The sequence below is a fragment of the Helicoverpa armigera genome, chromosome 1 (genome assembly GCF_030705265.1).
Source record: "Helicoverpa armigera isolate CAAS_96S chromosome 1, ASM3070526v1, whole genome shotgun sequence".
NCBI classification, from domain to species: Eukaryota; Metazoa; Arthropoda; class Insecta; order Lepidoptera; family Noctuidae; genus Helicoverpa; species Helicoverpa armigera.
The window spans coordinates 18,641,986-18,757,413 of NC_087120.1; the positions used below are offsets into that span (position 1 = coordinate 18,641,986).

Below are 115,428 nucleotides of genomic sequence, written 5' to 3' on the forward strand. Positions count from 1 at the left end.
TTGTCACCTACAACTCCAATTCATTCCATTAATATCCTTGTAAAGCGCTGGTACTCAGCTGCATTCGGTTAGACTGGAAGTCGACCCCAACATGGTTGGGAAAAGGCTCGGGAGATGATGATATCTGTGGAAACATCTTCTGTTTGTTTGGTTGTACCATCAAGGCCCCGGAACTACTAAACCGTTTTGAAAAATCTGTCACTTGGAAAGCTAGCAGTGATCCACATGAGACGCGAGTGAAACCACTGGAAAACAGCTAGTGTATATAGCTAGTAGTGTGTGCCAAAAGTACTAATTTTTATCATTAAAACTTTCAACGCTGCATTTCCCTATATTCGATGGCTTGAAAAGCATAGGCATTAGCTATACAAGAACAACTATCGCAGTTACGTAGGTCGCCCCTGGCTGGAGGCCTTAAATTCTAGGCATCCACAGGGAAAAGTCCGGTTAAGCAGTACACGGCCTCCTAGGCTGAACTGCGAGATGCCATACCAAAAAAAAAAAAGTAACGTAGGTATTCATTTTAAACAAATCTTTCGATACGTACCTAAGTATTCAAGTACCTACCTACTAAGATGTGTATTTCGACGACGTCGATGGCGCAATGGTATGCGACTGCCGATCCAGTCTCGGGTTCGATTCTCGGCTCGGTCGACATTTGTGTGATGAACATGCTTGTTGGCCGTGGTCTGGGTGTTACAATATATTTATAAATATGTGTAAATGTAGCTATATGAAGTTTATCAGTTATGTTAGCACCCAAAACACAAGTTATTAAATAACTTACCGTGGGGCTAACCGGCTAACCGACCGTATGTGAAAAGGTGTCTTACGTTATTTATATATATAACTGATATTAGGTACTACACTATCGCCCAAGATGAAAATGAATAGAAATAAAACAAACAAAATTGACGGAATCAAATGTTTATTTCAAGTCCTCATAATGCCGTCTCCTGTGCGCTTCTCAACACGTCATCAAACTTAACTTAAACACAGACAATAAGAAGATAATAAAGTATCACTTCATTTGCAACTACGTATAAACGACGGTTTCAAATATCAAGAAAACTCATCCCAGTATACATGTGTTGTTACAAAAACCATTTATTTGAATTTAATGATACAACATATAACAGTAATCTTTATTTTAAAGTTATTCTAATAACACAATTTTATAATACTTACGGGAAGCATCGGTATACAATTAGTTTGTTTGTTAGTAATAAATCGAACTTACCTCAAAAATAAGTATACAGATTTTGATAGCATTGATTTTTGAAATCAACTTGTAACTTAATACATGGGGTATATTGAGCAATATTAACTATATTTGTGTAAATTAACGCAGACTCCACCAAAGTAGAGCCAGGGTTTTAAACAACCAATGGAATTTCTTTATTCATAACTTGGCCACTCATGCGCACACGAGTGAAAAAAGTCCATTGCCTGTTTAAAAACTTCTTCAATGGAGTCTGGGCTTTACTCTTCGAGTCATTACTATCAAACAAAAGAGTATAAATAACAAAAAAAAGGTGTTAGTTCGGCGGATATTCTTTCCTAGGAGAACCTTTAGAGTACTCGCACACTACAAACTTTTCGTCGACCGATAGTTTATACGGGCTTATCAATCAGCATGGAACACAATACAATGACCAACAAAAAATTTGATTAAATTCACGATAAAAAAGAAACATTTTCCTACAATCGGGCAACAGTCGGCCGACATTTTAGTTTCCAGTGAGCGGGTACTCACTCGACACTTTCATCTCGCTACACTATTACATTTAAAAGGTGAACGTTGAATGATTACACCAGCTACATAACATTTACGATTATATCGAATCGAATATGATAATATGAGATAAAAGATGTATTTTAATATGTTTTTTTTATTATTTTTACTACTCGATAAACATGGTGGTGTTACAAACAATAATTAAATATTCCGTTCCTGGATTGCCGTCGTAATTAATGAACGTCGTAAGTACTCTTTTTGGATGTAGTTACGCCACTTAGTTACGACGGTTGAGCGTACCGCCTTACAAATGTATGCTATCGTAACTTGAAATTGTACGTGTCTATACTTTATTCGAATAGGCACTTCACAAAAGGTCAATCTTGACAGGACTTTTTTTACAAATAACTTTTAAACAAATATAGTACTGATTTCAATAATGATTCAATAGATTCAGTAATATACAATTGTTGATGATTTACCATTAAAAAAAAAGTGATATCAAGAATGTTTACTTTTAGTAAATGCCTACTCAAACGGAGTATAGTTATTTTTTTCTATGTTAGGTACAGTTAATTTGTCTAAATACCGATAGAATGTAGGTTATTTAATCATAATGCCAAAAAATCTTTTTAGCTGTAGAGAGGTTTTAACACTGCTTATATTCTGTTAAAATATGCAAAGGATTTATAATTTGACACATATTTTTTATATATAAACGTACGTACGTTTGCTATATGTAAACTTAATTTGATGCTCCGAGAATATGAACAATGTCAATTCCGCTACTAAACGAAAAAATCTGAATAATATACATACTATAGAACATTTTAATCAGATTTTTAATTCTATTAGTTTAATATTCTATCGGTACAAAACATAATTAGTCACAATATGGAGGAATAATACAAAGAGAGGTGAAACCACAAAATTATACAAACAAATATGGAATATACACATAAATATCGTATCAAAACTGGAATTGAAAAAGAAATATCAAAACTCTTTAAAGTGAAACAAAACTTGTTTGGATTTTCCTTCACAACCAAAATATATGATCTTTTAAATGGTTGCTCCTTATAGTAAAAGCTTGGTATAATCATCGGCACGAATCTTGAGCGTTAACCTACACCTGCGCAGAAGTGATTTATTAGCAAAGAACCAATCCCGAGTGACGTCTATGACGCGATGCGCTGCGGGCCAATCACCGCTTTACAATGCCCCCGCGCCTCACTTCATACCACAAAAGGGACCCAATAAATCACTTCTGCGCAGGTGCAGGTCAGCGCTCAAGATTCGTGCTGATGATTATAGTATTTACTTTGACATAATTGACGATAAATTGTCTGATGGTACATAATTACAGTCCAGGTTACAAAAGCTATATATAATAGAAGCTACTCTTCTATCCAATATTCATAATTCATAAGTGATATTTCATAAAATGACCTAGAAATAGTCATTATAACTTCAAACGTAAATTTTTAGCATGATTTAAAAGCATATAATTCCATATTGACCGTTATAAACGTATAATATCGTAACTCAATGATTATCACCTTTGTATACAAATCGTCAACAAAAATTGCATGATTTTGCAAAATCAATAGCATTTTAAACCCAGATCAACAAAAACCTTGTACTGGTTACTCACTACCGCTAAAAGTTTAACGAAAATGGAAATGCAAACAAAAATAAACCGCGCTCCTTCGACACATCACAAACTAAAAAACTCAACACTTTACGAATCTTGGCACTCTTTAGCCTCCTCAGTGTTGGCACTTTCGGGTTGACCTTCACCTTGACCTTCGGTTTGACCTTCGACGGTGATTTCGACCTTGACCTTTTCTGCAGTGTCATTGGTTGCCTCTGTGGTTCCCTCGTCTTTTTCTTCAATGGACGAGTGTTCGTTCCTGAGGCTGGCACCCCCGGCGTTGCATTCCCCGGTGGGACGTAAGACGAGGTACATTAGGAGGTCAGAAAGTGATATGATACCAATCACTTTGTCATTCTCGTCGACGACCACTAGACGATGCACCTGAAAGTAATTAAAAGAAATACATTAAAAAACGGTGGTAGGGCAAGCGAGAAAGGAAACCCTATGTCAACAGCTGACTCAATTTTATTTATCTAAAAAAAATCAACTTATTCCGACATTCAATTATTAAATGAATTTTTATAGCATATTATAAAAATGAAAAATGTTTAGCTGGGAAAGCAGTTGAGCCATTTTCGGTTGGGCTTTTAGGGGTTTAACACGCTTTTATTGATTTAGAATATTAGATCGATGTAAGAGATATGGAAGGTTCGCAACAATTAGATATTGATTACACATTTATGCAAAATGCTAGGCTAAAACATAAGTGTGGCAAACAACATATACAAAGTTGGGAATTTGTAAATAGGTCAATCAAATAGTACAATCTTGTAGGTCAGCAATGTCAAGGTTTTTCAGAAAAAATGATTGGTGGCAGAGTAATTTGTAATTTTATTGTGTGTTGTAGGCGAGCGTTATCGTCTTCAATTCTGTTTTCACAAGTTGAAGGCAGAATGAGACACTAACTATGCCGGTGTGCAATGCAATGACAGTAGCTCATAACAATGAGCCGTGTATTGCGTTGGGTTGCGTGTATTGTTGGTGTAATGTTGTGTACACTACAATGTAATTAAAATAAAAACACTATACTCCCCGGGTTTGAAGTAATATTCAAACTTTATCCTTTTGACAGCCGGCACATTGAACAGCTGATTATAAACTTGTTTGAAATTGCAAACGTCGTCACGAACACGAGAACAAAACTAAGTTTAACAATAATTTGATAGTTTTATCTATTTTAAATGCACAATTAACTTAAATTAGCACTAGATTTATATTTTTAGAATAAAATTCATCTGCAGAGCCGTTTTTTCACGACCTGCTCATAATGTTGCCACAGCAAAAAAAAAAAAATGGTGTCTATCTATTCTTAAGCCTTAGATGAACTAGGGCCGCGGTAACTATTGCGAACAATTCCGCAGCCCCCGGAGGCATTGGCCCTGGTTGGCCCCACTGGAGTATGCTGCCTCTCCTTGATACGAGGATGATGAACCACCCGAAACTCACCGACCACAGCCACACGCTTACGGTAGCCGGGCGTCATCTCTCGACACCCGCCGCTCGGGTAAATTCCACGTCCAAACCAGCGGCTGGGGTGGAAGGTGCGAATTCCCAGTTGCTCCGTCGTCTCCTTCTCTAGCATGACTGCTTCGCAGAAGGAGTCGACAAAATCCCATTCCTTCTCGCCGAAGACCGGACGTGAAGGTTGCCGACGCCAATTGCCGCCACTAGGACATGACCAGGCACGATGTTTCCAGGCAGGGAACATCTGGACTATATGCTCCATCGTGTTTTCTGGGCCGTCTGCACAGTGGTGATATCCGGGCGCTACCTCCTACTCAATCCGATGCAGATACCTCCCGAAACAAATATATCGGGAGAGGACCTGCGTCACGCGGAAGGTGAAGGCGTCATGACTCCTTGCAGCCGCTCCTCAAACAGGGAACTAATCGCCACTATTGTGGCGTAGGGTACGTCACAATAGTGGCGATTAGTTCTCGTTCACGGGGTGCGACAGGAGCTCCCTCCGTACCACCATGAGATTGCGAAGGCGTAGACGCGTCACAGGTTCATCGCCAGCTCGACGCCAATGTGAACCCCTCCCATGATCACACGGAAACCTGAAGATGGTGCATTCCGTCGCCATAAAAACACATGGCCTTGGACTTGTACAAGGCCACCTCCACCCAGCGGACAGTCGTCAGTCAGCCCAGACCCAGTCGTACCTGATGTTCCACAGGAGCAGCCCCAGAACCGATCTCTGTGAAGCAACGCAAGAGATCTCTGAATGACGGAACATTCCGACAGATAGGCTTTGAGTACACGACGAAGGTACATCAGTGGTACCAGGGTGCCTCACTAGGGAAGACCCCCAGGGAAGGGTGTTGAGGGCGTTGGCAATGTCCAAGGCAACCCCACCCCACACAGCATCCCCCGTCGTGAAGAGACTTCAAATTGGTGTTCCGCAAGGTTTGGGCCAATCCACCAATGAAAACTTCTTCCTCCTGCCGTGTTCCCCATGTTATTTGGAGTCGGCGCAATATGTCATTCTCTTCCATTTTCCCCTATCACTCGTCATACTGATATTCACTCCCTTCCTATTCATGTCATCTTTCAGGCAATCCATCCATCTTTTATTAGGTCTTCCTCTTCCTCTCCATCCATCTACATTCATACTTAGCACACACTTTGTTGCATGCGTATCATCCCTCCTCATTACATGCCCATACCATGACAATCTTCTTCTTCTCATCTTTTCTGTAAATGGCGCTACTTTCAGACTTCCTCTAATGTAATCATTACTCACTTTATCCATTCTTGTAACGTCACACATCCATCTCAGCATTTTCATTTCTGCTACATGCACTCTCTTCTCATCCCTCTTTTTCAATGCCCAACACTCCGATCCATACAGGACGACAGGTCTTATGACGGATTTGTAAATTTTGTACTTCAGTTTGAGGGGTATCCGCGGGTCACAGATAGTGCTAGTTACCTGTCGCCACTTCATCCATCCAGTATTGATCCGATGTACCCTGTCCTCCTCTCCGTCACTTTGGACGAGTGAACCAAGGTACGGGAAGTCGGAGCAGACTGGTAGGGGTATGCCGGTTAGGGTTATGGTCATGGGTCCTGAAATACCGCCAAAATCACAATGCAGGTATTCGGTTTTGCTTCTGTTCACCTTTAAACGTACTGTCTACAGCCTTAGCCGCCATGCCTCCAATCTACTCTGGACCTCTGGGCCACTCTCCCCCATCAGAACAATGTCATCGGCGAAAAGCATACACCAGGGAGCCTCCTCCTGTATGTCTGCCGTTAGCGCGTCCATTACCAGCAGGAAGAGGTAAGGGCTGAGAGCCGACCCCTGATGTAAGCCAACTCCTACACTGAAACTGGTGGTTGTGCCCGCTGCGGACCGGACTTGTGTACTGCAACTGCCGTCAACTGTACATACTTCCCTGGAATACCTTTCTCCTCAAGGGCCCACCACAAAACCTCACGGGGCACCCGGTAAATGCCTTCTCGAGGTCAACGAACACCATATGCAAGTTTTGTGTGCAATTCTGAACTTTTCGCACAGCTGGCGAATACAGAAAATGGCGTGACGCTCACCAAGGTGCTCGACGAGGCGTACTATTTCAAAGAGCTTGCTCACCTCGTGGAGCAGCACGCTGGGTCGAGTTACGGACGAAAAAACCACAGTGGGCTTCTGGATAAAGACCAGTTTCCATGAGTTCCAGCGAAGTGGGAACTGGCCTCCATCCAAGCATGCGCATAGAAGCCACTCTAGTCAGACCAGGTCCCTTCCAGGCAAGCCGTCATGGCCAGGAGCGGTACTTTTGGATTTAAGTCTGACTACCGCCACTCTCACGTAGACCCCATTCACGTCTGATCCTTCGTCGTCGGGTGTGTGGTCCACTTTGACACAGCGAGTTGCGGAGGCATAGGCGGGAGCGAATGCGCTCCGCACAAATGGAACGACCACTTCCTCTACCACCTGAGACCGGAGACCGTGTGTCAGTGGGACCCACGGGCAGAATTTGTCCCGCACCATTTTATAAGAGCGCCCCCACGGCTACCTATCAAGAGACCCCAGCATTTCGTTATTGGCCACCTCTTTGGCCTGACAGCCTATTGGAGGCCATTCTTTAGTGCTCTGGATCCCTCGTACAGCTCTGCTTCCCTGGCCTCTGCATCCGGAGGGCGGATGCGCAGACTGCGGGGTCTTGTGTACAGGTGCCTCGCAGCGACGCACGCTTCCCGAAGGGCCGCAATCTCGCTGGACCACCAGTACACCTGCCGCGTCCAGGCAGGACTCGGGACATGGCCATGTCACAGATCTCGGACATGGTCTCCCGGAACCACTATACGATTGAGACTTCCAGGAGAATCTCCCGGACGAGTTCCTTCAGCGCCCATCATGGCCAACTCGGGATCTAAAGGGTTCTAGGGTTCTACAAAGAGACGTCGAACAGGATGTTGCGATGATCGGACAAGGTCTCCACCCCCTCCTCGACGCGTCAGTCTAAAAAATAATGACACGTCGTAGAGCTGGCAAAACAAAATGGCCAACATTGATTCGCCCTGCATCCGTTAAGGGTACACAAATCACGGTCAGGGTGCCCAGTCCTCCACCATCCTACCCCGCGCGTGCAGGCCTAGTTCTTGACATCGAGGTCCAGGAGCACAGGACGGGAAGAGAACGGCTTCCGACACTATAGAAAACTACAAGAGGGCGCAGTGGTCGATCGACATCGCCGTGGTCACTGAGCCGCTAAGGCCCTTCACCCAGTAATCCCTGGGTAGGACAAATTACGGCTTAGTGACCTAGGTGATGTCAATCGACCACTGCGTCATGGTTTGGTGCAACAGGGACTGGGCACGGGCGCAGTGGTTGATGTTGCCTGGAGGTAGCGTAAGAGCATTACTGGCATTCCATCAGGACTTCCTCCTCTCCCACGGTGAGAGCTTTGCTCGCGCGGTTCTTGGAGCTGCTACGACGGCAGCGATAGTAGAATCAGTGATGGCAGCAACTGCGGAGGCTTCAGTGACACTGGAGATGATGGAGGAGGACGGCCGACCCGTGCCCTCAGCACTGACGGTGCTGGGAAACAATACCTCCACGTGGTGCACCTGGGGTACAGGCAGCGACTCCCCTCGGTGCCAGCATCGGATATTCTGCCCTGTGGAGCCCAGAGTAGGCCATCCCAAAGAAGGCAGGTTATCTTGCTCTGGTAGGATCGCCCCAAGCGAGATCCTCTGCCGAGCAGAGCGACTACGTGTGGGAGAAAGAACGGGCTCGCCTTGCACTTACCCTGCCGTGGAGCAGGTGCTCCTCATCAGTCCTCCGAGCCTTTTTCCCAACTATGTTGGGGTCGGCTTCCAGTCTAAACGGATGTAGCTGGGTACTAGTGCTTTACTGCCCTATCTGACCCCCTCAACCCAGTTACCTGGGCAACCCCTTGGTAAGACGGGGGTCAGACTTACTGGTTTCTGACTACCAGTAACGACTGCCAAGGATCTTCAATGACAGCCGGGACCTACAGTTTAGCGTGCCATCCGAAACACAGTCATTGGTGTCTAAGAAATTCTTAGAGTACATACAAACTTTAGAAAAGTTGTATTGGTACTTGCCTGACCTGGAATCGAACTCGCGCCCAGTAAGAACGCGAGAGGTTGGTTCTTTGCCCACTAGGCCACCACGACTTCCGGAGGACTTCTAGCGGAGCAGGTGCTCCTGCCAACGTTAATCTCTTTACCCTAAATTAGAACGTCACGGTCATTTCTCTGACTTTCCAAACGGAACCGAGGGTCTTAGTTTTATCGCCCGGGCTGCGATGTAGATTCGCCACTATAAAAAATCTCTAAATCTCCTGATTGAGCGACTAAATTTTTTTTCCAATCAGAATACTTCTACTGCAGACTTATATATCTACTCTATTATTTTAAATTTTGCTATGGGTTGATCATCTCACACGATTATTATACGATATTTCTATTTTTCAATAGACTCGCACAATATGCGCCGTGAGACTGCATCGTATCTCGTTCGGGAGCGGGCACGTCGTCTGTAGGCAGGGGCAGGATCACCAACGTAATCACTGGCCGGTAGGACACCTACCTTGATCCGCTCGTACACCGTCAGGATACACCGCCTCGCGACTCGTCCTCGCATCCACAGGTTGCGGGGTTGATGAGGTCAAAGATCTGCACGAGGTCATTCACCTTGACCTCGTCCGGGGGATTCGTGCCAATATTGGAAATCGGGGAGGTAGTTCACCTTCATCCAGCAGAGCCTTTTTTTTCTCTTTTTTTCGGGGGACGGGGTGGGGTATGATTAGCCCCCGGGGCGGATGGGGACGGACGTTGTGTTCGCCGTCTTCCACCTCTTTTTCATCTGCGGAGCGGCGTCGCGAGTGGGTCCTTATACTGCTTCCTTCTGTGATATGATATATCCTCACAGAAGGAGGCTACCAACGAGGAGCGAGAGGTCATCCCCTACTACTGCCACCAGGGTGCGGCGGCGTTCAGCCCACGATGGGCACATCTCGAGTGTTCTCTGCCGTATTCACCGCGGCTTCGCAGTGGCACTTTGGAGTCTCCTCCCTCCAGTCCGGTGCAGATACGATCCGAAGCAGCCATGCCCAGACAGCATCTGCACCAGCACCCAGCACAGCCTGAAGATGTCTGCGAGCCTATGAGCAGCTCGCTAGCTAGACCGAGCAAGACTGGTGTCTTGCCAGAATGTACCTGGCTGTGGTACGCGGTCCGTACGCCCACGGGTCCCCAGTAGGAAATGATTGGAAGTCAGGGCCTCGGGATCTTCTGCGCTGATGGAGACGTGGGCCAACGGGCGACTGTTGACGGTGTACTCTACTTCAGTTAGTAGAGTGGCCAGGAATTCTTCGGTGGAGCTCGTGCAGTGTCGCTTTTAAGGAGTGCAGTTTTTACGCACCGTACCATACGCTCTCAGGCGCTGCCCTTGAACACAGCTCCAGGCGGAATGTAAAGTCAGGCAAACGCAATTTTAGTAACCAGTATTGATCGTTGCTGGCTGCCTCTACACCGGCGGCTCTACACTCGGATACGGCTCCGAGGCCATTGACGCTGTCTGTTGCAAGCGGTTCTTCTTGGCTACTGGTTTCCTGCTATACAAATATTCTTTTTTTCAGGCAAAGGCTCTTTTTGTGAAGATCGCATCAGGAGCTCTTCAGCTTTCTTAAAGAGGTCGGATAAGAGTGGCAGGTTAAATGTCGATCTCTTCTTCGGTGTGGGTGCATGTGGTTTCGCTGTCGTAGGTTGTACTTCTTCCATGTGGGATCTGCTTCTTTATTCTTATTTTTTCGTCGGCAGTTGATCTCCTGGCTGACAACTCTACAGAGGTCAATGAACTGTAGGACGCGTGCTGTAGCGTATTGGAGGCGGTCCCTAAAAAGAATCTTGCTAAAGTTGCATCTTCTCTTCTTCGGAGGGTTTTTCTCCCTCTGCCTTCTCAGGTTCTATAGGCCAGGAGTCTTCCGCCAGGAAGAGACACACTCCCAAGCCGCCCGGTGTTGCCGCCCTCCAGAATAGGACTGCCTATTAGGCCAACTAGCCAATGTCACTGAAGGCATGAAGTTAGAGAGGCGGCGTCGCTTTAATACAGGTACCACCACTACCACCACTGCCCCAACCAGTCCATGTGGTCGTTCCATGTGGTCGTTCCATGTGGTCGTTCCATGTTGTTCCCCGACGCCAACCTTTCTGGAGTAGCTGTTTCACCCAGATGGTGACAGGCGAGACAAATCGAGTTTCCAGGAGTGTCGCTTCCGTCAGCAGATGCTAGTTATCTTGCCCAATGAGGATGCGTGGCTTCGTATTGGAGTATATAAGATGTCCCTTAATGCCTGATAGGTGTGAACACCACTAGTTTGTGTGGAATCTGTTCAGAGGAGATTTGTAGGTTCTTCACTGTTCTTGCTAATAATTGGTCTTCATATTCGTTGACCTTTTTCAGCCCGATGGTCACTCTTCTTTATGCTGAGTCCGCAGTCTTCAACTGGTTGATGGTTTATACCGTTGACCCGTCGTCCATCAATGCGAATGTGTTTTAGCCCATTCACTCGGACCGGCAGAATCTTCAGACAGGATTACTTATTCACTGTTCACGTCAAATTGATGACTTTTCGAGTCGTTTTCTGCATTTTCTGTCTTCTCAGCCTGATCTATCTTCATTTCATGATGAAGCAGCTTGTGACGAGTGTGCTTGCACCCGTTAAAACCACATGGCCCTGTTCAATGAGTCTTGGTCGTATATCGTAGGCATCTTAAGATAAAGCGTTTGGATTTCGCAGCATTCCATTTTGAATTCGTTTCCATCTTCTGATCGTCTCTCTGGTGTGGAGTGTCTCGTAGCACACGAAGCACTTCGGCGTGTTGATCTTTGCAGTGACGTTGGTTACCCGCTGAGTCTTGGTTGTCGGTGATTCTGCCACCTGTTCAGGCAGCGCGGGTTCGCACAGTTCTGCTTAACTCTTGAGGAATTTCTCCATCCTGATGAGGCAGGGTTTTTTTTTTGGGTTGCGTCGATGAGAAGTCGTAATAGCGGTACCGGATCGTGTGCATCAGCATGTCCACTAATGTACCTGAGTGACTCCATTCCTGTACATCATCATTTCATAAAAATCATTCATCACTTCTGAAGGGTGCTTATTGGTGATGAGTAACTTTCAACTGCTTCTCTGGCAAGTTCTTTCCTTCCAAGTTTCCTCTTAATCTGTTGATGTTCTCGTCGGTGCTGAATGTTGCAGACTAGTAGTGGGCGACGCGGAAGGGTAGCCATTCTTGATGCAAGCCGGTGGAAATAGGCAGTTTGAAGAATTTGGGTCGCTAGGCTACTTTGACAGCCCGTCACCAGTATACCGGACACCGCAGGCAGAGGAAGCGGAGCGGTACGAGAGATGCAGACCTGCGAAGACCACCCTTCAGGAGGACGTCATACAGGCCGAAGAGATGGAAATATGGAACTCTAGGGAGATCCGTTGGGACGCCCTTAAAGGAGATCAGCGCTCTGTTCCCTTTGCGAGGAGCGCATTCGTCTCCGTCCAAGGCTCCGTGGCTCACGGTGTCAAAAGACCACAACCGGCCGACGATGAAGTCTCAGAGGAGATCGTCAGAGGCTTGAGAGTGGCGGTTTCTTCGCTTAAAGCCAAAAATACACCCTTTGGGCTTGATGGCTCGCTATCAACGCTCGACTAGAGGGCTTCCTTAACGCATGCTTGAAGAGGGGGCCAATTCCCTCTTCGTTGGAAGACAGGGAAACTGGCGCTGTGCTGTCCGTCCTCTTATCGAGCACCTTAGGACGATGAGGCCGGACCTTGTGGATCACGAATTTGTTTGCCATAGGGGGCGCTTAACGGGTCATGCGCGGGAGAGGTTTCCTCGATGGAGGATGCTGTGTCCTAGGGTGGGGTCAACTTGGCGGTTTCTCTCGAGATCGCCAATGCCTTCAACACCCATTCCTGGAGTTGCATTAGGGAGGCATTCTGGTATCACCGGGTGCGGATCTACCTTCATCATATGGTCGAAGCCTATATGTCGGATAGCTCCATCATTTACCCCGATCACAATGGGGAGACATGTCGTCCGGTATTCTACAGGGATCGGCAGCAAGCTCCCACATGGCATCGGAAGCACCGCTGAGGTCTGGGGTCGAAATTCATCGGCCATACATGATGACCTTGGCCGCCGTCACAGGCCAGATGGTTCGCAAGCCCTTGAAGTCCAGACGTAAAGTGCCTTCACCGCTTCGGTGGACTACCCACTCATCCTAACGACAACGGCCATCACCTCCTCCACAGTTGCCATGTAATGGCATCTAAGGTAACCAATTTCACCGTCTTCCGAAGACCGTAGGGACATGAAAATTGGCAGCTGTATACAGTTTATGAACTGATCTGCTGATGGGGCCGGAAGATGCGAAATGGAACTTCATGATAGATCATCGTACTATAGTTGTCTTTTGTTTGGACTTACTAGAAAGTTCTTGTAACAAACTTTGACCTCGATAAGGCTTCAAGATCTGATGACGAAGCCGGAAGATAGGCATTTAACGTCATCATCTGCCTACCTTTTTCTCAACTGTGTTGGGGTTGAGTTCCAGTCTAACCGGATGCAGCTGAGTACTGCTATCTGTGCAGACTGCCTATCTGACCTTTTCAACCCAGTTACTCGGGCAACCCAATACCCCATGGTAAGACTGGTTTCAGACTTACTGGCTTCTAACTACCGGTAAGGACTGCCAAGACGTTCAACTACGACGTTCACTACCTGAACGTGCCCCAAAGGGTGATAGCCATTAGGCTAATCCGGGGGTACCGCGCGATCTCCCGCGAAGCAGCTGGCCTACTAGCGGGACTGCCACCGTGGGATCTGGAGGCGAGAGTCTTCTTGCGCCTGTACGACTGGCGTGAGGAGGCACTGCGCCGGGGGGAAACCCCGTTGCCGCGGCAAGTTGTCGCGCAGCGGGCGGAGCTCCGGCGCGATCTCATGGTGGCCTGGAGGGAGCGACTGTCGCAACCCAGTGCAGGGCACGCCACCATCGTGGCGGTAAGTCCCCTCTTTGAGGAGTGGCTCGGGAGGAGTCACGGCACCCTCACGTACCGCATGAAGCAGTTCCTCACCGGACACGGTTGTTTCGGGAGGTATCTGCATCGAATCGGTCGTTAGGAGGCGCCCTGGTGTCACCACTGTGCGGACAGCCCCGAGGACACGGTGGACCACACAGTCCAGGTGTGCCCTTCGTGAGAAGGTCATCGCCGGGTCCTGGCCGAGGCTATAGACGGTGGCGACCTCTCGGGTCCGGCCCTGATCCAGGCTTTTATCTGGGGCAAGAGGGATTGGGATGCCGTTGCCTTCTTCTGCGAAATGCTCGAGAAGGAGGAGGCGGAACGACAGAGTTCGCACCTCTCATTCCAGCCGCCGTGCCGGACCAAGTAAACAACACGGGCTCCGGGTGTCGCGAGGTGATTCCCGGCCACCGTAGGCGTGGGTCTGTGGGCGGTGAGTTCGGGTGGCTCATCGTCCCTCTGTCTACTTAGACGACAGACCCGTGTCGACGGCGCGCGTTGTTCCACGCGCTTCTCAAAGAGATGTCAGCAACCCCAGCGGGGCCCAGCAGGGCCGACGGTTTTTAGTCAGTAAGAGTCTGACACTCCCTCACCGCTGCTTAAAGTCCACTTACTATTAATAAAAGCGTGTTGTACTAGTGTTTATGAAACTATCGTAAGTACGCCCAAAATTCTGATTTTTAACCTAATTTGACGTAAAAAGTATAGCATTTTATCTTACTTCAGCGCGAACTATCCTCTCCATGACATCGAAGAGAGTTTCATCCAGGGTGCATTTCTGGACGCCCTCGAACCACTCGTTGCGATGTTCATTCGCCGTTTTCAGGGACACGTCCAAATTGTTGTACGTTTTCTCAGCTGCCAGGTTCTGGAATAAGAAAAAAATCAATTAGAAACATCTTTTTTACGGTAACGTGTGAGTAAAAAATCGTTTGGGTAAGTAGGTTGGGTCTTTTAGTAACTTCTTCCATATTACTGCATAATTAAGTATGTCGTGTAAAAAAAGAATTGGCCTTCAGATTGATGTACTGTATGTTGTGTCAAGTGTGCTAATAGTTTTAGTCTGTAAATATACTTAATAAAATATATGTACTAACTTAGGTAAAATATTAGGTTTAGAGGCCGGCCTCGAAAATGAACTGTGTGACTCCCAAAAACACTGAAAAGCAAAAAATAACTTTACTTAGGTGCATCGGGCTAGAAGTCGGTGGCGAAATAAACTTAGGTACATCTTTTAGAGACACTGACTTCTAGGCCGAAGCACCTAAGAATAGTTTTTGCTTTTCAGTGTTTTTGGGAGTCGGTTAGATTTTTTTGTAAAACGTTTTTTATTCTTAGCTTTTCAGTGACAAGCATAGTTGTCACTATCTGCAAAAGTGGAAAGTTCTCAGCAATACGATTAATATAAGCCCAAACACGAGGTATGTCACATATTCAGTTGACGAGTTCCCTCGACCTACTCTGGTGTCTACCATCAGGTCTGCTCCATACCTTTACTGTTGCAAAGGTCTCGTCAATACAAATAATATAAAGCCAAACACGAGGTAGTTTACACATTCAGTTGACGAGTTCCCTCGACCTTAACTGGTCTCCATCATCAGGTCAGCTCTAAACCTTCACCATTGCGTAGTGTTATCAGACATACGCCTTGGTGTCAAGTTTTACTCTGCGTATGCCTACAATTTTTGAAAGTTACCCACGATTTCTCAAGGTTTCCATCATCAGATCCTGACCTGATGATTATGGGACCACCTGGAAGGTAAAGAAGGAGGCGTCGACACCCCATTCCCTTTCTGTCTGGACCATGGCTTTAACCAGGGCCTAAATGCCACCACGAGGAAACGGCGGTACTTTTTCCAGTCAGGGTACACCTGGACTATATGCTCTTCGGGCCATCCGCAAAGTGGTGACACCCGAGCCCCACCTCCCATCCGATTCGATGCAGATTCCATGTCTGATGAGGATCTGCGTCATGCGGAAGGTGAAGGCTCCATGTCTCCTGTCGACCCACTTAAAAGAAGAGACTGCCCTAATCTGTGCTGCGACAATCGCTCCCTCCATGCCACCAAATCGTGCTAGAATAGTGCACTTGATCTGACCTTGAAAAACCTCCGCAAACAGGACATATTATCATCATGGCAGACTTGAATGCCAAAGTAGGCACAGACAACAACAGCTGTCAGGACACATGGGTATCCATGTTTACCCGTGAAGGAAGTACGGAACGGGAACAGATTCTTGGAGCTTTGCCAGGACAACGATTTGACCATAGAATTCACTCTTGGATACCGTAAGAATACATGAAAGTCCCCCGATGGAACCACCAAGATTCAAATCGACCAACTTGCCATCAACTCCAAATGGCGTTCGTCACTGCTCGACGTCCGTAAACGTCGTGGTGAGGAAATCGATAGCAATCACCATCTAGTCGTAGCCGAGCCATCAAAACGAATTACGTCAATAGCTAGTGGACCCCGACGCAAGCGAAGCTTTTCGGCCAGAGCTACGAAATCTCCACTTCTTCTGTCAACGTGAAGTGGAACCACATAAAATTGGCTTACACAGAGACCAGCTCCATTGTTCTAGAACACAAAACACTTTCTCGTGAGGACTGGATATCACAACGAACCTGGAACCGCAGAAGAAGAGGCGCCAGCTCCCCCTCAACTCCTAGCAACCAGCGACGTTGCAATGCTTAAAGACTTGATGCTGCAATACCACCTGATATGCTGTCATGACATATGTTTATGAGCTGACACTGTTGCGGTTGCCCAACGCGCTGCTTACTTCAACTAACTTAGGGAGAAGGACAAGGCGACGCAAACCTTGGCCGGGATCCAGAACCAGAGGAGAAGAAAAGAAGAGAAGAAAGAAGACTTCGGTCTTTGAAAGGCAAAGGAGGCCAGCTGATCGTGATGTCGGAGGGAAAGCTTAAGCACTGGCGGGAACACTTTGAGAAAATATTTCGAGTTCCAAACGACCCCGTAACCACGGCCAGCCACGTGTCCGGTCCTATACGGGAAGAGGTATTGAAGGCTTTCCGTAAATGTAAAAATAGGAATGCCCAAGAGTCGACCACATCACAGCGGATATGCTAAAAGCAGACAAAACCACCACATCGAACGCAATTTCGCCCCTTTTGCGGAACATCTGGTCAGCCGAAAAGTAACCCGATGGCTGAAACTAAGTGAATGTGGCAATCATAACGGTATAACGGTAACTGGACGCTATCGTGTTTTTGTGTGGGACCGGCCGTGTAAAATTGGAGTACCCAAGAAGAGCACGACCATAATTAAGGCCATCTACAGGAAATATTCTAGGAAGGTGACTCACGATGGCCTCGTCTCGCGACTCCTGTCACCTCTCCTTTTTCTTATCGTCCAAGAAGGCATCAAGATTCATACCATCCAAAATAAGCGCGGCGTCTTGGAGGTTTGGACTATGCTGACGACCTCTGTCCAAACAAGCACCGACATGCAAGACAAATAAGACGACCTAAAAAGAGAGACTGTGCAGAAATAACTAAAAATTAACACACGGAAGACCATGAGTGACACATGCCTTCTCTCAACGTGGAGTAGAACCACATAAAAATGGCCTACAAAGAGACCAGATCTGTTGTTCTAGGACACAAAACATATGCTCGTAAGGACTTTGATGTCACAAAGAACCTCTCCATCACCAGCTCCATCATCAAAAAAGCCACTCCATCACCAGCTCCATCTTCAACTCCTAGCAAGAAGACCTGATTCTTCAATACCACCTGATTACATTATTATTAGGCTGGTTTTCCACCAAAGCTGTGCGAGAAAAATATGTCCGTCTATGAACTGGCTGGTACAGTATACTTTGACTTTGAAAAACACATTCCTCGCAACGCATTCTCGCACAAATTTGGTAAACCAACCTTATTCGTCATGACAGACGAGTATGGGCTGATGCACTTGTGGATTGCACCCATCGGGCTGCTAACTCTGGTAATTTTAGGGAGATGTACAAGGCGACGAAGACCTCGGCAGGATACCAGAAGCCAGAAGCAGAAGAATAGGATGCAGAAGCCTTTGAAAGCCAAAAAAGGGCACCCACCCATGGCCCCATTGACATCCTTGTCATATGGATGTTGAAAGTCAGGGAGGCGACTGCGGACATAGCCCATACTTAAACAGGCCTATCTCCGCAGTCGCTTATTGAGTCCTTTACAAGTTCTAGTCCTGGCCGCGATTGCCTTTCTCCCCATTCTGGGGCGGCATCTGCGAACCTAACACAATTGGGAAAACCTTACCCTTAGCTGCCAGACCTAACCAACACCTTATTCCTACAGGCTACATCTCAGTTAGCTAATATAAAAGTAAAGTGGACACCTCCAAATTATGTGATCCAAGCACTTGTCGTCTTCTTCGCAGTAGCATTCAGCCACCTTACTCAGCCTCATGTCATGCAGTCCCTTCCTAAAGCATCCATGCCGTAAAAATCTATGAGACCTGGTAGTCCGGCTCGACCCAAACTTCACTGATGTGCTTGGCTGGTACGTAGACCAGCTGATCGTGACATCGGAGGGACAGCTTCAGCGCTGACGAGAGGATTTTGAGGAAATCTCTTGAGTTCGAAACAACCCCGTAACCGCAACCATACCAGCAGCCAGCTTGCCCACACAAAACCTCAAAATTGCTGTATTCTCTCCTAGGAGAAGAGGTATTAATGGCTATCAGCAAACTAAAACATGGAAAAGCCTCAGGAGTCGACCTAATCACAGCGGAAAAGCTAAGAGGAGACATACGACCGCTGCAAACGCGCTGATGCCCCTTTTGAGGGACATGTGGTTAGCCGAAGAGTTATCCTAACCAAGTGCATCAGTTTGCTCTCGATTCCTTGTAATGTGCTCTGCCTGATCATCTTGGACAGGTTGTCGAGGGCCATCGAAACTCTTTTTCTCAAAGAGCAAGCTCGCTTCCGACTCAGCCTATCGTGCAAAGACCAAACCATCACCTTCCGTTCCGCATAGTCCTTGAACTCAAGTACATTTCCCTCTCAGATGCCTATCAAAGGGAAATGTACTTGAGCTCTGTAAGACTTACAAAACACACAGACTAAGACTTACAAAAACTGTTACTGTTACAGTCTTTTTATCGTCCCACTGCTGGGCACAGGCCTCCTCTCACACTCCTCTTCCTTATCGTTCTGGGCATCAAGGTTCATACCATCTAAATCGAGCGCCATAGCTTAAAGAGGGGGCTGCCCAATGTACTGCAAGATTTGACAATGCTGACGACCAAGCCAAATAAAACGACCTACAGCGAGAGGCTATGGAGACGAGACTAAAAATCAACACCCGGAAGACCCAGGAAATTAGGTGCTGAGTGACGTGCCAATCACTGTTGCTCATCGGTACCGCGGTGGTGGTACGGGTTCACAAATTTACATCACCTTGGCAGTATTGTGTCAGAAACAGGAAGGACCGAAGAGGACATCACTTGAAGGATTACCAAAGGAAGAGCAATCTTTGCACAACTACTGCAACGACTAGGGGAATAGTAAAGCTCAAGGAATTGCGGTAAAATTGTATAACCGTATTGCCTTATGGATGTGAAACGTGGAACGCCACAAAAGACATCTCGCGTAAACTCCAGGTCTTCGTCAATCGCTGCCTTCGTCAAAGTGGAAAGTGGGAACGTGGTCGTCCCTAAACAATCTTGGCGGAGGACGATCACCGCAGAGACAGTTACTATAGACAAGCGAGGAGATCAAGCGCGGAGCTCGAGACCGGATGCGATAGTGGAGCACTAAGGATCCCTTCTGCCCTAACTAGGTGACATAGGACTTTCTGCGAACTGCGACTTTCTTCTGGAAGGAGAACATTTTCCGCCTCAAAACAGAGACTACTCCTCTTAGTTGGAGAGAAGCTTTGCTAGCTTGGCGGGAATTGTTGATAGTGAGAAGAGCATTGCCCAGAAATGCCTAGTAACTCCCTGAAATGTTGCAGAGTCCTAGCAGAGTCCTAGCCCGTCGAAGTCATCCACGTCCACGCTCGTTCATATGGAATCTTCTGCATCTGTGCTTCCGCCATCCAAGAGATGCAGGTGAGCTGAGGTTGCAGGGAGAAAAGCCACGTCTGCGCTTCAAAACGGAGACTCCTCACTAGAAAGGATACAAGCACAAAACCAGGAATACCCATAGGTTCCGTGGTGGCACCCCCACCTTCGGGATAGGCTTACCTTAGTTAAAAAGGTTGTCGAAACCGAAACAGTGCAAAACCGGACCGATCTTATACCAACGGCTTTTAGTATAAAACAAGTACACGAATTGCTTATTGGAATGTGACGACAGCCGACTACCTCAGGCAGGCAGAAGAAATGCTGAGATACAAACTGCTACATTGTCGACGAGGAGTGAATTCACATCAAGTAAGTTAACTTCTGAAAAGCAGAGATGGCCAGCTAATTGTGACATCGGAAGGGCAGCTTAAACGCTGGCAGGAACATTGCTAGGAAATCTTTCGCATCCCAGGCAACCCCTGAAACACCTCATTGGAAGACAGTTTGTCCTCAAAAAGTCCCTGTCTATCAACTGACATCAGCGAAAATGCTATAGGCTAACGAGATTACAGCTGCAAACGCCCTAACCCCTGCTGCAGCATATCTGAGAAGTCGAAGAGCTTCCTGACGATTGAACAAGGGCCTTCTTATCGCCGTGTCAAAAATGCGGGGGGGGGCGGAGCCAGGATATGGTCTTGGTGGGAATCGCTGGATGTGGGACCAGCATTACCTATAAAATGCCAAGAAACCATCTGCTGTGTTACTGGTGAAACACCGAATTTGAGCAGAGCCCTGGCCAGTCCGAGTCACCAACGTCCTCGCCATCCCTCCTAGGAACTGCTGTACCGCTCAATCGTGTGGCCACCACCACGATGTGCAGCTGAGTTGAAGGTGCAGGGCAAAGGCGAGTCTTCTGTGCCTCAAAACAGAACCGAGATTGGTTCTGTTTCAGGGAGGAATCAGGGAGGAAACTCGAGCACGCCTACGGGCTTCAAGGTGGCAGAACCACCAGTAGGCTAGGGTATAGTGGGCTAATCACTCGCTTACCCAAAATAATAAAGAAACTGAAACAGTGCAAAACTAGACCGATCAAACTACGACGACCTTTGGCATGGAAATACGGACACGAATTGCTTGTTGGAACGTGCGAACATTGAGCGAAGATAGCCGACTAGCCCAAGCAGAAACAAAAATGTTGCGATACAAACTGTAGATACTCGGTCTCGGCGAAGTGTGCAGAAACGGATTCGGTGAACTGAGAACGTCCCCCCTGGACGTTCTTAGTTCACCTTACATTTCTTTACTCCGGGAAGGAAGACGAAGAGGACATACGTGAAAACGGCGTGGGATTCCTCCTTTCTGACGCCGCAAAGAGCCTACTGGACTGGAAACCCATCTCAGAGAGAATCATTACAGACCGGTTTAGCAGCAAAGCCCGCAAGATAACCGTCGTTTAGTGCTATGCACCTAAAAACCCGGCTCCAGAGGAAGAAAAAGACGATTACTACAGTGCACTCAACCAGACCTTGAAAAAACATCCGCAAACAGTACATAGTTATAGTCATGGGAGACCTGAATGCCAAGGTTGGCACAGACAACGACGGCTGTCAAAGACACATGGGTATACACGGGATGGGAGTACGGAACGAGAACGAGGAGAGATTCTTGGAGTTCTGCCAGGACAACGACCTGACCATCAGAGGCACGCTTTTTATACATGGAGACCATCATAAGTATACATGGAATTCACCCAATGGAATCACTAAGAACCAAATCGACCAACTTGCCATCAGCTCCAAATGGCGATCATCACTGCTCGACGGCCGAAACCGTCGTGGCGCGGATATCGACAGCGACCACCATCTAGTCGTAGCCGAGGTGCGGTCCAGATCAGACTCCACTATTTCTGACAACGCGGAGTGGAACCACATCATAATGACCTACACAGAGACCAGCTCCGTAGTTCTTGGACGTAAAACACACGCTCGTGAGGACTGGATTTCACAACGAACCTGGAACCTTATTGAAGAAAGGCGCCAGCTCCACCTTCAACTTCTGGCAACCAGCGACGTAGAAGTGCGCGAAGACCTGAAGCTGCAATACTGCCTGATACGCAGGAAAATCTACCGCAGTACTCACCATGACCGACGAGTATGGGCTGACAGTGTTGCGGATTGCGCACAACGCGCTGCTATGCTAACTCTCAATCCTCAATCGCAGGGAGATGTACAAGGTGACGAAGACCTTGGCCGGGAATCGGAACCAGAAGAAGAAAAAGTCCTTAAAAGACAAAGGGGGCCAGCTGATTGTGACATTGCAGGGACAGCTTCAACGCTGGCGGGCGCTCTTCGAGAAAATCTTCCGAGTCATAAATGACCCCGTAACCACGGCCATACCTGCTGCCAGCTTGCCCACATCAAACCTGGACATTGATGTGTCTCCTCCTACAGGGGAGGAGGTAGTGAAGGCTATCCGTAGGCTGAAAAATGGAAAAGCCCCAGGAGTCGACCTCACCACAGTGGAAATGAACGCATAAACGAGCTGACTCCCCTTTTGCGGAACATCTGATCAGCCGAACAGTTACCTGATGACTGGAACAAAGGCCTTCTCATCACCGTACCCAAGAAGGGAGACCTGAGTGAATGTGGCAGTTGGAGAGGCATCACTTTGCTCTCAACTCTTACCAAAGTGCTCTGCCAGATCATCCTGGACAGGTTGTCGGGGGCCGTCGAGCCTCTTCTGCGTAAAGAGCAGGCTAGCTTCCGTCCCAACCGATCATGCACAGACCAGATCAACACCTTGCGCATAATCCGCGAACTGGCATCAGAGTGGCAGAGGGAAATGTACTTGACCTTTGTGGACTTCGGAAATGCCTTCGACACGCTGCGATGGAATTGCATCTGGGACCGGCTTCGTGAAATTGGAGTCCCGAGAAGATCACGACCATAATTTAAGGCCATCTACGGGAAATATTCTTATAGGGTAACTCACGATGGCCTCATCTCGGAGGACATACCGTGTCTCCTTTCGCCTCCTCTTCCTTGTTGTTCTTGATGGCATCATGAACCATACCACCAAAAACAAGCGCCGCGGCATATAGTGGGGACTATACAACGTCTTGGAAGATCTAGATTATGCCGACGAGCTATGCCTATTGAGCCACATGCGAACCGACATGCAAGACAAACTGGACGACCTACGACGAGAGGCCATGGAGACGGGTTTGAAAATTAGCACCCGGAAGACCCAGCAAATGAGGTGCGGAGTGAGCTCATTACCGTTGCTCATCGGCACAGAGGGAGTAATGAGGGGCCACAAGTTCACCTACCTCGGTAGTCTTGTGTCGGAAACAGGAGGGACCGAGGAGGACATCACCTCGAGGATCGCCAACGGGAGAGCAACCTTCGCACAGCTTCGTCCTGTGTGGCAATCACGGAAACTGACCAGGAGAGTTAAGCTGATATTCCAGTCCGATGTCAATATTGTATTGCTGTACGGATGCGAAACGTGGAAGGCCACAAAAGACATCTCGTGCAAGCTCTAGGTCTCCGTCAATCGCTCCCTTCGTATTCTCGGTATATACTGGCCCGAGAAAATCTCCAACATATAACTGTGGGAACGCTGCGATGAGACACCGATCGACCAGCAGTTCAAACGTCGCAACTAGAACTGGATCGGAGACACGCTCCGAAGGGACCCGATCACATCTCGAGGCAAGCCCTAGACTGGAATCCATAAGGGAAGCGTAAACGTGGCCGCCCTAAACAATCCCGGCGGCGGACGATCATCGCATAGGCGGCCTGAGAAGAAGCTGAAATGCTGGTATACAAAGTGCAAATACTTGGCCTAATGAACTCACACTGCTCAGTCAGGAGGAATCGAGCACGAATATTTTGGAAGAACTAGTTTTAATATTACGTTAAGGTCAGATCCTCTTGTGAATTGTTTACAGCGAGGGCAATTTAAGTTTATAGAACGTAAACTAACTTCATAAACACTTATTAGTACATAAATAGTGTCTATGAAAACCGGCGCTGCAACCTAATGCATTTATACCCCGCACATACAAGTTTATCGAATTACCTACTCTAGTAGAACATTTTGCGGGGCGATGTCAGACTTCCACGAGAATTTAATTTACGACACGAATAGCATAGAGTACACAGAATCAAAGGCGATGCTCAGGAAATAGTAATGAAAACGGTTTCCCGTAGATTCACCCAAGTCCCGGGGGAAAAAGAAGACTACGTCATTGTTTGAAGTAGCTCTGGATTGCACAATTTAAAAGGAAACAAAAAAAAGGCGACGGCGACACTGTTTTTTGGTTGAGTTACTAAAAAGTAGCCCTAACTTCATCGTCGCTCCGCAGATACCTATAGCAGATACATTTTTATTAGGTATTCGATTCACCATTGACATTTTTTAAACTATACATACATAGACAAAAATGAAGACTTCAACGCACTCAGATATTTAAAAAAACAAAATCTCCACTACTTGCCACCAGATATTTTCATCACAAAAGAGAAACAACAACATTCGAGTCAAACCATTAAGATTCAAAATAAACCAAATTAACACTTACAATGACGTCGAATTTGGCATAAATGTCCTTCAGACGTCCATCACTGTCGATGATGGGGAGCGCAGAGACGCGACGGTTGACGAATTTCCGCAGAGCGTCTATGATTGACGTGTCTTCGGTAGCAGTCTCGATGTCATTGTGAGTGCCTATGCGCAGGTCACGGAGCTTGCGTTGCAGGTACGCGGGCTTTGGCAAGTCGTTTATCTGGAATTGAGATATTGTCAAGATCATTAATATGGACATTATAATCATTAAACATATACACAGGAGATAGAAGAAACAAAGTATATAGTCGTTTTGGTATGCCTATTATGAGTTAAGGTCGAACTATTTTTGTGAGCCATGTATTTTCTGGTGACAAATTTCTTTGAAATTGTGGAAAAAGCAGAATGTTTTAAAGTATTCTAACACATTAAAATCATCATCATCATCGTGACGGTTCCGGATCAGAAGAAGGCCTCCCCATTCTTCTCTCATGGGTTTCATACTAAGGGAGTTATGTCCTAGTGCATACCACCACCACTTTGGGCAACCCGTAAGGTGATACCCCCTATTCCCAAGGAGGGTTAGCGACAGGCAGGCGGCTGGCTGTAAGAATTAAGCACAAGCTAATGCAGCAAGTTAAGTGAATATATGATGAGCGATGGAGCTAGGGTGTACCCCACGGGCACGCGCAGGGGCAGCACCCGACTCCTGTGGGAAATGGGTTATTGAAAACAACGAGCGGGTGCGACGTAAGACATGAACTCGAAGTGTGAGAGAATCTTAATTCGTAGGTACAATGACTGGAAGAGGAAGAGAGCTAGACGGTATGGTGTTGTCTATCAATAAATCCATAGTTTCGTTAGCCTTCCCCTTCCGGCTTTTCGGTTACCTTTGCCACATTCAGTTTTCTTTAGTGTCCTCTTTCCTCACTCTATCCACTCGCGTAACACCACACATTCCTCTTAACATTCTCATCTCTGCCGCATGCAATTATCATCCATTCGTCGCTTTTGTGGGCCAGCATTTTAAACTATACAGGACAGCAAGTCCGACTTTCGTCTTGTAGATCTTTCTTTTAAGTTTAAGGGCAATGCGAAGGTCACAATAATTAGTAGGAAGAGGTATGGACTTAAAGTAGGCCCTTGATGTAAGCCCACAGCCACACTGAACTGGTCAGTTATCGACGATCGGACATACGAACAGGATCGCCCGTAAGTAACTCCACGTACTTTACAGGCACACCTTTCTCTTTTATGACCCACCACAACACTTATAAAGGCAATCTATCTTTTTTATAACCTAAATTGTGCAGCAAGTCAATCTCTAATTTTGAACTCAATCTCAATTTTTTTTCGGATGGGCAGGTAAACAGTTTTTCCTGAATGTCATTGAAAATCCTTGGCAGTCGTTACAGGTAGTCAGAAGCCAGTAAGTCTGACACCAGTCTAACCAAGGGTATTGGGTTGCCCGGGTAACTGGGTTGAGGAGGTCAGATAGAGCAGTCGCTCCTTGTAAAACACTAGTACTTAGCTGCATCGGGTTAAACTGGAAGCCGACCCCAACAAAGGTTAGAAAAGCGGCTCGGAAGATGATGAATCTCTCACTTTTTTATCATATAAGCAATATTTTTGACACAAGAACTATACTCACATATAAAAATAGAAAACGCAGTATCCTCTTATGCGTGAGTATGTAGAGCACGTTGCCTGTCTCCGGTTCGATGACGGGCAGCCGATGGATGCGGTTGGTGATCAGCATTCGGATGGCCTCGAACAGCGAGCTGTCGGGACCGATGGACACCAGCGGCATCACCGACCCTTGCAGAACTTCTGAAAATGTCGGCAGCTTTTGTTTAGGAGAAAAGTAGTTTTTGGATTATGTTGTATGAATTTGGAGGAGATGTGAACATCACGCTACATGGTGCCACCAATGAAGGTTGAATATATTTGAATGATCGTCAACTTAGACCAGGTTGAAGAGTCCTGGCTTACCTCAAGGCGACTGAGATTTGTTAAGCTTATACCTATATTGAACTCTTAGGAGATTTTAAGATGGACTTTCCTTTCTGAGTACATGAATACAATACTAGAGTAATAGAAGTAGAACTTGTTTTCGTAACGTCACGGCCGATCCAGGCCGTTGCCTGGGCAACTGGGTTGAGGAGGTCAGATTGGCAGTCGATCCTTGTAAAACGCTGGTACTCAGCTACATCCGGGTAGGCTGGAAGCCGACCCCAACATAGTTGGGAAAAGGCTCGGGAGACTTGGAGCATTTACATAGACCATGTTTTGAATACATAAGATGACATGTTTTAACTCACCGCGCCAAGTCTCAAGTTTGTGCTCCTCAAGTTCTTCCATGGTGACATTGGGACTGGTGTAGTACATTTGCAGTATCTTGATGAAGTCCGTGATGGTGAGCATGCCCACATACTTGTGGCGCTGCGAGTCCCATAGAGGCGCTGCGCGGACTCCTGTTGGCAAACTTCGAATTGGTTTTGGCTGGCCAATGTATGTTGGTGGCCAACATTAAGCTAGAGGTGCAACATGCATGCCAGTTGGCAAACTTGAAATTGGTCTTGGCTGGCCAATGTTGGGGTATTGGTGGCCAAAGTAAATCATCGCTGAATAATTTGGTAATGTCAAGTATCCTAGATTCTAGGATCTACGACCTACAAGCCTATTGATTGAGCAACTGTAATATTACAATCTCCACCGAAGGGAAGTGTTAATTTTTGTAAAAAATACGCTGGAATTGATTTCGCTGTCATAGTGCTTTGCACCCTAAACTCTGAGCCGTAAACAAATGCATAAAATAGTCTACAATAAAGATACTCAAGCACCTGGCAACAATACCTAAATGCAGATTAAACTGGATAATAATTTCGAGTGGGTGTTGCCATCAAGTGTTCACAAATGACACTGAAGACTGAATATGACAGCTATACAGAATAATTTATATAAATTGCAGGTAACTATGTATGTCACACTTGACTATAATATACGGCCCTAACTACCGAGCACAGAAACGTCACTTAATTTTTAAGTGCTGCTCAAAGATAATTTTATCTCTGTTACGAAAGTCACTGCGACAGAAAAACCTAAGTTAAGTGAAGTTTGAGTATTTCGGGTTAAGTTATTTGTAGTACAGAAGGCAGGGCAAGACGCATAGAAAACATTTATGATAATATCGCGCATATAGCAATAACAATTTTACTCTATTTGCCTGCATAAAGTGCAATTTATTTTTCTAAATGCATTGCTGCATAAAAATGGTTTTCAATTTAACGACTAAGGTATGCTATTATAACAATATATTTATTTAGCTGTTATGTATCATAAAAGTTACAGATTTATTTGTATTGTGTCATACATTGGTATAGCCCAATACTATCAGATTTCCTCAGTTGTGTAACAAGGCAAAGCTATTCCTATTATAGGTATAAGGAAAAACGTTCACTATATATCTGTGGGAATACCAGTCTGCATCAATTTGGTCGTTAGATTCAATCTGTGTGCGTACACACAATGTATCATTCTACTAATATTATAAGTGTGAGATTGATATGTATTGATGTTTGTTCAGCTTTCCTGAAAATACTACTGGATGGATTTTTATGAAACTTGGCATTAATGTAGCTTGTATATCAGAATATCATATGAGCCATTTTTTATCAATGTGCAGGAAGTATTTCCCTCAGGATACAGATGGAAGCCAGTAGTAACTAATCTTGATATAAACATACAAGTTAGTATGAGAGTGATTTCGCAATTGCCCTGTCTTCTGTCGGATAAAACCGCCTTAAGAAACAATACAACCGCAAGGCAGAGATTGTAATCGAATACGAGCTAATTTAATCAATACTCTTGATATTAAAGTCATAAAGTTCAATGACTTTATCGGCCTTATCTTCTAAACACTGATTAAATTTAATCTATAAAGAAGTCTTGCCTAACATTCGTATAAAATCGTGTTTCAAACCTTTTTATAGTATCAATTTAATAATTATAAAATAATATTATAATAACTGTGGTGTAAAATTCGCAATTAAGCCTTTCTATAAAAGTTCAGGAACGATAAACACCTTGGTTTCCATGGCAACGCGGCCGTATTGTTTCTTATGGGATTCGGCCGTACATTGAACACCACAGCTGTATAAATAAATCAGAAATGTTATATGAACATGTTGGTGTACATATGTATGTATTTAATCTCGCTTTGCAATTAAATTCGCTAGAGTATGTCAAAATCGCAACGCTTACGCATTCGCTCAGAAAAAAATTACATTGTACTGAACGCTAGGGGAGTTCAGGTCAAGGTGTAAAAAAATAATAATAATATAACTTAACAACTTGACCTGGCCTCTACTATAACTAAGCACTATAATTAACGACGCTCTAACAGTCACCATAATAAATATAACCTAACAAAACAGTACACGTCAAAACCAAAATGACATTGAAAAGCAGGAAAAAACAACAGCGGCATTATGATGAGTAAAATATTTGTTCCTAGTAACTTTTATGTTAGTAAACTAACCTGATATTTGCACTCAACATAAATGGCCATAGATACAGGAGTACGGGGTCACTGACCGTTATAGACGAGAGCGAAGAACGCCTTCTTCACCAGTAGCTGTGTGTCAAATACCACCAACTTCGCCGACGTCGGTATCAAGTCGTAACATTTGTGAAACTTGAAGAACTTCACGAATATCTGGGACTCATCTTCCTCTGTAAAGATCATAATTAAAAGTATTTTTATTTATCGTACATTGAAACATGCTCGTGGTAAGGCAACACGGACATAAAATAAGATATGAGTCATTTTGGATGGCTATTTATAACCTCGCTCGTACACTAGTGTTTGTTAATGTCGGTACACTCGACGGTGTTCGGAACACGATTGGTTAATTTAAACAATGTTTTATCGTATTATTTTAGATTTCGCACGTGTGTGCGTATGTTTTTTCCTTGTCTGTGAAAGGAAATATGAAGGCGATCGAGTCATTGTTGACAGAAACTATGACGTTTGAAACGTATTTGGTTATGATTTTTTTGGCGTGAAATCAGTAAATAAGTTAAAAAATATATTACAATGAGAAAAAAAACACCATTAAACTTAATGATACTGTAAAGTAAACACAAAATCAGGCATCAGAATTTTTGAGTTTATGAACCCTGACCAAACAGCTCAATAGTGGGAAAAAATACGACACCTAAAGTAGTTAAGGCAGATTGAAAAACATAGTAAACATAATAAAGCAACGCGCATATTGTTTCAAGTTTCAATCGATAAACAGTGGTTCAATTTTGGAATCTATTTTGCATATTGTGGACGGTCCAACGGGAAGCGATGATAAACAATGGTTATTACGAAAACTGTAACAATATCACGTAACTAGGTTATTGAAAAGACCTAACTTTAATTAAGGTAAATGTTTCGTAGTGGGAAATTCAAAATAAAATGATTTTTTTCATGTTTGGCTAAGTTAACATTCGATATGAGGCGTGATCTTTTCGGTTCGCGGTTGTAATATACCTCAAAGTAGTCCTTGTGGAACTCCAAGACTTTTTACAATTACAATAGAATCATCGGATAAAGTTTTTAATGCGAAATATAATAGCATATCAAAAATCACATTTTAATTTATAACCATGTAAAAACACATAAAGAAGAACTAGTTATCAAAAGCACATAACGTAAATACCACAGAAATCATGTTTATAATAATAATTCAACTTTCCTTTGTATCCACTTCACTATGAGCCGCCCATATATTGGCTCATTTCATTTTATGAAAATTTTTATTTACTTTTTTATTCCCACGGGAGCGGCGCAGATATGAAACTCAGGCACAGCGAAGCCTGTTTGTAGTCTTTTATGGAAAATAGGTCTCATCTTCGCGATTAATTAGGTCAATAATTTCTAAGTTATATTAATTAGGAGCCAGCGTTTTTTATAAAATGATAAAGGATGAAACACATGATATAATAAGTATGCTTAATATGGACAGATGGGGAGGCAGAGCAGTGAAGAAATGGATGGATAGCCCGAAAGAGGACATAAATAAAAAGGGGGATATTAGTATGACGGCTGACAGAGATGAATGGAAGTGGAGAACATTTCGCGCTGACCACAAATAAATTAAGAACAGACCAAGAAGAAAAAGATAAGTTCTAAGTTACTGGTGACGAATTTTATTATAAAGATATACTAGAAACTTTCGAGTTTTAAAACTGACCTGTTATGTACTCTTTAAGTATATTTTCGTCACCCATGACTCACGAGAGGTGTAGGAAAATATCTTTAGGAAACCTGGACTATAGTCTGAAATCACCAACCCGCAATGAGCAACGGTGGTGATTAAAGCTCAATCCTTCACTGTGTGAGAGGAGGTCTGTACCCAGCATTGGGACGTTCAAAAAATGCTGATGATGATATTATTATTTGGTCTCTAGACGTTCGTATGGACATTTTTAAGTGTATTGGGCGTATCGAATTACCGAGGAATGCAGTGTGCAAACATTTTAAACTGAAACATGAGTCAATAGGAACCGTTTAGTACACGTCCGGTAGAGCAAAGATAAATAACATAGCCCTTCTTGGTAGTCGGGTTAAAATATCGCAAGTTTTTTTTTAAGTTGAAAGAGCCTTAACTTTTTGAAAGTTCATCATCATGCTCTGAGCCTTTTTCCCAACTACGTTGGGGTCGGCTTCCAGTCTAACCCGATGCAGCTGAGTACCAGTGCTTTACAAGGAGCGACTGCCTATATGACCACCTCAACCCAGTCACGCGGGCAACCCAATACCCCTTGGTTAGACTGGTGTCAGACTTACTGGCTTCTGACTAACCGTAACGACTTTCAAGGATGTTCAATGACAGTAAATGTTCTATTACTTTTTGAAAGTTGCATGGAAGTAGAAAGGCATTTTGAAACGTTTGCAAGCCCATGAATATTAATTCTTTAGTATTTTGACGTTCTGTAGTTGTTTTCAGGTCACAATACTTTTACTAATTTCTAGTACATTCCATGAATTTAATGAAAATAAGAATTATCAACCTTAAGTTATTGATGGAAGGTTTCAAATAGATTTTAGGTACATTTTACCTCACATAAAATATTTTACGAATAGGTAATGAGTATGTGTCAAGCCGATATTGTCAATCACAACGAACCAGTGAATTGGTCACAGTCTGCTGAATTTATCAATAGATAGGCGAAAATTCAATTTAATTTTCCGTTAGTGAAAATGGGAGATAGCCTCACGCTTTGTGTATTATTTAATAAAGGAAAATTAATATTTAAACAATCATATTTGACTTTTTGATAAAATATGCCCCAACTTGGGAGTAAAAAATGCCTTATAATTACAAAATAAAATAAAATACGAAAGCATCTTTGGGTCTGTCGCAGTTTCTCGTCAAAAGTAAACAGAGTTATAGTAAACAGAGGATGCATTTAACCGGTTGCGGAAAATTGTTCCCACGGGACACGGGTTTAATCGAATTTAGAACTATGAGTAACTATTTGTTTGCCTACTTTTTCAGAGTTCAGATAAGTCTATAAAAAGGTGGCCTCGTGGGTCAAAAGACAACCACCACGACGTATGTATTATTGCAAAAAAAAACTTATTTATAAAGTAACGCAATAACACCTTTCCTAGAGTACATGCTTATTTTAGCTCTAAAATCTAAATTCACAAAGCAGAATGCCCCACGGAAGTTTCAAGTGATACTCGAAGTACACTCTAGCTCCCATGGCGTATACCTGACACCCTCAACCTTGCTACTCCATATTGTGTTCCAAGTACTGAGAACAACAAAACGCTGACCAAATCAAAAGGTCTATCGTACTTTTAAGTAACATTACAAATATTTTAAACTTTTTTTTTTCGAAGTGTGTCTATGGAGTGACTTGCCGGTTCATCTCTGTAAGACCCACTCTTTGGAACCGCACAACTAGCTTGACGTTTCTTAAGCACCGGTAATAGCTCTATATGGAAGAAAATTCTTTAACTTTGGCATTGCAAAAAACTCTATCATCCATCTCCCGAGCCTTTATCCAACTATGATGGTGTCTGCTTCCAATCCAACCGGATTCAGCTGAGTACCAGTGCTTTACAAGAAGCGACTGCCCTATCTGACCTCCTCAACCCAGTTACCCGGGCAACCCGATACCCCTTGGTTAGACTGGTGTCAGACTTACTGGCTTCTGACTACCCGTAACGACTGCCCAGGATGTTCAATGACAGCCGCAAAAAACTACCTACATATGTATTAATTGATTCAATGACACTTTTCTACAATACCTAATTAGGTACTTATTTCGGATCTAAAAGGCAAGTGGACAAAGCATAATGCAGCGCGGAAGTTTCAAGTGATACTTGAAGAATACCTGACACCCTGTACCTTGGTACTCCATATTGTGTTCCAAGTACTGAGAAGAAAAAAACGCTGACCAAATCAAAAGGTTTATCGGCTAATTCCTTTGTTTAGACCTTCGGGAATAAGTGGGCGTAATGAGGGATTAAAATGTTATTATTTCTTGGAATAAAATGCGAATTATTTTGTTTAAGGATTAACTGGCAATACTTATTGAGCAAAAAATATAAGCTGTTATTTTAGCTTTTAATAAAAAGGATTACAAAAGATTAGCGAGAAAAATAGTTTTGTTTACGAACTAATTTGCAATATAATACTTTGGAAATAAAATATGATATTTTAATTTTGTATAACATTTATTGGAAGGATCAAGGATTAAAAAAGATTAACGAGTTAAATCATTTTATACTGTTCAGCGTTTTGAATAAAATATGTTCCCATAAAACTCTTTCGAAATCAAATATAAGAATAAATTGTTAATAACTGAAACGTTAATAATTGAACTATAAGTAAATAACTTTTTGCCAATTGAATTTCAGTTGGACGAATCAGTTTTTCCGAATATTTGTTTAATCATGCATCGTACACAATATTGATATTGGATCTGTATATTTTCATGTGTTGTTGAAAAGTTTTTCAAAAAATATTATTCATATATTCTCGATCTGTTTGCTTCTGTAATATTTGACTCTCCGATGTTTTGTAATGTAAACCTGAATAATCTCCAGAAGTTAGTTAGTTTATCGTTACTTTCCAGGAGGAAGAATTAGGATGTGTTCTGTTCAGTTTTTTAATGAGCATTATTTTTTTTGCGCAAATTAAATTTTCCAGATTTTCAGTGTAATGGACACACTCAGAGACATTTAATGGTTACTTAAGCCGTTCCTTAGTTCAGAATTTCTATGAGAATCTGTCACGAAGTGACTTCTCTGAGAGTTGGGGTAAGACGACAGAGGTTTTTTGCAAAAAATTTTGTATTACCCAAAATGCTAAACGAAAATGCCATCAAACTATTTTAAGGGTTGTCTAAAAACAAATGTATTTTTACTACAGAGATTATGTCGCTCCCAACAGCAAAGCAATTGCATTTAATTAGTAGTAATTACCTACCGCTGCATCTAAAGCAATAAATATTTCATCACAGCTTCATGTATGTAATGATAAACTACGTATGCCTCATGAATTTTAATTTAAAGACGCTATGAATAGTTGAGCGAAACCCAGGGCACACACGAGTATCAAATTAAAAAGTATAAGGTACAGACGGCGAGTAGGTCAACCTTACCTGATCTGTCTAATAGGAATGGTGAATGAAAAAAGTAAATAGCCTGTCTTTTAGATAACCCTAAAATAATGGATACGTATTTTTTATTTTCTCTCACAAACATATAACAACGGAGATACAACACATTTGAATTTTGTGTTACGTCACTTTTAAGTACATAACAGTGACGTCACAAGTCTTTCAACCATTGTTGCGTTATACCTTAGCATATATTTATTTTTTGTTAAAATAAAAAATACGTGTCCATTCTTTTTTAGTAATCTATAAGACAGACTAATTAGAATCACTATTTTTTAACCCTGTCATCATGCCTATACCAGTCAAACATTGACCTTCCACTATTGTGATAAGGTTAAAAATCTATTGAAACATGACAGATTGTGGTAGTTCGATATGCTATCGTCTGTACAGTCAACTTCAGGTCAGTGGTAACAGTTTCATAGGAAAATCGTACTTATTACTATTGAGTTAAGGTGCATGACTGTTACCACTGATGGGCAGTCTCCCGTACAACGTTAATGATGTTGCGTTCGTTTGCAATTTGATAAAAAGAAAATGTGATGACGACTTTTCAGAAACTCTGTACGGAATATATGGAGTTCGTTATGGTAGATAAGGACTGCAATAAAGAAGACTAGACATTAAAATAAAAATACGAAAGAATTTTCTCTAAGAATTCATTAGATCTATGTTTTGATGAATCTTGGAAAAACTTCGTTAAATGAAGACCGAAATGTGCCAAGAATATTCAATTTCAAAAATAATAAAAGTACAAACCTGCTATAATTTACACTTTAAAGCGAAATAACAGCCAAAATTATCGTCTATTATTCAAAAAAACTCTGAGAATGAGAAGAAAATAATGTGTGAATTTTAGCCAAACCAGTTGCTATGCAAAGAGTATTGAATAGATGTTAGATAGTAATGCCTATTTGTTTATTTACGTTCATTGCTGTTGCGTTGCGCGCGCGCCGGTGAGGATGTGACGTCATCGTTAACCTCAAGTGGACTGTATTTGTGAAGTCACGGCAACAGCTGAATTTGCAAATCGGTCGGAAATAATTACTGTGATTTTGGACTTGAATGTATAAATAAATGGTTGAGTTTAAGTGTTCTTTGACTTTAAATACTGTTTTGGAATCTTTATATATATCTTCTTTTTTAAATTGATTTCTAAACCTGAATAAATTATCAGTTCAATGAGATAATTACAACGGCTTTCAACAATAAACCACTTTTCATTCATCACTACCATCCGCTTCACAATTGGCCAGGTTCATGAGAAACTGTCAATATTTACATTAAACGCATATAACTTGAACAATATCTTGAAGAGAAAGCAGGAAATTCAGTTATTACTCGACCTGTCACTATAAACACTAAGCTAATAATTGAAACAGTTTACCTGCCAACCAAAACATCACTAACAGAGGTTAAGATAAAACATCTATTTGAAAGAGGATAATTCGAAGTAGCACTGCCTAGATAGATATCACTAGAGTACCGAGTGAATGTGAGCCGTCACTGTCACAAACAAACGCAAACATCAACAGGCAATTGCGCAAGAGTGGCGTGGGTGACACAAACAAGCCGGACATAAACAACCTTTGAGGAGCCAGTCAGCTAGGAACGCCTTCCAGGCGCGGCCGACGGCTTCGAACTCCTTGATGAGCTCGATGGAGTAGACGGACTCGTCGGGGTCTTCGGCGGCGAGCGCGGGGTTGTCCGAGAAGTAGTGTAAGCGCAGCATGCGCGGGGCCAGGGCGGCGCATCGCCCGCCGCCTCTCGGTGCGGCCCGGCGCGCCTCCCACGGCTCACTGCTAATTATACGCGCGCCACGCCGGGAGTCGCGCGAACTTGACACCGCCAGCGCCGCGCCCGCCCCTACGTCGATCCTTGGCCGTCTGCCCCGCCAGCCCGATGCGACCACAGTGCATCACTTCTCAACACAACTGAGCGTCTCCGACGTTTCTACAGTGTATTCAACACTTCAGCTTCGCTTTTCTTGATTCAATAGGCTGTCTTTTATCATTTTCGTAGAGTGAATTTCAGCGAAATTCGAACGAATGAATTCAGTCGCTCGATTTGATTTAGCTTTGATCTTTTCAGAGAAATTCTTTGTGTTTATCATGTGCTGGAATAATGCGATCATGTTGTCCAATCTGGTTATATCTCTCTCTTTTTATTAAGTGCACACACTCGGTCAATGGTAATCAATTCATCAAAAACACGGAAGAAACTGATTTTCACATGGCGTTTTTATCCGCATAAGGAAAAAACAAATATACCACACTTGTGGGAACCTTTTTCACGGTTATTTACGTCGTATCTGTTACAGTACACATCTTTACATGCTATAGTACTGAAAGACGGCGTGACGCTGTGTAGTCGGGTCTCAGTAGTCGCCGCTCTATGTTTAGAAAACTAAAAATGAGCATGCCAGTCAACATACGGAAGTCGCGCGTCCGTTGATCTTCAATTTTATTTTATTTAGTTCATCAATATTTATATTATAATATTTTCTTGACATATTTATTTAACTATCTAGATTTTGACTTACGTTTGTGAGTTATTTAAACACCATTCCATTTCAGTAATATTTAATTGGAAGAAAAGCGTATCAAAATTCAAATCATTATACTTAAATAAAACTAGAAGGTACCCTAACACAACAACAGCATTAAATAAATTAAAAATAACATGCAAAGTATATTCCAACGTATGCACATAATACATATTGCACTTTGTTTACGCATTCAGAAATAATGGATAGCTATTAATTGCACAATGGCAACTAGATATAAACCTAGCTACGACAGTTAACGATGCAATCATTATTTATGACCTATTTTGTATACTCTTTCCTTCTGCTACTGAACAGTTTATGAGAACTTCATAAATCAATGCTAATGCGAACTTCTTTATTTTCAGTGAAAATAGAACAGTAGGTATTGCACATAAAATCGCTTTGGTATTGGCCCGAAAGGACCAATATATCGAATCGCTATGGAAGTGAACGTGTTATAGATAGTTCAACTCAGATTTGCGCGCGGCCCTATGTGTGCGTCGGCTTGTAAATATACAACTTTCATTCGTGTGACAGTGACGTCGTCCGAGCATGACGTGTTCTTATCGCTTTTTGTTATGGGTACAGTCGTTTACGAAAATACTAGTTATTAGCGGAGAAATTATTAAGGAGTCAGATAAAGCGTTTCAAAAAATAAAACGACATTCAAAGCTTTTTATTATTAAATATAGTTTTTCATTATTTTTTCATACGTCTTTTCAAATTGACATTGACAGTATCTAAGAATTGAATACTCCTTAAGTACATATTTTCTAGCTCGGGGTACGTGGACAATAAATAAAAGTGTGGACTAAGAATGTAAAAAGAGGTATAATCTAGTATAATAATGTAAACAAAATGTGTGGGGAATTTTAAAAAGTTATATTGCTTCGCATAATGTCGACAAAATAACAAAATAATGAAACTCATAAATGAACGTTTAAGTCAAATTGATGAAGGGATGTGGCGTAATACTTGTCGACATGTAGAAAAGAAAAAAGAAGAATACTATAGACATTTTGACATTGGAGTCAGAATTTATAATTCTCCTTGGAGAGTAGCGAATCCGAAAATTCATCATTTGATTTTTCAAATAGCGATTCATAATCATTATAAATAAATAAACATTAAATTACGTAATAACTGTTTTTCTTTAAACCCCCGTATACAACCCCTAAATAACTGTATTGTACCCGACTGTACCTCTTGTCACGCACACAAAGTTACTGTATATGTACAAGGGTTACCCACACATAAGGCCGCGCGCACAACTGAGTTGAACTTACTATACAAGCTTGCTGAATTGCCGAATTTTGACAACAGAAAATAATAGGTGCGTTACTGTTGAGCCTCGAAGGTACTTTTACATACATCTTTTGATAGTCGATATCATGTCTTGCCGAAAAAAATGTGTTTCGACGTAATTTTTTTCATAATACAATGCGAATCAATGAACTATTTCCCCAGGCTAGAATTTAAAATACATGACTTAACTAAAACTCAGCCATGCATCAGCAAAACGCGCTACCATAACAGCACATAACATACGTAATATGATATCAAATACCTTCAAACCACGAAAATTTCCTACTACATAGGCAAATAATCACATCTAACGTCATCACTGTGCCAATTAGAAAATCACATTACACCAACACTTTACACATTTTATATTAATAGACAATTTTGAGTTTACAAGAAGTGTTTGCTGTCCAAATGCTATTACAAAATGGTGAGTAAAACCACTGAGTTTGCGATAAAACAGAGTATTAATCGCTATATCAAAGTATCGTAAAATTTTATATGACCGTAAAGGACTATTATTGTTGACTGCCAGATAAAATAATGTTATGGGACTTCTTTTTATGTTATGTCGAAATTTTGTAATGAATGAATATTGTTATATCTTAGTTTGATTATTTAAGAATATAACTTGGGAGGTGTCGGCAAACAGAAGAGTATGGAAGGAGAAAACCGACCCCAAATATAATTGGAATACCTATTATAGGCAGGAGGATGATGATTATGTAATTTGCGTATTTTAAGATTGATATTCATTCAAAAGTGGATGGATGCGGGCTGCCCATGACAGGGATGATTGGCGTTGGGGAAGGCCTACGTTTAGGAGCGGACGGTAATCGGCTGTTATGATGATGATGATTTATTCTAAAATATGCGTCTTCTATATCGATTTTGAATGTCGGATTCGATATTCCTCAAACGTAATATCGATAAACAAAACAGTATCTAATTATAATTTGTAGCTAGTAAAAGCTTGTGATTTATTTACTTCAGTTCCCTAAGTACTTCCAATACTCCGTTAAGAAATTATATATTGCACTTGGTCAGCGTATGTTAATATTTTAACTGCTCTTATGAAACGGCGATCAAATACAGCGAGTGTGGGTAAAATAAACTAATTTCTATATTGTAGTAAAACGGTTACCATTACTTTGAGGGAGCGACATGCTATTATTTGTTTGTTTAATAATTATAAATGTGGCTAGTTAATTAGGTCATTTCAACGTACACACCGATCATAAAATGAAAATACAGAAAAATATAAAACTTTAGAAAATATGTGACTAATAAGGATAGAAAAAGAAGAAATTAAACCGTAATTTCTGATTTCCGTTATAAATCGAAGCGCAGATATACGCGAGACACAATTGATTTTCTATAAGTGGTTTTCTATAAGAGGAATATTTCAAAGAATGACTAGAAAGGAATACGTTTTCACAGAAGCGTTAATTATAAAAGAATAGGAAGATGAAAGTTATTTTTCAATAATTTTCTTGGTACTCATAGAAAATAAAAGCGTAGGAAAATATATATAAAAAAAAAACAAGATTAGTTCGAGCGTTTAACCAACTTATTAGTTCTTTTAACCTAAGCCTGAGTTGTGAGAAAAACAGCCATATTATTTTGTTCTGCAGTTTAAATCAGGAATATAAACGAAGTACATGATATATAATTTTCATAGAAAATAAAAAGTAGGGTAAAACTCACCTAAGTCGGAAAGGTTGACTTTGTCCAAAAATGGATCAGCCACCGGCAACTGAAATAAGAAAACATTAAATTAGATCGAGTCAAAATCAAAGTCAAAGTCATTTTTATTATTTCATATAGGTAGGCCTATAAAAGCTCTTTTGAAACGTCAAACTACACACAGTGGCAAAGAGTAAATATTCTAGGACCGAAGAAATAACACACATATGAAAAAGGCTAATAAAGTTATAGTACCTACTGACAATATACGCACTTGGTTAGATGAAAGAATCTAATAACTATCTACAAAGGCTTTCATACTATATTTTACCCGTAGAACATCAAACCAGGGAAACAAATTCCATTTATCTTAATTATAATCATATTTTATGTATTAGTTATAATTGCACATAAGTCCGCCTACAAATTCTTTGACCTGAGACCAATCACCGAACGCATAGATTAGATGGATTTCCAATCATCTCTCGGGAAAACAAGATACTAAAAATACGAGTATCATTCATATTATATTTTTATCGAGCTCATGCATAAATCACAATCCCATACGGGTTACGAAGCGTCAAATGAATGGACAAACTTTTGAAGGTCGAAGGGGGAGCCATTTTATTTATAACCGATCATCGGTAGTACCGTTTCATAATACACATCAGTAGATTTCTCGAGGGAGCTACGTTCTTCACACAGACAAAAGTTATCAAAAAACGATAAGAAAATAGTAGCCTATCCGTGTCTCCAAGGTACCACTAATCTCCATTCCAAATATTATCTCAATCAGTTCAGTCGTTTAAGCGAGAAAGCGTAACAAACAAGCAACTATATATTAGTAAGGATTAAATGGGCAGTTCCGCAGTCTTCAGACAGTTTTAATCAGAACATCTGGGGCGTAAAAGCTTGTGCCATGACCCGCAGTAAATGTATTCGTGACCTCTAGTAACGCGGGTATAAAAAGCCTCTTGGACCCGTAATAGCAGAAGGTTACATTGATCAATGCGAGATGCGATCTGCGGCCGCTTCACTTGTGGCTTCTCATTGATCAGCCATTTTATCTATAGACTCTTACTACGAAACGGAATAGAGTGCCTTAGAATCCTACTCATGCAATAATTGTAAAGTTTTGTATGTATAGATGTACGGATGAACTACCAACTGAATTTTGATGAAATCTGCTAATAATATAGCTTACAGTTGTAAGTATATCAGAATAATATAAGCAAATTTTTATCCGGGTGAGGGATTGATCCCTCGAGAAGCGGGTGAAATCGCTGACAGACGTACAGAACGAAACGTCTTTAATTTTTTTTTTGTAGACGTAATTTATTCAGATCCTGAAAATCTAATAAGTTCATCAAATTATGGTCAAAAGATTTTATTGGACGACATAAAATCATACGCTACATAACACTGATATCTAGATGAGATACAAAACACAGATGTCCTACATCACCCAGCTACACTGGAAGCGACCTCAATACAGTCAGCGCTGGGAATATGACGAGCGCATGTCATTATAACACAAACCACTTTATGTCTCTTCCAGTTTCAAGTGGTTTGCAACATTGCAGGCAACCGAACCAAAAGTTGACTAGTTACAGCAAAATTTGTTACAAGTGGCTCTAGTTTGAAAAGTTTTCAACCCCAATGGCGAGATAACAAAAACCAATTAAATGAAGCCATAGACTAGAAACACAAAAAGCTTGCTCACTCAGACATTTTAATTAGTATCATTATTTTTGTGAAGTGGTCAATTTTGTTGAGTAGTCACTTCGCAAGGAAATTAAAAAGGGATGGGTACTTTATGAAAAGTGAGTGTATTGTTAAAAAGTTTTCTTAAAGGACAATGCCAGGGTGTGGGCTCAAAGTTTGCCCAGCAGTGGGAGTAGTTACAGCTGGTTCCATAGTGCACTCTGAACACGAAATCCAAATATTTTTGAAATCGGTCCCAGAGGTCCCGAAAAAAACCGGTTCAAATGTTCTCCATAGATAGTCACTTAACAAAGCCTGAGCCATTTGCCCAGTAGTGAAAGTGGTCGAAATAGGTTCTTTACTCCACTGTTAACACGAAATCCAAATATTTTGGAAATCGGTCCCAGGGGTCCCAAGAAAAACTGGTTCTAATTTCAAACTTGAACAGTCACTTTATAAAGCCCAAGCCATTTGCCCAGTAATGGAAATTGTTAAAATAGGTTCTTTACTGCTCTGTTAACACGAAATCTAAATATTTTGGAAATCGGTCCCAGAGGTCCCGAGAAAACCCGGTTCAAATGTCAAACTTGAACAGTCACTTTATAAAGCCCAAGCCATTTGCCCAGTAGTGGGAATGGTTAGAATAGGTTCTTTACTTCACTGTTACTACGAAATCCAAATATTTTGGAAATCGGTCCCAGAGGTCCCGAGAAAAACCTGTTCAAATGTCAAACTTGAACAGTCACTTTATAAAGACCAAGCCATTTGCCCAGTAGTGGGAATGGTTAGAATAGGTTCTTTACTTCACTGTTACTACGAAATCCAAATATTTTGGAAATCGGTCCCAGAGGTCCCGAGAAAAACCTGTTCAAATGTCAAACTTGAACAGTCACTTTAAAAGACCAAGCCATTTGCCCAGTAGTGGGAATGGTTAGAATAGGTTCTTTACTGCACTGTTAACACGAAATCCAAATATTTTGGAAATCGGTCCCAGAGGTCCCGAGAAAAAGCGGTTCAAATGTTAGCCAGCCATTGTTAACAAGCCATTTTAAGCAGCCACAAACCTAACAACCTCTTTTCTTGAAATAACATTCAGATAGTTAGTGGTTTCACTGTTAACAGGATAATAAACAGAAATAGACGTTTAAAGGTAATTGTTGTTTCTCTTGCTTTTCAGTCTCTATCTACCACAATCAGTCCTAAGTTCGAGTAGCGTCATGCAATTAATATCCGTAATGGCAATGGAAAAATCTTTTCAAGACGAATAAAATAAGCTCAAACACGAGGTAGTAAATAGATACCGTTGAGGAGTTCCCTCGTCTCACTGTCGTCTCCATCGTCAGGTCAGGTCTTAACCTCCACAGTTTTGTGGTGTCGGAGACATATACCCGAATGACAAGTTTTTATTCGATATGTGCTTACAATTTCCGAGAGTTCCCTATTGTTTTAAAGTTTCTATCACCAGACCCTGGACCCTGGAACTATTTGGAAAGTAAATCCTTTTAAACAATAAATGATTGTTTAAATCGGTTGGTAAACGACGGAGTTATGCACGTACTTACGTAAAAAGAATGCAAACGAACTGAGAAACTCCTCCATTTTTTGAAGTCGGTAAAAAAAAATCTCGTTCTATACCTCGTATTTGTCGATTAATATTATAATGCATTTCAATTAAGGTAATAAAAGTGGAATAGTTAAGAGTTCGTAAGCATATTTTTCGTAATATTGAATAAGAGTCAAACCAGTTATCTCAGGACTCCTGGGATAGATTTCGAAATATTTCGGTCTGGGACCTATTATAAGCCTATGGAACATAATACACTATGCAGTTACTGTGGGCAACTCTTGAGCCCAACTTCCATACAAAGAATAGCATTGTCCTTTTTGTGTTTCTTTTGTTTTAGCAGCGCCACCTAGAGGGGTGTCTAAGAACTCTTACATCCAGCTGATATAAATCAGCCAATATTTAATAGATAGCGCTACTGACTGATTCACATTGGCATAATCGATCCTAAATCGGACAAGCATTATTTCAAACTATGTATTTCCAATACCAGGCAAGATCTGTAAGATAAACCGGATCAGTGTGAAATATATAATACTTCAGGAATCGATTTAATATGCATTTTTTTAAACAAACGACGAACTCTTTTATTCGAAAACTTGTGTTAGAGTCTTTCACAACTTTTTGGGGCCTTAGCTTAAATACCTAGCTGCATTTTCGAAATAAAAGGATCGTGACAGACAAACTAACGGTAAGACGGACAACCGATTTTATTAGGGCGAAATAAACAAAACGAACAATCCAGATAAGGTAGTTAGAAAGTTATAATTAACCTGTCAAGATAACGCGAGAATTTAACTAACAGGTACAAGCAACCTTCACAAATCATTTAAGTAAACATACCGTCAGCATATTCGTATCGGAGATGAAGTAAAAATACGTGTCAATGGTCGACTGCAGACACTATTAAGAAAATAACAGTTATAAACCAATACGTGCATTGCTAATAAGTAACCGAGTAATTATGCCAAGTGTAAGTACTGATTACCGCGGTCGCAATTACTAAGTACTTAGGCGGCCATTAGAAATAACAATACTCCGGTACATATTAGATTAGACACGTTTGTCAAGTGGATCGTGACACTGTGGGTAATAAACAATGATATTTGAAATGTTTATTTGTTTTAGTTTGAGTGCGGTTTTAGTGACACCGATCCGATATCGGAAGAAGTGAATGAAATATGTGTCAGTATTTCATACTGTCCGGATTGATATCGGAGATTGATATTGTGTTAGTAGCATCATCGGAAGTCCGTAAGCTATCGGACGATATTTTCTTTAAGTGTGTGCTATACGTGTACAAATAACTAACTTCTGCCAACAGTTTCATCCGCATCCCGAGGGAACCTCTGCACAAACTCAGATAAAAAGTAGCACAAAGCCTTCCCCGATAAATGGGCTATCCAACACTGACTGAGAATTTTTAATTCGGACCAGTAGTTCCTGACATTAGCGGCTTCAAACAACAAACAAACTCTTCAGCTCTATAATATATTTTAGTATAGATTCCAAAAACTGTTGCAGTGAAGTTTTCGAGAACGGCTGAATCGGAGAGATTTTGTTGGAAATAAAATATGTGAAAACAACATATGGGCCTGTTATCGGAGCCCGGTTGCGCCGACATCGGATCGGATGATATAAAGACGCGCTATCACGAAGCTCATATAGCTACGCATATATGGTGAGTTTATGAAGGACGTTGGGCAGACTGGTTAGGAGACGGCTTGTCGGCAAACGCAGTACCCATATGGCCTTGTAAATATGAGCTGAGGAAGGGAGGGGAACTAATATTCGTAAGGGAACGTGCAAAGAATGAAGGAACTTAAGACTCTTTTATATGGCTTGCTGTGGAATAGTATAGTGAATTGGTATGGGCTTTTCAAAGTCTCAGAGTAAATCCCCGTATTCCGTACATTTTAAACAGTTACTCGAGCGTAATCATAGCGGGAATCCAATCGATATGTACTTTCCGACCCTTTTGTGTTGGTCTTTAGCATTGTTCTTATATCGCAATCCATGCCTTTTAATATTCGACCTTATGATTAAGGCTTATGATTCATTTTTGTTTAATCTTTCCTGTTTCCATACAACTGCTTAATCCTGACTAATGGCCTGCTAACTTCAGACGCAATAATTTTAGAATTCCGATTTAGCGTTTCGCACTTAACTAGTGTTTTATAATTTATGATCGTCTGCAAAAAATATGCTAAACCAAAAAAATGTACACTCTATTATTAGATGATTAACGTTTATTCACATTTGCTATCAGAATTTTTATTTACATACTGCAGCTAATAAAGTGAATGATAAAACGGAATTCCTGGATTTTTCTAATAAAATAAATGTTAGTACTTTTGAAACCATATATGCTTATAAAATCAAATGTACCTAACTTGCTTTTTTAACCCCCGACGCAAAAACGACGGGGTGTTTAACCCCCGACGCAAAAACGACGGGGTGTTATAAGTTTGACGTGTCTGTGTGTGTGTGTATGTGTGTGTGTGTGTGTGTGTGTATGTGGCATCGTAGCTCCCAAACGGATGATCCGATTGTAATGCGGTTTTTTTTGTTTAAAAGGAGTGTCGTTCGGGAGTGTTCTTAGCTATGTTTGGTGGAAATCGGTTCAGGTCTTCAAGGTCATCAGCTCGTTTGTTAGGTGTGAGAGGAATGTTACACGCTCAGTTTACTTGCAAGCATGTGTGGGATCTGAAATTTGAAACACTAATGTCTTCTGGAACCACTGAGCTGGTCTGCTGTTAGGGCACGAAGGTAGGAGACGTAACCCTGAACTGCCTTTTAGTAAACCCATCGAGTTTGGGTTCGTTGAATTTGTCTTGAGTAGTTCTCTTCAATTGACGAGAACCTGATACTGGAAATGGGATGTGGCGGATGAAACCCTGGAATGCCGGAATGAAACGGATAAACCGATTTATATCTTAGCTGAAAATCTAGAATGACCGAAGGTTTATGTTTCCTCAACCTGTGCAATTCTCCCAGAGTTGTTATGAGGATTGTTAAACAGCATCCTTTGGCCGAGATCGCATAGAGCGACCCCATCTTAAAATAAAAGAAATTAACTGAAAGAAGGAAAAAATAAGGAGCTCCTTCAAAAAGCATGAAATAAAATTAAATTATAAATTTAAAAAAACCCCCGACCCAAAAAAAGTACGCAACTAGGATGACAAAAGGTTAAAAACGCTAAACCCTATAAAAAGCAAAAAATAACTTTAACACTACGTAAGTACCAACTAAAGCATGTCAGACTAAACTAAATTTTTACGTGTCGGGGGACCGCTTTTTACCTTCAAAAGTACTTACATAAATCAAATGATACCTACCTAATTAAAACATTCGTATAAAATAAAATTATATACACAGTTATAAGTAGTACCTATATACTTAATTACTTCTAACGTTAGGCTAATAAATTAGAGCGGTCCCCCGACACGTCAAAATTTAGTTTAGTCTGACATGCTTTAGTTGGTACTTACGTAGTGTTAAAGTTATTTTTTGCTTTTTATAGGGTTTAGCGTTTTTAACCTTTTGTCATCCTAGTTGCGTACTTTTTTTGGGTCGGGGGTTTTTTTAAATTTATAATTTATATAACCATATGGATATTTTACTACACACTCGTAATTCAATTTCACGGTTGGTTAGTAATTGAGAAATTACTAATACATGGAAACAGATACATTAATTATGCAATTGATATAAGCTTCATTTGGCTTAAGTAAGATGTCCTATCCTACTAATATTATAAATGTGAAAGTTTGTGAGAATGTATGGATGTATGTTTGTTATTCTTTGGACCGATTTGGTTGAAATTTGGTATGTAGATAGATGACACACTGGATTAACACATAGGCTACTTTTTATCAACATATCACGCGGGCGAAGCCGCTGGCGGAATCTAGTATGTGTATTATACATTATATGCGTTAAGGGGTGGAAATGGCAAGCACTGAAACTGATATTAAGGATTTCTACGTAGGTGTCCTACCTACGTAAGGGTGAATTATGGCATATAAAATGTGGTTAAGGAGCAATATATATCCTGTAAGTAAAGGTAGGTACATTATATTATTATCTGGCACACACATTTTTGTATGTACTTTTTCTTCCTGTATTTGTGTTTGTCTTGTGTTGTTGGAATAAATGTTTTTTCTTTCTTTCTAGATAGACGTGTCTTTCGTTCTACAATCTGATTACCTACGTAATACTTCGCAGATTCAACCACGTTGTGGTCAGTTTCGAGTTAAGCCAGGTGCAGAATCCCAGTATTTCACACAGAATGATTGCTTATCTATTTATATAGTCTGGGCAACAAGATATCCCTTGATAACCATAATTAGATTCAAATATCATGATATTTACGACCAGATAGAGCTTTAGTGGATCAGCCACGCCGAGTACCGATTCACGCATTTGTGAATGATGAAGAAAAAGGGTGTTCACTACGGTGAACAAAATGACGAGCGGAGATGTCATAACGCAAAATCTCCTAAGAAAGTAGCGCTCCAAAATGCAAGTGTTAAGGGAGACGAGGAACATTACTAGCCCTAACCCGCCTGCCGTGAAACTCGTACACTATTTTCAAAATAAAATCATTAATCAATCAAGACCGATCTATGACAAATTGGTTTTGATTTGACAAGGAACCCGAATTCCCCGTTAATTCAATAACTGATCACGCCTACCGTACGATACTTTGACCTACACAACGCCTTCGTGTACGGTTCCTGACCTACCTTATGGCACTCCGTTATCTTTGCTACCTCCGTGGTATTCACATACCCTCTATCAGTTTCCTACTACCCATAATACAACTCCTGATTTCTTGGTGGACTAGATGACGCTGTGTGAACGTGTGAACACTATGGTACTTACCCCCCGAGAATCTCGAAACAGCATGGCAGCATGGTGAGGATCCAGGAAGGCATCTGATCCCCTGTGACGTGCGGTGGGCACATGGCCTAGTGATGACCGACGCTTCTCCGCATCTTGGGATGCCGCTCTACGGAGTTGGGCTCCTGGGAAAGAAGACAGACAAGAAATTAAACAAATGAATAAATCATCTATATCAATACTAATATTATAAAGAGGAAAACTTTTGTTTGTTTGGTTGGTTGTAATGAATAGGCTCAAAAACTACTGGACCGTTATAAAAAATTCTTTCACCATTCGAAAGCTGCATTATCCTCGAGTAAAATAGGCTACATTTTATCCGGTACGGGCAGTAGTTACCACGGGACGCGGGTAAAACCGCGGGAAAACGGCTAGTTAAAAGTAAAATCAAACATTTGAATTGAGAACCTAATCCTCTTTGGTAAGACGGTTAAAAAAGATTAAATAAAACAAATTATTGATTATATTGTCGTCAAGCTTTTGCCATTAAAGAGGCCTCAGTCCAGTCGCGGACCGACAAAGCTGATCATCATATTCGTCAATTGGGAAAAGAATGATTATGAAGGATGAATATTAGGGAGCTCGGACTAACTCTCCTCAGTAGGTATTTATAAAGTAGTAGGAGGGAAGTTATGCTGACATGCAACCTAGTGAAGATTTAAAAATCGTGCGATACATTTCATAATTCCACATTAACATTTTTTCACCATTTCCACCCCCGTTTTTCGAATACCTCTAGATACGTAAGCCTAGGAACTAAATCCACAGGCAAACAAAGCAGGTAATATTTCATAGAAGGAATATTGCATAGTAACGTGTATTCGGCTTGTATTTCACTGCTAGCGGAGCCGATGGCCGTCCATTGAACAAATTGGCTCATACATACGTGGGATGACGGCGGTTATGCCACAATAACTCCCCCAAATTATGCTTTGAATAGATCGTATATTTTTACTATTACAGCATATTCGATTGTATAGTAAGAATATGAAATTGAGAAGATTTTGACCCAAAATAGGCTAGGTTTTGGTAAAAATTAAATGCTACTTGAAATTGTCTTTATTTCGCTATGTTTTTGACAAAGAAATCCTTTAAGATTATTATTCTCAAGCACAATGAAGTTGAGTTACTGATTACCGTAGTAATTAGCAGCCGTTATAAGAGCAATGATCATGAACTTATAGGAACCAAGATTTCAAGGACAACACTACAGAAAGGTACCTACTAGGTATACGTAAGCATACTTTCACTATGTTAAAACTACCATTAAAATTGCGATTGGCGTAAAACCCAGCTGTTAAGAGTAGGTAATCAAAAACGTCATTGACGCTGACGTCATAGAAGTTTAACGACAGCTTTCAAGAAAAGAGTGGTTTAAGGTTTTAAAGTAATTTCTTCCCTCTTTTTATGATACTAAAGAAAAATATAAGTATGGCTTGGCAAGTTGGTTTGTGACACTCCCATTGTCTTGATGTGGGTGCGGGGGACATGACTGTCAATTTAAATATAGAACTCGTATTTACATAGGTACTATAATTTAGCGCATACTATTGGAGTACCATAATATTTTCTTCTCCAATAATAGGTATATGTATACTAAGGCGCATGGTGATAATCCACCACTGACAGTCCTGTCAGTTTACCCCATTTCCCGCATACGTGTCACCACCCCACTACACGCAGACCGCAGTGTCACTAACGAATTTGCCAAACTTTATTTTCCGTCTATATTAATATATTTTGTGACCTAATTTTAATACTGAACGCATTAACTGATTATTCATAAGACTTCGGACCCATAAACAGTCGATAAGTCTAGGTCTGTTGGACTGTTATTGTTTTTAAATTACATTACCGTATCGAAACGATTTATTGCATAACAATATTACTCGGCTACTGTAGCTAGTTATTGATTAGCTAGTTACTTAAGACGCTATTAGTGTAATGAAATAAGTTATTGATTAGATTATCGCAGAAACATATGTAGGAAGAGGGGGGGAAGGATTTAGGTTGCGTGAGTAATTGGACAATAGATCTTACTTAGAAGATAAATGTGCCACCTGAATTCATTTAACAAATATGTCATCTGTACTAATGTCGTAAAGCTAAAGTTTGCCTCTCAGAAATCACTTGATAAAAAAAAGTTTTAGCCTTTAACGAGGCCGGCTAAGGGCTATTTTTTATGCGTAGTGCTAGTTCCCTAAGGACGAGTATAGAACCGCGGTTAAAAGCTAGTTTCCTTATAAATGTTGTAAATTCACAAAATTTTCGAAGCCACCTATAGAATACAGAATATCTTTGGGCACGTTACATCAAAAAACGTGACACTCAGAATATTAACAATTCTTCTTAATTACTATTAACCCTTTCAAGGTGACCTTGTCTATTTGACAAATAAGAAAGAGTGACTTCTGTCGCTAGGCACAAAAAAACTAAACGAAGATAAAGGCCCAAGTTCGTCGACAACATTTACGTCATTCTTACGTCACTTTGCATGCCGTAACACAAAATTTATTGAGACACTATAAAAAAAAACATAATATTTGTCAACGTACATTTTTTGCAAATAATTGATTTCTGTTTCTGTTTTCCTTAAATCAATTGTTTAGTATGAATCTGAATGTAGAGATTCATAGATAACTGGTAAGAAAAACGTACATATGTTTATGCGATCGTTGAACAGTGTTGTCGATATAATATACCAGCCGTTTTCCCGCGGTTTTACCCACGACCCGTAGGAACTACAGCCCGTAGGAACCCTGATAAAATATAGCCTATTTTCAGTGGGGATAATGTAGCTGCCCAACAGTGAAATAATTTTTCAAATCGGTCAAGTAGCTTCTGAACCTATTCTTGATAACCAAACAAATCTATTCTCTTTATAATATTACTGTAGATTAGAGAGAAGTAGAAATAATAGGGTTATTTAGAGTCTGAAATTGTTCCCACAGGGCTAGAGAAAATGCGTTTCGAAATAGCTTATATTTTATATGTAGGCATGAAAATATAGTTCAACAATGGACAAAAGGGAATTTAAAACGCAACAAATGTTGTTTATTTACACAAAGCTTATGTTGACAAGGGGATTACGATGTTGTCTGCTCAAAGTTGAGAAAAGTAGTCACACACAATATCTGAGTACTTTATCGCCTTATACTTTATTTTATACTATTTTTCCTTTTTTTTTCTTAAGCTTAGTTCCACCAGCTTAGTTTATTATGCAATATTTTTGTAAAAGATTGGTGGAAGGTGCAGTGTATAGTTCACTGTGTAAAAAAGACTTTCTGAAATTAGCAATTATCAAGAGTATCGAAGAAGAAAAAAATTGGTAAGTATAGGGGCCTGAGGATGATGATGACGAGTTTAATGTATAATTTGCATGTGTTAATAAGTGGAATGTCAGTATTATCATGTTAAACGATTAAATGACTTTGGTTTTGTTTTGTATAACGGGAATCGCTTCTAAGATTTGTCAAATGAACGAGGAAACGAAGGGTGATTTGATGGCTAGAAATAGTTACCGTATACCCTCCGTAAAAGTAAAATGTGCTTATTCATAGTGATGTAGTTAATTAGCATGCTGATTACACTAGTAATGATATTATGTCATTGACTCACGGTCCCACACTCGAGTCATTTAATTAGGTCAATTTAATTATTTGTTTTAGTGCTAATAGGTTTTGCGGTAAAATCTGGTATACACGGGAAATGAATCATAAAAGGAACCAGTAGGAATAATATTTTCCAGAAGTCAAACGCTTATACTATCACTTATACTATTTATTCAAACGTTATATTACTCATTGTTTTTGTTAATAAAAATGCAATTCGTTATTTTTCAGACCTTCAAATCTGCCTACGTTCAGCAGTGGATGGCAATTGGCTGATATGATAATGATGACGATGAAGATTCTACTGAGAAATTAATTTTAGGCTAAACTGCGAAAAAGAAACTCTAAAACCATTGTATTCCTCTTATCAATGCATCAACGTATAAAGTATTGAGGTTTGGGTGCCTCAAATGCATTTATGACTCGTTAGGTTATCAGCCAGTTATCGCAGTCCTACTATCAAGCCAAGCGTTTCTCAATCGCTGATATGATTAAGAAAAATTTCAATTACTGCATTGTTTCATTGATCAGAACTGCTTATAAATGTGGAAGTAAATTATGGAGGCATATTTTGGACGGAAACCCTAATTTCTAATGCCAAACCCGGCGCGAATCTATAAATAACTATCTAAATGTCAATTCTTGCATCAGCTGAACTTTAAAAATCTATGATGGTGTCATAATATTGTGTAATATGTAAAATATAATATCCCGGTATGAGAACTACAGTCCCACGGGACGTGAATGAAACCGCGGGAAATCGGCTAGTATTATGTAAAGAACTACTTAACTTAATAATAATTTAGAACTACTTAACTTAATTGCATTAATAGAAGTTTTTTGTTAGCTAAACTTAAAGACGCCACCATTACTACGTCCAAAAAAACTCACACAAACATTCGTCCTTTCGATACACAAACAAGACGTACCTAAATACATGTAGGTACTAACCTAACCTAATAAATTCTGAGCAGTCACGACTCGAAACCGGTAGAGGTTAGACCGTACTAATAACACTGAACTCTATTGATAACTAAGAACAAACATCCGATATTGGGCTTTATATCCCCATAATTGAAGCTATAATCGTCTGCGAGCCTTATATGACCTATTGTCGACGTCTATTGTACTGACAAAGGCTATAAATAGGATTCTATATTAAACCCTTTAAGGATTGCGTCCTTGCTTATTAGGTATGTCCATATTTATAAAGGACGACCCTTTCATAATTTATCTGATAAGACCAACCTTACGTAGGATTTTGTTGAAGAAAATATGTGTCATCTACAGTTGTTGGATTTTCTTAAATGGTTTTTTGTATTAACATTAATTGATATTCAAATGGCGTGATATTTTTTGTTATCATAGAGGTACGATTTGAATGCTAGCTGTCGACTGCAACTGCCGACCGCACATACCGCGACAGCATGAATTCGGCCGCAGCTGCACTACTAGTTTGTATGTATTTACATGAAATCGTTTTGGATCGAAGCGGCAGCAGCACGTGCAGTCGCCCTCAGATATCGGCCGATTCCATGCAGTCGCTGCAAGTGCGATCGGCAGTTGCAGTCGACTGCTAGTTTTCATAGTGCCCCTTGAAGTTTGTTTACCTAATAACTATGAGAAGATGATATTTTAGTATACATGACCGTACGCGAGCAGAGCCGTGATCGTAGATAGTGTAATCCATACTAAGGTTATTTATAACTAATGCGAATATATGTAAATCCGACCGTCTGTTTGTTAGCTTACTAGAGCACTTATCTATTCCTTCTCAATTACATAGTTAGACAAACAATTTTGAGATTTAGCTATGCAGAACGGATTCCCAAAAATGTGAGCTAAGACTGTTTATTTTATTAAGTTACATGGTTAGACTAAAAATAGAAAGCAATAAATTATTTTTCTTTGTATCTATGTCATTCAAAGAAAATACAAACCCCCGTGGATATTACCTGCCAATATTTATTGATGTATAAAGCAGTTAGTTTCCTTTGCAGAAAAAAGGAAATTGTCTCATCCAGGTAAAATATAGGTCTTCGTTTCCTCTTACTTACAGTCTATTTTATAAAGGCAAGATTGTTTCTCAAAGTTCACCGGCAGAAACTTGGAAATACATTTCCGATATTCTAATTTAAAGTACAGGAAACAATATTGCCTTGTTGATGACATCGGAAATTGCATTTTACTTGACTCTATTTTTATAAGAAACCTAGGCTTTGGTCACAAAAGAGAGGAAATCGATGCCAGACACAGATATACATGCCTAACTTATTACACTTCAGTTTTCGACGCAAAAGTACGTTGGAAATGACTAAATAAAACTGTCAAGAACGCAATAGCACCAATATTACGGGCATTACGATTTTCGGAAAAACGTCATGAAATCTGTCATTTAATTAATTACCGAAACCGTCTGAACGATTTTTTTTTTTGTTTTAATTACCAGTGCGACATCAATGAGAGGTCGTCCCGATTTAGGGAGGAGAGTAAAAACCTAAAAAATGTAATGGCCAATTCATTGACGGCGTTGCTTATTTGATTTGTTCACGTTTCGTTTTACTTATTCAGATCTATGCCATATAACTTCATTACGATAGCTTTACATTAAATATAGTAGTAGTAATCTCACCTAGATTCCACACTTTTTCAGCAGTTAATAAAAGATTCTTATATTCTGTTTAAAATAAGACTACAGGTCTGATTACGACTAGTCTTACATAGTAGAAATATCAATAACCATAATTCTGAAGAACTAACTGAAGTTCCACAGAACAGCCTAGATTTGAAAAGTATTGCATTTCCAACAACATCGTGGAATCTATAGAAGCTAGTAATTCGATCTCGAGAGCATATTGATTTAAAACAGATATTGGATGAAGCTCCGCTAATAAGCCCTTATTACACAAAGAAATGAAGAATAAACCTGCTATTTACTCTGTCTCTATAAAAATAAATATGCAGAGAAAATTGGTACAATTAAAATATACTGTTACAGCCTGTTTACTGTCCCACTGCTGGGAACAGGCCTCCTCTCACACGGAGAAGGATTGAGCATTAATCTAATTGAAATTAAAGAGCATAATTAAAATATAGCCTGTATTAAAATACATTTCACAGCAACACGAAATAAATTAACCATAGTTTTCTTTACAACATAGACAATAACATTATTCATTACAGCCGTCTCCATGGCCTAATGAAGTTAGTGTTGCAGCCACTTGACAAAGAATACACTAATGTACCTTTTAACCTTATTAATTAGGCAACCGTTACTATATCTAATAACTTTATAATGTGATAGATTGGCTCTCAATTATGTTCATAAATTGGCTAGCTTCGTTCTGCGAATCTTGTGTGCATTTAGAAATAGGTGCAGATAAAAATATCTTATTTTTTGTGTTTCTTTATTTATTTAATGTATTCTAATTGTTTGTCTACCTATTCAATATATTGCAAATTAAATCTACATATTTACAGAAATAAAAAAGGAACTATGTATCAAAAAATTAATTCGCATCGCTGTCAGAGGGGATTGGTCCAAAAGGCTGGCTGCATTGATATTCTGAATGGCAAGAAAAAATATATTAATTTGCACTCAAATAGGTAGACTACATAAACACGAGAAGACCGAAACCACACTCACTATTTCCAAGGATAGATTCAAAGTCAAAGGATTTATTTGCAAATAACATGAAAGATATAGGGAACAGAATTTTAATTAGTTCGGTATCGAATCATGATATAAGGATTAGTTTCTCTTTCCATTTAATATTTGTATTTACAATTTTACACAAAGTCAGCTTATCGTTAAGTTTGTAGTTAATTAATATTAAATATAAAAACTTTGCCTTCATATCTAATCAATATATACCTGTGTATGTTACGTGTAACTTGTATAAAATAGTGTATTGATGCATTTATTGCAAGAGAAAGGTGGAAAACAATACTTTTAGCAGACTAGCTTCCGCCAGCGGCTTCGCCCGCGTGATGTATCGATAGAAAGTAGCCTATGTGTTAATCCAGAGTATCACCTATCTACATACCAAAGTTCAATCAAATCGGCCCAGCCGTTTTTGCGTGATTGAATAACAAACATACATCCATACATTCTCACAAACTTTCACATTTATAATATAAGTAGGAAGGAGGATATAAACGTTAACATCAATCACACGTCAATAAACATTGTCTCATCCTACCATCCGAAACGAACAAACACACAGAAAAAATAAACTATCAAAAATCTACATTAAAAAATCTTTTGCTCTTTTTATCAACTGGACATTAAAAAAACTATCTGTAAAATAAATATTGCAAAACGAAACCGGAATCGAATCGAATGAAATGTAAATATACAGACAACCTGAAAAAATCCAATCACAATTTTCGGACAGTAGAAAAATAGAACGATTTTATTCTCTGACAGGTACCCGTCCGAATTCTGTGTACCCAGTAACCCATTTAATTGAATCATTAAATTAACCGTTCCCTAATTGATATTCTAAATACGCTTAATTGTCATAGTGGCCGGCTTTTGTCGCATCAGGAATTTGAACACGACTTATATTGAAAGAATACTTTGATCTTCATCGCTCTTGACTCTAAAATATAGCAGTTTTATAGATCAGACTTGATCTTTCACACAAAGCATAGGTCCCTATAGGCAACTATGCACGTACAAATTCATGATATGCTCTTGATTTCGCGAATAAAAAAGCAAGAAAACGTTATTTCATCGGGAATAGTCAAGCGATGTAATTTATCTCTGCAACAAAGACGCCTTTTCCCTTGAGAAATGCTAGTAATTATTGAATACAAATTAAATAACTTTTACACCACAACCCAATTAAATTGGCACAAAGCCTTCATTAGCTATAGTAAATAAAGTTGAACAATATTAATGAACGTAACGAAGTTTTATTAAAATAGAAAAAAATTCTTCATTAGGTATTTCTTTTCTTTCGCTATCATAGTTAATGCACTTTAAATTAACTTGTATTGTATGCGAGAGCAATTTTAGCTTCTTCTAATTAAATACTAAGTAGCATTTAGATTTCATTATAAGCAGAAACCGTTTTAACATTCAGGGAAAACTTGGAATGACACTGAAACTGTCGTAAAAGTACAATGTCGGAGACATGTATTAATTAAGAACTTTTTGCATATTCAAATCCAATCGTTTGTGACCTCCAATGCCAACAGAAACCCAGAAAACTGGCAAAGGTAATTAACTCAAATAAATAATTCAAATACATTCTTCAGGAGTTTTGGGAAATTCAATCAAAGGCGTGAAATCGGGGGTGAAAATCGGGTGCCAAGGTGGAAAATCTCCCGTGAAAACATGACCGTATTAGGTATACCATTTACATCTATTATACAATTTATGATTCTTCCGAAAATTTACTTACAAACTTCTTGTGAAAAATTTGAAATGTAAAAGAAAATGCTGTTTGCGAAATTCAAGGAATTATTCAGTATCGTTATAAGATTTACTTCAAGCAAGATCTTGAGGCTTTTATATCGGGTGTGTCGTTCATAATCACATTAAATGAAATGCGTTAATCTACTGGTTAATATATGTCAATTAACACAAAGATAAAAGAAAAATACGTAAAAATAAAAAAATGTTTTTTTCAAACAAAGTAAATGGAATAAAAATGTGCAAAAATTAGAACACCATATAAAAGTCAGTTATTACAAACAAATGAAATTCTCCCTTGAAAACTGACAGCTGTCAACTGATCAAAACATACGATACTCCTAACTTTATCTCTGCTTTACACATGATGTTGTAAATTATAAAAACGAAAAATTACTCCTGTGGTTAAACCACTGAATGGATTAGGTTATTTTTTTTACAATTCGCCATAGAATATCATAAAGTATTTGCGATATGATTTAATGTGATTGTGAACGACACACCCGATATAAACTACTATATTACACGGTGAGGGCACAAAATGACTACAAATGCCTGGTTAAATGACACCAAGGTTGAGATAATATATAGCAGTTACATGCACGTACTTTATTAGAATGATTCCATCTTTGTCTTCCTAATTTGTCAGTAGTACGACAGTAACTGAGATGCATTATAAAGGACCAGTTAGCTAATATAGCAATTTACTTTAATTTACAATATCATTAAGGTAAAATAATAACACATCTTAACAAGAAAAAATATAAGTCTTTGTGAGCCAGTCGCCTACGGCTCAAGAAAACCACTGTTAAGTTAGAAAATTGGATTTAAAAAGTCGTAGTAAAGAGTCATTTTGAGAAAACTGACGTTTATATTATCAGTGAAGTTAGGCCTGAGTATTTGATGTCAGAAAACAAGTATTCCGCACATCAGAACGCCAAGTTGCTGAGCATGCATAAGACGACTAACTTTGCTAAGAACGGCTGTCAGACTTTCAGGCTCCGACTACCTGTAACTACAGATTACTTAGTAACTACTAACTAACAGATGTATGACTGACGGCCCAGACCTAGGTAACGAGTGAACGTAGTTTCCAAGTCTGAGAGTAGTTCGAATTGACGAGCAAAGTTACTGTTTATACATAGTCTAAGCTATAAACTTTGCCTGAGAAAGTATATGCCTTCGAGTACATATAGTAATATAGTAGTTTTATGCTGACTTTATAGGGAGCATCGTAAACTTATTTTTAAGTAATGTAAGGTAAGTAAGTATAACATAGTCTAAGCTAGAAACTTTACCTGACAAAGTATATGCCTTCGAATAAGTTTTAAGCTGACTTTAGAGGGGGCATCGTATACTTATTTTAAGTAACCTAGGGTAAGTAAGTATTATACAAAGTCTAAGCTAGAAACGTTACATGAGAAAGTATCAAGCTTGGAATAAATTTTATGCTGTCTTTGTAGGGGGCATCTTAAACTTATTTCTAAGTAATAGGTATTATACATAGTCTAAGCTAGAAACTTTACCTGAGAAAGTATCAAGAAGGTTTAATGCTGTATTTAAAGGGGGCTTCATAAACTTATAACTTCGCTTCGAAGTTTATATTGACTTTATCATTAACACATTATACGATCGGCATGTGGCATGTGTCACATATATATAAAATAGCAATTCAATCAAACAGCTAGCCCTTTAACAGAACAACGCCATTTAATCACGTTTAGCCGACTTGTTGATTGTTAGGTTCAACATTACGACTAGTTGACAATAACCTAACCACCATAATAAACTTAAAAAATGTGCTAAGGATATAGGGCCACCCGATGCGATTAAAAATGTAGTTTGGTTAGTAACAGAAATCAGTTTTCGCATTCAAGGAATCTAACCTAGGATAGATGATCGTACTTAATTCAATTCAACTAGGTTTACGAGATTGTTCTTTCCTATTGCCACCTGACGCCCTCTCTATACACCTATCTATGTATATTTTGCAGATATCCTATGTCCGGACTTAATTAAAAATAACTTCGTAAATATTTGCTATAAGAAAGCGATAATATCAGACCATTTCCAGTTTTGCAGTCATTGTCATCGCGGCCTTCGCAGATATCAAGGAAAACGTGCGTATGACGCTATCTTTGTCGATACGAATACTGAATTCCTGCTTACTATTCTCAATACTTTCGGAATTGAGGATAGAAATAGTCGTTAATAACTGGTTTAGTACGTAAACGTATAAAATATGTAGTCCCTTTGTACAGTCGGTAGTGAAAAAGGTGTGATATTAACAAAGGTATTCACAATTCCATACCCTTTTGTGTTACTGTGGGAGCATTTTTCTTGCACTCGATTCCAGCCGACTAGAAGTTTTATAAAGGTGTTTGTTCGAAGAGGGCGTATATTCATATTGTAGGTTTATATTCCCAAAAAGCATAAGTACCACTATTTGAAAATGCTGAAGTAGGAAAAAAATCGAAAGAGCTTGTCTTACTTAAATGACTCTTTCCACTCGGTTTTATATACTTTAGATTTTGAGCAGTATCCTCAGTTAAGCGGGGTGTTGGACCAGAGTTATAATGTGGCCATTCACGACTATGGGTACTAAATAATAAAACTAAGTAAATGGGTTAAGGTCATGTCTCTACAAAGTTACTATAACAGCGTCTTTATATACACTTTGTTGACAGATGCCAAGATAACAATATTTACAAGAACCTCAGTGGGTGAGACAGACGGAATCCAGACAGAACATAAGACGAGTTCAGAAGACGTTAAGGTTATCTAACACGTGAATAATGGACAAAGGCTCTATTATTATAAGCTATTTTCTTAGGGCTATAATTAATGACTGGATGTAATACTGGGATTTGGTAATATTCCCGACAACATTCATTATCTTCTTTGTTCTAAATATCTCATCTAATAAATACATATCGTATTCAGAAATTATATTATGGTAAGCAACAAACACGGTGTTTGTAGGTTGAAGGTGTGTCTTCTCATAAAACTATGAGAAAGCGAATATACTTAAGTGATAGGTAAATTTTACAATGCCTTGCTTATTTGTAGAAACTATCAAGTACTGCATAATTTAGATTGAACCAATTAGATACGTCTAGAACCATCCTCAAGTCTTTATGAAAGTTGAAATATGGTTCTATCAAATTAATGTTGAAGACACAGGATGCCGCTATTATTAAGACGAAGCCTGAGAAGGCTGCAGATTCTAATAAGAGGTTATTCTGAGTAACAAAGTTAGTATTCTCACTATGATTCAGTACAATGGAAACGAGCCTTATAATACTGAAGCTTTTGATAGTCCAGTCAGGAACTCAGTGAATTTCACCTCTTGCATTAAAGATTTGCATATTTAGCAAAGACATCGTTTAACATGGCTTTCTTTCCTATTTTCTTTATAAATTATAGTACCGATATTTTTTCGAATTGCAAACCATATATTTTGATCACTTGATTGCGTAGAAATGACACCACAATTACCCTGATAAATAATTAGTCAAAATGATGGTCTTTCAATTTATAAGCTTATCAGTGACGTTGAATCTTGGTGTAAAATCATAGTCATTGTCGATCGTGCGAGAGTTTATCAATATTGATGATACTGACGAAAATAATCGTTTCAACACACTTTTATCAGATACTCATATATACCCCGGCGGGGCCCACCAAGGCTAAGGACTGCCGGGGCTGAGGGATTGTTCAAAAGAATTACCATGGCCCTGATACATAAAAGTCTTAAGAAGGAACACGATGGTTTTTAGTCAGTAAGAGTCAGACACTCCCTCACGAGGGGTCATTGATGATTGCCCATCAAAAAAAAAGGTACTCCTACATGTTAATAGCATTCCAATGGATTATAAAATAATTCGTGCGGTCATTCACAGATGACGTGCAAAGCGCATCGGTGCTCCCATTTTAAAATAAACGCAACGTTGCATCGGCGCCAACTGAATATAATTTGGTATAATAAGCGTCATTGAAGCACATACTAATTAGTGTTCAGTATGGTAATGATATTTCTTCTTCAAATATAGAAATTGACAAAGTTAATAGTGAATGAAATGCAGCTTTCCTAACTTTCGACACGCACGCTGCAGTGTGTATAGATGACCTCGATTGAACTGACAGTAGAAATATTAATTGTCCGAGGTTTGAGTTAAAACCCGTTTATTATTGAAAAGCCTATTAAGAGAAGTATTATAAAAATAACCACTAGAAAACTTGTTTATGTTGAAGTTACTAGATGTTACCGAGAAATCGCAGCTGAATTCAATGAACCAATAATAAAACCAAACGAATATCAAATGAATGCGTGTCAGTGTTATATTACGTTCAACAGCATCATACACACGACCGCAAGAAAGTGTGCTGTGAAAGTCCTATCCGATGCGAATCGGAGCGAGCATGTACAATTAAACAAAAACGAACAAACCTAAATCAGATAACTAATATCTGTTTCCTCATAAATAGTAATCTAATGACGTAAGATGAACAAGATGACCTCAAACTACAATAGTAATGGAAGTTGAAGATTTATTTATTTTAAACACGCTCATGCGCTCCAACCGTATAAGAGGATTTTAGTAATGATAATACGCTCCGCGGTCTTTTGTTCATAGTACGTTCCATACTGTGCCTGAGCAATTTACTTCAAAATGCGATTATGGTTGCAAACATTGTAAGCATTATAGCTAACGTCATTTGAAATCTAAACTGTAAAGCGAAATTATAGCGATGAATAGATACAATACCTTCTCTCAATATTTCATCGAAAATTTGGTAGGTAGCCCCGCAGTCCTCGAGCACTTGTCGCTTTAGAATTTTGTGCGTGTGATCACCATCGAGAGACTTGGACCGAGAGCGGAACTCCTCACTGTCCATAGCAGGAGCCTCGTCGGTACTGGTTGCCGGTACAGCGCAAGAGCCTCGGCGACCTTCCCCACTTTCGTGCCGCCAGTGCCCCACTTTTTTCCCAAACGTTCGAATCAAGTCTTGTATCGTATGATGCTTGTGACGATGTCCGCTGCCGTTTGACTCTGACCCTCGCCTTTCATATCTACTATCCTTCACCGCATCTTTATGTTGATCTTTTTCTTTGCAGTGATCTTTTTCTTTACTCCCCGTAATAGTTTCGGCTAACTTTTGAGCAAAACTTTTATTATCATGACGATTCCTATGGCTCAACTTTGAACTGGAAATTTCACCATATCGCTCACATTTACTGTATTCGTTTTCTTGTATATCGTCCATAGCGTCATTAAAAAGTGGTGATACAAAATTTCTATAGTCATTGCGTGGAGTATGATATGTGTTGACGCTGCTGTGATATCGGTCGCCATCGCTTCGCTGTCGTCTGTAGTCTGGATGATGGGTGTAATAGTGCTGCGAGGGGGACCCTCTCTCCATAACATCGCGAATATAACTGGCAAAGTTAGGGTAGCGGTCGCGGGGACTATATGCGAATTCATAAGGACTACCCGAACTAGCCCGCGAGCCGGCCGGTGCACCGGAGGCTCTCGGGTGAATTGGAATAGGCCGAGCACCTGACGACGTTGATGACGCGGTGTCGTCATTTAACACATTACGTGAATCAGTTGCACTCAGCCAGCTGTCACTACTGCTGTCGTCTTTGTCCTTCGGCGGAGTGGACTCCCGATGATGTTTATGGAAAAAATGCGAGAATCCGTGCATTTTGAACACTGTCGTCTATTTAAACTCTGTCTCGTAACACCATTTTCCTTGAATATTGATCAGATCTCGGGCTACATCAACAACAACAAAGGATATTAAATTATAAAATGTTTTTCGCTAAAATAGGTAACGAGTGGCGTGGCTCCGTCTGGTTTTAATATTTTCGAATACAAAATTCGTATATACCTAGAACTGAGTTCATTGTCTTGTATAAAACTAAAATGTTAATAACAAGCTGTCAATAAAATTAGTAGAGGTGAAGTATTTTTATCATGCATGACCGACTGAGCGCATCAGCTGTGATACCGATTTGGCGAAAGGGAGATAAAAACAGGTTGTGCGGCTTCGTACGGCTTGCTTAGGGGGAATTGTGATCATGAGGCAAGGCGGGAACGGGAGACCTTGAAACGTAGCGAACAAAACATTTGGGACAGCAGGACGCATGCGTAGGTACATGGGGGGTCACCTTCAATACCGTGCCAAGTAAATTCACCATGGCAGAATTATTGCAGCGCGGACGTGACCGTAGTCACACACACTGTTAGACTTCGTAAATAATAACTATTGTAAAAACAACATAAGCAAAAAAAGTATTTCACATTCAATTGTTAACTTCAATAAGTTTGTGTGTATTAGGTTTAAGACAAAATTATGAATGGCTGAATTGCTTTTATGAAGGTATAATGTGCAGGTAGGAAGCCGTGACGAAACAGAAAGCAACGTAAAACCAACCGTCTACCAATGCCTATAACATTATCAGTTATCAGAACTTCAACATTCAAGGTCCGGTAATTTAACCACTTTACTACATTTGTTCTTTGAAATGCAAAGATCCTTATGATAGCTTCTTATCGTAGGTAATAACTATTGCCTATTTTTTTATTATTCATTCAGGAATTTGGTCTACTTCCTAGCTAAAAGGTGTTATAGCCTCAGTAAGCCTTTGTTCACAAATGAAAGAATTATTCAAATCGAACCAGTCATACCTGAGATTAGCGCTCTCAAGTGAAATAACTCTTCAGCTTTAAAATATTAAGTTGTATCGTATGCTTCGTATCATAATTTCAAAGATACTTATGATACTTACGTCTATACGCACCTAACGATGGTCAATTTCATAAAGGAAAGTGTCATCGTGGGAAATTACATAAAATTCTTCGAAACCTTTGATTAAATTCTATCCTTATTCTCGTCTGCGCGGAAGTTTCGAAATCCTAACTTAACAAGATCCGAGTTTCTTTGTGAAACTCTACCTAAGTAATAATATTGTTTATAAGTAAGACATGAGGGGATATTTTCAATGACTATGTTACGACAAATGACTCGCTAAGGACAAGGAGATAAAAGGTCAACTACTATAGTTGCAAACAGAAAAATATAATAAACAAAACGAGCAGGTATTTTATAATAGAACTGGCATGCTCAGCGGTAAGACATTATCATTAGAACACGAATTATTAGAAGCTAACCAAGGCTATTGCAGACAATAAAATCAAAATAAAAATATCAGAAAGGATCATCAAAACTAAACCTTTACGAAAATAAATGTTTGCATTCCGGTCCATCCTTACTTTGATATTAAAAATGCGAAAGTTAATCTGTGTGTCTGACCGTCGCATTTTTCACACTAGATATACTGTTCCGATCCTATGCATTTTTTTTTTTAAGGGAAGTGGTTCTCCCAAGCATGGGTGAACCCTCAAGTAATGGCAGTTTAAATATTTGAAACCGATTCTAATCTTTCAAATCCAGGGATTAAGTAAACCGTGACGCGGCGGGATTACTGTTACTGGAAGATTGATTTAGAACTTTAATTAAATCGGTACATCGTGATAGGGTCAGGCCATGGTCGTTATGGATGGCGGTGGACAAACATTGACTAAGGATGATGAATATTATTATTATATCATCATCATCTGCCTAGCCTTTTCCTGTCTATGTTGGGGTCGGCGTCCAGTCTAACTGGATGCAGCGGAGTACTAGTGTTTTACAAGGAGCGACTGCTTATCTGACCTCCCAAGAACAGACTAATAAATTTTTTTAGCCGTTGGGAAGCTAAACACTATCCCCGGGTGGCATTGGTGGCTTTTTTACTAGTGCAGGATATAATACTATCTAGCGTGTGAAACCAGACCAGAACATAGCAAATTATCATCTTAATACGAAGATTTAGATAGAAAGGGGCTTAAGCTTATCTGGCATGGCGACCCATCGCAATATCACAGTTTAGGAGCACAAAACATCTTGGGTTTTTTTGTTCGTTTGTTCTTATCTGGTTCCCCACCATACCGGTTTTCTTGAAAGGTGAAAGTTTACAAAATAACCGACATCGAGTGAATATGGCAAGTCTCAAAAATATCTGAACCCCTTTTGGCCGTACAAAGAAATGTGTGTCTGTATATGAGAAGTGTGTGTGTCACAAATGTGTGTGGCTTGAGACTGGGAAACACAAACTGTGTTTTATTTAATACTATGTTTACCCGCGGTTTCACCCGTGAGGACTTCTGCCCGTATCGGGATAATTTGTAGCATATATCATTCGCAGATAACGTAGCATTCCAATAACGAAATAATTTGTAAAATCGGTCCGGCAGTTTTGAGTTTATCTATTACAAACAAACTAACAAAAATACAACTTTTCCTCTTTATAATACTAGAGTAGAAAAGTTTTCTAAATATTGACGAAGATCTCTATTAAAATGACACAAAAATATAGTTTCGCCATTCCACGTGGTACGATCAAGAAGATACGTCTTGCTTACGAAACTCAATGATAAGTGGTTATCATGGGATCGTTTTTAAATATCCAAAGCGTGTTACGAAATAAAAGATAACAAATCTTTACCTTCTTTAGGTAGTTGGGTAAAACTTGTACCTATCTATTTGAAAATTCAGCTAGTTTTGTTTAGCAACAGCCTTGCTTTTGTAAAATGCTAATTTCTGCGATTGTTCGTAACGATTTTAGAAACAACGATGGGTATAATTAAGACTTTGATTATATAAAATAGATACCTATTACATTTATTTTCAAACTAACTGATCCTCCAGTTCAATCTGGGAACTACCTCTTGCACCCGGATAAAAATTGAACTTTATATCCTTTTCAGAGTCCAGATTGACAATTACTTTATTAGAATTAAAGTGGTTTTACAGAGTTATTTGAGCATTTGCATCATTAGTACAGGATAAGTAGGTTTTACAACTTACAACGGACTTGAAATACGATGAAACTGAAAACTCATTTCACATTCTTGGCAATGGGGCGAACTCAAAGACGCTGTTTAACAAAAAATAAATAAAGGGAAACAGGATCGTAATGAAGTTAATAATATTTTTTCAATTTCCTAGAAATACCACGGAAAGGAATTGCAATAACTGTCAAGTAAGACGAATAAACCAAGATAACGGTACTTATATGTATTTAAATAGAACATTTTTATAAGTTGAGCGCAAGCAATAGTTTAAGCTGACATATAAAAACTGACACCTGCTATATAAGCGATTACGCAACTCGCACTTTGCATAGAAAAACTTTATATTATCTACTGTACTAATATAATATAGAGGAAACATTTTTTATTTTTAAAAAGAGTAACCATGGAGTTTCTTGCCCGTTCTTCTCCATAGGAAGCTACTTTTGGAATGGGCAACTAGAATCAAACTTATTTATAATTTTGACGTTCATAAGTGCTTGTAAAGGCCTACATGAAATAAATGATTTGATTTGATTTGATTTGAAAAATTTCTTTGTTTAGGCCCTGAAACTACTGGATCGATATGAAAAATTATTTCACTGTTGGGAAGCTAGACTATTCCCGAGAAACGTAGGCTATATTTTATCGCGTTACGGGCAGTAGTTCCCACGGGCCACGGGCGAAACCGCATGAAAACAGCTAGAATTTAATAATAATATGTATTACGTGGCTTCCGATCTAAATACCTAATTAAAAGTACAGCGTGACAAATCAATGTTTATTCATTTCGTACTGAATTCGCCCTCGCATTTGAGCCATATAAAAATGCAGAAAGGAAAACCCAAAATAATTTCTTCAGAACTTGGTTATTTGATTATAAATCATCGCGTCAGCTGACAGAAAAATAAATAATCTCTTTGGAAATCTGTTTTTGCGGTACTTAGTGGATAATTTGTTTTCGTTTATGAGTGGTTATTTTACTGTTTCAGAGGCGAGATCAAACGGTGTAAAGACGGATATATTTTTAACCATTACTTTATACATTTATGTATACCAAGTAATTTTTTTGTTTGGATGCCTTAGTCCCAGGAATTAGCTTAGTACTTCAGAACTGTTATAGGCTACTTAGCATAACTTTATAATCGTTTAGGACTGAAAAAAAAAACGGTATAAAAGTTGGAAAGAACGTAAAGCGAAAACGAAGTATTTTAAGTAACTAGACGATGAGAGGAGTCGGGATGAAGCCGAGACTAACTACGTATAAACAAAAATGAAATATTGCCTTCTCAGCGCCCTTCATCACACAAACTTTTCGGTTATACAGAATATCGATAAATATTTTCTTTATCGATAAATTATTTTAAGAAGATTTTGGGCCATTTATTTAGGAGCTTTCCTACATTTTCTAGTTCTAAATACTATATATGTTATATAGTCTTAGTTTCGCAAGAGTTATCAAACAAATAAAACTTCATTGTGTTACAAATCATATTCTTCTAGTTACCTACAATGTTTGTTAACTACGTATTGCTGATGACCATGATTTTATACGAGTTCAATGTTATATATTTAATTATTTATAACATGCAGTTTTGTATAAATAAGTGGTCGTTCCGAATCTAAACACGCATTTCTAACATACATCGTTTTAAAATGTAATTAAGTTTACACATATTACAGTGGATATTTTGACCAATGTAGACAAATGCCTCACATTTTTCCTTATTTTCTTTCGTTTAATGGTCAAGTTCATAAAAAGGAACAACTAGGCAGAAACTTTGAAAGGTAGAAACTTTGTCACAAGTTCTTTTTTTTACTTTATAAAAATAGCATATTGTTATGACGTTTTTATGTGTTTTTCTGTAGTTAATGCTCAATAGTCAGTCAGAAACCTTTGATACCAATTAAAAAAAACATAAATCTTAAGTGACTTTGAAATGTACGTATAATGTAAGCCTTGTTTGAGAAGCGAATTATCAAAGTGTGTCTAAAAGTATTTATGTAATCTAGCTACTGATATTATGACTTTACAAACATCGCGGTTACCTGTTATATGGAAATGTGTTTATCTAGCAAAGCCGTCCTTAAGATATAGGCGGAGGGTGCTGATACCGTGTTTGCGGACTTTTGGGGAAGTGGGAGTTAATTTTTGGCGGTTGTTACGGACCTGTTACACAGCTAAACAATGTTGTTTACTTGGTGTCGCAATGCGCCACACACGGCCAACCAGTAGTACGAGCGGAGACCATGTGCCACTACAGAAAACGTAAACACTACGCCGTGCACCGGCTGCGCCGAGATCTGATCAAATAAACACTACACAACCTAGTAACCACATCCGCACCGTTCATGGACGATTTAACACAAAGTGCCGCTCATGTGCATCGTAAATAAATATTCACAGTTCATTGTATCGTTATTATTATCGAGTTTGGGTCGCGCGCGACACGTCACTCGCTCGCGACAGACGTGGGAACACTAACTTAGTGAAATAAAATAAGCTACCAAAGAGAGTGGGAACGAGAGGGCGTTAGAGAAGACGCGCGGTGTTGGGCTCGGAGGCGCACCGCGTGGTGAGCACGCGACCGGCCAGCACTCCGCGCTGATCCACCTAGCCGGCGCATCATGCACTGGCCTTGGTCTGCCGCCGCTGATGTCACTTGGGCCTACCACTTTATAGTCTTATTATCAATTTAACTGTAGGTACGATAACTGGCCACTTCGTGACCATGCTCCACCGCGATACAATATTTAGTAATACTCCGCTTGTACTATACTGTACATAAATGTTTAGTTCTCACGCTAAGTTCCGGTTGAAGAGTGTGTTTAATTGCAGCACACTTGAGTATGTTTAACCTTGTCTCCACAGCTTGAGCTTTGATTAAGGCTCTTGTTTGTCAATTTGAATTGAGTACACAAGTCTCGGAATGGAAAAACTTTAATGTAGTTTGTGCAGGATGTTTTTCTGCTAAGATATAAAGTTACGTAGTGTGGTTTGTATTTAATCAGTAGTTCTTGGACATACACGAGTCTGCCACTGACCTAATAAAATGTAGACTGTACATTATGACTCAGGGTGTAGGAATAAAAGTGAGAAGTAAATCTCGAGCTGTCGCGGAAATACGTACGTGTGTTGATGCCATGTCGCCCTATCATATAAACAACTTGTAAAGGTCGCCGATGAAGATAGATTACATTGCCCTTTAAAACCGGACTGACCTTAAATAAACTTATTGGACATTATTTATGATTTTTGCCTAAGGTGAATACCATGTTGCTTTTATAGGTATAGAAATACATATTGATATCCAAATCTAGGTAGGTACAGTTATAGATATGTACCTATTGGTTAACCTACTTTTTGGACGATTTTCGTAAGAATCGCTATGGAGCCTTATTCTTTTGATAGATAGGTATGTCCTATACAGTTTCATTTTTTACGAGTTTAACAAGTAGTTCCGATATCAGTGAAGCAAAACGACCTTGATCTTTCTGATATGGTCACTGGCAATACACATAAAGAAAAGTATGACATCATAGTAATAAAAAATCTTCGCGATAGCAACGTCGTCGGAAGAAATGAAATGAATCATCTAGTTACTAAGGTCTTGGTGTCTGACCTCTTTGCATAAACTGGGACGAATAGAAAATTGCGCAATAAGGTTAGGAATTCCAGTAAATAAATACTGCTTCAATTCAATTCGAAAATTCTTTTACTAACGATTATGTTCTTAAAAGAAAAACATAAGCTTGGAACCGATAAAAAAAAACTTTCCGATTATAATTAGATAATTACACACGCTTATTAATATCTTTAAAAAAAAGGCAAAGGAACGGAGACGAATATAGCCCCTCCTATTTCTGGTCAGTTAAAAATATAACTTAAAGGTACAAATAGCAGTCATGTGTGTGTCACCTGAGAGTATATGACCTCTAAATATTATCACAAACATTGGACGGAATCAAACCGGACTGTCCGAGACCTTTATTGAATTCTGACACATGATAACGATGACAAAATCGTTATTATACGAAGTAAAATAATCATTATTATGTAATAAAATGTTATCACCAAAAAACGTAATTGTAAATCGGAATTTATAATGATCATTTATCAATAGTTATTACTGTGTAAAAGCCCAAAAAGACATTCAGAAATGTGAAAAATTTAACGCACAATTATTACACTCTGAGATAGTCTAGCTTCCCATCAGCGTAAGAATTTTCCAAATCGCCTAAGTAGTTTCGAAGCCTTTTAGGGTACAAACAAACAAACAAACAGAAAAACGTTTATCTTTATTATATTACCTCTAGTTTCGAAGTATACAATGTGTCCCGGGGATAAGAGACCGCCCGAAATTTTTTGAATATTTGTACAAAATTAAGGATAATTTTATATTTTATATACTATATTTTATACTTTTATATTTTTGAAAAAAATCATTAAAATTTTTTTATTGTCAGGCCTCTTAATAACAGGCTTTGCTCTTTTTTTTCAAATTTCAACTGACTGTATTTTTGCATTTGTTTGAAATAGCAGCAAACATTGCTGTGAGCTATTGTAGGAAATATCATGTAGTTTATTAATAAATTAAAAGAAAGTGATATTAAGGGGGCATTTATTGGACTTATTTTGAAAAAACTGAAATAAAAGCGTTATTTTCATTGAATTTTTATTTTCTTTTTTTTCTAATAAATGTTTTATTACATTTTTGTTATGTTTGATAATTTTAATTGATAAACTATGATGTCGGCTAGTCAATAAAGAAAAAAGAATTTAAAAAGATGTAAAAACTTAGGAAATATCTTTAAAAAACTGCAGCACGTCACAGTATTTACTAAAAATCATTAAAAAAAAACCAAAGGTGGTAAGTCCCAAATATAAAGGAAATTATCCTTAATTTTGTACAAATATTCAAAAAATTTCGGGCGGTCACTTATCCCCGGGACACATTGTAGATAGTGTAGATTGATTTAGCCACTGTTTGTGTTCGCGTAACTCTAAGGCGCTCATATCATATTGGCTCATTTTACACAATGTTTAATTCTATGGAAATTGTTATGTACTATTTTATTCCCACGGGAACGAAGCCGATATAATTATGCTCGAGCACAGGGAAGCTCTTGTACCTATAATATAAAGTCTTAGACTGAAAAATAGTTCTCATTTTCAGGATTGATCAGATCAGTAGAAGCCAGTTTGTCATAATATGGGCATGTGATGAGAAGGGATGAAACACAATTTTGGTTTTTCTTATAAGAGCCTGAAAAGGGACTATATTAATATAATAAAGAGGAAATATTTTTCGTTTGTGTCTACCCTAAAGGCTCCGAAATTACTGAACAGATTTGAAAACTTCTTTCACTGTTGATAAGTTGTCTTATTGCGTCCCTGTAAGCACATGTATGTATGAACAAGTGTACATAGACAACTAGAACATAGCTCATTCAATACGCTGACCACAGTTGTTTTTTCATGAGACAAACAAAAAAAATATTTCGAAGTTTTCAAGTATCAAATAGCAATTTCCGATACAAATAGATAAGTGTTTTTTATCATTTTTAAATACTTAATCAAAGTTGAATTTGAAGGTTAGGTACATATAATTTTGATTTGTCATGTATCTACGTAATCGGGATAAGTTAGCTTATTCAATGGATTATCGGATTAGCAAAAAGAAACACAGATAAGTGCGTGTGGAACAATGTTCTATGTAAGGTTTCATTGCATAACTATTTATAGTAGGCACTAAGTATTGTAACTTATTTCAATTGAAATAAATTGATTTATACTACACATACTGTATAATCAATTTGGATCTGTGTATAATCAATTAGATGTACCTAGGGAACTATTTTCAGCACCCGGACAAAAATAAGCCTACATTCTGAATCCGACTCCGGACTATCTACGTGCCAAACGTTAAAATCTGATGTCGTCGATATCGGCAATCGGTTCGGTAGTTTTGGCGTGAAAACGAGACACACAGACAGGGTTACTTTCGCATTTAATAAATAAGGATTATAATTATTTCACCTCTGCTAAGAAAGTGACATACAATCTGACTTACAAGTACATAGTGACACTCACACATAATGGTATTTGATTTGTAACATATTTGGACTTTAAAAGAGACTATGACCCTTGAGTTCTTCTTTACATTCTTTCTCTTACTCTTACTTCTTTCTTTCTCAGGTATCAGTCAGTTAGGAAATGCCGACCCCAGAGTTCTTAAAATGAGGTGTAAAAGGTGACGTGACGTGTTGTAATGTCCAACTTGAAAAATAAACGATTTCATTTAATTTCACATGGCAACTTCCTAATAAACATTATTATTATACCGTCTTCATTAGATAACTAAGGTATCTGCAAGTCTAAACTGCAACTCAGTAGAAATTGTAGCATTTGCAAAACGTTATAACAATCTCGCAATTCTCAGTAAGCTTACATTAGTTAACGAGTAGTTACAAGATAGTGCACTTGTCAGCTTTGTAGACACAGTGGAAAACTTAGATATTTCAGCTCAAATATTTCACAAACTAACCACATTGTTGAAAAATGTAAAAATGTGATGACAAGAAGATACCATGTTATTTTTGATGAAATTCTGTATATATTTTCATGCAGATTACCAAATGCCATAATTTGCGGCAGTTTCTTAAGGATGTTTGTGTGTCAATATATAATATATGTTAGTTACCTTAACACTAAAAAAATGGGTGTGTATGTTCTACTAAAACACGTTCACGCAAAATTGACAGAATGAATTCTGATGATACTTGGCAAAAATATAGCTAACTTAACAGGCTAGCACATAGGCTACTTTTTATCCATGTGCTGGAAACAGTTCCCCCAGCAGCCGGTAAAACCGCGGAAAACAACTAGTATTGAATAATTTCCATTACTACCTTTGTAATATCCCTTAATACACGCACGGTTCTTCTCGTTCGTCCGCATAAGCCTCATTTCCAATTCATCAATTATTTGAAATCTATTATTGAATCAGTGAAAATATTCGCGATTTTTAACATAAAGTCTTCTTTGCCTCTCGCCTGCCTATATTGGAGAGCATATTTGCATAATACTCTTAACTTTGGGAGAGATAGCGTAACGAAAAACCTCTGAAATAGGCTTTTACTTTGTGATGAAAAATTATGATCGTTCATCTAGAACAGTTTATAAAACATTGATTTAATAAAATTGAATTCTTGTAGCAGTTTTTCACCTTTCCTTCTCAAGTCGTACATTTATTTCTGGGAAACATTACGTTGTTACCTCATCTGACATTGTCTATATAAAATTAACTAAAACCCTCAAACCTATGAATGGAGATAACATAAATATGTTAATACGGTTTTGTAAACAATAAGGAAATATTTACATAAAATATAAACCAACTAAGTGACTTGAACGGTTTCAATCCAGGAAAATGTCTCAACAAAAACATTGCATAATACTATACAAACCACACGAGTCTAATATAAAGTGTGTTGGCTTTATTTAAAATATTATTACAACTTATCTTTACTAATAACACACAGAAAAATCATTTTTTATTTGTTTGTTTACCCTAAGGACTCCGAAACTACTGAACAGATTTGAAACTTTCACTTTTGGGAAGCTAGACTATTCCCGAGTAACATAGGTTATATTTTATACCAGTACGATTAATGGTGAAAGAAAACATTTCAAGAAAACCAGTACTGTTAAGTCTGAAATCTCCAAACCACATTGAGTAAGCATGGTGATTAAGGCTCAATCTTTCTCTATGTGAGAGGAGGGAGGCCTGCGGGTAGCGACAAAAGCAGGAAAATTACTAATGGACATAGATAAAGTGTCTAAACAACAAGATATTTGTTTGCTGGTATAACAACGACCTATAAAGATGTGTTTACAAATATTTTGCTCGATTTGTCATATATATCGAGTGTCTGATTACAAGTGAACGTGTATGTACATTCCTTCTATCTCCTCTAGGCTGAAAACGATTTATGAAATACACGAGAATTTCAAAGCTGGCATATAATTTAAGAAGATAATTATTCTGTAAGAGGAAACCAATTTCGTTCTAAGAGAAAATCCAGTAATATTGAAAAGCAATTTCAAAATCAAAAATACAGCAAATTAAATTGTATTATCGCTAATAAGCTATTTTATTCTTTGGATATAATTAACCTGTAAAACAATTTAACACGACTAGCTTACCATTTTCGGCGCATAATAATAATAGATAAGTAGGCATATATTCAACGTAATATGTATTAATGATAAACAGTATCCGTTCTCGCCGTAAAAACAATGAACAAATAAGTTACGAACCACATGACGGATGGTTGCTATGCGGAAGATATAGTATTATTTACTTCTATTTTGTACACACTTACGACTGAGCATGTAACTTCATGTAATTAATACTAGGTATAATATAACTTGCCCCGGCGGCGCCTGGGTAAATTAAATTTAAAACATATCCATCATCATCTCACGAGCCTTTTCCCAACTATGGTGGGTCGGCTAACAGTCTAACCGGGTGCAGATGTGTACCAGTTGCAAGGAGCGCCTGTCTGACCTCCTCAACTCTCTTAGCCGGTAACCCGATTGTCAGCCTTACTGGTTTCTGACTACTTGTAACGTAGTCGTTTGGTAGTTTGGTATTTGGTAGTCCAAAGACGTTCAATGACAGCAGGCACCTAACCTAACCAGTTTGGCCTGCTCTCCGAAACACAGTCATTGATATCCAAGATATACTTAGAATTTAATCTTCATCATGCATCCTCAGTCTGCCGATTAATACCGTAAGAAAATCTGTTTATGAATTTATCGCGAACAAACAAACGGTCAGCTGTAGGCAGGCGTGATATACTTTTAAGTATGACGATTGACGCATGGTCGAAACGGTCAAAGTAATACGGAAAAGGCCATTTGTTTCGTTGCAAAAGAGTGTTTCCTATATTAATATTTGTACCAATAAAAATGCATTAATAGAGTAGGTAAAAAGGCATTTTCTTCATTTTCATTTTTCTTTACCAGTCAAGTCTTTGGAAGTCCGTAAGACGCTTAGAAACGATTTTTAAAAAACCTTAAAAAGGACGTCTTTATGTTGCAGAATTTTATTCAGCTTCGTTACTTTTGAACTTTTAAGATTTTTAGTAAAATGAATAAAAGTGCATGGAAAAGCCTTAAAATTGCACGGCAGAAATATTTTCAGAAAATAATATTTTCCGCGATGCTGGTCGAAGCCTTCTTTTGATAACATTTATATTTTCAATTTTCTGTGCTCAGTCACCTTCTAAAGCATCGAAAATTCCTTTGCTGAGAGCTTACAATCTTATATAAGAAAATTTTTGTCACAGCCGTTAACTTAGATATTACTTTGATTATGCAGAGCTCTATAATATTTTTTGTAAAATATTCAATAACAATACCGTATGCAGTATTCAGGACACGACTTATCTCCTTACGCTCATTTCCCAAAGGCTGCTCAATTCGTTGAAAAAGTATTGTTGTGAATACACAATGCATTTTTTCGGATCGGTAGCAAATATCACCGCGCTCAAACCTTTCAAGTTCTGATGACATTTCTCTTTGTTAAAAATGACAACATATTTTTATAATAGGGTAAATCGAGAGGAGAAACTGACAATGGATCTATTTTTATGTGGTCTATTTTCGTATGGTATATTTCACGGAAAACGTAATATTGGAATAACTTTTTTACCTACTATATTATAACTTCTTATTTTTGTAAATATACCTACCAAATACACCTAAAATATTTCACAATATTTTAGTGTTTTTTTGTAATATTTGCAATTCAATCTATACGTCCTAGTATACGGCCTAGTGCAATTGTGATTTGCTGTTCAGGATTTCGACTTAGTGCGAAAAATCCTCAATAAAATGTTTATTTAACTTTCGGAGAAAAACTATGTCGCCTACAGTGTAATCAAAAAAGTTATCTACACTTTCCTTTAGAACAAATATAAAATAGTTTTAAAAAATAAATAAAAGCGTGATGATGAAAAAAAAGCGACTTACCTGCTGCATACTGTTGATGCTGAGCTATCACCCTCTGAAAAGAAAGAAATTAAACAAATTATAGAAAAACTAAAAACAAAGCAGAGTTCAAATAAAAACAAAAATAGTGTCTGTACTAAGCAAGTGGGTAATTGAATAGTTTAAATAATATAAAGAAATAGATCTAAATTGTAATAAAATTATCTACGAATATGATAAATGCTGTACTTCCTTGACGATGCTATCTAAAAGAGAGGAAAAATTATGAAGAATTTGCAATTTGAAAATGTGTGAATAAAAAATCTTATCAATAAAATACGAATGAATAAAGCTGAAAAGTTGTGCTGCTAGAAAGCGATGGGATAAAAATCAAAATAGAAAATTGTTTCACAAAATAACGTCTGCAAATATCCTTTGCAGTTTTGCTCTCATAAACTTTGACATGCTGATAGCAATCGCAAGACATTGGTGCCGGAGCATTAGCCATAGGTGCAGCCGTACACCTGTGGCTTAAGTTAGGTGTAAGCTATATCTCATCAGTTATTTTTCTAGTTAGGTGTCGCCGTACTTCGGGCTTTACGTTGTAAAATACCTCTTAAAAAGGCTACAACGTTAAAATAATATGTAAAGTAAGTTCAACAACCACAACAAAAACACCATCAGTCTAACTCCTCTACCGTTCTAATCGTTAATAAGTCAAATTCCCCATTTGCATATCCTCATCAGACTACATGACAGAACGTTGCTGTCTCACGGTACAATCACCGCCTTAACACGTCTGGTCTGACAAAGCGGAGTGCAAGGCGAGTAATTGAGCCTTTGATGTATGTTATTGCCATCAATCCACTTACAGGAGTATGTCAAGATGTTAATGGCAAAGGATACAAGAGAACCTGCCTGTATATCATCAGCCTAACCTTTTCTAACTAGCTCATCTATCTAGCCTTTTCCAACTATTGCATCGGCCTAGCCTTTTCTCATTGAGTCGGCTGTCAGGCCAACAGGATAAAGCTTAATACCAGTGATTAACTTGGAGCGACAGCCTATCTGACTTCATTAATCCAATAACCCGAAAAACCCGATACCCGATTGTCAGTCTTTCTGGTTTCTGACTCCCAAGCCGTAGCATGATGTCCTTCCAACACATTACCATTACCATTCACGGACTATGCGACCCATGGGGCTCTCACTTAGCCACGAGCTCCTCACAAGACAATTTATCAGCATTACATTCATAATCCACAGACCCCGTCAGCAGTTTATTTGATCTGTGACAAAAAGCGACTGTTACCTATAGATTTTATTTGGACCCAATTCAAATAGGCACATTCGGCTCGCTGGGTTTCTTTTTTAAAAGCCTGAGGGTCTGACGAGAGTTTTTGCGAAATAGTGTCGTTAGCAGAATTCTGAAGCACGTTTCGCTATCGATTTAGGGGTGCAACGCTTCATATTCGAATTTGATACATGAAAAATGCTGGCTGGGGCTTGACAGCCACGTATTTCTTGCAAGAATTCAGACTCGACACTACACTGTCATAAATACCCATCATCATCATCATCCTCCTGCCCTTATCCCAATTTTATTTGGGGTCGGCGCAGCATGTTTTCTTCTTCCATACTCTTCTATCTGCCGTCATCTCACAACTAACTAAATAAATAAAAAATATTTTGATACAAGCATACTCTCCCAGCTCTCCTATTACTATATTTGTGAACAGAATAAAGAACACAAACGATATACAACTCGTTACTATTATACAATAATTGCTCCAACGAACGCAAATAGATGGATGAGCGTCAATACCGGCTTATTTGCCAAGCCACGTTGTTTAGTCACCTGGCTTAAAGGTTACCGTGTACGTACAAATATTCACTATTAGACAAACATCTCGACAATAGTCTCGTTGCATTCACGTACTAAGGTTGATAAAACGTGGAATGTCGTCATCCTCCTGCCATTATTCCATTTTTTAAGGATGTGCGCAGCATGTTTCCTTCTTCCATACTCTAATGTTTGCCGTCATCTCACAAGAAATGTTCTCTCTAGCCTTGTAGACTTTCACACAATCCATTCATCATTTTTTTCAATATATCTATCCAAATTCATGCTCATCACCTTCCTCACGACATGGTAATCATTCCTCTGCATTAAATACCCATACCATTCCACATAGCTTTTCGGTTACCGGTACTACTTTCAAAGTTCCTCTTATATTCTCATTCCTCACTCTATCTATTCGAGGAACAAAACAAGGAATGTACATACGAAGCAAAACAGCAGGTCATGTTTTCAATCCGTCAATAATGCAGATGGCACGTTCGGTAAATTCCATCTTGCAGTTTCAAATGGATGAGATAAAAGGGGCTTAGGCTGTCACACACATGCTATTCCCAGCTGAATTAATCAGTACACATGGTACATACAGACTTATATGTATAAGAGCTTGCAGATGCAACTTGTTGATAAATCGATTAGTTTCCGAACTAACTTTAATGCATTCGAAATTAGGACGTGGGAATCTGTTGATAAAGAATTGTGTCAATTTTATCTGGATCTGAGACTGAACTTGACGATTGCCTGCAAAGGTCAATCCAAGACTTCCACGCCGTCCTTCCATACATTGTTTTCAAAATTAGATTTCAATCCTGGTTTGTACATTGTCTATTGTAAAGCAAAAGTTAAGAAATCCAGGTGAAATCCTGAAATATGGATTGAGATTGCATATTGTAACGGAACGGAAAGATCCACATGAGCCTACCAAGATCATTAGTATACTTATATCATTATTTCAAGACCGGTAGAAAAATATTCATATTGTTCGAATAACAAAGATATCATAGGTATTATTTCCATTAGCAGCAGAGCTATCCCATCGCAATTTACCTGCCACCTTGGCATCGCGATGTCTTTGTTCACGGACGGCTTACGGACGACCTAAATAGCAGCCTCTGTGAGGCTCTTCCACGTTAGGTAAGATAGCATGCGATTATTATCACTTTTTACCTAAACTAACGACCCCGGCGTCGCGTCGCACGGGGGCAATGCTTGCATGCAATGCATATAAATCTCTAATCACTCATTCTATGACAAAAAAATGCATCAAAATCCGTTGCGTAGTTTTAAAGATGTAAGCGTACATACATAGGATTTAGGGACAGAAAAAGCGACTTTGTTTTATACTATGTAGTGATAAACGTCAATTTATTTTGGTGCATTGATAAGTTAACCTGTTTCGTTGCTTATAGATAACACTTTATCTTTACTAATACCTATAACAAAGAGGAAGCATTTTGTTTGTACCCCAAAGTCTCCAAAATTACTGGACCGATCTAAAAAATTCTTTTCCTGTTGGAAAGCTACACTCTTCCCGAGTAACATAGGCTATATTTTATCCCGGTATGGACAGTAGTTCTTAAAAGACGTAGGGGAAACCGCGGAAAATTGGCAATTAAAAACAAACATATCGTTTTGTATTCGTATTGATAACTCCTACAATGTAAGTTTCGTGAATGTGTATTATTTAGTTGACAAGTAAAATCTATAGCGTCACGTTTACATATTAGAATTCAATTATCATAATGTATGTATGTAAGTCATTATTGATGTAAATAGTCGTGATTCATTCGCAGTATGCCTTTCTTACTGATTGAATGTTGTCTATGAATGTCAGTTGGAAGTAAATAGGCGTGAACTCGCGCATTCCTGGCGACATTAAAAGTGATAGAAATTAAATAAGATTAGATTACATCTTCAGAACCGTTGCAAAGAGATTATTATTGTTTTTTTTTTTATCGCTCCTCCTATTTGTATTTTATTTAAAGAGTCGCTGTTTCACGGGTTTCATGGGCGTTTCGTATCGTTCATTTACTTAATAAAATATCACACTCACGAATAATAGAGAGCCTGATATTACCCCTTGTTAAGACTATCAAAATAATATTAATTAAGTATTTACAAGTATAGATTTCAAGTTATTATTCCCATATCTATTCGTTACAATTCAATGTAACTGACTATCAGTGGTTTGCAGAGACGAACTGCCTATCTGCCCACCTACACAGTTACCTATGCAACCCGATACTCCTAGCAAGACTTGTCAGCATTTCTGGCTTCTTACTACCCTTATCTACCAAAGATGTTCAAATTACCAGACCCAACAATTTAATGTCTCTCTCAAAACACTTTATAGAAAAGCACTAAGTACCAATTAAAATACAAAATATAAAACATTGTTTAATCTCGAGAATATTAAGTACAAATACAAAATGAGAAAACATTGTTTAATCTCAAGAATAATAAGCACAAATACAAAAAATTAAATGAGAAAACATTGTTTAATATCTAGAACACCTGTTTTCTAATTAATATTTTCTCAACAGTGCAAACAATTTGTGCCGATACTAGAGAATATCGATGTTACTGAAGCTGAACTATGTACTGGAAAATAATTAACGCTTGAAGTGTTTCTGGTGCAAAAGTATTCGTATTATAAAGTTTCCCTGATCGTGGTAACATAGAATGTGTGTATCATTGTTCGTAGTTAACTACTTAGAAGATATTTGATAAAGAGTTAAATATAGAGTAGCACTGTCTTTAATAATTTTATGTAGGGTTTCAAGACTTTTTAGTTATCTATCTAGCTTTTTCCTAGCATGTTAGGGTCGGCATCTATTATGGTGTAGCTGAAAACCTGTGTTTTCCAAGATTATATTAAGAGTATAGGGTGGTGTTTGGTTACTTTAGAAAAATACTACAGAGAAAATAATGGCAAAAATAATACGGAAAATACAATTACAACTTATTTTGGATAAAAAGACATGGGTAAACTGAACCCAAACGTAACTCGATGGAGCTAGGCCGCATTTATAGCACGTCAAAAGTGAGTACTGAGCTGATTTGTATCAATTTTGGCACACAAATAGTCTAGAGTCAGAGAAAAGACAGAAGCTACTTTTAATCCGGATGTAAGAAGTAATACCGGACGCAGATAAAACCACGGGAAACCGCTAGTAATAAAATATTTACATTTCCAAGTTCGCTGCATACAAATAATGTATTAATTTCTTTAATTAAGCAATTAACTAGCAAATGCAATCGCACCTGTAGGTATTCTTAATCGCCTGTATATTTCCTACGGCTTTACTTACAATTGATAAATAAACAATCAATACCCAATCATAATTATTCAATTTGTTGCCGCCGTGTTCTGTTTTGTTCTTTCTTATTGGCATCTACATAAACTAGTTTCGATAATCTAATATTAGGAACCGGTTAAGAGAGTAGATGTCAGATTCGCCTACGAAGGGTCTTGTGATTCTGACATAGTTTAAATATGTTTAGACGTTTTTAAGTGTAATAACTTATCGTTATATCATTTCATTATCCTGATGTCCTAACGGTCTGACACCATCACACAAGAGTCATATTTCCAGGCAAATCGAACAATCTTTCATACAATCTAACTACCTCTGGTTGTTCCCTTCCTGTATATAAACACGTCAACTATCTATGGGTCTATGTCACCTAATTAAAAGTATTGCAAAAATTTTGTTCATACTTTGATTATTTTTACTACAAAATTTAATAGAGAAGCAGATGACTCAATGAGAAGGCCTAATGGCCCTTTAAAGTTTTACATAAGCAAGCGGCAAAATAACATCGTATAATTGCTCTATCACTATGAAAGTTAAAAAATATCTGAATATGGGCAAATCCGGTTCATATCTTAACGACAATTTTATTAACTTGTTTGATTACTATCTCCCTTAGCGAATAACGATGTTGGTTCAAGATAGTACATGTTACATTATATGAGACTAGTTCTTCGGCGCGGTTTCACCTGCGTGAAACTTCTTCCCGTACCCGGATAAAACATAGCCCATGTTATGCGTAGGTAGTGTAGCTTTCTGAGAGTGAGAGAATTATTCAAATCCGTTCAGTAGTTTCTGAGTTTGTTCGATTCAAACAAACAATCAAATCTTTCCTTTTTATGTATTAATATAGATTATTTGCAACATAATATTTATATTATAAAATACTTTGACTAGATTTTCTTCAAGTGCTACCATCTTTATGCGAATTAAAACGGGCAAAACCGCGGTCTAAGACCTAGCAGGTAAATAAAGAAGATCTGCATGTACGAGACATAGTTAGCATGCATAATAATGACTGTTTCCGCATTTAACTGCAATCATCATCTAAAATGAAACTCGTGTAACGTTACGCGAAAGATCTGACTCATATTCAACTAAATGTAAAGTTCCCTTCAGCTTCAGAACCCAGCCTACAAGTACACAGTTATAAAAATAGAAGCAGATTGAATTATCACCCAAAAAAACCCCGAGCAATTGAAAGAACGTGCCTAAGAATATGAACAATTAGAAACCAAGAATGGATATTAAACAAAAATGATAAAAAATACTTCTATTTGAACCTTAACATTTCCATAACCAGTCCGTTGTCATGGATAGAACCGGGCCAATAAAAATTGTAGGAAACCGCAATAATATTAACAGTTTATTGTCCTTCGTAACTCGTAACGATGAAATAGTTTTTAAACACGCTTAGAAGTGACACAAACGAAACATGATACTAAGATGCTTACCAATGAGAAGATACCAAATTGCAAACTAGGACAAAGATGATGATGATGATGATGATGATGTCCTCCTAGACGATTCCGTCGACGGCGACACCCTGGCATATATCGGCAGTTTGGTTTCGTTCATGGGCTCGTACATGACTCGCGAAATCAAACTTTGCCTTGAACACGCGGTCACAAATAGCGCAGTAGAGTTGCCCTTGCGCATTGTAAGTGTAGGTATAGGAGGGCTTGGGGCGGGATTTTTGGAGCTGGCGTTTAGCGTCTAAGGCTTCGAGACGCCGCTGTTCAAAATCCTGTACGCTCTTATGAACAGTTCTGCGCCACTCAGGTCTTTGGGTCGCTACTTGTTCCCATGAGGTTGGCGAAGACTATGCCACACACACATTTGACAGATCACACATGACTATCATACTTGTGACACTTCCCACTACACTACTAAACTACTATTACCTATGTACAACTTAAAAATACCATCACTTGCAACTTATGTTCTAGGGGTGACGCTACTGGTAAACACACATCTATCGGAGTCGAATCCGGCGAACATGCCAAACGAATAGAATTTTACTATTTGTCCGAACCGAACGCGCCGAAGAAATCGTTTATATTTCCTTTATATACGTCGCAACGCAACAGCTGACTGCATCGCATCTGACGTCATCAGAACTCCTGTCATTTATGGAGTTCTTCCAGATTAGGGCGATTTGACGAGCACAAGTGTGCTTCGCAAGATGTCATAAAAAGCAAAAAAAATATCGTTCGAATCTTTCGGCGCGTTCGATTCCGATAGAGTTCTTTCACCACCCGAATACAAAGGCACAACCTATTTCACAAAAACGCGTGACCACACCAATGCTGTTGAAACTTAAACAGTCGGACTCACGTCTCCCACAAACCATGGAAATATACCTGAAGATGACATGTTGAAAGCATCACCCTTTTAACCAACCCACAAAGCGTATTTTCAATGTTTAAAGGCAACCACGCCTTGTCAAGTCTTCGCTTGCACTGGGGTTTCATAGCAGGCATCGCTGAGCCTATTGTGAAGAACTATCCAGTTACAATTGTTGGTTTTTCAAACAAACACAAGAAACAATGCAGTCTGTTAACGTGTTTTAGGCTGCCTTGTGACAGACCTTGACAGCTTCAAGTAGCTAACAAATTCGATTTGTAAAAGAATTCGTTTTTTATGTAAATTCTGAAATGTTGTGCTCTCGAGAGTCCTATTTAATTAGAAACTAACAATGACCCAATTAACCTAGGCAGACAGATAGTTACACCAAAATTAAGTCACAGGCTTAATTTGTCAATACCAAAAAAACATTACCAGTAAAAAGTTTTATAATTTCTGACTTGCCGTTTGAAGATTATTGGCCCATATCTCTTTCATAAAAGAGGTTTGCACAATTGGCTATTTGAAAATGGAACTGATGCATTGCTACAAAGGACCAATAAATTGCATTATGATGTGCAGTGCCTTATGCTGCAATATAAATGCTTTTACGCCAAAACTATACTGAAATTAACTACACGGAACTGACTGTCTCCCCCATTCGGGTCTCCAAGGAACTAATTTCCCCACCGTGATAAAAACTAGCCTATGTAATTTCTTACCGGGTACCAAGTTTGGATACCTGGGTACAAATTAACGATTAGACAGAAGATGCCTAGAGCCCGAAAAGGTCCTTTTTATGTCAGAAGCAACTCTCACGGGACGCAAATGAAACTGGGGCGACCAATTGATTAAAAAAAAGATATTATAAGCATTTTCGCTTATCTGTTCGATAAATTGACTAATCCCTTATTGATTGTTATCAATATCCGCATTGTTAAAGGTCACGCGAAAGTAAATAAAACACGAGTGAAAATCAGATTAGATTGTTGGGATAAGGAAATAGGCCAGTTTATATTATACACAGCGCTAATTATTAAAACATGAAGAGGTATCTTATTAACACGCTTATTTATATAGACAAGAATCGTTAGTATAAATAACGTGGGCACACAATTGCCTTAGGCTACTTGTTTTAATTGAACAGTCATGATAATACAATAGTTAAATAAAACAATGTTTCATATAAAAATCATAAGCATAGCATCTTCAGCCTTTTTCTACAATGTAGGGATCGGCTTACAGTCTAACCAGATGCAGCTGAGTACCAGTGTTTACACGGAACGACTGCCTATCTGACCTAGATATCCGGGCAACCTACTGACTTTCATACCGTCCGGCCCGAAATCGGATATCGGAGATACATATTTCATACATTCTACTTCCTCCGATATCGGGTCGGCGCCCGACACTGATATTGGATCGACTAGTGTGAAAATAAAGGTAACGCTAAAGGTACGTTTTGAACTCTTGCTGCTGCCGCTCGGTTTCAAAACGGTTTCATGTAAATAATACATACAAACCAGTAGTGCAGCTGCGGCCGACTTTATGCAGTTGCGATATGTGCGTGCGGTCGGCAGTAGGATTTCAAAACGTACCTTGATTTTTTCAAGATATTTTAGCTCATGGACCATTTGGATCACATTACGTTTTTACCTACAAACTACAGCTGATATCGACCACAAATGTTAATCTAAGGTTAACAGACATAACCAAGTCGAGGTCACACAAATAGACAATAATATAGGAAATGATAAGAGATAGAAACGTACTATGTATACAGATGTATTGCGACATACTACGCCTTCGTTATTTAGACTTAGATATATTTACTTTATGATAAAATGTTAGAGAAAAACTGAAAAATATCATGAAACGACGAAAACGTTAGATATTATAAAGGTATGTTTGTTATTCTTCACGCGCAAATGGGCGAACTAATTTTGACGGAACACATGGGGTATTTTTAAGCTATTGCATAGCTTCTATCGCAGGCCTTGAGGCAGGTCGTGCGATTAGACGTATTGTACGACTTTACGGAACTCGCCCGAATCGAGACGAGCTGCTCCGAAATCGGACGAATACAATACAGAATGCTATGCAATAGCTTTACCGCGGCAGTCCCCGAGTGCCATACGTATTTTTTTATCCAGGTACGGGAAGCAGTTTCCTGAGCAGCCAGATGAGACCACTGGCATTACCTATGTAGTTATAATACAAAACAAGCGCTATTTGTGACGAAAAACCTTGAATGGGTAAAACGGTGGCTGGTTATTATTAACAAATTGATCGTCAATCATGATAACACGAAAACTGAGCGATAAGATCGCAGTGTTTTCCGACCAAATGACTTTATCGAATCTCGTGCGTTTTACAATCACGGCTTCTCGTATAAAAAGATCTAGTGCTAGTCGGAGTCGTGCACGAAGAGTTCCGTACCGTCTGTATTGATATAAAGGCTCTGAAACAACTACACGATTTGAACAAAAACTCTTGGAACGCTACACTCTTCTCAAGTAACAGAGGCAAATTTTATCCCGGTATCCCGGGCAATAGGTCCCACGAGAAACGGGTGAAACCGCAGGAAAACGGTTATAAATCTATTATCATCATCAGCCTTTTCCCAACTACGTTGGGGTTGGGATAACGGTTATCTATAAAACGGTGTATAAAATCAAGTTTGTTATATGGGCTCACTGAAATATTTTTTTTTTTGTATTTTTCATTATTGCTGTTATGGCAGCAACAATAGATAATACATCATCTGTAAATAGAGTCATGATATACAGCCTGTTGACAGACGCACGTATTGACGAGCAGCGAAGTCATAGAACTAGGGTACCGTCTATCCCTTTGAGTACGGAACCCTAAAAACATTACAATCATAGCTTCTCTATATAGCATCGTAAACAAATCTCGTCACTATACACCTGTCGTGCAGAACGTAGCTTGTAGTTTATCAACACAATTTGCATGTACGAATAATGCGTGTTACTCGGACACAATATAGGCGTCAACAAGTTTACCTATTCGTAACATGAATAAACTTTACCTATTGGTAACATAATTAAGTTTACTTGTTGGTAACATGATAGAAGTTTGCCTACAGAGGTGGTAACATGAAAATAGTGACATGGGTCATGGAGGTCTATCGTTAAATGTTATGTTGTGATTTCTGAGAAAAAGGTGACACAGCTTTGCAAATTGTTTACTTTAGAAAATAGTTTTTTCATGAGTAACAGCACATAGGAAAATTTTCAGTATTGTCTAACCGCCTTCTCAGAAAGAAGAGTGTTCTCATTTCAGGTGTTTGCATGTTTTAAATTAAGTGTGTTTATTGGCACACATTTTTTTTACCGATTTCCAAAAACGGAGGAAGTTTACAATTCGGAAAATTGATACCTTGTGGTGTAGGATCTTTACTAACGTCACTGTAACTACCAGATACCATGACTTTCAAGCAAAGTTAAACTCCCTATTCATCACGAACTAAAAACAATTCCCACAAAATTCATACAATAGTTACATCAAAAATGCAAAACGGTTTTCCATACAAATGGTCTCTATATGCAAAATTCTGTGTGACCACCGCAGAACAAAGTGATCATCAATCACCATTCAGTGCTCACGGTCGATCCAGATTGACAATTGAATTTATTTTCAACTAGACGTTTTCCCGCGGTTTCACCCGCCTCCTGTGGGAACTACTGCTTGTACCGGGATAAAATATAGCCTATGTTACTTGCAAATAATGTAGCTTTCTAATGGTGAAACAATTTTTAAAATCGGTGCAGTAGTTTTTGAGTTTATCCATTACAAACAAACAACATTTTCCTCTTTTAAATAAGTACAGAAGTAAAGATATCTACGTACTGTCTCTATGCTAAACTTATTGTTAAGATTTCGGGATCGACAGGTTAAGTCTGCTGTTTCGAAATCGAGGCCACATATGACAATAGGGAACAAAGGTACCACGAGTTGCCAAAATAACATGTTGTAGGCATATGTTGTAATGTAGTACATAAGACTTACTTTATCAGTGATATATCAATAATGCTATTATCAATGCGCTGATTGCATTAAGCTATATAATAAGTACTGAAGAGCAATAAAACCACTTCAAATTGAAACGTCCTGTCGTCGGTTATCGGCATATTCAATTTAAAATGAACTGATTGTGTGTTGGGCTCGAATTACTGGGGATATGTTGCATTATCGGTTTTAGCACAGGACTGTTTTGGCAAACCATTGGAAAAATTATTAAAAATGGTATTAGACACTTGATAAAGTTGGCCTAGAATACTACGTCGTTTACCTTTTCTCAACAGCGCGTAGGCAGACAGCAAGAAATACAAACTAATGGTTATTTTATCATGTATTTAAAAAACAACATAAAACACTGCGCATATCAAAGCAACATATGATACAGCGATTAAAATGTCATAATTTATGTTTCAATCTCGATATCAGGCGGACATTATAAATCAAACATATGATTTTTAAATTGTTCGCGTAAAAATTGATATAAATTATAAAGATCGAATCTATATTTATGCATAACAATTAACCCCATGTAATAAGGTTGTAATTAACTAAAATAGATATACGCTAAGCGGTTATTGAACTATAAGATATTGTGGGTTTTTTCTTAAATACCAAACACATAATTATGTGTTGATTATAACAACATGAATAGTCTTAAATACCTGTTGATTCGATTGTTGCTGTTGATGATACTGTGCCACCAGCCTAATACCACTCAACTCCAAGGACCTAGGATCCAAAGACCGACTCCGAGGCTTTTCCGAATAAAACACATCTTCGTCCCTTTTCCCTTTCTTCCACCTAAAATAGTTAGCCATATCGGCCCATTCACTGTCACAAACACTAACACTTGTTCACATGAAACGTTCAGCACGCGCTACTGTAGTTTGCATATTTTAGTAGAACCGTGGAGATTAGACCGCGGAGGCATCTCTGTAGGTACTGAGAGATAACGTCGCCGTCACGAGACGTTATTGTTATGCAACGCCAGTGTGTAAGCGACCGATATCCGATGGAAGCAAGCGGCTCCGGAACTGGGAACTAGGAACTAGATGATGCAGCTTGCCTGATCTTACTGGTGACTCCGAACGCACCCGCCACCCAAGTGCTCGCGAACACACTCACATTATTTGTCACAACTTAACACTTACACATCACTACATTATTGGTCAATGGAATCGTGATATCGCAATTTAGAATATAGATATTTTTAGCGGCCGACATCGTACAATCGAAAGTGAAATATCTTCGATATTTAGCGTCAATTATCGCGGGTGATTACGTGTGACATGTTCGCGGGTGTTTTGAGTGTAGATGTTCGTTAATTAGTGCAGGATGGAGTGCGCTAGACAGGACGAGCGTACGTTATCTAGATGCGCTAGTCCGTGTAACACAGGGTAATCACGAATGTAGTTTACTAGTAAACAAGTCTCGCACGCGTCCATACAAAAGAGTAGGTGATGTAATCAGATCAATTTAAGGAAAAACGTTTAGAAATAACAGAATAATTGCACGTTGCATGACGATATCGAATTACAGATGCAAATGAATACAATCGTTTCATAAAATTGTAATTTAAACCAATCATTTGCCTAGGGGCTCCCATTAAGATGAACGAACCATTTTATGAATTATTTATAGAGCTATCCAGATAGGGCTGCCATCCGTCCGGGTTTCCCCGGATTTGTCCTCGTTTGGAGGCCGTCCGGGGGCCGTCCGGGCGGGGTTTCAAGAAGTGTCCGGGGAAAACCCGGACATTTTTCATAGGGCCATCTTAACCTATGGTGCCTGGGTATGCGAATTACCCGAGCGCCTAATGATGCAGAAGTCGAAGTGTCCCAAAACTCCAAAATTTTCGCGCTCGCTTCTCATTCAAAAAATTTTGCGCTCTCTTCGCTTGCGGCTTCTTCACTTTGCGGATTTTTTTATTATACAAGTTTAGGTGCTTTAGTGACCCGAAACTCAAAAATTTTCGCGCTCGCTGCGCTCGCGGCGACTTCACTTTACAGTTGTTTGTATTTTCCAACAATTTTTTGTCTAACCTATCAAGAAGGTAACTCCTAGTTTCCATATGATCTTTCTTAATTATGACCTTCGAAATACATTAAATCACAATCTTTCAATACTAGGTACTACATGAGCTAGCCCTGACTTTTCATGTAAGGAAGGACCTCATTGAATTTAAGTAATATGGTAATATTAAAAATTAGGTCTTGTTTTGTTAAACAAAATAAATCGGACTCGTCCGGGGAAAAAATGCTATTTACGCCAAATGTCCGGGTTTTTTTAAATATTTGTCCGGGTTTGGCGAAATTCGAAATGGCAGCCCTATATCCAGATAATAAATTAAAATTAAAGTGTCTAGTGTTGATGGGTAAATTATAAGTTTTCTCGATTGTCTATAAGGTGGAAATATTTTATGTAATCAAAAAAGCACCTACAACAAAATAATTACTCTTTCAGGTTACAGTACGACACAGTTGAGGAGCCCATGGTTAAGTAACAGTAAGTAACAACTGCACGTACTGATCAATCATAAGGATAACCAACTATTGGCCATATCGGTTCGAGGAAGAGTCACTGTATACATATCTTGGTCGCAGCGAGTCCCTCCGAGTTTCGGAAGCCCAGCTCAGTTCCCCAGACGTGATTTCAACATCTTCGGGTCCCGTACCACCGACTACTTAGCTACGATCTCCTTTATCTTTTGAAACAAAGATATCATCTCGAAATGATTGTAAAACTTTTCGGTGCTATTTCCATCTCACAGTCTAATGAAAAAGGTCATGAAACTACCTGTTCCAGACGCAATCAAAATATCAAACGTTCACGATCAAATTGCTAGTTGACGGCAGATCGTGTATACTGCGCTGCGTTTACGAGGTATAGTTACAAACGTGGAAAACAAAATGACGAACGGAGATGTCATAATGCAAAATCTCTTAAGTGGCGTCACCAAAATGCGAGTGTTCGGAGGGGACGTGGAACTTTACTGGCTAGGCCCTCACAAATACGCTCTTTTTTAATACCAAATCAATCAAGAGCAATCGTTGACAGATGTCTCAAGAACACACGTCGTTGGTACACTAGTAACTGATCGTTTTGATCGCGCCTACCGTACGTAGTTGAACTAGAAGGTGCATGACCTACCTGCCTTTTTTTGAATAAAAATAATCAAACTACCTCTCCCGCTGTGGGTGCAGCGTGAAGGAGTATCAGAATTTTATTGACTAAACCCACTAAAGCCCTTTATGTACAAGAGCCACGGTAACTCTTTCGAACAATCCCGCAGCCCTGACCTACCTGCCTTATGGCAACTCCGCTCATCTTTCCTTCATCTGTGGTTATCAATGACGGTTTGGTAGAAGTGGGCGGACCATGATATGTAGTACTTGAGGTCCTATTACTAAATGAAATGGATCACGAATACACAAGTCAAGGAACAGATAATCATCATCTTCCGAGCCTTTTCCCAACTAGGTTGGGGTCGGCTTCCAGTCTAACTGGATGCAGCTGAGTACCAGTGTTTTACAAGGAGAGACTGCCTATCTGACCTCAACACAGTTACCCGGGCAACTCAATACCCCTTGGTTAGACTGGTGTCAGACTTACTGGCTTCTGACTACCCGTAACGACTGCCAAGGATGTTCAATGACACCAGCCGCGACCTACAGTTTATCGTGCCCTCCGAAACAAAGTCATTGATGTCCGTAACAGCCAGGGAACAGATAAATAGAGAAAATAGTCTTGTAATTTTTTCTTAGAAGTGGACCTACGATATTGGAAGTTTATTGAATTGTCCCTTTTCGTATAAGAGGTACAGACTGCGGTTATCGAAAATTTACGGCTGGAATAGCCAGTAATGTTATACGACAACTATAATAGGCCGCCCCTAGAATTTTGGCACCTACTTTTCTAAGCGAATTGCATTAAAAAAATACAACATTGAATAAAACTAGCTGTACAGAAGACGCGTTAGTACATTAACTAAGAGTCACTAATGATTAAAACTTCCATTGGCGTGGAAAAATCTGCTACTCAATTTTGATACTCATCCAAAGTTGTTGAAACCGGCCATAAAATTTCAAATTAAATATCATTTAGTTTCTACTGAGAACGTATCAACATAACATCAAACAAATGCTATTTCGAAGACAAACATCACAATTTACGACGCTTTCATGATATGTATCATACTGAGTGTTTTATCTTTTACGAAATTAGATTTCAGAATGACGCTTCTGTTTATTTTATACGTCTATGTTCAAGATTATCTGATATATATTAATGTAGTCATTAGTCATAGTAATCCTACTTATATTAATCTTTTGGGATCCAAACATTACGGCTTTTATGTTTCTGAAGTCATAACTAGACATTGGATTATGTGTATATCGCATATGCAAATGCAAAATAATTGCACAGTGCTATTGCATAAATTAATAATTATTTTGTCAATCGTGTTTATTTCGGGTGCCTCATTTGTGGATTTTTTGTCTAAAAACTGTGAAAATAAACGTGATTTTAAATAATATTTTGATGTGAATATTTGAGCTGTTTTATGTCTATTTGCATGCATATTTTTGTCATATTGACAGGGCATATAATTATAAAAATCTATTCATAATATATCACATCATTTTTTTCTTGGTCAAATCAATCTGGGTTTCTTCGCAGCGAATACGCGCAACATCCCGAACCGCCACTAAGTTTGGCATAAAAATGGCGAATAAAATAACGCTAAGTGCCGACAACGAACACGGTGTTAAGACATTATTCTGAATCAATGAATTACAAAAAGAAAATAAACAAAATTAGTTACCATAGTAAAATCTGGCATGAAGCCCACATCATTTGCCAATTCTATTAGGAAGTTAAAAATATTCTGTTTACTACTTACAAAAGTTATGGACAGTGTCAACAATTGTAATAAATACATACAAACAAACATTAATTATATCCGTACTAGTTTCATCAAGGCAACAACTTCCCGTACCCGGATAAATAGTAGCCTATCCTTGCTTTGATTCTAGACTATCTGTGTACCAAACATTTAATTTAGTTCAGTAGTTTAGTCATGATAGCCGGACAAAAAGATATTAACAATAGGTAATAGATTCATGAGGTAAGGATTTAGCCGTGGAATCGCCCGCTGTATAAAACTTGATAAAACTTATTCTACAAAGCAGTCACTAACAGTAATTTTCAAATTAAGTACAGGAAATATATTACAGCGTAAGTTTTATTATACTAAACTTGAACTTCAATTTAAACAATAATTTCGCACTTGCAGAGTTATTATCACGTTCAAAGTCGACTTACCGAAAGAAACAGCTATCATTAAAAAGTCAGTCAAAATAAGCAATTAAATATCAAAGACATAATTACTTTTTTGTCTCGACATAAACATGAGCCCATTGCAAAATTATAACTTCCATGAAATTAATCACTATTACATATTGAGGATCACTACTTTGAACGTTAAGTTTCAAAAAGGTCACAAAATAGCAATTCGTCTTCAACGATCAAAAAGGAACTAAACTTCGAAAATAAGAGAAATAGGGTATCCATCAAGCTCCAATTGATCAAGGGTCAGTCCTATTATAAATACCTCAAAAAACAGTTACATTTAAAGGAGACATCATATTAAACCTGTTAGTACAAAAAAAAATGAGAAAATAGTATTTAAAAAGCGCGATTTGCAAAAGGATTGCGGTAGAATAAAAGACCATGGAAGACACATGGTAAATGCAAAAGAAAGCAGAACATTTTAATTCCCATTCAATTGCATGGAAGGGTAATTCCTTATTCTCATAAATTGTTTAAGGAAACCATTGAAGGGTCAAAAAATAAGAATAAAAGTGAAGCTGATTTCTGTAGATAGCCTTGATCCTGCCCCTTGAGGTAATATAAAGAAAGTCTGCATACAAAAAGTTCCTTGAATGAAGGAACTCGTATTGCAATGCTTTGGTACTTCAATCAAAGTGAATAATAAGCTCGAAAGGCCTTGAGACAAAACGTAAACAAAAATGTAGTAAGCCGACCGAATTGAGTAGCGAGTTTTACTTTGATTTTACATCATATTCGGGTACATTTGAATTTAGCAGTGTAATATCATTCAAGAGCCATGTGTGCCGAGTACTTTCCTAACCTACAATGCCATGCCTGCTGTGATTGATAATTTATTCAATAATAAAACATTTTAACCAGTGGGTGTTCTAAGTACTGTTATTGTAGAGTTTCTAATACTTCTGTTTAGTACATAAGTTTTAATCAATATGGTTACGGCTGACTGGACAAATATTTAAGTTATGTTCTTTGTAAAAAAATAAGTTTTATATTGAAGTTGTCACTTCTGAAAGTAAGTCAAATAAACCAAGTTTAAAGTTCTTGTTGATTTTTTATTGAAATATTCCCGAGTTCCCGGCCTGTACCTGCCTCTACATAAAATTTAGTCATTCAAAAAATATAGCTCATACTTAGAATAAGATTAATCATAGTTTAAGCATAAATATTAAATGTATTAACTCAATCCCACTTCATCAAATACATCACCAACCTAAAAACACTAAAATTATCAGAACGTATACAAACCAATCTAAAATTTTGAAAAAAAAAACTTATTCTTATTCTTGCCACGTTATTGTGAACAGCGCCATCTATGTCGCGCCTCCTGAACTAACAAGTAACAAGTGCTGCCACTCACCGCTTTGCGTTTCTCGGCGCCCTCTATCGGCGGACTCTGGCCGGGCATGGAAGCTCGGCCCCGGAACATCTCCATGACTTTGGACATCGCGCTCGGACGACGCGACGACGCTGCGGTCACCGTGTGGTAGTACTGTTGAAAGATAAATCATTTATTAACTAGGAAAACAATTAATTAATGCTTGTTAGGTCATGGAAGATATTTAATAGAGTTTCTATATAAAGATATCCTGCAACAAAGGATAACATTTTGAGCATGTCATTACCTATATCACCTATATTACTTTGAGCAATCGAAATTCGACTGTTTAATTTCAATTACTGATTATTTCTCCTCCCTAACTGACGTATGTAATGAATCGAATCTGTAAGCTTACCTCGTAAGCCATTCGCCCGCATTAGGAATACAATTTCTATGAAAAACTAGCCGTTTTCCCCGTGGTTACATCGCGTCCCGTAGGAATTACTGCCAGTGCGGGATAAAATATAGCCTATGTTACTCGTAGATAATGTAGCTCTCTAAAGACGAAAGAATTTTAAAATCGGTCCAGTAGTTTTTAAGTTCATCCATTACAAACAAAAATACATAATATCAGTAGAGATCAAATTTAGTCTGCAAGAAACTTTATTTGCACATGACAATAGATGAACCAATTTCGTAAAATTATTGGTTATGAGTAGGTACCAATAATTTATCGGCAATCCCGATGAGCATACGTTATATAAACTATCGGATTGACATCTATGGCGTTAACCTATTTCTTCCAATTGACACCATTATAGTTATTGTTACGAGGAACAACTAGCAATTGATATGTCAGTATTTTACTCATCATTATTACGAACGGTATTTGGCCTACATACTAATAATAGTGTCGAACTGTCGACCTACTGTTAATTTGTTGGTCAAAACAAGTTTCGAAATTGATCTGCTAACAACCTTGGCTCCTATGCTATTGAGCCAAAAGTTTCAAACTGTTGATGTTTACTAAATTAACCAATAACTTCACAACGACTAAGCCGATTTGGATGAAACATATGAAAGAACCACCGCTGAAAAACCATCTTTCATTTAAATAAAATCGCATCTGAATCGAACCATCCCTTTAAAGGCTACAGCGCCACAAACTTGCAGCACTCTTTTTGCCTCGGGGTTATAAATCTGCAAAAGACAGCCGGTAGGTTGAAGGAGTTTTCAAGTCCAAAATGGTTGGTAAATTCAAGATGGATCCTGGTATCGGCGAAACTTCAGCCCTTATTTATCGAACTGAAAGTCTGTGACTGACCGTATAATTAAAGTTCGGTTTACAATAAGGGATTTATACGATTTGATATTGAATTTTGACATTCGCTTCATAATATAAATTATGTCCCGATTCTGTTTTCTGTCCGGTGCTGTCGGCTTGCCGTCCCATCGGACTATGAGAGTGAAGGAATAGAGAGTGCACCTGTCTGCGAAGCAGGGTGATCTCCTTATACGAGAACAGCTGCCCAAATAGGCTTTGGACGCCGTTATTATTATTGAATTACCTTATCGACAATCAACTGATCGATCGATTATTACAAACCGCAGTACTTCTACCAACAACACCATGAAGAACTGGATACATACCCTGGTATCGCTTCCAGGGTGTGGATGTGCGGAGCCGTCTCTGGCCTTCAACTCTGGAGTAGCTGGTGGGTCTACCTTCGCCTCCGCTTTCACGGGTTCTTTTGTTGGAGTGGATTTCGTCATGTTCTGAAAGAGAAGATATAATTTTTGACAAAATCATAGCAAGAATGTCATTTGGTACGTATTGAGTGGCGTATAAGTGGTGACTAGTAAATGAATATTGGTGTGTTTAATTTCTTCTACAGTCCCCAGATTTCCTAGAACGAGATTGATAAACTGCTTTTTAGTAACAGACTTGTTTTGATCTGATATCATCTACTAGTCATAGCCTTATTGGCAACTATGTTGGGGTCGGCTTCTATTATAACCGGCTGCAGCTGAGTAGGTACTTGGGTTTTACAAGGAGCGACTGCCTATCGGACTTCCTCAACCCTGTTACCCGGTCAATCGGTAGCACTTACTGTATGCATGATTTTCTGGTTAAAATATACTAACAAAGAGTGATAAAATGCGCTCGACTGGCTTTACATGATATGGGAAAATCAATACTCATACTTTCAGAATAATAGTCTATTCAAAAATATAGACATGCTCACTTTGTAGATTACAAATGCATTCTTATGCGTTATTTCCCATGATAGCCATAATAATCAGACTTGTATCATTTGTATTGAAAAAGTAACTTTATAAGAGATTATTGTGTACTTCGAACGTTTTCTACTTGGGTGATGACTTCACTATTGCATCACTATAGGAACAAAATGTTTGTCATTACTTTGTCGGAGTATACTTAAAAAAGAACTATAGTAATGCGATTTCGCATTCACATGTTTATACTATGTTATATGTTCTGGAATCAGGGATTTCCAAATTTGGTTTCGTAGAAAGTCATTAAGGTTTCTATTATGTTACTTATGTAAACTTCATGTAAGTTCAGTGTTGATTTTTAATTGTATGCTTTAAGGTTCTATATAAAAACAGCTGTCATTTTCCGGCTTTGGCAGTCGTTAAAGATAGTCAGAAGCCAGAAAATCTTAACTAAGGGTATTGGATTGGACGGGTAACTAGGTCGAGAAGGTCAGATAGGCGTTCGCTCCTCGTAAAACACTGTTAATTACCTGTATCTAGTTAGACTTACAGCCGCTGAGCAGACAGATTTTTGGTTAGTGTTTCGTTGTCTTTAAAATTGATTGGTCCATGTTCTAAGAGTTCGAGTACGTTCTAGAAGTTCTCGAATATTCTAGAAGGTTCGATACTGACCTGTACGGCAGCCATGACTTGCTGCATAAGTGAGGGTTGTTTCTTGACTTCCCCACGAGGCTTGGACTTGAGGATATTGAAGAGCGCAGGCCTTCGACTCACCCCGGAGGTTCCTATAACACAAAATAAGAACATGTAAGAAATATTGTAATATCACCAATTAACATCTATGCTCGTATGTATGTATACCTACTAATGTAATAAATAGGAAACTTTTTTGTTTGCATCCTAAAGACTCCTTATCTACTGGTCTGATTTGAAAATTGGTTCACTGTTGGAAAGCTACACATTTTCCGAGTAAAATATATATTTTACCTGGGTACGGGCAGAAGTTCCCTCAGGACGAGGGTGAAACCGCAGAAAAAGAGCTAGATTTTATAAATTCGAATGTTCTTATCAATAAACCATGTGAAGGATGTTGACAGCTTTATCCAGTTCTAATCAGTGGTTCCTATTGCATGAACTAAGTACCTGGTATCAAATCGGATATTGACAGGCAAAGAAAAACCAGATGTAGTAGTAATTTGATGTTGACGTCTTGAGATCTATCTGTGGGAACGCCTCTAATTGATATTTTAATTTGATCTTAATTGCGTCGGCAAAGATTAATGAACTAATCAAAATGATAGGCTATTACGGCTATCGTCATTTATCTGAGAACATTTTGTGCAGCATAGGACGCCCAATAAATCAACAAAATCCTTGAAGCTACACTTTGAAACTCCCGATTCTAAGGCCTTTCTCAACGCTTTACTCTTGCAGTTGAAACTTTACAGAAGAATGTATTACTAATTACAACCATAATTGTAGCGATAGCCTAGTGGTTAAAGGTCCTGCCTCCCAAGTACATACAACTATAAGGCTCAGTTCAGGCGTTGTACTTTTTCATTGCATATTGGATTCACGGTGAAGAAAAACATGTTAGAGCCAAAATGAACTTCAAAAGACTGACAACGCCAATCCGCCTTGAGCAAGCATGATGAGAGTTACTTTCTTCTGTGTTTAAAAAGGAGAAGTGTCCTACGTTGGCCACTAACAAGCTGATGGATCTAGGGTTCATTCTTACCATGTATAGTCTGCTGGTACATAGGATGAGCCTGTCCATCATCACTGGAGCTGCGTCTCTTGCGTTCACCCACGGACTGAGTGCTGCGGGTGATGGCTGCATCCAGACGTTGTTCTGTAATGTACAATTTTAATTGAGTCATAAATAAAATGGTCGAAGATAGCTTAGCAGGCCACAGCATATCAGAGTTCGCAGCTTAAGGCAATAGAACAAACTTTGTCGGCGATATTTGGCTACACTATGTGCTAAAATAAGGATCTAAGATTTGCAGATAGGTACCATAAAAGTAGCCATAAATAAAGCCGGCAGCGCCGAATTGATTCAAAGTGATAACGAAGAAATATGCAATGTATAATCATGATGACGGGATTATTTCCTTCATCATCACCATCTCAAATGTAGAACGTGCACTGATGCACTTCCTGAGGCCTCCCCCATAAATCGACATTTCCATATAGCACAGAACTATTATAATTGTTACATAATACATACCAATATAACACAACATTACAACAGGGTTAATTAGAATCAATCATAAATAATAACTAATGAACAGCCCAGAAGGGTAGGCCATACGCCATACAGCGATGTGTGCTAATCTGTGTCAGAATTAACATATCGCACGCGGCTATGTTTCCAAACAGTGTCCATTGCTGAACGTCATTTGAACATCAAAAACATTTACTAACATCGCCAAGGTAGGTTCGTTTAATTTTATAATGATATACAGTTATCTGCAGGACAAACTATGAGTTTTCGAAGCATCAGCTTTCTTATAAGTATATTCTCTTTTGCCAAAATGCGAAATCAAGATGTGAAAATTCAAAAGAAACAGTTCTTTTCAGGACAAACTACTTGTTCCTGTGTCATCTTTCTTTTAGGGGTAATCACTTTCAACAAAATGCGAAATCAAAATTTCAAAAATTCTCAATTAACGGTATGCCCACTTCAACAACCCAGTACTTCCTAATCGCAAACTCGGAACATTCAATCCAAATCGATAGCATTTCTACTCGATACCGAGCATCGATTTTCCACGCTCGGTTCAAGGTCAAGCTAACTATACCCACTAACGCCTAATTGAATATGGTACCGTTAAGCCTTCTCAAGGTCGCCAGCGATCGGCTTGCGTTGTTACAGTAATAGAATTTACGCACACCTCGGAACTGTGATCATTGCAAGTGCAACATGACTTTGAGAAATTGTGTTAACTATTTCTATTTAAAAACTAACATACTAATATGTAGGACTAATATTGTAAGTTTGAGGGGATAATCTCTGGATCTGTACAACCGATTTTGATAATGATTGTACCAATAGAAAGACACGTTTCTTGTGTGCTATATTTTATCCCGTTACGGGAATTTATTGTCTGGATAGTCGGGTAAAGAAGCGAAAAACGACTAGAAAATAATCCGTCTATTAAATTGGAGACATAATGAAGATGCAAATACAACTTAGTAACTATCAAACGACCTTTAACAGCAAAGACATCGTAAACAAAATTACTGCAATAAATTGCCTTTTGATTACCTACAGTCTTAGTTTAATTTGTGTGTGTATCTATGTCAAAGTTATTGATCCAAACGATTAAACTGTTTTGGTTTCTTGGTAACCTCAAATGTGTAGCGTAATGAAGCCAAAGCATTTAAGTGGGCATAGAAACGTTATGCATTATGTATAACGCGCGCCGCGGCATATGCCGTGTGTCTAACACATTCATATCGAACAACAGATTAATTAAACTATCACTGTTTAAACACCTGTAACTGTTTAACAGTTAATTACATCAGTTTGTGATGTGCGCAGCTTTCATCTCGTAGTTTTTATCGCAGCTAGACAAACAGCGGTATGATAATGTTCGCTAGTTATGCTATAACCACAGGACTTCAAGGCCGCTTGCCAGCCGTGCTATATGTTAGTGTAACAGATTCAGATTGTTGATACCTGCGTATAGCAGTTTGATTTTACCTTTCATTTACCAACGCAGCTAATATGAGCTAAGTACCATACCGTGATACAGTGAAAATTATCACAAAGAAGAAAATAGCAAGACTCACAAATGTAATTTCAGAGTCAGGTAAAACCTATAAATAGCTATTCTAAACTCAGATAATACTATTATTAAATCAGCAGTATATTTAACAGTTAGCATTTATAACGTATATGTATATTATTTACTTGTCTGCACTCCGGCACCTTTAGGTGGGATAAAAATAATTACAGCACCGGATTTCGTGCACACATGATGATGCTTCTTTCTCAAAGGTAGACTAGCAAGCTGATTATATCTCCCTGAACAGTTTTATTTAACAAACACCTCTGGTAAGAAACAAATATTCATTTTAATAACAATGTGTTCTGTAAAACAGCTGTGCATGCATTGGTTATGATTTACGATCGATAGCTCAGTGGTTATAAGGATTGTTTGACGCTAATTTTCAGTATTGAATAGGTTAAGATAAATCAATAGTTTAAACAATATGCTGTTTATCTCGCCGAGAGTCTCGTGTTAACACCCTTATGGCTAGACTGCTGGCCGGCCGCCAAAGCGGGCATGCGACTCAAATATGTAGGCGCACTCTGGCAAACACTGCGGGCTCAACACTTTCCGTCGATGGTAAATCTATATTTACTAACCGTTAATTACGTAATTCTCGGTTTAGTTGTCAACACTGATAATAATTAACTCTTAGAAGAAGGAATCGCGAAGCTGCTCTGAGAAAGGCCACAAATAAGAAACAAAATACGGTGATGCATGCAACGACAAAATGAATCAGTTTTTGGAACACCCATCAACAAGACAACATTACAAGCGCATAGCACTCCACTGTCAAACACACATCTCTCCCAAGAAAGGCCACTGAATTAAAACCTCCTTCCTTCAATACCTAGCTAAGAACTCCCCTAAGAACTTACATAATTGATATCGATACTGATAATCCTCTTACCTCGTTTCTGCCGTCTATCATCGCTACTGCGCCGTACATCTTTTTCTTTCCGCACAGTTTTCTTGACTGGCTCCTTTGGTTTGGTGCCAGTGGCAGCACCCCATGTGCCGGAACGAGCTCTCACTTCTTCTATATTCTTCTTAGGCGATTTTACTACTTCTTCGTCGATCTTAAAAATGTCGGCTGTAGACACGGGTGCTTCTTTAGGAGCCACCTGAAATAGTTAAACACACATTGTATTTGAGGAACTGTAATGTCTTCCATTGTTGAGAGATCAAGAATTGGTCTCTGGGGAAGACTCTTTGGGTCATAACATCAACTTATTGATCATGATTGAATGGACTATATGGAAACTAAATGGACAGTTCAGTTCTATTGCAGCGTGACTAATTTTTGGGCGTCATGTGCTGTCTAGAAAACGAAAGTATGTTTCTGATTAATTTTAAAAGGGAAAGGTATATACAATACTCTACTTTTACAAGAGAATACTTACTTTGTCTTCGGTCCTTTTAACCCAAATGTCCTCAGAACTAGCGGGCACATCATCATCAACGGTAGATCTAATTTCAATCAAACTACTATCAAAATAGTGTTTGTCAAGGTGGAGATTCTGTCCTGCAAATATGGAGCGCACATTCGGCCGTAGTTCTTCAGCACCTTTCGTGCCGAAATGGACCGTGTGTGCGTTATGCACATGTGCGTAGAGCTCGTTCGACGGCAGGCGGCGCGGTCGGTGGTTCAGTCGTAGTCACCAAGAACTTGTGGCGAGCTCCCATCACAGTCCTCTTAGGAGGCTCCTGGTCATCTGCCACATGGTTATCAGCAGATGCCGACCCGCTGACCACATTAGCGTTCTGATCTTCTGTTCCAGTTGTGATATTTTTATTAGCAATATTATTACGATTGCTTCTCGTTATATTTTGAGGCTTAGCTTCACTCCGAACAGGAGAGAACAGTAGATCACAATCTTTCTTTTCATCGTCTTCATCTTCTTCGCGACATTGTGATAATCTTCGCCGCTCCGGGAATGGGAACGGCGAATTTGAGTTTCTACTAGATAGATTGTTGCAGTGATTCATAAAGTAGTGTTGGAAGAAACTATCTGTTTCTGGAGTATCATTGTTGTCGCCCTGGATTATATCCTTGAGGGCGGCGAGTGATGTAATGGTGTTGTAGTTAATAGCATTTACCAAGTCTTCGCTATCGGTGGAGCTGGCCGAGACGCTGCCCGCGTCTTCGTCCGCCAGCTTGCTCATTTGCTGACATACTTCGTCTAACGTGACGTCAGTATCTTGTGCCTCAGTTTTTTTCTTTTTCTCATTTTTACGCCCGCTCTTCTTTACTTTTACATTTGAGGTCGCTTTTTTTTCGGTATCCATTGAGCAGCATGTGCCTTTAATGGTTGGCTTAATCTAAGATATTTATAAAAGCGGCTAATTACTTAAGGCACTTACTAACTTTACACAGTTAACTCACATAAAGTCACATGATAGTACAGTTTAATGTCCCAAATTAAGTAATATCGTAACACTTTTCGTGGCTTCCGTCACCGAACATAGGGCATGGTGATGTTGTATGATTCCAAACTGTGTCCAGGGAACATTTTACGAATCTGAAATTACAATTGGATTTAACATTGTGTCACGTTCTATTTCGCAGTAGTAATAGTTTTATATTTTTCCTTGGTACTTGCGTGGTCTAGGAAACTTACTAATTTTGAAGTACAAAAAACATCGTAGTGATTAATGATCAAGTTCTTAGTTAGCAACAGCAAATGTAGACTATCTTATATAACGATCTAAGATAAGAGTTAACCCTGACAAATGGCCATCTTACATAATTACAACATGTAATGATAAATATCTTTGAAGCAAGCAATTTGTTTCAGTATGCGAAGAAACAATCAAGGTCTGAGATGAAAAATAAGAATGTAAGTATTTGAATAAGGCTGAAAATATCTTCCGTATTGTTGAAAGTCAAACATACTAATAACATCTCAAAGAGAAGACTTAACGACTTAAGACTGCACTGGGTTTTCAGAACTAAAATTCTAGAATATTGAAACATTATTTTGCCATGATAAAAAGGCAAATAGAAATGACCCATAAGACATTTAAAGTGGTTCCCATAGACAAAAGAAAGACAGCAGATAACGACTGGTGTCACATATTTTCCTGACGGCATTTCCAGCGTTCTCAAAAAATGATGAATTACAGCAAAACGTAATTTACACAGGGTTAATTTATTCGCGCTGATACTTCATTCTGTTATCTAATCAAGAACTGTTATAACAACTCACGTACAGCGATGAGCAAAGAGCATGATTTGTGAAATCTCTTCAGTAAGTGTTCACAATGAAATTGTACTTTGTCATGATAGGTTTTTATCGTAGAACTGATCTCATGATCATTTCTAAGGAATATGGCTGGTACTTAACATATGACAGTGAGCTAGTTACTTTGTAGCTGGTACTGCAGAAGTAATCGAGTGAGTGAGAGGCAAGTTTAATCTCCTAAAGAGTTCTACTACCAGAGTTATTTCAATACCACCTTTACGGTCTCTGACGTGGAAATTTTATCGACAGCTACTTCTAGGTACAGTCGGGGACCAAATAAAACTGGTGGTGTCACACCGCCTGGCCTAGGAAGGCATGCTCTAGGTCCTCCACAAATGTCCAGACTCTGGGCTGCTTAGTGAATGTTTCTAAAAACCACAATGCGGCCTGATCCAGGAAACGAACCCCAGATTCCGTGCTTAGCTGTCGAGTCAGTAATTTTTAATATTGTAAATATGTGATCTTGTTAATACATCAAACCAATAAGAATGGAAGACCCAGGAACAGTCACCACGCTAAAGTCAGCGGCCAAAAATAAATTAATATTTACGGAAGCAGTTTCACGAATTCTAAATATACTTGCTCCACATTTCATCAGCTGACACTGAGATAATGTCAATCAATGAACAAAGTACGCATACAATCATGCAATAGAACCGAACAGCATCCTTAAAGTAATTACAAGAGATCGTCAAGTCATCACATGACATCCCAACGTCCAGTCTTAATAGACGCACGATGAATGTACGTGTACCGAATAATAATAGGCCCACAAGTACTTACGTACTTTGTAACAATCCTATTGTCTGTCATTATTGAAGTGTTTTCTACGATAATAGATTAATAGCTGATGGGTGGACCGCGGCTCGTTCGCCGTTGATGGATCATCGAGCACGGCTGTCTGTCTGTTTAGCAGCGGACTAATGGCTCAATATTGAGAACCTATCGACCTTGGATATGCTATAAATGGGTTGTGTACCGCTAATTAATAAACGAACCACTGGGGAACAATGTGTGCAAAGCAGCTTAGTAATATTTTACGTTGCGGAAAACTAATATATTATGAAATGGGATGCAGCTACATTGTGTTCACAGTGAGTGACTTAAAGGAGCATCAGGGATAACCTTTGATAAAATCTTGGAAATGAATACAAAGACAAACAATTTTTTTAGAACTGAACAGTTAAGACTTAAAAGTAGCTACTTACGTGAGATAATTCTCGAGAATTTATGTAAAATTGAGCTAGTCAGGCCATGTTGAGATTAATGAACGATCAATGCTAATGCGGGTGGCGCAAGGACGCAATCACAGAGTGCATAACAACTAGCAAGCTAGTACTCAGCTGTATATAAGTAAATTAATTGTTGATATAAATCTATACTGGTTTTAGGAGGCCATGTTGTTCGAGTTAACTGAATCTATCTATAAAATAAATGTCTTGCTGATTGATTGTAATCAATCAACTTACAGCCAAAGAGAAAGAAAATTAATTTCAGATTTTTTCAAAAACTGACCTACCTTGTGAAATTGACAAAAATTAAAGCTCAAACTGCTCCTATCATAAAACTATTTATGAAAGGAAAATATTTGCAAAATAATAGTCAAGTATCGAAACGAAAACTTATTTCCACAGAACAAATTACCTAACTTCTCTCAAAAACCAGACGAGAAATCGCAAAAGTCAAAGAGAGAAACTATCATGTACAAAGATTAGTTCTGGAAATAATAAGCCCGTAACCTCGACTTAGCTATAACACATTTCATACAACTATAGTCCACCATAATAATATACAGACAATAGATTTCAAACAAACAAACATACGTACTCGCCTAGAATAGGAATTACGTCATTATGCTATCATCCATCATTGCTTTACTAAATTAGTTATATACTAAATACGGCTGTTTCTGCGGTCATTATAAGTGATTTTGGAAAAGTTTTTTAAAGACTACTAATGTACCTAGATGCCCGAATTTCACAGGTTGTCCAAGTAACTGAATTGACGGGGTCAGGTAGCCTGGCAGGGCTGTGGGATTGTTCGAAAGAGTTACCGCGGTCCCGTTACATGAAGGGCCTAAGATGGAACATGGTGGGTTTAAGTCAGTAACAGTCTGACAATCCTCACGCTGCACCCACAGCGGGAGGGTTATTTGGTAAAACAGTGGCAATCGGCTGCATTTTATTAGACTAGACTAGTCACAATCACATGACTGAAAAATGAAGATTTTGATGAATCCTCCACTGTCAGAATTCCATCATTGAATATAATGTCATGAGTCGGCTTGGAAACACTTTATTGGCCGGTAAGATAGACGAACGTTACGGCAACAACTGTGTTCACCAGTATACACAATAACAAATGTTTACATTTATTTATCTTGCAATCGATAAGAGAGACAAAACGTGACGTACAGACAGATATGTAGGTGCCAACTTGAATTCTCATTTAACCGATTCATCACACAAAACGATAGGTAGGTACTAATATAACGAAGAGGAAACAAATGTTTTTGTGAGTAGTCTCCGTAAGTACTATTTGAAAATTCTTTCACTGTTGCAAACTACACTCTTCCAGAGTAACGTAGGCCATATTTTATACCGGTACGGGCGAGTTTTATTCCTACGGGACAGGGGTGCACCGCGGGAAATATCATCCTAATTAATACGAGATTTTGCGCGAAAAGAAATAAAGTTGATTGGTCAATTAGTTTTTCTTTCTTCATGTGTGTTTACGAATGTATTTATTGACACGCAAATCTCTAGTATTTTAATCACCTCGTATTTCTGCACTAATTAATGTTGTTACATAAACTAATGTATTTTAACGAGTGGAAATATTCATCAAATGATCATCAATCAAACAATGCATAGATCAACTTATGCATTCAGTATATCAATCTTACTATTTTAAACGCGAAAGTTTACATGTAAGAATTGGTGTCTGTACCTATTTGTTACTCTTTCACGCGAAAACTGCTATATATGGATTTTGGATTACATGTGGTCTATAGGCTACTGTTTATCAAGGTCTGGAAATTATCTCCTTCGGGACGCGTTTAAAACCCTGAGCAGTATCTAGTTAAGTATAAATATCAAACCATCGAGGCTCATATACTCCACAGACCTACTTATCAGACTATTTCAAAATCCAGGAAGCAGAACATTGAATAGAAATTACAATGGAGCCGTTGCTCGGTAACCGTGAACCAAAGGGTTTGTTGTTGCTAACTGCCGGCTCGAACAAAGGGCGTATAACTGAGCTATTCTGTGTAATATCATGTGTTAACCTCAAGTTCGCATACTTGATTCTTTCATCTAACTGTCATTTGCAGAGACTTGATATTAATTGACGGAATTTGCAGCATTTTAAGAACAGCAAGGCTGGATACAAACTGACATACATGTGTACAGTGCTAAATATTGTCGTGAAGGAAAAAGGACTGCGGGAATTACATAATTAATTACATCAATAAAATGAAACATAGACCATGGCCATATTCAAAGTCATCAACATAACATGATATGTTTGAATTAATTAATTCTTATATCCATCACGCAAGGGGAATATTCAGTCTGAGAAGAGACGGAGATAATACATCCATCCTTATTTGATACACAAGTATGGACATTGCAAAGGGCTGTCCCATAGTGCATCTACAGATAGCCGATGGTAAAAGGTAATTAATGGAAACCAAATGGGAGATGCCTTCAAAACGATGGATGGACGATCATATAAAGGGGACATAAGGGCTCCTTAAAGGTATCGATGTATCGATGGCTATCTTAAGAGATGGCTAAACTGATTAAAGCATCAGCCTCAAGTACGCGACTTCAAGATATACTTAGAAGGTTAAATGTACTTTCTAAGTTTATCTTGAATACCAATAGTAGAGAGATTACACCCTAGAGAAACCGGGGCTTGGTAGTCCGCCATGAGCAAGCGTGGTGACTTTGACATTGATGCCTATGTTCTGACTGATGCCTGGTGATAATGATGACAAAGATTAACCAGTGGACAGCGGACTTAAGACTAGTCGGCATGTCATTACTAGCAATTTCCTATTATCAAACGTCATCATCCGTTGTAATCGCTAAAACTGTCAATAAACATCCCAATTGCCTTTTCTAGCCTTTATCAAACTATGTTGGAGTCGGCTTCCAGTCTAACCTGATGCAGTACCAGTGTTTTATAAGGAGCGACTGCCTATCTGACCTCGCCAACCCAAGTACCCGGGTAACAAAATACCCAAAGGCAAGACTAGTTGTCAAACTTACTGACTTCTAATTGCCCGTAACGACTGCCAAAGATGTTCAATGACAACCTGGACCTACATTTCATTGCTCATATCATAAATCTATAAATTAGAGGTTTGGTACTAATATCGTTAATTTTATAATAAACACGTCCCGTTGGTATATTTATCAGTACAACTGTAAAGAACAACAATAAACAATGAGAAATGACTGGCGCCTAAACGTTTGGCTTGTGCCAAATATTAGCTGAGATAAATAGATCGGATATCATAAGTAGGTTGGTTAAAAAGTATTTTATCAGTATCGGATGAAGAGATACAAACACGATGAAGAATCTTTATATAGAACTTATAAGAAAGAAGGTTTAGTATAAGATATAATAGACTTGTAAACGATTGTGGCAATCATTCATTAATTTCAAAAACTGTATTTCAAGAGACGAGATGTTTGTAATCCATGGACGTATTTTCATTAAAATAATTGTTTCATCATGATCATCATCATCTCAGCCATAGGCCGTCCACTGCTGAACATAGGCCTCCCTTAGATCTCCACAGATACCTGTTGGAGGCGACCTTTCTAAGGTCGTGTGTCCACCTTGTTGGTGGACGTCCTACGATGCGCTTGGTAGTCCGTGGTCTCCAATAATTGTTTATATCCTATTATTTTATATCTTCTCAAATCGAAAACCAAATTGGTTCGTATTCATACGTTATGCAAAATTATTGAATAATTATTTATGTTATTACGTGCCAGTACCAGTACCGAGATTATGTAAATTATTCAACTTGACAAGTAGAGCCGATGTTATTTAAATTCTATATCAAGTGCTACTCGTAATAAGTTTTCCAATATGTAGACTTGTTATCAGGCGTAATTGCACACTAGTTCTATGATTCTAGCCTCTTCTAAATCAGATTATATTTATCTAATCAAAGCAATTATACAACTGTTGTCGTTGTTTTCAGATCACTCTAAACTGCTATTAATAAATAATCTCATGCAGTATTCGCAAAAAATAATAATTAACCGAAACAAAGTCTTATCTTATCAACGGAAATATTCTAAATGCCTCGTTCGTACATAAGTTTACTTGGTGTTGGTGTTTCAAACCGTTTGACATTGATTACATGTCCTAGATCCAGTAACGAGAACGGTGTGCGCTAGTAACTAACGGCCGATCCCAATATCTTATCCATCTGTCGTTTTGTTACTAGAGATAGGAATGTGACAATACCTGTATGGGGCTAATGTCAAAATTCTAACTCTAGTACAATAGATAGATAGGGTAATGAGAAGGGCCATAAGATATTAGGTACTTGAGATCGAAACAGTAATATTGGGAACTCATTAAATCTCAGCTATTAGCCGCGATTTTAATGACAGCCACAAGGAGATATTTTCTACATGTTTTACTGGTAAAGCGTAACTAGAAGTACTAACGAATGCAAAACAGAGGAAACCTTTTTTGTTTCGTTTGTTAAAGGCACCAAAAATACTGAAACGTATCGGGAAAAAAACAATACTCGAAAAAAATCACACTATCTCCAGGTGACACGGGCTATATTTTATCCGGGTACAGGAAGAAGTATCCCACGGGACTCGTTTAACAGATAGTTATCAACAATTATCTCTGTCTTTTCACAAGTTATCGCTCCGAGCCTCCTAACCCATAGTTATCGTAACAAAGCGAGGAATTAAAAACTCTGTGGTTCGCGCAAACGATAACAGAGTGTCTGCGAGGCCGCGCGGTGTAGATCCGGCTAATCGGCGGTGATACCCACACGGCGTGACGTCATCGTTACGTTACTTGTAGGTTCGTACATCTCTAGCTGTCTTAGATAAGTTAAACAACCGGAGACGCCGTATTTAAGCCTAGTGGGTAAAGTACCAATCTCTCAAGTATGTGTAATACCAATGCAACTTTTCTAAGTTTGTATGTCATTTCTATATCTGGGACATCGATGACCAATGACTGTGTTTCGCACCTTGTAAAACACTGGTACTCAGCCGCATCGGAAGCTGACCGAAAAGGCTCGGGAGATGATGAGGTGTCTTAACAAAGTACACGCGGCTGTATGGGTATGTTTGTAGGTACGTCATGTTTATTTATTTATCAACAAAAACGGTCACTTGCCATTTGTTTACAAAAAAGTAAGTTACGTAGGTGCCTATGGGTAAGTTTATGCTATAATATAATTGATCAATTTTATCTTGTGCATGCGTAACGTAATCGAAAATGCTAGTATGAGTAACTATTCGTTGCGTTGCCCGACGTAATTAATTGCAATGTTTTTCCTCATATAGATTTGTGGGCGTGTCGGATCCAGTTGGTTAAATGATCTAAGACAACTGTTAAAGCACTTGATACACGCATTGTTTTTAGCGCAATAAGCAGTAACTCGGATACACGCACTTACGTGAACGATGAGTTAGCGAGGAAATAATAGTAGGCACTAATTTTGTCCTGTTATAATAAGAATAACAGTTTTTTTGCTTACAGTGGATTTCTCAGATAGGCCTACTGCCCTACATGTAGAATGGTGAATTTTAAAAAATACCTATATTGTCATATAAATTTACTTAAAATTGCGAGCATTAGTAGTTTTTGCCTAAAGTTTTATGACTAATGTGAAATAATAGTAGGTAGGTACTAACTTTATCCTGTTATTTAAGTACCTAACATTAATATCATTCAAAGTAACAGTTTTTTTGTTCATAATTGAACCAAGTAGGTATTCAAGTTATTTCCCAGATCAACAACTTAAAAACAAGTATGTTATGTTATGTTCAGACCAACAGCTGTTTAAGTATGTACATATTCATACAAGTATTTTTAATTTTCACTTTTTCACGTGATATTACTTAGTGAGTTATATTTAGCAAAGTGTCAGTAGAGTTTTCATACTATTTAGAAGATGGCAAGAGATAAGAGAGCAAGGAAGAAGAGATGGTACTGCAGATAAAAATTTTGGAGAAAAAGGGTATGTTGCAATGTATGCCAATAAATAAGTTAAGACCTGTATGTATCCCCAAGATGCTCTTACATGTAGTTTTTTTATTGATTTAGAAGACAGAAAAATGAATCACTGGTGTAAGCTAACTATTTTATGAGATAGCCAACCTCATCATGATGTAGCATAAATATAGTGAAAACATTAAGAAAATATTGTCTATGGTGATATTTATAAACTAGCAAAAAGATTGCACTTCTGACTAGAGAACTATTTACCGAACAAGGATAAAAAGTAGTAGATATTTTATTTTTTCAAAATTGACAATTACACTGACAAGTTTTTCCAAAATCCATATTCAGTAACTTTTTCATTAGAAAGCAACGTTAGTAATTAAAAGTAGGCCTCTGAAAAGCCATAGTTGTGGAAAACAATCATGTTAATCTGCATTTACACTTCAAAGTGACTTAAATAACCACTTGATTTCATATAGTAATGAGTAATATATGAATTACACAACATTGTGATAAATACCTACTGAATAAAACCTTACTGTACCATACTCTTTGTATTTAATTGCAAAATATGGAACTCTTTTGGGTAACCATAAACCTACAGACCTTATTCCAATTCTTGTGGTCTTTTTTGGGCAAACATTTTATAAAGATACTTTCCATTCTTTTAATATATGTTAAACTTTTACTTGAAGAAGGATTTGGACGGATAGAATTAGACATAAAGTTAACAATCAAAATGATATGAGTCATTCTGATTAAACTGTATTTTTTTTTATATAAGACTTATAAGTAACAGTAACAGGAGACAATGTAGTTTGACACCTTTATTTTTTAAACGATAGCAAAGATCATTAAATGACCACTAACGCTGTGGGTTAGCAGCGGTGAGGGAGTATCAGACTCTTACTGACTAAAAATCCATCATATTACTTTTGAAGGCCTTTTATGTACCAGGGCTGGTGACTCTTTTAAACAATCCTGCAGACATAGTTTGCCACCTCAAGTGGTAGTTCACAGAATATATTATTTTGTCAAATAGTTGTGTAGCTTAATCAAATCACCTGTTTATAACTTCTTGATATATACATAATACATCTCATACCATCAAGACTGACAAATACTATGATGAAAACCACATAAAATTGGGTTTAACCAAACGTAAGATAATTGCGCTCAGAAATATCTATGTACATACAGGTCATACTGAGATCTTCCTTTTTTTATAATTGGTGGAAGGTAGAAATATTGGTGTATGTAGATTATTGAACATAAATAGGTAAGAGTATAGTTTAGAGCAGTTTAAAGGGGTTGTCTCTGAATCTACTGAACCAATTTCGAAAACTAATCTCATTTGGTAATAGGAGATAGTTCTGCTGGGAGGCAGATAGAACTGCAAGCAACAGCTAGTCATGAAAATGGTAGCAAGTTCTTCTAGCTATAAAAGAAACTGGTCCTCTAATTTCACTTGGCATCTTCAAGGAAATATGTACTTTACAAACCCGAATAAATTGTGGCAAAGGCTATTCATCTATTTCATCCCGGTACAGGCAGCTCCCATGGGACATGGGTGAAATTGTGGGAAAACAACTGGTGTCTAGATAATAGTATAACTATGGATAGTTTTCCAAGCTCAGTAGATTGTTTTTCCGGATGAGCAGATGAGCATTGTATCTTACTTCTTAAGTTAGTATTGACTTACTTGGCACAGTCAGTCGTTTTTATGCTTCTAAATCAAAAGTACCTTGTAGAAACTACAAATAGGTATTAAAACTTACCTCTCAGGGGAATCACAGGTACCCACTTTACAAATCAATCATTGTTGGGTACTTTAACTTTTTGTTAAGTATTTAAAATTCATGAGAAATTTTCCATAAAATTTGTTAAATTACTGTTAGGTGAGTAATTACTTCAGTAAGAAAATAGTTCGTACTGCTGTGGGCAAAACTTTTTTCGACTTTTACTAGATGTGGGCACCGATACACTGCACTTCAAAAAAGTGACTATTCGATTATTAGAACAAAATCAAGTAACTTGGTACTCATTTCACTGGGACAATAATTATTTTCATCCTAGACTACGCAAGCCAAGACTTAGGTTTAGCGAAGTAGATGTGACTTAATAACTACAAAACAAACCGTAAACACATCAATAACACGCACTGCACTTAGTCCATATAATAAATTATCCCATCACAAAAAATATAAGAGTCTCTTTATATTACTACGATAGTTCACAAACAATTTTCACGATTAATTATTGAGTTTTGTAATAATCGCCTGCCCAAAACTCTTCATTCTCATTTGACAACTAAAAACCACAGACAAAATAAATACTCAGCACGCAGAACGTAACGTAATCACTGGTCGGATACACACTCCGGTTTTAACGTTGGAAGTGTTTTTTCGATCGTGTAGTAAGGATTTTTAGCGATAGTAAAACTCTGGCCACAGGTCGCCAATTTTACAGCTGCGTAAAAAAGTAGAGTAGGTATCAAAAGATTTAGGTATGTCGGTGAGATCCACAAAATCCTACCTACAAAAACCTTTTAAAATATTCAAAAGTTTTTGAAAGAAGACCAAAAAATCATCAACTCCAAAAACGCGGGTCTAGGCAGCCCTCGGGTTCGGTTCAAATCTTGGCATCAGTTATTGATATATGATATTATATAAACTGAAAGTCTCTTACTGGACAATAGCAAAAAGTATAATGCGACTAAATTGAAAGTATTTTCAATGTAGAATGGGCATGAGTCGTAATGTCGTTTCGGATAGTACAAGTGTAGTAACGTCATCAAGGTTTCATCTATTAGAGCCGCCGTACACGGACTGCTTCAAGCAGTTGAGACCGACTGCTTAAAGCCGCGACCGCGCAGTGAACTATAGTCATTCATTCGCGTGTACACACGACTGCTCGAGCAGTCGCGACCACTGCCGTCAACTGCATGATGAAATTCCATCGTGCCGTCGAGTGGTTGCGAGGCAGCAGGCTGCTCGAGCCTGACGCCGGTCGACAACTTCCCTCTCCTTGCGGCCCGCCCGGTTTCGGTTTGTCCTGCTCGAGCAGTTGGGTCGTAGCTCGAGCAGTCAACAACCGACAGCTCAAGCGTCGCGCCGACCGCTCGAGTCCGTGTATTTCACTCAGCCGCTAACTGCTCGAGCAGTCCGTGTACGGCGGCCCTTAATCTGAGATTTGCGGGGTAACAATGACCAGTAGCGGCGTAAGGGGGCGGAGGGGCGGTCCGCCCGGGTGCCACATCTCGGGGGTGCCATCTCGGTCGGCACATATCTGCACGACCAGGATGGCGCGGGCAGATGGGACATGTCACTAAGGGTGCCATTCTAATCTGCGAAGTCTAGGTTCACTACCATTTACTCAACTACAATAGTGCATGTGTGAGACATCGAGGCGGTCATCCCTCTCAGTTCGACTGTCACCCTTCTCTTGTATTTATCTGATTACTTCAATAACTTCCTCAAAGTTAAAAAAAAAAACCTCTTGCTTCGCTCGCAATTTCTCTTCATTTCTAATTTGTTTTACGCTTACGTTTTGAGACCTCAATCTAGCAAAGAAAGCACCGCAGTAGCAAAAACCTGACGCTCACTTAAGTCACGGTTTCTTTTAATTTGTGCTTAATTCTGAGTTTAATTAGAGTCCTCAAAAAAAAAAAACAATTAAAAAAATATTTTACAGTGGATATTTCTAAGCTATTTAGGCGCTATTTGTAAGAGGAGGTGGAGGACTTGGGTGTCCCAAATCTCAATAAATTTTGAGCTCGCTCGCAGCTGCTTCAATTTCCGGTCGTGTTTTTTTTACTCCTTTACTTTAACTTGTCTGAGTGTTCCAAAACTCAAAATTTTGGCTCGCTGCGCTCGCGCCTCACACTTGACAGTAATTTCTAGTCTCTTTAGATACCTATCTTCTTGCGTCACAAGTATCTAAACTTACGCGCCCTTCTTTACAGGCTTTTTCAAACTTTTGGAACTTCTGTGTTTAAAACTCAATTTCGCGCTCGCTACGCTCGCGACTTACACTTTACAATGGTTTTCTGTAGTCCTTACATATCTCTTTGCGTCCCAAAATCAAAATTTCGCGTCCGCTTCGCTCGCGCCTTCGTCACTTTACAGTGCTTTTTTCAATCTTTTTTGGAAATTCTGTGTTTAAAAACTTAAAAATTTCGCCCTCGCTGCGCTCGCACAGTAGTTTTCCCTGAAGTCTTTACATATCTCTTTGCGTCCTAAAATTAAAATTTCGCGCTCGCTTCGCTCGCGGGTTCTTCACTTTACGGTCCTTTTTTCAAACTTGTCTGGATACTATTGTGTTAAATCTGTATGGTTTTGTTTACTACGTGATTATATTTTGTCGTTTTTGTCATTGGGGTGCAAAAGTAGTTCGCCCAGGTGCCACCCGATGCTACGCCGCCACTGACAATGACTATTTTATTGTTCAGAGCCTGGATCCAGCGGAGTGGGAATGCCCACTCCAAAATTCTTGCCCACGATACCATCATAAGATACCCTGGGTACACCCCGTAATAACAGAGGAGTCAAGAGTGCTTTTGATGGGACCCGTGGCACCTTCGGGGTGTCACGGGTACCTACCATGAAACTAAATAAAATTCTGCCTGTCAATTCTATTCGCAGGGGTTGAGAAGGGCGGTGAAGGTATACATTATTTCATGATGACCTTATAACGTAATAGTAGTTCTACCGTAGAACTGCCAGTAGAACAAGTGGGAACAAACAGATTTGAACAATCAAACAAAAAATGTTTTCTCTTTATTAGCAAAGAAGTATGGATAGGTAATGAAATAATAAAAATGTGAGGAGGTTTCT

General features: G+C 38.9%; 1 protein-coding gene across 1 annotated transcript; it reads right to left on the bottom strand.

The window, feature by feature from the left end:
• Positions 1–911: 911 nt before the first annotated feature.
• LOC110373889 (uncharacterized) lies at positions 912–112,938 on the bottom strand. Its single transcript, XM_064036709.1, is given in 17 exon segments — positions 912–3,776; positions 14,667–14,813; positions 24,563–24,766; positions 26,198–26,376; positions 26,868–27,020; positions 29,143–29,280; positions 39,794–39,842; positions 47,928–48,070; positions 75,921–75,954; positions 94,147–94,278; positions 95,758–95,883; positions 97,018–97,130; positions 98,084–98,197; positions 101,035–101,248; positions 101,528–101,732; positions 101,734–102,646; positions 112,756–112,938. Coding segments are annotated over 16 exon segments (2,928 nt in total). The 5' UTR covers positions 102,414–102,646; positions 112,756–112,938; the 3' UTR covers positions 912–3,479.
• Positions 112,939–115,428: the final 2,490 nt, after the last annotated feature.